Raw genomic sequence first — 144,179 nt, 5'->3', positions numbered from 1 at the left:
ACTAATCTGATAGCTTTCTTTGATAGGATAACGAGCCTTGTGGATAAGGGAGAAGCGGTGGATGTCATATACCTAGACTTTAGTAAGGCATTTGATACGGTCTCTCATGATATTCTTATTGATAAACTAGGCAAATATAACTTAGATAGGGCCACGATAAGGTGGGTGCATAATTGGGTGCATAATTGTTGTTAACGGTGCTAAATCCTGCTGGAAAGGGATAACAAGCGGAGTTCCGCAAGGGTCTGTTTTGGGACCTGTACTGTTCAATATCTTCATCAATGATGTAGATATTGGGATAGAGAGTACGCTTATTAAGTTTGCAGATGATACCAAACTGGGTGGGGTTGCAACTTCTTTGGAGGATAGGGACATAATTCAAAATGACCTTAGCAAGTTAGAGAAATGGTCAGAGGTAAACAGGATGAAGTTTAATAAAGAGAAATGCAAAGTGCTCCACTTAGGAAGGAACAATCAGTTCCATACATACAAGATGGGAAGCGACTGTCTAGGAAGGAGCATGGCAGAAAGGGATCTAGGGGTCATAGTGGACCACAAGTTGAATATGAGTCGACAGTGTGATGCTGCTGCAAAAAAAGCAAATATGATTCTAGGTTGTATCAACAGGTGTGTTGTAAGCAAAACTCATGAAGTCATTTTGCCGCTCTACTCTGCACTAGTTAGGCCTCAGCTGGAGTATTGTGTCCAGTTCTGGGCGCCACATTTCAAGAAAGATGTGGAGAAATTGGAAAAGGTACAGAGAAGAGCAACAAGAATGATTAAAGGTCTAGAGAACATGACCTATGAATCCAGGCTTCATGAACTGGGCTTGTTTAGTTTGGAAAAAAGAAGATTAAGGGGGGACATGATAGCGGTTTTCAAATATCTAAAAGGGTGTCACAAGGAGGAAGGAGAAAATTTGTTCCTCTTGGTTTCTGAGGACAGGACAAGGAGTAATGGGCTTAAAGTGCAGCAAGGGAGGTTTAGATTGGACATTAGGAAAAAATTCCTAACTGTCAGGGAGGTGGTGGAATCTCCCTCTCTGGAGATATTTAAGAAAAGGTTAGATAGACATCTGTCAGGGATGGTGTAGACAGAGCTTGGTCCTGCCTTGAGGGCGGGGGGCTGGACTCGATGACCTCTCGAGGTCCCTTCCAGTCCTATGATTCTATGATTCTATGATTCTTGGATCTGGACTTATTATATTCAGGTTATCTGAAGAAGTGGGTTTTGCCCATGAAAGCTCATGATACCGTCTACATGTTTTGTTCGTCTTTAAGGTGCTACTAGACTATTTGTTGTTTTTTAAGTTTTTCCTGTTACAGACTAACTCAGATACCCCTCTGAAGCTTTTGCCTTAACTGTGTTATTCCCAGCACAGACAAGCTCCCCAGACACTACTTGCTTTTTCTTCAGAGACTGATAACAGAGTTATTGTCAACAGTATAAGAACAGAGTTCTTTCTATGCAATCCATTTTATTCTTAAGATAAAAAGCATTACTGAAAAAAACATATTAAAACATTAGAATTACCTACACACATGCTGATAAGGCTTAGCATCTGAACCCTAACATGGAATGTGGCAGGAGCAGTCCTTCAAAACCCTACCCAGAGGGATTCCTTGTGGTTAAAGTTTATCACAGCTTCAGCACAACACGTGTCCAACCCTATGGAGCCTTCTCCCACCCTTCACTATGCATTGGGGCCCTGGGTGGACCAGGGCTCTTTGCTAGATCAGAACAAAAGCCCTGAGCCAATTTGAAATTAGGCTCCTCCGGGCTGGGGCAACTAGCTGCAAGCAGGAGGGAGCCTTGAAGCAGTACAGGAGTAGAGCCAAACAAAGCTGTTTGGGGAAGCACAGTGCTGAAATACGGATACATGGACTAGAAAAGATTGAGACCTACACTACATGCACACATGTATTCTATTCTAGTTAGTTAAAATGCCACCATTCTTTGCTGTAGTATCTGAATACTATCTAGAGTTAAATATAGTGAGTACCATCTCCACAAAGAGGAAAGACTGCATGTATGTGTGGAAGGCAAGGACAGGGTATAGGTTTTGGTGGGTTACTCTTACAAGTAAGGTTCCATCTATTAATAATAAAGGGCTAATAAATGATTAATAGATGCTTTTAAATGGTCAATCATTTATTAGATTGGTGAGTAAGTTGCTTATAACTATCTGCAACATCTCCTATTGATATGCTGAAAATTATAATCGTGTATTGAGCATTTATTAACTCTTTCTAAGACACAAATAGCATGTATTATAGAAAGTTATAAGCATGTCAGAAGATGTTATAGAATATTATAGTTGACCTATTAACCTAATAGTTTCGTTTATTAATTCTTTATAAACCCTTAATATAAAGGATGACAAGAATTTCTGAAGTGTTAGTAAGTACAGGTTGAACCTCCCAAATCTGAGACTCTCTGGTCAGGCAACATCCATGGTCTGGCAGAGCCAGGTAATAAGAGGGCCTGGCAATGGAGGCTTGGTGTGAGGCCTAAAGCCTGAACAAAAGTCAATGCTTTGCTAACATAAAGCAAAGCTAAGCTGTGAGTAAAAGGTAGTTCCTGCTCACAGAAACTTGGCAAGGGCTGGGCTGCTGCTATTACAGAAACACACATACCTAGGAGGTACTAGGCACAGGCCATGCACATAAACATTCCAGGAGGATGGTAACAGAACATCTCGCTGCAGAAACATCTCGGTACCAGTACACTTCCCATTGATAACAGGACATACAGACCAAAGTTCAGTACAGAGTTGGGATGACAGCATGATGGATAGTGATGTTTTGATTGAACCACCATAAACAAGGTAATGGGATGTATCTAGGTGTGTCAGGGGGTGTCAACCTAATACATTTAAGCGTGGCAGCTTGGTACGTAAGAAGTGATGTGTAAGTTATTTGTACATGTCTATAAAAGGACAGCACAAAGGGTACTACTCTCTGACCGACCTTTGGGGTTGGGTGCACTAGGTGCCTTAAATGGCAGGTGTTATTGCTAGACTTACAGAATGCACAGTGGCTTAACTCTGGCTAACCGCAGTTAATATCTGTTATTTGGTAATAGGCCTGCTATGTGTCGGTACATTGTGAACACAGGCCTAATGCACAGTGGTGTAGGATTGAGAATTTCTACTACCAACTGTTAGAGCATCGCATTTGACAATAAACCTGCTCCATTGATTTCAAACCTTGTCTGAATCTGTCATTTCTGGGGGCTCTCAGAGATCTCCTGTGTTGACCCAAGTGCACGGGGTCTAACACTCTAGATAAAGGGAGTACTGATATTGATGCACACAGCCAAAAGTTTATAATCACTGAGGGTATGTCTACACTACAAAGTTAGTTCGAACTAACGGACGTTAGTTCAAACTAACTTTCCTAGGCGCTACACTAGCGCTCCGTTAGTTCGAACTTAATTCGAACTAACGGAGCGCTTAGTTCGAACTAGGTAAACCTCATTTTACGAGGATTAAGCCTAGTTCGAACTAGCTAGTTCGAATTAAGGGCTGTGTAGACCCTTAATTCGAACTAATGGGAGGCTAAGGCTTCCCAGGTTTCCCTGGTGGCCACTCTGGCCAACACCAGGGAAACTCTATTGCCCCCCTCCCGGCCCCGGAGCCCTTAAAGGGCCATGGGCTGGCTACACAGTTTGTGCCAGTTGCAAGGCTGCAAGTACCCGTGCCAGCAGACCCTGCACCTGCCACAGGATGAGCCAGCCATCCGAGGGCTCCCAGCCCTCCACTGCTCCCCAGGACCAGCCTGGCGGCTCCCAGGAGCCTGCCAGGGGGCGCAAAAGACGGCCGCCCACCTGGTCAAGTGCGGAGATCGTGGACCTCATCGAGGTTTGGGGGGAAGCCTCCAATGTCCACGATCTCCGCACTAGCCACAGGAACACGGCCGTCTACGGCCGCATGGCTGCCAGCCTGGCCGCCAGGGGCCACCAGCGCAGCCGGGAGCAGGTCCGCTACAAAATTAAGGATTTGCGGCAGTCCTACTCCCGGGCCTGCCAGCCAGGGGCCGACCCGGAGGCCTGCCCCCACTTCCACGCCCTGGACCACCTCCTGGGGGCTCATGCCGTCCCTGCCCCCGGGACGTGATTGACCCCGGGGCAGAGGGACCACTCCTGGAGACGGAGGAGGAGGAAGAGGGCTCTGAGAGCCAGGAGCCTGCCGCCAGCCTGCCCAGGATCCGGGACCCCTGAGGCACATCACAGAGCCGCTCGCCTGTGTCGTCTGAGGCCGGGGAGGCGTCCACCTGTGAGTACCCTCATGTTCCCCTTATGTGTACGGGGGGCTGGGGCGAGAGGGAGCCCCGGGACCGTGCGCCTGGGCCTTGCCCACCAAGGAGCAGCAGCTGGGGATCCTGCAGGGGCCCTGGCCTTGCAGAGGGGAGCTGGGTTTCACACACCTGGGCCCCTGGGGAAATTGACCGCTGGTCTTGTTGCACCACAGCCGCAGCACCTGGGACTGCAGGGCACACCACCCTGCCTGCAGCAGCCGCCCGCGCCCGGGCAAGCAGGACAGCCAGGAACCAGGAGGAGTACCAGAGGTGGCACCTCCGGTTCCTGGATCAACAGCTCCGTCTCCAGGACCACTGGGTCCAGGAGGACCTGAGGCTGCGCCGGAGGAGTCTGGAGGCCCTGGAGGAGCAGGGCCGTGCCCTGCGAGGCCACCTCCAGAGCCTGCTCGACCGCTTCCCATTTCCTCCTCCTGCTGCTCCCGCTGCTCCCCCTGCTCCTCCTGCTCCCCCTCCTGCTCCCGCTCCTGCTTCCGCTCCTGCTTCCTCCACACCCCCTGTCCCTCCTGCCCCCCCCCCACAACCATTTTCCACCGACGCCCCCGGACCCGCAGTGTGGCGAGACGGGAGAGGCAGCCGGACTCCCACCCCTGAGCTTTCCTTTCCCTTCCTCCCTTCCCTCCCCTTCCAGCTCCCTCGTCCCAGGTTTCCCCCTCCCCTCTCCAACCCTCATTCCTCCCTTCCCGCACCCAGTTATGTTAAATAAACAGACGTTTTTGTTTCAAAAACAGGTGTCTTTATTTTACAGTAGATAGGGAGGGGAAAGGGGAAGGGGGGTAGGGTGGAAGAAGGCCCCAGTGGGGCATGCAGGGAGAGGTCAGTCCTCCTCCTCCTCCACCAGGAAGCTCTCCCACAGGGCTTCCCGGATCCGGACGGCCCCCCGCTGGGCTTCCCGGATGGCGGCGGTGCGGGGCTGACTGTAGTGTCCAGCCATGCAGTCAGCCTCAGCCATCCAGGCTGGCAGGAAAGCCTCCCCCTTTTGCTCACACAAATTGTGGAGCACACAACATGCCACCACCACGGGAGGGATGTTGTGCTCGGCCAGGTCCAGACGGGTGAGGAGGCATCGAAAGCGGGCTTTCAGTCGCCCGAAGGCCCCCTCCACCACGATGCGGGCCCTGGTCAGCCTGGCATTGAAGGCCTGGTGGGAGGGATTGAGGTGCCCCGTGTAGGGCTTCATCAGCCACGGCTGCAGTGGGTAGGCGTCATCCCCCACCAGGCACATGGGCATGTCCACGTCCCCGACCCTGATGTGGCGGTCGGAGAAGAAGGTCCCGGCCTGCAGCCGCTGGCACATGGAGGAGTTGCGGTACACCCGGGCGTCGTGTGCTTTGCCGGACCAGCCCACATTAATGTCCGTGAACTGGCCCCGGTGGTCACACACGGCCTGCAGGATCACGGAGAAGTACCCCTTTCTGTTGACGTACCGGGACTCCTGGTGTTCCGGGGCACGGATGGGGATGTGCGTCCCGTCGATGGCCCCCCCGCAGTTGGGGAAGTCGAGGGCGCCGAATCCCTGGATGACGGCGTCCGGGTCGGCGAAGCGGACCACCCTGCGGAGCAGCACCCGGTTGATGGCCTTGACCACCTGCGGAGAGAGACACAGCAAAGCGCCAATCAGTGGGGCGCCCGGGTGGCTGGGAGCGTGCGTGCCCTGGAAGCAACCCCCCTGGCAGCGTGTAGTATGGCCGGGACAGCCCGACCCCTCCGGTGTGGGGCGCTTTCGCCTCCTCCCGCCCCCCCTTTGTCCCTGGGGTGGCCCATCCCCTCCTCGCAGCCCCCCTCCCTCCCGGCTCGGTGGCCGACGAGCGCCATACCTGCATGAGCACCGCTCCGACGGTGGATTTCCCCACGCCGAACTGGTTCCCAATGGATCGGTATCTGTCCGGCGTGGAGAGCTTCCAGAGGGCGATGGCCACCCGCTTCTGGAGGGGGATGGCGGGCCTCATGCGAGTGTCCCTTCTGCGCAGGGGAGGGGTGAGCCACCCGCAGAGCTCCAGGAAGGTGTTCCTCCTCATCCTGAAGTTCTGGGTCCACTGTCGGTCCTCCCAGCGCTCCAGGACGATGCGGTCCCACCAGTCAGTGCTGGTGTCCAGACGCCAGACACAGCAGGGCACGCCGGTGCCGGGGCGCCGCCGCGGCTCCTCCACGGCCCCCAGGGCGGCCAGGCGGAGAGGCAGGGGGCTGACGTTCACCAGGTGGTGCCAGGCAGCCTCGAGCCATTGCTGGCAGACTTGCAGCAGCAAGTCCAGAACGTGCACCAGAAGGTGCAGGGCGAGCTGTGGCTCCATGTTGCCACCTGCGGCGGCCCCCCCGAAGGGAAGCACCGACACAGACGGGCACAGAGACCAACACTTTGCTGTCCCTCGGCGAGGTTGGCAAGCAAGCAGGAAAAGCTGAGAACCGGCTGTCCAGGGGGGTCCCTTTAAGCTCGAGCCTCAGATAGCCTCAGACAGCAGCCACACAAAGCAACTACTGACCTGATGCCCTGCCAGAACCGGTTTCAGCTGCCCTTAAATGCCCCCCTGCGTCCAATCAGTGTGGACGCGCTAGTTCGAATTAGCAAAATGCTAATTCGAACTAGTTTTTAGTTCTAGATGCGTTAGTTCGAATTAGCTTAGTTCGAATTAACTAATTCGAACTAAGTTAGTTCAAATTAGCGCTGTAGTGTAGACGTACCCTCATGGAGTAGAGGTCCTGTCAGGAGTGCACTGGAACAACCCCGAGAACCCTGACCAAATTACACTTAACACTGACAGTATGACACTGGCAGTACGAACCATAGATATTGCTGGACCAAACAGCCCCAGAGGCAGGAGCAAAACAGGGTCTGGGGAGCCCTCGTTGGTTGAGATGGCATCTGGGGAGCCCTCCCTGCCCTGGCTGGGGAACCCCCAGCATTAGTGGATCAAAGAGGCTAGGGAGCCCCATCCCCAGCTGGAGAACCCCTGGCATTTGTGGGGCAGGCAGTGGCTCAGAGCTCTTGCCCCAGCCAAGGAACCCTGAGCATTAGCTGGGCCAGCTGACTAGGGAGTCTTGGCCCCAGCAGGGAAATCCCCAGTTGCAGCGGGGCTGTCAGTGGCCAGGCAGCCCTGGCCAGGAACCTCCCAGTAGCAGCGGAGCTGGAGTGACCAGGCAGAGGTGGGTGGCTGGAATCCCCAGTGGCGGTGGGGTAGGGTAGCCAGGTAGCTGGAAACCCCAGTACAACAGGGCCAGCAATGGCCAGGTGGCCCAAGCTGGGAACCTGGGGAACACTCTGTGGCAGAGGGGCTGGCAGCATCCAAGGGTCCCACTGGGAATCCTGGGAGACTCTGGGGCAACAGGGTGGAGAGCCCATGCTGAAGCCCAGGAGTGATGCAGCCAGGTGGGAAGCACTGACCTTCCCTAGTCTGGCAAACTCCCTGGTTCAGGACAGCTCAGGTCTCGAGGGTGCCAGATCCCGGAGGTTCAATCCGTACACACTTAAATATATTTTCCATTACAGCAAGATTACATTAGCCAGTTTAAACTATAGCCAGTACATTCCAGTGATATATTTGTAATGGGATCCCTCAGGGGTGGCCTGTGAGCATAGGCAGACTCGACGGTCATCTGGGGTGCCCAAATGATGACGTCATGCCATTGACGGCCGTGCAGGCAGGGGCGCTGATTGCACATTCTGCCTGGGGCACCATCTGATGCAGCCAGCCTCAGATCGCTCCTCGGATCCCTTTCCCCAAACAAAAATGCATCCGGTCCCCGAGTTGCGAATGGTCAAGTTACAACCGTTCGCATTTACAACCAAAGCTCCCATGGAGCGGTCGTAACGGTGGTCCCCGAGTTACGAACGCAACCCGCGCTTACGAACAGCGCGGTCGCTATGTAACTCAGTGGGGTCCGAGTTACGAACAGATCAAGTTAAAGCCAAGTGTTTGGTCCGAAACTCGTTCGTAACTCTGGTAGAGGCTGTAGTCACAAATACTCCCATTCACTGAGACTAAATGTTTGTGGCCTTTCATGTTATATACAATTTAGTATGCTGCAAACCTAATGTAAGTGATTGTTATGGCTAATTTGTATTCACATTTAGCTTTTGTTAGATCTGTGGAAAATATTCCATTAAAATAGCATATAAATCAATGAAAAAATTGTCTAGAATGAGACTATTTATGCCAAGTTTCATTCTCAAATGAATAAAATACTGTTACATTAGAATCTTCAGTTAATTACATCATCAAATCACAGGGAAAATCAATTTTATCATTAAAACATTTACAACAATACTAGTGTTAGTGAGAACCATCAAAATATCCTTATGTTCTGAAGAAAGCATCCCAGTTCTTATATACAAACGTTTGCCAGATGGACTCAGCTTAGATGAGGCATGCTCTGTGCTTTGGCTGTTTACTTAAGCAGCAGCAGAGTTCTAAGAAATAGTTGCTATGCCAACCTGCCACAGCACTATATATACAGGCGTCTTTTCAGGGCTTTGTTACCTCTTTTTCAAAAGTTTAAATATCTTATTGCTATACCACTTGCATTAATGCAAAACCAGATAGCCTGTGGAGAGTTTTGCAGACCTACATATTTATTTCTTTTGAGGGGGGTGGGTAGATGCATATGAAATGACACACTGTGAGATTTCAAACAAGAAGCAGACTGGTCTTTTGACGTCACATTTCTACAATCACCAAACAGACTGTTCTGTTTGCAAGCCTCTAAAGATTTGGTGTTTAGATGATAAAGGGCAGTACTTTTTATAATCTATTATTAATTGTTATGTGTGTGTACTACTGCAGGAGTTCTCTGAAGAGAAAGTGCAGCATGTCTTGGAAGTGCAGTGATGAAGTGCTTTTTTTAACTTAATATTTACTAAACAACTGTTATTACTAACTGCAGCAGCCAGCCTTCTTTCTATAATATAGAAATACTGAAAACATACTCTGTTCTTTTACTAAGAAAGAAAGAAAGAAAGAAAGAAAGAAAGAAAGAAAGAAAGAAAGAAAGAAAGAAAGAAAGAAAGAAAGAAAGAAAGAAAGAAAGAAAGAAAGAAAGAAAGAAAGAAAGAAAGAAAGAAAGAAAGAAAGAAAGAAAGAAAGAAAGAAAGAAACTCTAATTACTTTTTTCTGTTCATGTTACCGTAATGGCTTTTGTTCAAATGCATCTGAATTTTCAGTCTGTTTATTTTATAATTATTGGATGACTGCATGCTGCATTGCCATTTCAATTAGATTTTGATGGCTGATAAACTATTGTTGACAGGGAGTGTGCAAATGAATGTAGGGAAACTAGATTAGTAATGTTTGTATTGTTACATTTAAATAAAATGAAATGTCCTGGCAGTGATGTGATCAAATCTGAACACTTGAAGGGAAAAATAAAAAATGAAAAAAGCAGCAAATGGGCAGAGGAGAAGGGTAATTATCTCCTTCAGACATGAGGTTTTCTTCAGAGAAGCTGTTTCCTGTGCAGTATCATTTTAATTCCTCAAGTGTGTAGCCACTTCTTCAAAAAGGTTATAAAACCTGAAAACAATCATATAATCTCAGTGTTGTGGTTCTGTGGTCATTCCTAGCTATCAGGCTCAGAGAGAGGGCACTCTGCCTCACTACATCAAATTAAGCAATAAATTAGCAGGCTCAGTCTCTGGTGCTCTGGTCAAGGCAAAGTCTATTGTGCAGTCTCTTGACTGAGCCAGACAGTGACCTACCCTCTATAGTTTTGGCCGTTGGGATAGGGCAGAGCAAGGAGCAGTCTTTTGCCTAGCATCCCTGCTAAGGCAAACAGTAAGCACACAAAGCACAAGCCTTTAGGCCTACGACGAGTAGTAAGCCATCTCCTTGAGACGAGAAGTGTGGGGGGAGGGGTTCCACCACTGGGTTAGTGGGGAGCATCCTGAAACATGCCAACTAGTGCCAGGTTCCTGTCTCAGAACTGCTGATGGGCAATTGTTTAAGGGCCTGGGGCTAAGGCAATCTTCTAGCCCACCTTTGCTCTGTACCACTCCCTGAAGCAGCCAGCACATTCCTGCAGCCCCAACTCAGTCCCATTGGCTGGGAATTGTGGCCAATAGGAACTGGGGAGAGGGGCAGAGCCCATAGGCAGTGGTGTGTGGAGACACCTTGACCCTGCAGGAGTTGCTGCTAGAAGTGTGTGCCAGTCATTTTTGGGGGCTGTTTGAGGTACATACGGACCCCCTGGTTCCCTCCCTTACCCCAGTCCTCTGGCCCAATCTAGAGTATGCACCCTGCACCCAAACTCTATTTCTAGACAGTGGCACTATTTCAGGATACCAGAAGTACTCCGAAATAGCTACTCCACATCTTTAAACGGGCCCATTATTTCAAAATAGATTTCAAAATAATGGGTGCGCTATTCCAGTGTCCCTGAAACCCTGGTACCACGAGAGTTAAGGGACATTTTGGAATAGTGCTTTGTTTCAAAATTTGGCAGTGTAGACAGTGCCAAATTTCGAAATAAGCTATTTCAGAATTAGATCCAAATAAGTTACACAATTTGCATAGCTCAAATTGTGTATCTTATTTCAACCTACAGGTGCACTGTAGATGCACTCAAACTGTGTTGCAAATCTTGACTCCTCACCCCCTCCTGCACCGAAACTCCCTCCCAGAGCCCACACTAGGCACTCCCTCTAATACCCAGCTCCCTCCCTGTCCCTGTACCTCATGTCCCCTCCCACATCCTAACGCCCTCTGAGCCTGCACTCTGCACCCTCTCCTGCAACCCAACCCCATGCCCCAAACTAGTAAAAATGAGTGAGGGTGTTGGAGAGTGAGAAATTCTGCCCTCCTCCCCTCAGTGGGAAGGCGGTGTGGAGAGAGTGGGAGCTGGGCCTCAGAGAAAAGGTCGGGCAGCAAATAGGGAAGGGTTCTTTGGGTTTACACAATTAAACAGGTGGCAACCATACAGGGTGGGCACGTTCAAGCCCTGGCCATGCCCAAAGAACATGCCCAGCAGTAGAGCTGGCAGCTCATTGGGTGCCAACCAGCACAGGCAAAGCACCTCCCAAATGTCAGGTGGACCACATCTGCATGGTTGCGGCTTATTCATGCATGGAGGCCTACTGACTCTTCTGCCTTAAGGCCCGGAATTGCTGTCAGTGGGCCCGCCCCAGTGTATTTTCAACTACATTCCATGGGTGCCTCTCCATAGTCTGTGGGTACTCAATCTCCTCTCTGGTCAGTCTTGCAACTCTTCCTCACTCTTGGTCTCCTCCTGAGGCAGTGTATTACATCGGTTGTAGTCTTGTACAGAGTCCTGTAATAGGTTAGTGGTGTCTGCCACCTTTGCTGGCTGAAACACAACTGAGCTCAAGGCCAATCTCTTACATTTTCATCTGCTTCTGGTGCAGGGGTGGGGCCAGCTTGATTCCACCCACCAAGGAGATTGTAATGATCTCTCTCTGTCAAGTTCGAAGGGAGGCCATTTTGCCTCACTACACTCTTCTAACAAGAGTTTTGCATGTAGACTGTTTGCTTAAATGTGAGAGAAATAGGAAGACAGGAAAGATCTAAATGCAGAGAAGGTGAGCTCAACCTATTAGAATTGATAGGACAAGGAAAGCAGTTATAAATCTAATGGTTAAGTCCAATGGGTTTAGACACTGTGCCAAACAGTTATTCTATTTGACATACTGTTTAGGTGAAGCTCTGACAGGCCTGTTGTCCATCTCAAAATCAAATGAATGACGTTTTTAATATACTTCCAAATGTCTAAAAAGAAGAAACATGAACTCTCAGCCAAAAAAGAAAACATGTTATATTCTTTGAGTTAAATACATAGAACGGAATTCCCAATTTCAGGGTTTGATTCTTTCAGTTGACTTCTCAGGGCACTGAATCAAGCCTTCATTGGGGAGATTTTCTTCTTCAAGAAGAACTGACCTGAGGCACTTTTTAATGCTCTAATTAATTTTAAAGGTTTTTTTTAAAACATACATCTATTAGTGAGGAAATAATAGATCCTGCTGCAGTTCTGAAGATCTGTACTTTGCTTAGAAATAGCTAGTTTTGGTCATATTTCTTTATATACCTGCATTCACTTCCCTCTTTTTACATGTATTGGTTTCTTTGCTCACAGAAAAGTATCTTGATTTGCTTACATTCTTAAGTACTTAAAAAAAAACATTGTTCTGCATCTTCTGTAATCACTTTCGCCTCTGTTCTTGAGGCTGGAATTGCACTTTGTAATTGATATTAAGTAAGGAGACACACAAAAATCTAACATTTTCTCAGTCTTAATTCAGTCTTTCTTTCCCCCATGCTCCAGAAGGGAAATAAATGATACTGGCCTTTTCCAGGTATGCTAGTACTTTTCCTAATAGATAGCTTACTAAGTTCAGCATCATCATAGTACCTTAGCTTTGGGTGAAGATACTGAGTGCAAAGTGTAGCAGCAATTGGGATGTCCTGCTTCACAGATATTCTACTGCCATGGAGCCAAGGCAGTAGTAGAATCCATGAAGCAACGAAGAGACACGGGATATCTGTGTGGATGGCCCTGACCACCAAAAGAGCCCTATAGTTTGTGTGCATCTTGAAGTATCTGAAGGTTTTAGGAAAGCCAAACAACTGGCCATGCAGGGGAATAGGACAACATCTATCTAAAAGGAACAACATAAAGGAAACTCCATGAAAAAGGTCTGGTTTCTCATGGAGTCCAATATTACTAAAATGTTTACTCTCATGTTTAAATTCTGTGATCAATTCACTGAAATCAGAGTCATATACTTGAAATTCATCCATATTAACTCACTTTAAAGTAGCATGTCAGGGATTTTTAAAGTGTAAACCTAATAGAAATAATTGATTTTTTTAAATATAAATTGTTAGTTTCCATCCAAGCATGGATTTGGATTTTTCCAATCATTTTATGAAAATAGGTAGTCCCCTTACTACAGTATCTTCAATCAAGTTGTCAAATCCAAGATAGCCAAAGCTGGCTTCCTATAGACAAAGCAAAATAAATCAATGATGGACCAGAATTACCAAAAGGGGTAAGGTTGAAATTTTTTGTTCTCCTTAAATTGAATATATATGTGGCTTTCCTAAATGATTTATGGTGGTGGAAATTCTGTTTTTTCTGCTCCTTACAAGAACAATCACATGAGGCTGAAATTGTTGGAGAGACTGAGCATAGGGAGAATCCATATCCTTTCTTCTATCAGACTCCGGTGTTCACTGATCTGTTGTCACATTGTTCTATTCATAACAAAAGTGTTGATCTCAAACCAGCTGTGTTATTTCTATTTTAGAGCTCAATCACCAAAGAGAGAAATACATGAGAGATTAATGAGATCTCTCCTTCTATGTTGCTCAATTTATCTTACATGTTCTATTTCTTGTGCTTTTCTTTCTAGACGTGCCTTATAGCTCTTTGTTTTCTCCATCATACCACTCAAATTTCTCGTTTTCTTTTTCAATATTCTCTCAGGAGCTTCTCAAAATTACTACATTATGGGTGAAAAAGTAATTATTAACTTCATATTTCGCAGTAGGCTCTAGAATTACCTATCTCACTGCACAGGGAAATGAAGAAAGAGGAAAAAAATTACCACTCATTTTCACAAAGGGAAATCTTACAACTGACTACTTCTTACTATGAACTCAGCTTGTTAGTTACTCATGAAAATATGGCATTGTATTAGCAATTCATCTCCACACTGAGGAGGTTTATACTGTGTGAGTAGGAAGAGGCTGACGTGTGCATGCACTACGGCACAAGAAAGCAAAGAAAGCACAGACACTTCCCAAGCAACTGTTATATTTACAATTTCAAGAAAAAAACTCTTTGAATGCTTCTTATTTTGGAATACTGCCATATCCACTTAGTTGACATATTCCTCAGTTGTAAATTGCATATGGAAAAATCCACTCTAATATTTTCATATTTAAAAAGAAAATCATGTTTTAAAGTGATGGATATTTCTGTTCTGATGCCATCCCAAATGAATGGATCTGAATAAATGAACAATCATTGATGATTAGGCATAAAATAGAGATGATCACCATTTGTGTACAATAATGATCCAGTGGCACTTCTGGCAACAGAAGGGGTCTTAAACATGTTGTACTGACCCCAAAAAAGTTAATTTCTGCAGGAGGTAGAACATCTGTTCAGGAGAGAGAGCTTTCAGGGAGAACAGTCCAAAGCTGTGGAACAAACTCTCTTAGGATCTAGGGGTATGTCTACACTACAAAGTTAATTCGAACTAACAGACGTTAGTTCGAATTAACTTTGATAGGTGCTACACTAGCGCTCCGCTAGTTTGAACTTAATATGAACTAGCGGAGCACTTAGTTCAAACTAGGTAAAACTCATTGTACGAGGACTAAGCCTAGTTCGAACTTACTAGTTTGAATTAAGGGGTGTGTAGCCCCTTAATTCAAACTAGTGGGAGGCTAGCCCTCCCCAGCTTTCCCTGGTGACCACTCTGGCCAACACCAGGAAAACTCTATTGCCCCCCTCCCAGCCCAGGACCCCTTAAAGGGGCACGGGCTGGCTATGATGCCCGTGCCATGTGCAAGCCTGCCAGCACCCAGCCAGCAGACCCTGCACCTGGCACGGCTCGAGCCAGCCACCCGATGGCCCCAGCCCTCCCCCTCTTCCCGGGACCAGGCTGGAGGCTCCCGGGAGCTTGCCCGGACCGCAAGAGGCGGGCACCCGCCTGGGCTAGTGCGGACATTGTGGACCTCGTCCATGATCTCCGCACAAGGCACAGGAAAGTGGCCGGCTTGGGCAGGAGAGCTGCCAGCCTAGCCACCCAGGAATAGGTGTGCAAGAGAATCAAGGGGGTCTACTGAGACCCCCGACCCTGAGCCCTGAGCTTACAATGGCCGTCCTGGGTCAGACCAAAGGTCCATCTAGCCCAGTAGCCTGTCTGCCGACAGTGGCCAACCCTAGGGACCCTGGAGGGGATGGACCGAAGACAGTGACCAAGCCATTTGTCTCGTGCCATCCCTCTCCAGCCTTCCACAAGCCTTGGGCAGGGACACCACTCCTACCCCTTGGCTAATACCACTCCATGGACCCAACCTCCATGACTTGATCTCACTTCCCTTTAAACTCTGTTCCAGTTCTAGCCTTCAGAGCCTCCTGCAGCAAGGAGTTCCACAGGTTGACTCTTTGCTTTGTGAAGAACAACTTTCTGTTACTAGTTTGAAGCCTGCTACCCATTCCTTTCCTTTGGTGTCGTCTAGTCCTTCTTTATGGGAACTAATGAAGAACTTTTATGTATGCACCGTCTCCACCCAACTCCTGCTTTTAGAGACCTCTATCCTGTCCCCCCTCCGTCTCCTCTTTTCTAAGCTGAAAAGTCCCAGTCTCTTTAGCCTCTCTTCATATGGGACCTGTTCCCAAACATTGAGCATTTTTGTTGCCCTCCCCTCTCCCATCCTCTCTCTTCCCCTCTCCCACCTCCTTTTCCCAGTCTCCCCCAGTTTTGTTCAATAAAGACAGATTCCATTTTGGAAGACACGTTATCTTTATTTTGTACATCAAGAAGAGGGACTAGGGAAGGGTAAGTGGAAGGAGGTGAGGGAGGAATGGGGTGCGCGCCCCCGATGGGGAGGACTGGGCTGGCTCTGCGGGCTTCTGGGGGTGGAAGCTCTCCTGCAGCCCCCCAATTGCCCCCTCTCCTCAGATGGCAGCCTGCGGCAAGTGCAGCCGGTCTGATGGCCGAGTGCTGTGATGTGCCCAGTGTGGGTACTCCGGGCACTCCAAGCCAGGACTGCTTTGCAAGCGGGGCACCCCTGAGAACTGTCTGTCCGGGGTGGGGGTCGGGATCCTTTAAGCACTACCCTCAGCTAGCCTGAGACAGCATCTCCATGCTCTAAGTCCTCCTCTGATGCCCTGCCAGCGCTGCTTCCGGCCATCCTTAACCCCGCTTCAGGGTCCATTTTATGTGGACGCGCTAGTTCGAATTAGCAAAACGCTAATTCGAACTAGTTTTTAGTTCTAGATGCGTTAGTTCGAATTAGCTTAGTTCGAATTAACTAAATTAGTTAACTAATTAACTAAGTTAGTTCGAATTAGTGCTGTACTGTAGACATACCCTCACAGAGGTATCTCCAGCAAGACGGTAAGCCTACCAGGCTATGTCTAGACTGCAGGCTTCTTTCGAAAGAGGCTTTTTCGAAAGCATCTTTCGAAAGAGCCTCTTTCGAAAGATCGCGTCTAGACTGCAGGCGGATCTTTCGAAAGAAAAATCCGCTTTTTCTAAAGAGAGCACCCAGCGAGTCTGGATGCTCTCTTTCGAAGACGGCCTCTTTACATTGAAGAACGCCTTCTTTCGAAAGAGGAACTTTCGAAAGAAGGCGTTCTTCCTCGTGAAACGAGGTTTACCGCCATCGAAAGAAAAGCCGCGTTCTTTCGAAATAATTTCGAAAGAATGCGGCTTGAGTCTGGACGCAGGGGAAGTTTTTTCGGGAAAAGGCTACTTTTCCCGAAAAAACCCCTGAGTCTGGACACGGCCTGGGAGGGTGAAAGCCTCATTGAAAGAGAACATCCAACTGGAGCAGAGGGCAATTGTCCCATAGTTGTTGCCCTCCTTCAAGAGGATTCTGTGATATCCTCTCACACTGAGGAGTCCTCTTTAGGGGTGGGAACACCAGTTATTAGGAAGAGACAGGTGTTAGTAATGGGAGATTCGATCATTAGAAACATAGACAGTTGCGTATGTGATGACTAGGAGAACCACATGGTGATTTGTCTGCCTGGTGCAAAGGTTGCAGCTCTCTTGAGGCATCTAGATAGACATATGTGTAGTACATGTTGGTACCACAGGGAAGGATAGGAGAGAGGTCCAGGTGGCCAAATTCAGGCTGGTAGGCAAGAGAAGAAATCCAGGACCTCAATGGTAGAGTTCTCTTAAGTGCTTCCGGTTCCATGCACAGGGCCAGATAGACAAGCAGAACAGCAGGGTCTCAATGTGATGGTATAGGAAAGAGGGGGTTCAATTTATTAGGAACTGAGGAAACTTTGGGAAAGGGGAAGCTTACACAGGAAGGATGGCTCTACCCAAACCAAAAGAGTGCCAGATTGCTGGCACTTAAAATTAAAAGGGTCGTAGAGCAGTTTTTAAATGAAGGACTGGAAGAAAGCTGACAGGTGCAGAGGAGCACTTGGATTGGGCAGAGACATCTCTTAGGGAAAGGTCTATAAATAGAGATAGTCCTAGTGAAGAGGATAGAAGATGATAAAATAAGGATAAAATTTGCTGAGAGCGTCAAATGACAAAGAGTCGCATTCAATCATACAATGTATTGCAGGCAGCCTTTTCCCGAAAGTAGCCTTTTCCCGAAAAAAACTTCCCCTGCATCCAGACTCAAGCCGCGTTCTTTCGAAATTATTTTGAAAGAACGCGGCTTTTCTTTCGATGGCGGTAAACCTTGTTTCACGAGGAAGAACGCCTTCTTTCGAAAGTTCCTCTTTCGAAGGAAGGCGTTCTTCAATGTAAAGAGGCCGTCTTCGAAAGAGAGCATCCAGACTCGCTGGGTGCTCTCTTTCGAAAAAGCGGATTTCTCTTTCGAAAGATCCGCCTGCAGTCTAGACGCGATCTTTCGAAAGAGGCTCTTTCGAAAGATGCCATTGAAAGAGCCTCTTTCGAAAGAAGCCTGCAGTCTAGACATAGCCCCAGAGGCTGGCTGGCTGACTGTTGATCGCACTGTTCTACTGTGTCCCAGGAAGTCTATGTATCTTTCTGCCTCCCTTAGCTCCTCCAGTTCAGCCATCCTGGTCTCCAGAGCCCATATGTAATCTCTGAAGGCTAGGAGCTTCTTGCACGGACATGCACACAACCACTTCCCCTATGGGCCACATAATCACTCACCGTTCATCTGAAAACTTACTGGCAAAACTCCCATTAACTGCTCCTGTTCGCTAGCTCCTCTGGAAGCATTTCAGAGAACGTTACCAGGACAGAAGGTCCTGTGTTTGCTGGATGAGGAAGAAGCCCTCCATCAGTTCAAGCTTTTCCTTTTATAGCCATACCTTTTCTTTGTCTCCTACTCTTTGAAAAAGTGCAACTGAACCAATATGTGCAAATGGAGCTTTTCTGGAGTTCTTTACAAACCTGGAGTAATCACCTCGTACTCTCAGTTCCTGAAGGTGCTGAGGTAACTGTCCCTCACTGAGTAAAAGACCAACATACATATACCTTTTAAAACAATGACTGAATTCAATGTAATACATTGAATACAATGATCCCCAAAATAATGCATGGTGTTGCGATAACTGTCACATAGGTGTGATAAATGTCAGTGATTTTACACGTATATACTGTTGAGTGGCTTTGGATATTTCTGGATGGTGCATGTTTCTGTAAATGAAAATCATCATCATTCAACCTGTCTTTAGGATGCATGAAAATAAAAAATATATTTGCAATATGTTTTTGCTAAAGATTTTTTTTAAGTTGAGTACATTGGAAAATATTAAATACGTATCACTCACAGTGAGAATCTGATCGTACATTTCATGCCACCATTGTCCACAGTACCTTAGCCATTTTTATAAGTTGCTGTTGGATTTCACTGGTATAAAAGTAAATGATACAATCTGTCAAACTCAGTCAAGATTGTTATCCCTAATTCTCTACTACAGACCTGGTCAAAGAGTTTGTGGGGGGCCCAAGGTGGCACACTGATAGCAGTACCCAACCAGGGCAATGAGCGAGCAGCTAGGCGCTGGTTAGCATGGGGCCCAATGCAATCACCTTGCTCACCTTGCCCTAAAGCTGGGTCTGCTCTACTGGATCCTGATCTCTATTAATTCTATTATCTTCGGTAAAGTTACTCTAGATTAACAGTGCAGTAATCACATAAGCTCAGCACCTGCCCTTCCTCTTTCCCATCCCCAATCTTTTATAAAGTTCTTCACTGGTGCTAGAGCAATTTTATTTCAGTGGGAAGCTACTCCTTACATTTGTCCTGAATCTGTGGATAAATAAAAGACTTCAATATCTATTGCTGTCCAACACAAATACTACAATTCACTTTTAAAGGCAAATGGGAAGCTGCTACTGATTTGCTCTAAAATACTTGCAGATGCTAATTTTTTTTTTTTTTTTTTTGAAAGCCCCATTCACTTCAACAGAAAAATGCTGTGATAGAGAAAAATGGTCAGGGCACCAGGAACAGTGGAAAGATGGAAACCTGTGGGTCAACTGTCCCTTTAGGTGAGGACAATATTTTTAAAGATGCCTCACACCTCTATTCTACAGCCAGCCCTGTCAGCACCAGAAAAACCTTGACCTCTTAGTGCATATTTCCTGCTTTCCAACAAAGAACTTGGCACGCTAGAAGCCTAAGAAGCCTTCGAATGTCAACACACAGACTTTTGGGAGTTGCTTCTTAGTGCTGATTAGGAGACAAGTGAAATGAAAATCCTTGTTTTATTACTGTGGTGTTTAAAAATATATATGAACCCAGGGGAGGAGTTTTCAGGTAAATATGCTTTTCTAGCTTTTGAGTGTGAAAACTAACAGCAGTGCCTTTTCTGCACATGATAATTGCTTACACGGAGTCAGATTCTATGAGGCCCTTGTGTGAGGCTGCAGAAGTAGGGGAAGGACATAAATAACCTGCAACCTACTTTGCACCATCTGGATGAATGCTGGGTAGAATGGTAATCCCTGTGCTTGGATGATTGCATAGTCTGTTCCCTTCCTCCTCCTATGGGAACAAAAGAATCCCAAAAGGAGGAAGAAGCTGGGGCAATGGATCTGAACCCTCTTGCACTGGTTATCAGAGCAAACCCAATCTGCAGGAGTGGAAAATATGCACACACAATGTACATGCTCAGAGAGCTCAATGAGGCATTTGGCTGAGTAGCTCCTAGGATTCTCCCAGGGGTAGCGTGGGCACTAGACAGACACTAAATGGTGCAGTATAGCTGAAAGTAAGTTAGGGGAGCACCAAACTGAAACAAAAGAGAAGTCAGAATAAATCAATGGGGAAATGGGAAGAAGAATATAATCTAATTCATTGATGCCTTAAAACAAGCAAATAAGTTTTTATCATGTCTCTGAAGTGTAATGCCTTTGGCATTGCATGATAATTAGCTCTAATTTACTACATTGTAAAAAAAATGGCTCAACTCACACATTTTGGCACATTTGAATGTTATCTGGTAATAGGCAGATGAAACAGAGGGACCCTGATTCTTCAAAGTCCTTCTTCTTCTAATTGAAAGAGTGAGTAACTGGGCTTCTGGTGGAAGCACACAATTTCAGTTAGGGTTGCCAGGTGTCCAGTATGGTACTAGACAGTCTGGTATTTGCGTGCACTGTCCGGTAAAAAAAATCAGAAAATACCAGACATGTGCAATGTCTGGTATTTTCTGATCTTTTCCGGCTGCGCACTGGTCAGAAGCCTGGTGTGGGCAGCGGGAGTGGCTGGGAGTCCCAGCTGGGAGGCAGGGCCGTGATTGCTGCTGGGAACCCTCAATCGGTTGAGTGTGAGGAGGAGGGGAAGCCTCCTCCTCGCTCGTGCGTTGCTGGGAGCCTGTGAGGGACAGGCAGCAAGTGCCCAGGTCAGTCCCACTCCTCGCCAGCCAATTTGCTCACCCTCCCCCTTCCTGGCCAGCCAGTTCTCACTCACTTCCCCTTCTGATCTTCCCCAGCCAGCCCCCCTGCACCCTCCTCCCCAGCTCTGCTTCCCACTAGCCCGTTCCTCTTCCTGATCTCCCTGGCCAGCGCCACCCCCCTCCCTCCTGGCCACCCTCGCGGCCCCCAATTCTCCCCAGCTGTGCTTCCCGCCCCCCCTTACTCATGGCCAGCCCCACCCCCTCCCAGCTGGTGTCCCTCCCCCCCCCGATATCCCGCGGCAAGCCCCGTTCCACCCGACTCCCCCCACCATGACCAGACCTGCTTCCCGTTGGCCCCCCCATCTCTCCCGGCCAGCCACGTTGCCCCCCCCCTTAGCTATTTCCAGGCCCCTCCCTTCCCGGCCAGCACCACTCCCTTCCTGGCCGCTCCCACCCTCCCCCCTCAATGAAGCGTGTCCGTTTTTTGGGTTTTTTTTTAATGACTACCTGGTTACCCCTAGCAATGATCCAGGTTCTTGGAGTCTTTTTTTTTTCTCAACAACTTTGGTCCCACGCCCCCCCCCCCTCCTTTTTTTTTTCCTTCGACCAAATTTTTTCCCGGTGTTTTGGTTTTTTTGGGGGATAGTGGGTGTTCGGTGTTTTTGTTTCAGCCATCTGGCAACCCTAATTTCAATATGCCAAAAATAAGAGCATACAAACAGAAGATGACCAGTAATCACAAGGCATTAAACTGTGCCATCCATTACACCCAATCAATTGAATGAGATATGATAATCTGGGGATCTCTGTACAACATAAGACTTCAAGACCAAAGTAGGCAAACAGTTCAATTAAATCAAAAATATGGTGGATGGGATTTTTTTAAAGCACTCAGTATTAGCCAACTCTTTTCCCTCTAAAGTAGCTGGAACTGCCATTGATTTCAATGAGAGTGGAATGAGGCCAATGCTGAACACTTTTGAAAATCCCTCAGTGATGGGATCCTGGGGGCATAATCTGGAAGTGGGGAATGGCTTTGCTCCCTAACCGCTCCAGCCTGGGTGGTCTCTCACAATGCTTTGCTTGTGACAAGCAGTATTTCCCTCCAAGTGGTATAATCGCTCAGTCAAAACCCATGCTGATAAATTGCATGTATATTCTCCAAGTCACTCATGAACCATGCAGAAGAAAATATCAGCAAATCCCTCCACCCCACTACCTTGTACCGCAGAAATATACTGTTTTGAACTATACAAGAACAATGCTCTTGAACAATGCAAGTTAACATAAGAACGTAAGAATGGGCATACTGGGTCATACCAAAGGTCCCTCTAGTTCAGTATCCAGTCTGCTGACAGTAGCCAATACTAGATGCCCTACAGGAAGAAAACAAAACAGGCAATCATCACATGATCCCTCTCGTGTCATTCATTTCCAGACAAGCAGAAGCTAGGAACACCATTCCTACCCATCCTGGCTAATAGCCATTTATGGACCTAACCTCCATGAATCTATCTAGCTCATTTTTGAATCCTGTTAAAGTCCTAGTCTTCACAATATCCTCTGGCAAGGAATTCCACAGGTTAACTGTGTGCTAAATGAAAAAAACCTTCCTTTTGTTTGTTTTAAACCTGCTGCCTATTAATTTCATTTGGTGACCTCTAGTTCTTATATTGTGGGAATAAGTAAATAAGTTTTCCTTATTCACTTTCTGCATACCAGTCATGATTTTTTAGACCTCTATCATATCCACCATTAGTCTCCTCTTCTCTATATCTACACTTGCACCCTCTTTTGAGAGAGGGATGAAAATGAAGACATTTGAAATTGCAAATGAAGATAGGATTTAAATATCCCAGATTTCATTTGCATATTCACATTATGGCGCTATTTCGAAATAACAGACACTGTTAAGACGCAGTTATTTTGAGAGAAAACTCTCCTCTCGAAATAACTGGTATTACTCATACAATGAGGTTTATTTAAATCCTGGCTTCATTTGCAATTTCGAATGTCTTCATTTGCATTCCTGTGTCAAAACAGGGTGCAACTGTAGACATACCCTAAATTGAAAAGTCCAAGTCTTTTTAATCTCTCTTCATCTGGGACCCATTCCAAGCCCCTCATCATTTTTGTTCCCCTTTTTTGAACCTTTTCCAATACCAATATAACTTTTTTGAGACGAGGTGATCACATCTGTACTCAGTATTCAAGATGTAGGCATACCATGGTTTTATATAGAGGCAATAAAATAATCTCTTATTCTCTATCCCTTTTTTAATGATGTCTAACATTCTGTTTGCTTTTTTGACTGCTGCTGAACACTGAGTGGATGTTTTCAGAGAACTATCTACAATGACTCCAAGATCTCTCTCTCTTGAGTAGTTGTAGCTAAATTAGTCCCCATCATATTGTATGTATAGTTGGGATTATATTTTCCAATGTGCTTTACTTTACATTTATCAACATTACATTTTATTTGCCATTTTGTTGCCCAATCACTTAGTTTGGTGAGATCTTTTTGAAGCTCTTCACAGTCTGCTTTGGTCTTAACTATCTTGAGCAATTTGGTATTATCTGCAAATTTTACCACCTGTTTACCGTTTTCTCTAGATCATTTATAAATAAGTTGAATAAGATTGGTTCCAGGACAGACCTTTGGGGGACCCCACTACTTACCTCTCTTCACTTGAAAAACTTACCATTTATTTCTACACTTTGTTTCCTGTTATCAATCCATGAAAGGACCTTCCCTCTTATCCCATGACAACTTCCTTTTCCCCAACAAATTAAGTTAATCTCTGTGTCTGACAATTTTATTATTTACGATAGTTTCAACTAATGTGCCCAGTACTAATGCTAGACTTGCCAGGATTACCTCTATATCCCACTGGTTAAGTTCATTAATTAGTTCGCTACTTTGACAAAAGTCAGTGGACATGCACCACTCTTTGGAATCTGACTAGATTCTCCAACCACTTTAAATAAACTCACTGGTTAAGATAAAACATTAAAATTATTAACTACATAAAGATAGATTTTAAGTGATTATAAATAGTAGGTATATAGGTCAAAGATTGGTTACCTAAGAAAATAAAAAATATTAAACCACACACATTAAATCCTAAATTTTCAGCCTAAACAAGTTTGGATCAAACAGCTTTTCTCACCCATCTAAGCATTGGAGGCAGATTGAAGATCTTAATACACAGGCTGAATTTTCTTCTCAGCCTGGGACCAATCTCCTCAGTTCAAAATTTTCGGTGTCTTAGCATTCTTGTTGCCTTCACAATAGTGGGGGAGAGGAGTAAGGTCGTCTCATAATGCCACTGTCACTTATTTTATACTCTCAATTCATGCACCAGGAAAGGTTCTGGTCCAGGAATGACCAGATGGGTCTTGCTGTGTCAGAGAGTTGAATAAGCCCATTGTGTGGTGCGTGTGCATCTGTCTCTCACAGAATTGTAAATCTCTTGTTTACAATTCCCCTGCTGGTCAAATAGCTCATGATGGTCGCATACTGCTCATTTGGATGTGAGTCAACCACATTTTTTGTCACTGGAAAATGAGTTGCAGGAATCTCCCAAACTCACAACATATTTCAATAATGATCACATAGCAAAATCTTAAAACTACATACAAAGAATATACATATTTTGACAGAACAATGAGTTTCTACGAATTATAGTAACCTTTCATATGGTATTTTATATGGCGTGCTTTGTAGGAAACATCAAAACCATATACAAATGATGACTATGGAGGTTATCAATGCTACTCTGTGGTACAGTACTCTATGGTAAATACTCTCCTAGTATGTGAAACTGTTGTTGAAAGAAGGCAAACTATCCAAAGAATGACATGAACAGAGCCTGTCTACACTAAATGAACTGTTGATTATATGAAAACATGTTTCCTGGTGAGGTCATGGGATTGCTCAAGCAATATATCAAAATGTTGCTAAGATGAAAAACATGTGCCTGTACACACTATTTGATCCTTGACTTGATTGGTTAGTTCTGATGGGACAAAGTTGATGCCCCTTTTGGACACTGCTTTTCTGAGAAGCAGTTTGCTTACACGTGATTACTATAATTACCATAAGCTGGTAACCAGGGATTTACCCTCAGACCCCTGAGTTTTCTTTTTCCTGACCCTGGAAGAGGTCATCTCTTTGCCTGATCTATTGATAACATGACTTTCTCTCAGTCTGCACTCTGAGCTGTGAACTGAGCCTGAACTTCCTTCTATTACCTCCTCTCTTATGTGCCAGTTGCATCCGTCAACTTATTTCTGTATCTTTTTGCTATCTTTTTGCCTTCTAATAATAAAAGTCATCTTAGGCAACCCCTCTGCTACAGGCCCAGCTCCTGCCCTGCCTCTGCTCCCGCAAACTCTGCCCCTGCTCAGCCCTCTTGCCCCCTCCCCCAAGTAGTGCAGCCCAGGGGATTATGGGGTGTAGTGTGGGGTAGCAGCAGGGGTAACCCCATGCTCACTGTGGCAGCTGGAGCCAGAGCAGGCTGGCAGCCTGCTCTGCACTACCCCGCTGGGCCTCTCTCCCAGCCTCCTGTGCCCCACTTCTCCATGGCGGCAAGAAGCCAGGGCACTCTACTTCTTGTTGCTACAGTGAAGCAGAATGCAACTGGCTAGGAAGGGACAGCAAGGAAGAGCAGAGCAGACTGCCTGTCACTTAGGATCCCACTGCTGCCATGAGTGGGGAGGGGGCATCCCCTGCTGCAGCCCTGCACCAGGCCCCCGCCATAATTCCCTGGGTCCCTCACATCCCTAAGACACTTGAGGTAGCCACCATGAGGCCCCCAAAGGCATGGAGTGCAGGACAGCCTCCCCAAATCATCATATGGATGGGATGGTTCTAAGCAATAGTGAACAGCTTAATCTACAATGAAAGCTTTGCCTACCCCATATTGTCAAGAAGAACATCAGAGCAATCTAGCCAAATGGTCTTCAAAGCCCAGATTGCAAATCTGTGATGGGGGTCCTACCAGGGGAGATGTGCTATGTGTAAACAAACAATCTGGTGGCCCGCTCTACACTTCTACAAGGCTCTCATGTAGCACACACAGAACCCTGATATTCCCATCTGTCCCAAGAAGCAACCCAAACAATGAGAAAAAAACTCACCAAGTAATACATTGTCTATTCTGTGTTCTCTAAAGAATATGCAATTGTGATTCAGGCTGCAAATAAGAAATCTCTAGCTCAATTTAGAGAAAATGTATTCTTTTCCTAAACTACTAAATGAGTATGGCACATATTGAGATTTTTTAGGAATTCATTTTTCAGCCCTTAGTCCCCTCTTGTGTATGCACCCTTATATGCACAGATACCTACCCGCATGTGAATTTTTACAGCCTCAGCTCTTCTATGGGGAATTGACAGAAGTTGTATGTGCAAACCCCATTTATCTAAACAGGTTTTGCAAGGGCTAGTTCTGAAACTGCTGATGTTAGAATTTATAAAGTGTATGAACAAATGGCGTTGGAGGAATGTGAGGGTGCAAAAGCAGAGTTCCCTCTGATTTCTCCTACACATGGAGAAATTAATTTTATCATGCGCACCAATATGGAGATGATATAATGATGCATATAACAAAAGTCGTGTGGCAGGCATGGGCCTGAGAGATTTGGAGTTTGGGAGGGGGCTCAGGGCTGGATCAGAGTGTAATGATGCTAGGGGGGAGTGAGAGCTCCGGCTAGAAGTATGGGTTCTGGGGAGGGGTCAGGGATGAGTAGTATAGGGTGCAGGCTGCATTGTGGAGAATGGCAGAGAGCTAGAACTCCCTCTAGCCCTCTCTGCCTGCAGGACTGGGGATGCAGGGATGGAGAGGCACATCATGGAAGGTCTGAGCCAGGGCTGGGTCGGCAGGTCTGGAGCAAGCAAGGCCTGCCTCTCTCTACCACAGCCAGTCCAGGGCTGAAGGAAAGTCATCTCTCCCAGCCAGGGGCAGCCCCAGACAGGCTGCAGCAGCTGGCGCCCCAGGCGGAACGTGCGATCAGCGCCCTGGCCTGCACGACCATCAATGGAGTGACGTCATCCTCGGGCGCCCCATTGAAGGCAGCGCCCTAGGCGATGGCCAAGTCGGCCTATAGTCATGGGCTGTCCCTGCTCCCAGCCGCATAGAGCAAACTTAGTTTAATGCAAAGTTGTGTGCACACAAGTTTGTACTAGGCTGAGACACTGCTCTAAACTATGCCTTTAATAGGTAACTGCTGAATTCATTTTTTATTCAACCTGGTAACCATGGCATCATTGTGTTTTTAAATATATCTCTAAAGTGAAAAATATCCTTACAAAATGAACTGACATCAAATTGGTTTTTGTTTGCTATGTTTGTCATAATGGCTCATCTCAGAACATATTTACAGGCTCCCAGTTCCTGTTTCTGAAATAAATCTCTCAAGTCATATTCTGTTTTTGCTGTCTTACCTAAGCTATTACAAAATCCAGAAACTTTCTCTTTCTCTCTGCCCCATCTCTCTCGCTCTCTCTCTCTCTCTAACAGTGTGTCTATAAATTTGCCAAAGAGCTCTTTCTCCTATTCTTAGGCTAGTTTATTACAGAGGTCTTCAAACGTTTTCTGATTTTTGGAGACTTAAGAGAAATACTGAATAGGAACTGAAATACATAATCAAGACAAATTTTCTCATTCTTTGTTTCTCTAAGAGACATGAAAAAGATTTTGATGAGGAAAAACCCCCCAGCTCTTCAGGGATGGCCTTTTCTATGTTAATCCACCCACGGGGCATTTTAATATGTAAAACACATTCTCTCACACACGATGATCTGATGAATTTAAATTCTTCATTTCTTAAAGTGCAATAAATAGCATTTTGCTGAGTATATTGATGCACTAGGCACTTTTGCTCATACATGAAATTTTAGTTGTGTCTAGCTACATAAGGTGGTAGTATTAATCAATCATTTGAGGGCTGGCAAATATAAATAGTAAGGAGCTCATTTCCATAGAAATGCACAGTTATCCCTGCTGATAGCCAAATATGTTCAGGGCCATTTTTATGTTGGCAAACAGGTATCCTTCAGCCTGCCCGAAGAAAATAATCTGCTTACCGAAATACATTTTTAGGTCTTTAATATGGAAAGTCTTCAAAGGTTTCTTTGGTACCTAACAAAATACAAATGAAGTCAGACAAAGCAATATGGTCAGGAAATTAATAAGCACCAAAGCTGTGACAGAAACAACAAACTCCCTTCTTCACGCACAAGCTCACCCACATCCCACCTCCAATCATAAATAAATGTAAACAGCAAAAAACTAAAGAAGAAATAAAAATAATGTTAAGTGGAAAGATGCTGCAAGATACATTTTGTCAAATGGACAACATTGTACAGCTCTCAGTCCTTGACCTGTCCCCCATCATTTGCAGATTATATGTCAGATTTCTGGTATAAAACTAAGGGCATGTCTACACTACCACCCTAGGCTAGGCACGGACTAGGTACTTCAGACTAGGCTTCCTAGGCTTTAGACTAGGCACGGAGTCCGCACTAGTGGACATTTAAAAATGGCGGCGCCCAGCTTTATGCAAATGAAGCCCGGGAAATTCAAATCCCGGGCTTCATTTGCAACTCCGGATGCCTACATTACCACCCTAGTTTGAACTAGGGTGGTAGTGTAGACATACCCTAAGAGATGCATGCACCCAATGGGTGAATGAAATACTGTGCTTTTGAAAATGTGATCATGTGTTATTGGAAAGGGCAGCAGACCCAACCCAGCCAGTTTCGGCTGAAATGAAGGGACAGAAGCTAAGAAAGAGACCCTTAGATTGAATGACCTTATATTGTTTAAGGCTTCAAATACTGAAAAAGAAAAGAAAAAAAATCCCACCAGACTCCGGTCATAGCATGGGATTTATTTTAAAATATATCAAGCACATTTAAAGATCCTGAATAAAGGTCTCTCCTTTGTACTGTAACCACCCCTTTCATACACCACAATTGACCTACAAAAGATCCTTTAAACAGCTTTAAAAGCCATAACACTTTTTCTGTTTTCATTCCAGACTCATGGAGTTTGCCCTATAAATTGATGAAATGATAACATGCCACTAGCTCTTCTATCTCCCACTCTTCTTTTTTAGACCTAGGTGCACTAGCACTTCTGCAAAAAGAATTAACTTGTGCATAGATGCTTTTGCAGATGGGTTTAAAGATATATATGATGGCTTTATCTAAAATAGGTCTTTGCATCCAATTAACAAAGTAGGACAATAATGTTCTCAGGAATTTAAAGAAAAGCTGAATTTTCATTATTAAATATGCTAATAAGTGAGAAGGGAAATAGGGGTCTTTCCTATTACCAAACAATGGAATCCTTAAGCAATTGAAGAAAAACATATGATTATTAAACTTTGAATTACTACTTAGCTTGCAAGTTCTGTGGACCAGGGACCATATTTATATTAAGTGTTTGAATAATGCCTAGCACAATAGTACACTGATTCCAAATTGGCAACCCTAGGTACCACAATACAAATTGTAAACACTAATTAAATTAATGAATCACATTACCAATTAGAGCATAAGAATGGTCATACTGACTCAAAACAATGGTCCACCTAGGTCAATATCTTGTCATTCCAGTGCCAGATGCTTCAGAGGGGATGAACAGAACTATGCAAGTGATCCATACCCATCATTCAATCACAGTTTCCAGCAGTTAGACATCCAGCGCACGGAGTTGTGTCCCTGACTATCTTGTCTAATAGCCATTGATGATCCGTGAACTTATTTAATTATTTTTTAAACACAATTATATTTATGGCCTTCACAACATCCCCTAGTAACAAGTTCCACCGGTATATTGCACGTTATCTGAAGAAATACTTCCTTATGTTTATTTTAAATGTGATGCCTATTAATTTCATTGGGTGACCACCAGTTCCTATGTTATATCAAATACAGTAAAAGTGGCGAGGAGTCCTGTGGCACCTTATAGACTAACTGAAGTGTAGGAGCATAAGCTTTCGTGGGCAAAGACCCACTTCGTCAGATGCATGTAGTGGAAATTTCCAGAGGCAGGTATAAATATGCAGGCCAGGATCCGGCTGGAGATGAAGAGGTGGATCCAATCAAGGAGGATGAGGCCCACTTCTAGCAGCTGATCTAGAGGTGTGAATTCCAAGAGAAGAGAAGCTGCTTTTGTAGTTAGCAAGCCATTCACAGTCTTTGTTTAATCCAGAGTTGATTGTGTCAAACTTGAAGATGAACTGTAGCTCAGCAGTTTCTCTTTGAAGTCTGGTCCTGAAGTTTTTTTGCTGCAGGATGGCTACCTTTAGATCTGCAATTGTGTGTCCAGGGAGATTGAAGTGTTCCCCTACAGGTTTTTGTATGTTACCATTCCTAATATCTGATTTGTGTCCATTGATTCTTTTACGCTGAACTACAGTTCATATTTATATCTGCCTCTGGAAATTTCCACTACATGCATCTGACGAAATGGGTCTTTGCCCACGAAAGCTTATGCTCCAACACTTCAGTTAGTCTATAAGGTGCCACAGGACTCCTCGCCGCTTTTGCTGATAATTTTTGTATCCCTTCTCTGCATTGTTGCCAGTTCTAATATTTCTGTTTTAGATAGGGTGACCAGAACTGTATTGCAGTAGTCAAGGCGGGGCACACAATGGAGCTGCATTCTGGCTTTATGATATTTTCTGCCTCATTCTCTAACCCTTTCCTAATGGTTCCTAACATAGTTAGCATTTTTTGCAAATGCCACTAAGTTTACAGAGAACTTTCCAAAATGATTCCAAGATCTCTTTTTTTAGTAGTAACAGCTAATTTAGTATAATTGGTATGTATAATTGGTATTGTGTATATTATTTTGCATTCCTCAACATTGAATTTCATCTGCCATTTTATTTCGGAATAAAATTTTTCAGTTTTCTGAGATCGTTTCCTAAACTCTTCGCATTCAGCTTTGACTTAACTATTGTAAGTAATTCTGTATTTTCAGCGAACTTTGTTACCTCACTGTTTTTCCTTTTTCTAGATCATTTATTAATATTTTGAACATCCCCAGTGCTAATACAGATCCCTAGGTGACCACATAGTTTACCTCTCTCTACTATGAAAACTAACCATGTATTCCAATCATTTGTTTCCTATCTTTTAACCAGTTATTGATCCATGAGAGAACTTTTCCTCTTACCCCATGACTGTACACTTTGCATGAGAGCCTTTGTCAAAGACTTTCTGAAACTCTGACTACATTATATCCATTGAATCACCCTTGAACACATTTGTTGAACATATTAGTCTGATCTTGGTAAAACAAAAAGAAGCAGTCATGTAGCACTTTAAAGACTAACAAGATAGTTTATTAGGTAATGAGCTTTCGTGGGGCAGACCCACTTCTTCTGACATTATCAAACAATTCTAATAGATTTAGTGAGGTCTGGTGTCTCTTTACAAATATTTTGTTTGTTCTTTCCCAACATACTGTGTTTATATATGAAAATTCTGTCCTTTAATATGGTTTACCAAATTTCCTGGTACTTCAGATAAGTTTAATGATTTATAATTACCAGTATAGTTGCTGGAGCCTTTTTTCAATATCAGGGTTTCATTAGCTGTCCATCATTCATTTATTACTAAGACTGATTTGAGTGATAGGTTACATACCACTATTAATAGTTCTGCAACTTCATATCTGAGTTCCTTCAGAACTCTTGGGTGAATACCATCTGGTCCTGATGACTTATTACTGTTTAATTTATCAATTTTTTCCAAAACCACTTCTATTGACACCTAAATCTGGGCCATTTTCTTAGTTTTGTCAGCTAAAAAAAATGGCACAATTGCGAAGAATCTCCCTCACATGCTCTGTGGTGAAGACTAATGCAAAGAATTCATTTCACTATTCCACAAAAGCCTAGTTTTGCTTGAGTGCTTCTTTAGCACCCCAGTTATCCAGTGGCCCTACTGATAGCTAGGCAGGCTTCCTGCTTTTGATGTTCTTTTTTAAAAAATGCTGGATCTTTTTGTGTCTTTTGTAAATTGCTCTTCAAATTCTTTTTGGCCTGTGTAATTCTACTTTTGCACTACACTTGCCAGAGTTTATGATCCTTTTTATTTTTGTCATTAGTATTCAACTTCCAAATTTTAAAGGGTGTCTTTTTGTCTCTAACCACCTCTTTTATTCTGTTGTCTAGCTTTGGCAACTTTTTTTTTTTTGGTCCTGTCACTGTTTGTATTTTAACATGGTACCTTGAATAATGCTAGTATAATAATAAGAGTGTATTTCTAAATAATTTTCTAATTTTTAGTCATCTGTGAACTTCAAAAACACTGGAAATTCTTTTGCCAGGGCATTCCAATCTTCTCTCCTCCACAGACCTGCCCTGCTGTATTGCTAGGAAAAGAAAGAAGGAAGCAAACTAGCTGTCTTCCCTTTTCTGAGCAATAGCTATATTATCCCCTTAGATGATCACCCAGCAACAGGACTTCTTTAAAGAAAGCTACCCAGTTAACCTGTCCCCTAGAATTCTTCACTTCCCATCACTTCCAAGGCACTCTGCAGTTTGGCGGGAGACTCAGTAATCTTGTGGAGAAATGAAGGTTTAATCTGGTATATTACACCTCTCCCCATAACCAGAATGACATTTACATCAACTATCATAACCATTAAAAAAAAAGAAGCTAACTTTCTCCAAAGACAGGCTCCCATAACCAAGTGAAGGGTAATAGTCAAATTCCTCATATAAATTCATTAGGGATCACAACCTGCTGGTCATGCTCATGAGCTGCACTAATATTTCAGAGATAGACACCACTTCAAAACCCTAAAATAGACAGAAATTTGTATCCGCATCCACATCTGTATCGACAAAAATAAACCACAGATATCCGCATTCACACCTGCAGACACGGATACCCATGGACATTATCAGATATCTACAGGGTTCTTGATACTTATAGAATCATTGAATACTAGAACTGGAAGAGACCTCGAGCGATCAAGTCCAGTCCCCTGTGCTCATGGCAGGACCAAGCATCATCTAGACCATCCCGGATAGATGTCTATCCAATCTGCTCTTAAATATCTCCAGAGATGGAGATTCCACAACCTCCCTAGGTTATTTCAGTGTTTAACCACCCTGACTATTAGGAAGGTTTTCCTAATGTCCAACCTAAACCTCTCTCGCTGCAGTTTAAGCTCATTGCTTTTTGTCCTATCCTCAGAGACCAAGGAGAACAATTTTTCCTCCCTCCTCCTTGTGACACCCTTTTAGATACCTGAAAACTGCTATCATGTCCCCTCTCAGTCTTCTCCTTTCCAAACTAAACAAGCCCAGTTCTTTCAGTCTTCCCTCATAGGTCATGTTTTCTAGCCTTTTAATCATTTTTGTTGCTATTCTCTGGACCTTCTCCAATTTTTCCACACCTTTCTTGAAATGTGGGGCCCAGAACTGGACACAATAGTTGAACTGAGGCCTAATCAGTCCAGAGTAGAGCGGAAGAATGACTTCTCATGTCTTGCTCACAACATTCCAGTTAATCCATGTTTGCTTTTTTTGCAACAGTGTCACATTGTTGATTCATATTTAGCTTGTTGTAAACTATGACCCCTAGATACCTTTCTGCAGTACTCCTTCCTAGACAATCACTTCCTATTCTATATGTGTGAAACTGATAGTTCCTACCTAAGTGGAGTACTTTACATTTGCCCTTATTACACTTCATCCTATTTACTTCAAACCATTTCTCTAGTTTGTTCAGATCATTTAGAATTATGACCCTATCATCCAAAGCACTTGCAAACCCTCGCAGCTTGTTATCATCTGCAAACTTAATAAATGTATTCTATATGCCATCATCTAAATCATTAATGAAGATATTGAACAGAACTGGTCCCAAAACAGAGCCCTGCTAAACTCTACTTCTTATGCCCTTCCAGCATGATTATGAACTGTTAATAACTACTCTCTGAGAATGGTTATCCAGACAGTTATGCACCCAGCTTATTGTAGCCCCATCTGGGTTGTATTTCCCTAGTTTATTGATAAGAAGGTCATGTGGGACCAAGTATCAAATGCTTTACTAAAGTTTACATATATCACGTCCACAGCTTCTCCTTTATCCACAAGGCTTGTCATCCTATCAAAGAAAGCTATCAGTAGATTGGTTTGACATGATTTGTTCTTTACAAATCCATGCTGTCTGTCACCTTATTATCTTCCAGTTGTTTGCAGATGAATTCCTTAATTACTTGCTCCATTATTTTCCCTGGCACAGAAGTTAAACTTACTGGTCTGTAGTTTCCTGGGTTGTTCTTACTTCCCTTTTTATAGATGGGCACCGCATTTGCCCTTTTCCAGTCTTCTGGAATCTCTCCCTATTTCCATGACTTTTCAAAGGTGGTAGCTAAAGGCTCAGATACCTCCTCTACCCACTTCTTGAGTATTCTAGAATGTATTTCATCAGGCCCTGGTGACTTGAAAATGTCTAACTTTTCTAAGTAATATCCGTATGCACATCCATATCCACAAAAATTAGCAGCGAATATCTACATTCACATCCGCAGATGTGGGTACCGTGGATATATCACACATTTGGGAATTACAATTTCATCATGTACAATGGGACATAAAATATGATAAAACTATTGTGCCTTTGCATTTTAAGTACTAAGAGCAAAAGGAGTCCTTTAAGAACAATTAGCTGCCTTCACTCTATCCGTATTATTAGGATTCAGCTGTACTATGTCTTTACCACTTGATCACAGAACTGATTTAACAACACCCCATCTTGAATCTTTCCAGGCAGAGATGATGGAGCTTTATGAAAATTGAGGGGACAAGACTCTACCCCATCCATAGCCCTGCCCCTTTCACCTGAAGCTCTTCCCCTGGCTAAGTTGGAAACCAGAGCAGGCTGGGAGCTGTGAATCCTCCATGTTACCCACCAGCTCTGTGATTCTTCGGGAACCAGAACATGGCTACAAAACTCATTAATACAATAACAATAGGATAGATGGGATTATATGGAGACTGGATGCCTTTTCATTGTCAAGGGCTCTCTCATAATGTTGCTTGGTCCAAAGTCCCGACTGAGTACTGGCGTTCCAGGACTGAAGGGTCAGGTGTTCAGACATGAATCTCACCTGCGTGAGTGGGAGGCATGATCCATTCAGCCAGGTCTGGGAGGATCTTTCCACCTGGGAAGTCGATTGCCACCATCCCGAAGGGTTAACTGACAGCATACTTGGAATCAGGAGCACCCACCGCATCAACTGCATGCTGGAGGGCTAGTCTCATTTACGCAAGTGTGCCTGAGGAAAACATTGCAAAGTGACATCGTTAGCAGGGAGGACCCACCACGTAGCCCCGGAGCCCTGGGCGATGGTTTCTGCAGCCACCATAGAAGCGGAGTCTCCCGGGCAGGGTAGTATCCAAACCCTCTGCCCAACCTCCTCCACACCCTTAGGTGTACTTTCAGCAGGAGGCGGGGTTCTAGGACCACCCTCACCCTTAATAGTGAGGGGTACTGCCTGCTATTAAGCGAGAGTTCAGATTACTACAGGCTTGCCCCAACACTGGCTCCCACGAATTTGCCAATTACTCTGAGCCTAGTGCCATGACCAAACTGCTAGGCCATTGGCCACTGCCCAGGAATCTGTGTAAAGGAGGCATGTTTTGACCCCCAGCTCTATTGCCTGCTTGCATGCCTGGTGTATAGCCACTAATTCTACTAGCTGGCTGGACCCTTCTGTGCCTTCTTTAATCATCTGTATGTTCCAGGTCTGCTGTAGGGCAGCAGCTCGCCATTTCCGGGCACCCCCTCATATCGGGCAGACCCGTCAATGAAGCAGGTAAACTGTTTCTGCTCAATTGTCAGAGCACTGTAAGGAGAGCCCCACACTGCTATTTGTTGCAGCGGAGGAGGCTGCTGTGGGCTGGGCCGTTCACTCTTATCTCCCTCTGGAAGCTGTGCTATTAACTCATGCAAGTGGGAAACCCCTGTGGGTCCAGGCTTAGCTCTCTCCTGGATGTACCACCTCCACTTTAACAGAGTGCTGGCCATAGCTCGACCTGACCGGGGAGCAGCTGTATTTCGCACCCAGCTCATGATAGGGGGTTCGGGGTGCAGCAACACCTGCCGATCCTGAGTGTCATGCTCAGTATCTAATAATGCCAGATAGCAAGTCAGCACCTGCTTCTCAAAGGAAGCGTAACTAGCACTAGCCCCTTTCAAAGTCTTGCTCCAGAATCCTAAAGGGACCCGACGCCCTTGCTGCATTTGCCACAGGCTCCAGGAAGCTTGGTTTCCCTGGGCGGAGACTTGCAATTCTATAGGACCCAGTTCCCATGGCCCCAAGGCGAGGGCAGTTGCTACTTCTGCCTTTGCTTGTTGAAAAGCTTCCTCCTGTTCATTCTCCCATGTAAAGGTAACCTTTTTCCTGCTGACCTGGTACAAGGGTCTTAGAATGGCCTGCAGGTGGGGGATAAAGCCCCTCCAATAACCCAGTAAACCAGTAAAGCGCTGCGTTTCCTCTTCTGAAGAAGGCCAAGCTGCACTTAAAATCTTAATCTTTGCAACTTCTGGCATGACATGCTGCTTTCCTGCCCATACTATGCCCAGGAATTTGACATTCTCACTGGGGCCTTGAATCTTATATCTGTTAACCGCCCACCCACGTTCCTTAAGGTGGTTCAGGATAGCGTCCAAAGCTACTGCTATCTCCTCTTTGGAGTCTTCCTGGATCAACACATCATCAATATACTGCAGGCAGTGGATACCGGAAGGCAGAGAGGGATGGATTTGATCTAAGTCTCGGGCAATCAACCCATGGCACAGAGTGGGGGAGTGCAGATACCCCTGTGGCAGCCGGGTGAACATATACTGCCAGCCATCCCAGGTAAAAGCGAACTGATCTTGTGACTCAGGAGCTAAGGGGATAGAAAAGAAAGCATTTGCAAGATTTATCACTGCTTTCCAACTTCCCCCAAACTGGGCAGCTTGTTCCAATAGAGTGACTATGTCCGGTACAGCGTCCGTGAGCGTGGGTGCTACTAGGTTCAGGTTCCGGTAATCAATAGTCATATGCCAGCTGCCATCTGTTTTCTTAACAGGCCAAATAGGACTATTGACAGGTGACACTGCAGGGCGGATTACACCCGCTTGTTCCCGATCCTTAATGGTGGCGGTAATTGCTGCTGTTCCCCCTGGGATACGGTATTGCTTGGCATGCACTGGGCGAGGGGGTGGAGGTACAACCACCAGTTCCCACTTAGCATTTCTCATGGTCAGTGCCCGGACATGAAATGAAAAGTGTCTGCCTATCAGGGAGAGTTGCAAGCCCTTTAACACATTCATGCCCAGAATGTATTCACCTCCGGTGTTTGCAATTACAACAGGACGGGGGGGGGGGGGGGGCGGGGGGGAGAGATCTCCAATTTCCAATCTTAGGGTAGTTTTAACTGCAGGAAGGTCAGGGCCTCCCAAACCTTGGATTACAATGGGCTGTCCCCTCCGTGGGTTAGGGGTCACTTCTGCCCCAGTGTCCACTAGAGCAGTTACTCTGTGTGGGGTCTGTCCTGCACAATAAATGGTCAGGGGAACAACATATTTCTACCGCCTTTGCTTCAAATTATCTTTATGAGAGTCCCCCAAATCACCTTCCTTCTCCTGGAACTTCAGTGGACATAGGATCATTGGCAAAACTCCTCTATCTCATTTTTCAGACAGCTCCATCTTCTCAGCTCCATCTACTCGTGGAGGTGTACCGGTAGTTCGGAATAGGAATCCTAGTCCGAACTACCTAGTTCGAGCCCTGTGTAGCTGCGCTACACAGGGTTCGAACAAGCGGGGATTTAAAAATGGCGGCTCCCCGCTTATGCAAATGAAGCCCGGGAAATTCAAATCCCGGGCTTCATTTGCAAGTGCGGTATGCATACATTACCCTCCTAGTTCGAACTAGGAGGGTAGTGTAGACATACCCTGGGAGACAAAGAACCACACAAGCCCTCTGCCACCCAACACCTCCTAGCTTCTGGAGTCCTCAGTTCCCCAGCATCATTTACCCACCAGGAAGCCTTAATATTCACCTGTTCCCTCAGCCCCAGAAGCAGTCACTTAGCTGCCTTCCCCCACTTCCCACTGAGACTCTCCCTCACAGTTACAACCCCAGATAGCCTTGAGCAAACAGCCAGCAGCTGCCAAGTTTTTATGCAGTTTCATATCCTACTCCTTCACTTCTCAAGGCAGAGCATGTTGACTATAGGCCTAAATTACCTTATATTTAGATCTAAACTTATTAACTACTTTGCCTAAAATATCACAAGTGGAGCAGCACAAAATCTGGTAACATCAGCCTTATTTCCTCACTACAGATCTTGCCTGGATACCAACCACTCTGCTTCACTTTGGTACATTTGCTATTAAGGAAGTTTCTGAGCCTTCTCCACTTTTTCTTCCACCTCCTGCAGATAATCATGCTATGAGAAAAAAGATCTGCCCCTTAATGAATATACTCTCTCCAGTTAGACCTCATCTACTGGTCATAACTGCAAGTTTTGCCATAATAAATAGGGGTAGTGTGAAAGAATACATCAAAATAAATGTTTCTTTTCTATATGAACAGATTAAGTCCTCTTGTCAAGTGTTGTGCAAAATTGTGTTATTGCATAGCTGCTTTAAAATATGTTTTAGAGTTGTTTGATTTTCATGTTTAATGAAAGGTCATTAGGGTGAATGAAAGACATGATCTGACCATTTTAACTGGGGCTTTATAAAACGGCTGCTCAAAAGAAGGATTTCATTATGAGTCACTTCATGACTTTTCTGCAAAATCACTTGGCCCCATTTTATTCCCAGAGAATTAGAAGAGAACTGAAAGTTTACTGTAGTTTTCGTATACATTTTTCATTATATTTTTCAGCACATAAGAGGAAATTCCTACTTTTTAATATATATTACTAAGGCTGATTTGGACTTAGCTTTACCTGTTCTTGCTCTCCTTCTAAGTCAAATGTACTAGACAGGACACTGAGATTGTCAGAAATTGGTATATATTTTTCATTTTTCTGGCCTGCCAAGCATGTCAGGTCAGATTCTTTTTAGCTCCCAAATTGTTTTCTGATCTTCTATAATAGCATTGCATCGCATTTTGTCTGAGAAAAGGGAGACTTTAGAAAGGTCATCTGATAGGCCTTGACAGGCACATTTTTAATGGGAAATCTCCCAACTTGTCTGAGTTCTGGAGGCACTTATCCTTTGACCTTATGCTGAAAAACACACCTAAGTACCTATATCGCTATAATGGTTACCATTGTTGTGATATGCTTACATACCCTATTCCTTAAAGCCGACAAAAAGTGAGCAGATTTTTTAAATCTTTTAAATCTATCTGGTATTATTTTTCACATACCAATAAGTCTACTTTTTTCTATAACATAAATAGATTCTGTACATAGGTACAATAATTAAAGCGGAGGGAAAATGCATGTACAAGCCTTACTTGTTAAAGAGCATGTATGCAAACCTTAATCACAATGGTGGCCATTGATATGAGTATAACATCACACTATTAATATGAGTGAGTGACCTCTGATATAAATAAGGGTCTGCAGCTGAGCCAATAACGAGTAAATGAAAGGCCATGTGATTAGAGGCTAAGCCAGGTTAGAAAATTTCCATTCTTCTTACCTTGGAGGATAGGTTGTGGCTCCAGGTTGCAGCTCCATAGTTACGGTGAGCTAAGTTTTTCATTTAAAGCAAGTACTGATTTTCTTTTATGTATAAAGAGTTCAGCACATCCTCCCCAAAATCATTTCACTTTCTGTCTGAATGAATCTATCTAGAACCCACACTTGATTAGGTATCTGGGGCATTTTTCTGACAATAATGACCTCTGAGACTTTATTATTTTTTGAAAATCAGTACAACATTTGCTCTGTTTTAAACCTTTTGTATTTCCTCAGATCGCCTTGAATTTTCAAAAACATTTACCCATCATTTAAGTTAGCTGATTCATTAAATATTCTCAGAGGTGTGTGTTATTTGGCATTGGTATGATCAAATTTCATAAGTATTTATTTGGCTATTTTTCTTTTGTTTAACTTGTCCAACTCTGTTTAAATGGCTCTTTTAGTAGACATCATACTTTCACTTGGCTAAATAGTTCTTTTCTTACTTGTCTTTTTTTTCTTAAATGTGAAATGTTTTGGATCTATTTGAAAATGCTGTATTCTGTAACCTTTTCCAATAGGAGATAGCATTCGGTCAGTAATCAAAGAACAATGGCATATCCTCAGCAGAGATCCTAGGCCCCAGGATGTTTCATTTGTCTACATTTTATACACAAATGAGGCAAACAAAATCAATTGTTTTGGTTCATATGTATTATAATATAGCTAGTCAAATGCTTCCTTAGATTTGGCATAGCACCACTATTGGGTACTTCAAGCACAGGAGATGTGCCCAGTGCAATAATATATGTTAAATAAGTACTATTCATTACCTCCCAACAGACAAGGAATTTAAAATCCATCAATTCATCACATGTGAGGCAGATTATATGATTTACATGTTAAAGTGCCCCAGTGGAGTAATTTGCATAGGAGAGACTACTGGGACACCAAAACAAAGGATTAGTGAGCATGACAAGAGTGCTATTAGCATAGAGAATGCAGAGCCTCCTGCAGCCCACCCTTTCAAACCCTTTAAATAGATTCATCAGTCATGAATACATGGGTCTTGATGGGTTTCCCAGACTCACAAGGGACTGAGCAGAAAGACTTCAACTTAAGAACCAGAAGACAGTATGACTCTCTAAGGAGATAAACAAGGGGTGGGCCAATAGACATTATTTAGGTGTTGTAGTTAGAGACAGGAATGAACAGTCAGATCTCCCTGGCTCTAGCCTCAGCTCTATCACTCACTGTGTAATGACATTAGAAATATCATGTAACCTCTCTGTTCCATATGAAAACAAATATACAGGTTGAAGCTCTGAAATCCGGCACCCTCTGGGCCAGATATAGCTGGACCAGAAAGCTTGACTTGGAGCAGAGGCTAGTCAAGGTCAGGATTGAAGTCCTGGCCGGCAGCAGCAGATCTGGCCACCAGGAGCACAGCCTGGCCGCATGGTGGGGGGCATGGCCCTGGCTGGTACTGGTGGCAGTAGGGCTGGTGCAGCATGGAGCATAGCCCCAGCCAGGGCCGGAAGCAGATCCCAGTGGCTGGAGCTGGTGCCTTGGAGCAAGGCTGATGGCCGAGAGGGGAGCATTGATGTCCCCTGGATCAGCCAACTCCCTGAATTGGGACTGCTCAGGTCCTGAGGGTGCTGGACCAGGGAGGTTCAACCTATAATAATATTGACTAACTTCATCAGGGTGTATGTAGTCTTCATTAATGTTTGTACAGGGCACTAAAGTCCTTAGATGAAAGCACCAACTATATTTCTTTAAAATTGTTGAGCTCTATGACAAACTTTTCAGCTATTTGCAAGAATCTCTGGGTGAAATCTATGGCTGGACATCAGTCTTGATGCTTTTTCATTTAAAATGTATAATTCTATACATGAAAATTACAGTATTATAAATACAGTATTTTTCCATGAGTCCCCAGTTTTAAAATTCATGTCTTGTAATCTCTTATTCTGTACTGTCTCTTTCTTCTTTAACTGATTTAGTTATTAGGTACTTTTACTATGTCCCTTTACTCTATGGCAATTTACAAATGAGATATTCAACTAAAATATGCTTACTATGTGTTCTGCAGAGGGACTACAATACCCAATGTAATGGTTGTACATTCTTTAATATACTTCTTTCTTGTACTGTTCATTCCACAACTCCCACATGCAAATGTATTCTGTTTATTTTTATTTGGAACTGACGAAACATCTGGCCTGAAAACACTTTCTGTCAGGTATTTCAAGTGTTTCAATTTTGAAATTATTTTCAAGGCCTCAGTGGAATGAGGAACACTTTTGTGCAGTAGAAAAATCAACTTCACAAATAAGGTAAATGAAATCTAAACCAGCTAACCAAGCCTTTTATCCTAATAGATTTTTTCCCCCTGCCTCATAAAGCCTTACCAGGCATTGTGGTGAGTGTTGGAGATATGCTACAGCAATACTAGTGATTTCAGTGTCTTCTTCCTATAGATGTATTCCTTTTTCCTTTGACTGCTCTTAAGATCTTAGCATTATGGCACTTACTACAGCTATGAAATACCTTGTTCTCTCAAATGTATTATCCACTGATATAAAGACTTAGCACAGGCATAGCTTTATGAATGAGTGGTTCTACTGAAGTCAAGTTTTTTTTCAGAATCAGATATGTATTATTTCTGAAATTATACAGGTATATATATAAATATATATTCAGGTATACATATAAATTTAAGATGCAAAAATAGAATAAAACTCAACTGACTCTTGTTTTCTAGTGAGCAACACGTGTAGTATATTTGAATGGCGTCTTTTGATCTTTTAAGATGGCATTATCAAATTGGTTATCACGATGGAGGAAAAAGCTACTATTTATTGAGCTAACCTAATTGAATTTAATTGGTTAGCAAAATACTTTTTAATTTAAAACAATATAAACCTTTTCTTTATTGCTTTCCCTGCATTGTGAACACAAGTTAATTGAGAACATGTTTCTAGTAAGAGGGCATAGTCACATTTATAGAGGAAACACAATGAAAATTTAATCTGTATCTGAGATACTTTGACCTTTCAGACTTGCACAGTATTTATTATTTTATGTTGAGAAACTCTCCACATTCATCTGTTTCACTTTAAATATTTACACAGTGAAATATTTACACTGTGACTTTCATGGGTCCATATTCAGGTGTATTATTCGTGCACTATTTGTGCAGGTGGCATTCTTTGCCCATCTTCTCACCTTTTTCAAGGTGTTGTCTCCTCCCACAATTAAAAAGTAAAGGCTTTTCCCTTTTACTATTATTTATTAATAATATATTGTAAATTATATTTAATAATTATTCTTAATAATTATTCTATTTTGGTATGACAAATATTTACTGTATAATTATCTCTTTTTAATATCTTATTATCCCATCCTTCCACTTTTCATAATACTCCCTCACTTCCCTCTTTCTCCAGAAATTATAAGTCTTCTGAACTCATTTATACTTTATATTTTATAATCTTTGTTTCAGTTGCCTTTCCTGTTCATTTATTCAATACCTACTAAGTATTTCCAAGTACATTCTTTGGAAGTACATTATATGACATAGTAGTAATTCTGTCTCAGTTCCCCATTCACTGTTTGGTTATTGTTGTTATGGACCCTAATTTTTAACCACTTGTTAGTATAAAAATGTTTCTCTGTATTGTGAATCTCTCACTCACAACTGCCTTTCCTTCTCATAATTAACCCCCCCCCCCCCCCGAATAAGATCACTCCAAAGTCTCTCCTTTTCCACTGTGAAAAAACTTAGTTCCCTTAATCTACTAGATTTTGTTTCAAAGCCCATTGAAGTCAGTGGGCTTCTTACTACTGTTTTCAATGGTTCTGGTAAAAAAGAAACATTCTTCAGATCTCGTTGCTCACCAATGAATGCATTCTTTTCAAGGCAATGAAATCTTGCCTGTAGTACAGTAACTTAACATGTCAGGTGGGGGTGATATCTTTCTTATACAATGAAAAAACAAAGTTATCTAAGGGTACGTCTACATTAGCCCCCTAGATCAATCTAGGGAGGCTAATGAGGGTGACCAGAATTGCAAATCAAGCCCTCATTGCAGAAGGAATACCACCTAATTCGATTTAGGGCTTTAAATTGGAAGCCCGTTTCACTGCCACGTGTAGACGCAGGCAGTTATTTTGGGTTAGTCAATTTCTAAAATGGTGACCGGCCAGGAACATGCAAATCAAGCCCGGGATATTTAAATCCCAGGCTTGATTTGCAATTCTGGTTGCCCTCATTAGCCTCCCTAGATTGATCTAGGGGGCTAGTGTAGACATACCCTAAGATTTTAACTTCATTTGCTCCCTCTTATTGGATGTTCTCTTAGACACCCTTTAACTCGGCAGCTGATCAAGCCCAAAATGCATGGGGGGGAAAGCTTTCCCATCAGTTGATCTTTGAGATTCTTGTTTCCCTTTCTTTTCATTTGTGGAACCTCCCAGCTTCTAAGATTTGAATAACCCATTTTAGACAGAATAAATATCTATAGACATTTTGCTATGGTTCTGTCTGTGCTAAGAGTGGCTGATTGTGACTGATAGATTTTTCTGCTGGCCTCAGATAGTAGAGCTGATCTTATAGCCCCAAGACATAGCATTAACCTAGGAAACAGAAGATTTGGCTTTATTTCTATCAGTAAGCTTTCCCTTGCAATAATATTTCATTATTTCTTCATTACATTATACAATAAATGATTAGAGATCTACAGCCTTCAACGGGCACATATGTATGACCAAATTAGGGATGTGAATGAGTAATCAACTAGTCACTTCCCCTCCCCTTTGCTGCCTCTATCAGAAAGAGGCAGCAAGGGGACATGGGGGAAGAGGAGAGGGTACTTCAAAACAGCAGTGCTGTGTGAAGCCCAGGACTAGATCCTGGGCTCCACACAGAGCTGCTGCTTTGAAACACCTTGTGCAGCTGGGGGACAGGCTGCACGCACTGTTTCAAAGCAGCAGCAACACATGGATCCCAAAGTCTGCTGCTTTGAATGCTGCATGCAGCCCAGGGCAAGCTGAGTTCCCAGCTGGCCCCAGGCTGCACATGGCTTTTCAAAGCAGCAGCGTCGTATGGAGCCCGGGGTCAGCTGGGGACTCCTCCACTGATCCTGGGCGCCACATGGTGCTGCCATTTTGAAATGCTGTAGGAAGCCCAACACTGGGCTCCTTGTGGCATTTCAAAATGGCAGCACTGCATGGATCCCAGGGTCAGATGAGGACTCAGAGTCCCCAGCTGACCCTGGGCTCCATGTAGCACTGCCGCTTTGAAACACTGCAGGGAACACAGGGCCAGCGGGGGACTGCTTGAGCCCTTGCTAGCCCCGTGCTTTCCCCAGTGCTTTCACCTATGATGTGTACAAGCAACAGCCCAGGGGCTGTTGCTACACTTCAAAGGTGGAGGTGCCCATATTGACTAATCAGTCAATGCAAATTGCATTGACTATTCAATTAGCCAATTAATCTAAATTTAACATCTCTAGACCAAATATGTTTTCTCTGACATTTAGCATGGTACTTCTTTTCACAGACTTTCCTGTGAAAGCTCTAGCTCAAAAGAGGAGAATTAAAATAATGTAGGATTTGAATACTAGCACTTCAGCTTGTGACATCTCTAAAAAACTTCCTACCTGCTTCTGCTTCTCCTACAGGAGAAAGGACAAACAGTTTCCTGCACTCTGGTCTGGATTGGATTCACAAATGCCAGCAGCAGCTAATTATTTCGATCAAAGGTGAAAATGAAGGAACCTTCTTTAGCTGATAGCTATTCTTTTTGTTTCTTTATGGACTAATCACATCATAAATGGTTTGTTTTTACTTGCTAATGAGTGTGAATAAGGCAACACCTTGTCCTTACACATCAAGTGTCAGATTTTGCCCTGTTGCTTTGCAGGTACATAAAAATGGATAAAGATACAAGATACTCAGAAAAGGGGAGGAAGGGGGCAATGTCATGGTTTCATAGCCCAGGCATTATGCAGCATAGCTTGCCAGGCCTGAAGGGGCTCAGTATGTTTCACCCCGTAAAAGGTGTCCTGCTACACATATACCTGTACTTACCTGCACATCAAAGCCTTAAGAGAGTATGATATGCTTTTATTATGATTTTTCCCTCTGTTTTGCTAAGAACATGTCTCCATGGGGACAGCCAGGAAAGTGAAGATTAATTAATTAAAGGTATAAAGTCAATATCCATAAATTAAAGGATAATAAGGTGACCATATTTTGTAATCCAAATCCTAGGACACACAGAGATGGGAGCACAGCAAAATAGCCAAAACTGAAAATGTAAGTTTCAGGGTATAGCAAGGCCAACTTTTTTTAGCAGTTTATGTTTTAACAGTTGCACATAAACAGTAGAAATTCAAAATAAATATGCACATAATCACCATGGATGTGACATTACACTAAAGAAGTTCAGTAAAAATGCGATGGTTGTAATTCAGAGAAAAGTTGACAACTCTGAAAAATGTGTTATTGGGCTTTTCCAATTCACTGTCACTTTAGGATTCAATAAGCAATAGAAATGCAGTGGGGCATAGCAAGAGCTGAAATACATAGGAAGAGTTACTTTATTTACATGATCTCACCAATATCCACTCTACCCTATAAATTTTATCTGATTTTAGCTAAGTCTCACTAAATGCACAAATGTCATGTCTCCCTATCCCTATGGTATTAGCTACGCTTCTAGAAAAAAAGCTCTCATGCTTAATTTTAAAAAACAAATTTTGCAAGTCACACACACACACAAATAAATAAAAATAAAGGCGATGGGCTAGACTTTCAAGGTATTCAATACCCACCAGGACTGACTGAGAATAACACTGTTTGGAAAATTCACTCAGGGCACGTCTACACAATGAGATGAGGTCAAATCTAATATGGTCAATTTCTTACAACCTGATTTTGCAAAGTCAAAGGTCCATGTCACCACTGCGGGGAAGAACTGAACATAGTCCAAAGTAGCATGTCCTCATTGGAGAGCCTACCATCAGCTCAGAGAGCGGTGCACCATGGGTAGCTTTGTATTCTAGACTATGCTCCTGTTGGCCATTATGACCAAAGCTCTACAGTGGGTGGTTGTGCACTCATGTCATTAGTGTCCCATAATGCAGTAATTACTCCGTCCCCCCTTGGGTGAGATCAATGGGAAGCAGTGTGCTCATACCTTTTTGGGGTCTGGTTGCCCACACAGACACCGTAGCATTTCAAGCATGGAGTCCAGTTTGCAGCAAACCTCTGTGATACTGATGGTGCAGTACTTGGAGAGTGCATGCATGTCACTCCTCCAGGAAAAGGATGAGGATGAATTTCATGGAGTCGCTGCTCATGCAAGCCCTGGTGCTGATTCTAGCACAGCCACCAGTCAATCCTGTGGACACAGTGCAACATCTGTTTTGGTGTCATGAGACAAGCTCAGACTGGTGGGACTTCACTGTGATACAGACATGCGTTAGCAGTGACTACGAAACTTCCAAATGCGCAAAGACACATTTTTGGAACTTTGCAAACAGCTTGCTACTGCACTAAGGTACCAAAATAAGGAAATGAGACCAGCTATGGAGAAGCACATGGAAATAGCCCTCTAGAAACTTGCATTGCCAGAAAGCTAACATTCTGTAGGGATTCAGTTGGGAGTGGGGAAATCTACAGTGGGGACTGTTGTCATACAAGTAGCCAAGGTGATCAATAACAGTCTGCTATGGAAGGCTGTGACTCTGGGAAACATGGATATCATAGTGGATGGCTTTGCCACAATAGAGTTCCCTAACTTCAGTGGAGGCATAGATGGAACACACACATCTCTATCTTTGCTCCCAGCCACCTTGCCATGGAGTATAGTACACAATCACAAGAGGCACTTCTCCATGGTGCTGAAGGCACTGGTGGACACCAACATCAACCTGAAGTGGTCAGAAAAGGTGCTTAATGCACGCATCTTTAGGAACTCCTGCCTCTTACAAAAGATGCAGAGTGGCACTTTTTTTCCCCAGAGAGAAAAATCAGAACCAGAGAGGTAGAAATGCCCATTGTGATCATTGGCGACCAAGCTTACCCTATGCTCCCATGGCTCATGAAGCCATACACAGGCAGCCTGGACCCCAGCAAGAAGGAGTTCAACAAAAGGCTGAGCAAATGCAGAATGGTGGTTGAATGTGCTTTTGGGCATTTAAAGGGTAGGCTTAGGAGTCTCCTGAATCAGTTGGACCTCAATGCACACAACATTCCCTTTGTAGTGGCAGCCTATTGTGTGCTCCATAATCTGTGAGAGAGCAAGGGGGAAACTTATCTGGCAGGGTGGGGTGCTGAGACAGAGTGCCTAGCCAGAAAGTTTGAGCAGTCAGACACCAGCACCATAGGGAAGAGGCAGTTTAAATCAGAGAGGCCTTGAAGAACAGTTTTATGAATGGCCAGTTTTGAGACTCTTCCACGTTGCTCTCAACAAGTTGCCACTGCATTTCTTGTGTTTACCTTTAATCCCTCACTTCACCCCAGCATTTCAAGCAATAGAGAGACCACTGTTCAAAGAACATGAGTTTTTATTAGGGGAAAACAGCAGGGAAATTAACAAAGTGAGAACACGAAGGAGGGAAGGGGCTCAGGAATGTCCGTAGGACTGCCTTTTGTCTCCTGAGGTCTTGGAGGGTACAACTGCTCTTGAGTCCCCCCCCCCCTTCATGTCCTGGGGCCCCAGCTTCCCCTAGTAACCTTGGGAGTGGAAGCAATGGGGAAGGAGGGACTGGGGAGAAGGGACTTGGGTTGACATCAGGACAGATGGGATTCTGGGAGGAGGCCACCTCCAAACATGAAGCCAGGCACTCCTTCATAGTAGTTAGGAAGGAAAGCATCATTTTCTGCTGTCTTGCCTGCTGCTCCCTGATAGCTCTTGTCTTCTGGAATTCAGCTATGTGGTCCAGACACTCTGTCCACATCTCCAGCATGAAGGGGTTCATGCAGTTCAGGGAGCATATGGACATGTCCTCCTTTGTCCATTTTCACCTGCGGATCTTAGCCAGGAGGGAAGATGTTGTAAGAGGGGGAGTACACTGTAGGCTGGCTGCTGTTCCAGCTGCAATGAAAAGTTACAAAGGCAACATTTCAGGAGATACACTGCATTAAGCCCTACCCTAATCTGTTAGCCTACACTAAAGGTCTCTGTAAAGACAAATGAGATGTGTTCCGTGCAAGGCCAAATTTTGCTTTAAAGTGGGCACTTTACAGCAGGCACCCAGACATCTCAGGGGAGCATCGGAACACATGCAGCTCAGAGGCAGGCAGGCATGGTAAGGAGCCAATCAGGGCAGGAGTCTGCAGGTGGGAGAAGAGGGACAGAAGAGGGGGTTTCCCTCTGTGTCCAACACATGACAAATCTGGCACATGCTGCTTCCCGGAATATTGCTACTTTTCTTGCCAGAGCAGAAGCCTGCAGGTGAAAAGGGGGAATGGGGCACAGTGGTTTCCCACTGTGTCCAGCACATACTGGGTCCAGCAAATGTGGCTTCCCAGGGACACTTCTTCTTTTCCAGCATGCAGGGGAAATGGGAGGGGGGGATGTGTGTCCAGCACATGTGGCTTCCCAGGAACAGTGCTACCAGTTTCTCCTCCCTGCTCCTTCCTCCAGGTTGCCATGTGAGAGATCAGTCTTCTCCGAATAACCAAACAAAATGGTTGCAATATTAAATCTAACTTAAATCTGATTACAAAAGTTAGAGCTAGCAAACCATAATTGATCACATAAGGCAGGGTCAGGAGGCTATACCGAGAGAGAAAGAGCTCACCACTCCATGAAGTTTGCATTAATTGGGGTCCCCAAGTGGTGATGGTAGATGCAAGGAGGAGGCAGCTTATTGGAAATAGGCAGAGCACATCCTTCAGCATGACCAGTTAGTAGAAAATGAAGTCCCAATGGAACTGATACAAAACGTAGATCCAGGCATCAGAACACTTTACTTGAGTGTGAGTAGGGTTTTTGTAGGGAAACAATAAGACTGTGTCTACACTGTACCCCTTTTTCAGAAAAGGGATGCAGATTAGACACTTTGGAATAGGCAAATCTGCGGGGGATTAACATGGCTGCCGCTTTTTTCCGGCTTGGGGATAAGCCGGAGAAAAGCGCCAGTCTAGACGTGATTCTCCTGAAAATAAACCCTTTTCCGGAGGATCTTTTATTTCTACTTGCCTATTCCAAAGTGTCTAATCTGCATCCCTTTTCCGGAAGGGATGCCAGTGTAGACACAGCCTAATGGTTCAAGGGAGACAATAGATTTGTTTATGAGGAAATGGATGGTTCAAGAGAGTATACAAAAGTTGTTCTGTTTAAACTTGACAATGGGAACTGAGCATTCCTGGCTATGAATGTTATTTCTTTGAGGAAGCTCTTAATGCAATTTGGCAGTTTCTGTATTTTTTATACTAATCGAGCACTTATTTCTAAAATTGGTCTGATAATTACTAATCGGGGTATGTACAGATGTGGGTTCATTAGCATCTGGAGCAGAGATTTCCCATCAGGCAATGCTTTCCTGCTTTCTGTGTCTCACAGTTCAGTGCAGTTCTTCCCTTAGAAATGCTGTTCTCCATTCTGTATGCTAATGGAGATGTCTTTCTGTCCCATCTTTGATGTAAATGAGGCTAAGGGACTTTCCAGAGGGGTTTAGATGCATCTTCTGCTGCCTTTTCATTGCTTTTTGTAAGTCTTCCTTCTTATGTGCTTCAGTTCAAACACATGCTGGTGGGGGAGGGAGGTCTTTCATGAGTCAGACCGGCTGGATACTATGCCCTGGTTCCCCAATAGATCAGAGCTAGTATGTAATACATGTTAGCTAAGCCAGCCATACAAAGGCTACCTATGGAGTTGCGGAATCCCTGTCACTGGAGGTTTTAAAGAATGGGTTAGACAAACACCTGTCAGAGATGGTCTAGATTTACTTAATCCTGCCTCAGAATGGGATAATCAACTAGATGATGTCTTGATGTACCTTACGATCCATGAGAGTCTGTGATTCTGTTAATTAAGGGTCAGTTAAATGGTCAAAGGCTTGTTGCTGCTGCAACTACTATTTATACATTAATCACAAAATTGGCTCTCCAGCCCCCACTCTTTATCTCAAGCATTACCCCCATTATAATTAACAGAAACTTCATGATACCCATCATGTAGTGTCTCTTCATTTAGATTCTGGTGTTTCTATGTACTTCTATGTATAATCCTAACATGGTGCTAAAGAGTTGCATGTGAGATTATACTTTTCCCTTTAGAAGTGAAGTCATTTATTCTTCAAGACTCTCACAGCAAAGGAAAGGCAGTAAAATCAATAATAAAAATGGAAATCTTTCTGAAGCAAAGCTGTAAAAATATCCATTAGTTCTTTTAGTGTACAAAACAAAAATCAGCATCAGCAGGGAGCTGTCCAGCAAAAGAACATCTGAAGAGGAATATGGTATCACTACAGACTGCCAATCTACATAAACCAGGGTGAGTTGCATAGTTATGCAAGGAGGCCACATAGCCATTTTTGCTAGACATTTTCTCTTCTTTTGATTTATTTTAGAAACAACATTCTCATCAGCATATATTAATGAAAAATGTATACATCTCCACTTCTGCATTCAGGTTTTGGTTTTTATATTCTAATTCTGCTAGGATGTTCACAGAACAGTGAGGGTATGTCTACAGTACCCCGCTAGTTCGAAATAGCGGGGTAATGTAGGCATACTGCACTTGCAAATGAAGCCCGGGATTTGAATTTCCCGGGCTTCATTTGCATAAGCGGGGAGCCGCCATTTTTAAAACCCCGCTGGTTCGAACCCCGTGCAGCGTGGCTACACGGGGCTCGAACTAGGTAGTTTGGACTAGGCTTCCTAGAGGTGTACCGGTAGTTCTGAATAGGAAGCCTAGTCCGAACTACCTAGTTCGAGCCCCGTGTAGCCGCGCTGCACGGGGTTCGAACCAGCGGGGTTTTAAAAATGGCGGCTCCCCGCTTATGCAAATGAAGCCCGGGAAATTCAAATCCTGGGCTTCATTTGCAAGTGCGGTATGCCTACATTACCCTCCTAGTTCGAACTAGGAGGGTAGTGTAGACATACCCTAACCTTTTTGGAGGGAGGTGGAGCAGCATGAAAAGGAGAAATTCTTCCATCTAAATTAATTAATACAATACAAAATGGTCCCTTTTGTATAGTGGGACAGATTAAGAGATCACTCTTCTTCACCCTTTTTACTTTCTTTGGCAAACTTCGGTTATATGGGGAACATTATGGAAGTATGCATGAAAATGGGGAAATATTCAAAAAAATGTCCCTTAAAGATACAAACACAACACAATTATATGCTCCAAGCACAGCTCCCTTGAGTGCTCAACTAGGAATTTAGTTTGTTTCCCTCTTAATAGATCCTTCTGGGTACTTCATGACCAGTTATTTTTTTTATCTCAAGTGTCTGATCCTGAGACATAAATTAATTTTAGATGCATATTTTATTCTTTGTGGATGCTAAGGCAATATTCACTGTTTGTTTTGGTTGCCATGGAGATAATTGACTTCCTGCAGTGGTAGAAGCCTTGTTTGGGGTAGTAAAAGGGGTTTGGGTCCAGGGATTTTTTAACTCTCAAGAAGTGAGAAAAGTCTTTCCATCAACAAAACGTTTATAAATGAGTGTCCGTCATAATTTGAGTCACTCTCTTGTGAATGTTTTGTTTGTTTATCCTCTGCTTCTCTCTTGTAGCTTAACTCTCCTTAATACTGACTCAAATCACAGCCAAGGGCATATAGTTCATTTATTATGGTATTGCACATTGGTCAGACACAAGCTCCCTACTGAATACTATGTGATAGAACAGTATAAGAAACAAAGATAATAAAACAGTTGTTTTTAAAAGCATTATCCTTCTGGAAGCATCGCTTAGACCTCATCAAAAAGAGATAGGAGGTTCAAATAAACAATCTTGCAGTCAGCCTCTCAGTAACCAACTAGGGTCCCCAAAAGTGCACTTCTTAACTTTAGCCTGATTATAGTGCATGGTACCTCCTCTCCCATGTAACTAATGTGAGCTAGAGCCATTCACATCTGCACTCTACTAAATTCACAGCCTGCCATTTCTAGCAACCCAAAGGTGGTGAGGGGGAGAGAGAAAGGAGTAAGAAAGAGATAGGTTGCTTTCTCCTTCAATAGCTAGCAGAACTGTCAGTCACAAAAGGGATACAATGCACACTGTGAACAGGTGTAGGTGTGGATCCGCTCCCTTCATACCTTGAAACTCCATAGAGAACTGCAAGTCTCTGAGGAACAATGTCTCTTTAATCCTTCCACTAGAATGGTACCGCAATGCACTTTCTCCAGTGCAGGGCTGCATCAGAAGATTCAATAAAGCCTCCAGGCAGAAATTCCATTGACAATCAGAGTTTTTAAAAGGATTTGATCTGTTTTCAAATTAATAGTTGTTAAAAGAGTATAAACACAAGAGGAATTATAAAATAAAATCTACATTAATCACATGCTTAGCTCCCTACCCTCTTTCCTGTGTGTTTTGCCCTTTAAAACAGACCCATTACGGTTAACAAAAACATCATGCTATCCATTGCGTGTTGTCTTTCTGGGCAGGTTATGGCAGTTCACTATAGTTAGATGTAAAATCCCAAAATGGCACTGGGGAATTACATGCAAGATTATATTTTGGCCTAAAGAAATGGTATCATTTGTTCTTTAAGCCTCTCACAGCAAAGAAAAAAACATTAAAATCAATAATAAAAATGGAAATCTTTAAGAGCAAGTAATACTGAAGCAAAACTCTGAAAAATCAACCTTAGTTCTTCTAAGTGTACAACACAAAATCAATTTGCAATGACCCTGAGAGTCAGCCATTCTTGCCCCTGTGACAGCAGAAGAAAAAAGGGAGAGAAACGAATTAAAGTACTACATAAAAGTCTTTTTGCTTTCCAACATCTTTAGAGTGCTTTTGAGCGAGGAGAGCATTTAAAGCAAGCTTTTGAATTGTTATCAATATATTCTTCCAACATTTTTTAGTGACTGCCTTTAAGTTTAGCCTTCTGGTATATCTGTCACTTCTCTCTTGCATAATGATTGTGCTTCAGATAGATAATGGTACTCAGATTACTACCTATGCAGTTAGCTGTTTTCCTGCCTCCTGTTTGCATCCTCCCCATCTTTTTCTTATGTATTTATTATAATCCCTTTTTCTACATATATCAAAATGTTGATCTGAATATTTTATGCCAAACCAGCAAACTGCACCTTATAAGCAACCAAAAAGGCAATTCAAGCTGCAGCAACCCTAAGAAGGATTACTTTATAGAAGATATTTCAGCGTTTTCTGGACAAGTATTGTGTGCAGCTAGAATTGCCATTAATCCTTTTCCCTAAATTAAATTAACTAAGACGTCTGGTTTTCTGTGATGAGTTGTAAAATTGCATAAATATGGAACTTCCAATACTGTCTTTTCTAGAAAACAGACTACAACAGATAAACATGGAGGAGATGCAAAGAAATGACAGAAACATTTAATTTTTGTTTCAATAATAAAAGAAAAATGTATTCTTTAGCAACAGTACAAACATACTTACAATAAATGGTTTTTCATGCATTATACTGCCTACCTCCTTCCCTTTTCTCCCCTATTTGTACTGCATTTTGAAATACTGAATATAAAATCCTATTTTCATATTATAAGGTCAAGTTACATCAAGGTCTTTGCAGTAAAAAAAAAAAGGATCTTTAGCATCTTACTAGAATGTTAATATATTGAAAACCTCTGAGACCTAATATTGTGATCTTTCATGATGATTTACTGTAGATAAAAGTGATGTGCAGCTCCAGTAGCTCTTTAATACATAGGATTTTACTAAGTAGCACAAAGATTTTCAAGCTAAAGTAACTATATGAAAAGATTCAATCTAATGTCACTGAGTTTGGGGACCTGTGTTTTAAAAATCTAAAATGCACACAGTGCTTAAATATAATATCAGCTCTTCCTGACACAGATATGGTAAGTCTGAACTTTCTGCATCTTAATATGGTTCAAGGCTGCAATACAAATGTTATGGTTGCAAATAAGGTACTCAATAAAAAATTACTAAACCCATTTCTCTCTGGCTATCTTTCCAATCCTTCCCACTTTGTAGTTATTCATCTTCTGCTCCATATTGTCAACAAACTGCAAACAGAATTCCAATAATATGGGACTCCCATATTTTTGACCAGAAAAATATGTGCATAATGTCTGCAGTGGGAAATGAAATTCTCTTTCCAACAACATAAAGTTTAAATCTGGCAAGAGACTAAACTAGCATCAGCAGATGTTTGAGATCCTGAATTCCACCTGTTGAGGGTTAATAAGTACAGGTGATAAATACTTACAAAAGCAACAAACAAGCTGCAATAGAAAACTGAACATTTCTACTTGTTTTGCAGTATTTCCAAACAGTGAAAGATTATGCAGGAATGCTTCCTTCAGAAGTCAGATATTTAAAAATGCTGCCTATAGTGCTCTGAGGCAAATCCCTGAATAGTCTTCTTCTAAATGATGATGAATTTTAAGAAATTCATGTATTAGATTCTATAAATAAAAAGAGAGGATTATTTTAGGAGCAGTAGATACTCATCTAAGCACCAGTCTTCAAAATGCGTATACATGAAAGCAACTTTACACATATGAATGCATATAAGCATTCACAGGTTTGGGAATTTAAGACCCATTCCAGCTCCTATTGCAGGGGTAGGCAGCTGGTTGCTCCAGAGCTACAGGAGTCTCTTCAGAATTTAATCTGAGGGTAAGTCTAGACTACAGGGTTTTGTCGACAGAAGTTTTGTCGACAGATACACTACATTCAGTTCTGTCGACAAAGCAAGCTGCTTTGACAACATAACAGTGTGGACGCAAAGGACAGTTTAGATGCAATAATGCCTTCTGTCGACAGAACTCTGTTGACAAAAGGCATTATTCTTTGTAAAATTAGGTTTACCAGCGTCGACAAAACTGCTGAGTTCTGTCGACATTCTGTCGACAGAACTCAGCGGTAGTGTAGACGCAGGTTTAGTTTTGTTGACAAAAGCCCACTTTTGTCGACAAAACCGTGTAGTCTAGACACACCCTGAATCTCCTTTAATCTTTGCACAAGCACACAGGGTATGTCTAGACTACATGCCTCTGTCACCAGAGGCATGTAAATTAGACATACCAACATAGACAATGAAGTGGGGATTTAAATATCCCCTGCTTCATTAGAATAAAAATGGCCATCGCATTGTGCCGGCTCAGCTGTTTGTTGGCAGGAACCAGCAGTCAAGATGGGGATTGGTCTGCAAGGAAAGCTTTTGCCGACCGATACTGTAAACCTCGTTGCATGAGGCATAAGGGATCAGTTGGCAAAGGCTTCCCTTGTTGACCAATCCCCGTCTTGACTGCTAGTTCATGCCAACAAACAGCTGAGCTGGCACAACACGGTGGCCATTTTTATTCTAATGAAGCAGGGGATATTTAAATCCCTGCTTCATTGACTCTGTCAGTATGTCTAATTTACATGTCTCTGGTGACAGATGCATGTAGTCTAGACATACCCACAGTTATTAGTTTCCTTAGCCATTATGATATACCACACCTGAGACATTAAACAACTGCTCACAGCAATTTAATCCATTTGGATTCAGAAATGCAAGTATAAACAGTGTTTGTGATGCTGTTTTAAGATTTTATCAACATTTTTCTTATCCTGTCTAACAATGGAAGGCAAAGGCAAATGGAAAAGAAAATACACAAATGAGAATTGAGGCTTCCAACAGGAGTGGGAGAATAAGTACTTTTTGTTGAATATAAGGGTAAGGCCACAGTATTTTTTTTTGTATCTCTCAGTTCAAATCTTAAAACTTGAAGCATTATTTTGCTTTGAGTCATGCACACATGGATCAAGATCCCCAAAAGGTTCTGAACGCCGCACTTTAAAACTGAATACTTAAAAAAAAAAAAAAACAAATGGATGTAGAAGCCCAGTTCTTTCTTCACCAGACTTGCCAACCAACTGCAGACTGTAAAATTAGCCTCCTTTTATGTGGTCTGGCACATAGGCTGTGCGAAAAAGCCCTAATCTGAAGGCAAGTTTATAAAATCGCTGAAGTGATTTCAATCCTTTCACCAGAGAATGAGACTCTACAGGAGAAAATTTCAGGACTGCAACTTTCATGCCACACAATGGAACACAGAATCTCCTGTGACAACAAATCATAACTGCACTTGCAACTTCAGCAGTATAAGTATTTGAGCAGCGCTGTGGATGAGTTGTATGATGGAGAGGATAAACCTCAATTATCACTATTTGTTTGCACTGTGTTATAAGTGAAGAACTCCTTCTATGATGTCACTAAAGGTCAGAGCTTATGAACATGATCTAAAAGAGGCACTGATGTTGGTGGTTGCTCGCAACAGATAGGGCTTCATACATGTAGGGATCTGCGAATGAAGTAGCAGGGCTTTGTAAGTCTGATGAGCAACTGATATCTTAAAAAAATCTCAAATTTCATCACATCATGAAACCTGTCTTACACACTGAGTGCATTTGAGCAAATGAAATTCTCAAACATAGACAAATCTGTCGATTTGCTATTTTATTGAGCAGTTCGATGGCTCTTGAGAGGTAATGTTATTTTCTGTTTTTGACCGCCTAGAACCAGTAATCATGGGAGAAGTACAGAATACACCCAAGCTTACCGATTGTGAAAGGGAAGATTCCTAGTTTTGGTAGATCTTGCCAATATTCTGGTGCATGTGGAAAAACTAAACGTGGACTTATAAGGAAAATTCCAGGTGCTCTCTCATCTAATGCAAATCATATTTGCATTCAAAAAACTGCAGTTTGTCTCCCTCAAGATAAATGCTTGAGGGAGGGCTGACACACATTTTCCCTCAAGGTCACAACATCAAGCCAGATCAAAAGGAGATTCAACAGAACCTTTAAAATGGAGTACAGTTAGATATGTGAGCATGATTGAAGATCTGAAGGATAGTTTTGAGGAAAGATTCCAAGATTTGAATCAGAAGAGACCTCAAAACAGATTTTTTATTCATCCTTTAAGTGCTGAAGCCAATTGTCTGAAGTCCCCTTTAGTCACTGATGAAACATATATAAAACATACATTATCGTGATACATAATGGTTATTTGTGTGCGTATACAGAGAGAGAGACAGACACAGAGAGAGACAATAATTACATATTACTGTAGGTCTTTGTCAATGTAGATTGGTAAATTCTGGCTCTCTTTCAGGCTCAGGTTGGCCACCCCAGTCCTATTGGAACCAATGAAATCTTTCATTGGCTTCCATGGGTGTTGACGCTCTTGGGGTACGTCTACACTACAGCGCTAGTTCGAACTAACTTAGTTCGAATTAGTTAATTCGAACTAAGCTAGTTCGAACTAGCGCATCTAGAACTAAAAACTAGTTCGAACTAGCGTTTTGCTAGTTCGAACTAGCGCGTCCACACTGATTGGACGCAGGGGGGCATTTAAGGGCAGCTGAAACCGGTTCTGGCAGGGCATCAGGTCAGCAGTTGCTTTGTGTGGCTGCTGTCTGAGGCTATCTGAGGCTCGTGCTTAAAGGGACCCCCCCTGGACAGCCGGTTCTCAGCTTTTCCTGCTTGCTTGCCAACCTCGCCGAGGGACAGCAAAGCGTCGGTCTCTGTGCCCGTCTGTGTCGGTGCTTCCCTTCGGGGGGGCCGCCGCAGGTGGCAACATGGAGCCACGGCTCGCCCTGCACCTTCTGGTGCACGTTCTGGACTTGCTGCTGCAAGCCTGCCAGCAATGGCTCGAGGCTGCCTGGCACCACCTGGGGAACGTCAGCCCCCTGCCTCTCCGCCTGGCCGCCCTGGGGGCCGTGGAGGAGCCGCGGCAGCGCCCCGGCACCGGCGTGCCCCGCCGCATCTGGCGTCTGGACACCAGCAGCGACTGGTGGGACCGCATCGTCCTGGAGCACTGGGACGACCGACAGTGGACCCAGAACTTTAGGATGAGGAGGGACACCTTCCTGGAGCTCTGCGAGTGGCTCGCCCCTGCCCTGCAAAGAAGGGACACTCGCATGAGGCCCGCCATCCCCCTCCAGAAGCGGGTGGCCATCGCCCTCTGGAAGCTCTCCACGCCGGACAGCTACCGATCCGTCGGGAACCAGTTCGGCGTGGGGAGATCCACTGTCGGAGCAGTGCTCATGCAGGTACGGCGCTCGTCGGCCACCGAGCCGGGGGGGAGGGGGGCTGCGAGGAGGGGATGGGCCGCCCCAGGGACAAAGGGGGGGGCGGGAGGAGGCGAAGGCGCCCCGCACCGGAGGGGTCGGGCTGTCCCGGCCGTACTACACGCCGCCAGGGGGGTTGCTTCCGGGAGTGGGGCGCGGGGCACTGCCAGGGCACGCACGCTCCCAGCCACCCGGGCGCCCCACTGATTGACGCTTTGCTGTGTCTCTCTCCGCAGGTGGTCAAGGCCATCAACCGGGTGCTGCTCCGCAGGGTGGTCCGCCTCGCCAACCCGGATGCCGTCATCCGGGGATTCGGCGCCCTCGGCTTCCCCAACTGCGGGGGGGCCATCGACGGGACGCACATCCCCATCCGTGCCCCGGAACACCAGGCGTCCCGGTACGTGAACCGCAAGGGGTACTTCTCCGTCATCCTGCAGGCCGTATGTGACCACCGGGGACAGTTGACGGACATAAATGTGGGCTGGTCCGGCAAAGCACACGACGCCCGGGTGTACCGGAACTCCTCCGTGTGCCAGCGGCTGCAGGACGGGACCTTCTTCCCCGACCGCCACATCAGGGTCGGGGACGTGGACATGCCCGTCTGCCTGGTGGGGGATGCCGCCTACCCACTGCAGCCGTGGCTCATGAAGCCCTACACGGGGCACCTCAATCCCTCCCGCCAGGCCTTCAATAACAGGCTGAGCAGGGCCCGCATCGTGGTGGAGGGGGCCTTCGGGCGACTGAAAGCCCGCTTTCGATGCCTCCTCACCCGTCTGGACCTGGCCGAGCACAACATCCCTCCCGTGGTGGCGGCATGTTGTGTGCTCCACAATTTGTGTGAGCGGAAGGGGGAGGCTTTCTTGCCAGCCTGGATGGCTGAGGCTGACCGCATGGCTGGACACTACGGTCAGCCCCGCACCGCCGCCGTCCGGGAAGCCCAGCGGGGGGCCATCCGGATCCGGGAAGCCCTGCGGGAGAGCTTCCAGGTGGAGGAGGAGGAGGACTGACCTCTCCCTGCATGCCCCACCGGGGCCTTCTTCCACCCTACCCCCCCCTTCCCCTTTCCCCTCCCTACCTACTGTCAAATAAAGACACCTGTTTTTCCAACAAAAACGTCTGTTTATTTCACAGAACTGGGGTGGGGGAGGGAGGAATGAAGGTGGGAGAAGGGAGGGGGAAACCTGGGACGAGGGAGCTGGAAGGGGAGGGGAGGGAAGGGAGGAAGGGAAAGGAAAGCTCAGGGGTGGGAGTCTGGGTGCCTCTCCCGTCTCGCCACACTGCGGGTCCGGGGGCGTCGGTGGGGAATGGTTGTGGAGGGGGGGGCAGAGAGGACAGGGGGTGTGGAGGAAGCAGGAGCGGAAGCAGGAGGAGCAGGAGGAGCAGGGGGAGCAAGAGGGGGAGCAAGAGGGGGAGCAGGGGGAGCAAGAGGGGGAGCAAGAGGGGGAGCAGGGGGAGCAAGAGGGGGAGCAAGAGGGGGAGCAGGGGGAGCAAGAGGGGGAGCAAGAGGGGGAGCAGGGGGAGGAGGAAATGGGAAGCGGTCTAGCAGGCTCTGGAGGTGGCCTCGCAGGGCACGGCCCTGCTCCTCCAGGGCCTCCAGACTCCTCTGGCGCAGCCTGAGGTCCTCCTGGACCCAGTGGTCCTGGAGACGGAGCTGTCGGTCCAGGAACCGGAGATGCCGCCTCTGGTAGTCCTCCTGGTTCCTGGCTGTCCTGCTTGCCCGGGCGCGGGCGGCTGCTGCAGGCGGTGTGGTGCGCCCTGCAGGCCCCGGTGCTGCAGCTGTGGTGCAAGAAGACCAGCGGTCAATTACCCCAGGGGCCCAGGTGTGTGAAACCCAGCTCCCCTCTGCAAGGCCAGGGCCCCTGCAGGATCCCCAGCTGCTGCTCCGTGGTGGGCAAGGCCCAGGCGCACGGTCCCGGGGCTCCCTCTCGCCCCAGCCCCCCGTACACATAAGGGGAACACGAGGGTACTCACAGGTGGACGCCTCCCCGGCCTCTGATGATGCAGGCGAGCGGCTCTGTGGGGTGCCTCGGGGGTCCCGGGTCCTGGGAAGGCTGGCGGCAGGCTCCTGGCTCTCAGAGCCCTCTTCCTCCTCCTCGGTGTCCAGGAGCGGTCCCTCTGCCCCGGGGTCAATCACGTCCCGGGGGGCAGGGACGGCATGAGGCCCCAGGATGCGGTCCAGGGCATGGAAGTGGGGGCAGGCCTCCGGGTCAGCCCCTGGCAGGCAGGCCCGGGAGTAGGACTGCCGCAAGTCTTTAATCTTGCAGCGCACCTGCTCCCGGCTGCGCTGGTGGCCCCTGGCGGCCAGGCTGGCAGCCATGCGTCCATAGACGGCCGCGTTCCGGTGGCTAGTGCGGAGATCGTGGACATTTGAGGCTTCCCCCCAAACCTCGATGAGGTCCACGATCTCCGCACTTGACCAGGCGGGCGCCCGCCTTTTGCGCCCCCGGGCAGGCTCCCGGGAGCCGCCAGGCTGGTCGTGGGGAGCAGTGGAGGGCTGGGAGCCCTCGGATGGCTGGCTCATAGTGTGGCAGGTGCAGGCTGTGCAGGCACGGGTGCTTGCAGCCTTGCAACTGGCACAAAGTGAGTAGCCAGCCCGTGGCCCTTTAAGGGCTCCGGGGCCGGGAGGGGGGCAATAGAGTTTCCCTGGTGTTGGCCAGAGTGGCCACCAGGGAAACCTGGGAAGCCTTAGCCTCCCACTAGTTCGAACTAAAGGGCTACACAGCCCTTAGTTCGAACTAGCTAGTTCGAACTAGGCGTTAGTCCTCGTGAAATGAGGTTTACCTAGTTCGAACTAAGCGCTCCGTTAGTTCGAATTAAGTTCGAACTAACGGAGCGCTAGTGTAGCGCATAGGAAAGTTAGTTCGAACTAACGTCCGTTAGTTCGAACTAACTTTCTAGTGTAGACATACCCTTGTTCTGTCTCACAAGTTGCTTCTACCTTTGCCTAGTTCGATCTACTTCTCCTCAGAGACAAAGTTAAGAATCAACATGGGGGAATAGAATTTGAGTATTCAGTTATATGCCTGGGTTTTTCTAATGCAATTCTGATGCCTGATTTTAAACAATTTTTAAGTAGCCTCCTAATATACATTTTCACATGCATAATATACAAATTATGTTTCCTTGGCTTCCCACCATTGCCACCAATATCATGAACACGGGGCCCAGCATGGCTAATGTTTAGTCCTGCATCACTGACAGGCATATCTTGTGACCAATCCAGGCTACAAATGGGAGCTCTATACCATTGGGAAGGGAACCAGCTTGTAATAATGGAGGGTCAGGAGACATCAGCCCATAAAACCATGGCATTATTATGTATGGAAAAGCTATTTGCAAAAGGTAATTTTAAAGGTTTCTAAAATGTATTAGCTATTACGTTTCTCTCCCTCTGAATCCTATAATGCTGGACTCAAAGTAAAGGGATATAAAAAATAGTAAAAATATAAAATGTTCTACAATATTTCTAAAAAAAATTCTGTCAAATATACAGCATGAACAAAATATATGAGAGTGGCATAAAGGATTTAGTGGTAGTGGTATGCATCACATTTGCCATCATAAATGTTGCAGAAACCCAAATTCAAGCCAATAAAAGCTGGAAACTATATAATCATGAAGCAAATTTCTGGGCCAGCTGCTCTGCTGATAAAAATAGGTACAGTTCCCCTGAAGTCAATGGAGTTACAATTCATATCAGTGGAGGATCTGATTCTATCTCTATAAATTATATTTTTTAAAACTGTTAAAAGAACATTCATATGTTGCAAAGTCAAATCGCCCAAAAGTTAGCATATTCCAGAATTAAGGATGCTTGAGAAATCTTAATTCATCCTGCAGGATCCCATATTATTTTTTCCACAGGCTCTTCTCTGTGTCAGTGTATAGACTGAACTGCTCTCAAAAGGGTTGATCCCCAGTGTTCATAGCAGTCAATAGAATGATTCCCCTTGTCTTTAAGGACTCTGGATAGCTAAATGGATAGCTATTCAGCATTTCTTTGTATCCTAAATATTGAATGTGTGGACATAGCTGTTATCTACTACAAACCATTGTCATCAACATCTTGGGCTTTCTCATAATGTGCAATAAATCTGAAGAAATTTAGCTTCACAACACAGCCTGGGGTACAATGCATAGCAGAGGCACAGAGAGCTAGATTCACGGAGGATACTTAGAAGTTGCAAAAGTGAACTTGCCGGTGCCCTGCTGTCCAATGGAGTTCATCACCCCGACTATGGTGACCAGGCTCCCCATGCGTCATATGAAGCAAATCAGGCATCTCAGATATGGATCTCTAGGAGCCAGCAAATTGAGAAGAGAGCCATCCAAACCCACTTAAGTAAGGACCAAGCTTCTTTCTTCACCCAGGCCAAGCTCTCAGTGAAGTCAGTAGGCGCTCATCCAAGGAATGTGGCCTTGAACAACCCTCCAGCAAGCAGCAGTAGGAGAGAAGGAACAGACATGGAATACGTAGAGATGGAAGGGGATTATCTGCTGGCCTTCTTCAATATCCCCTTGTTAGCAGCATCTCTTCTCCATAGCTCTTTAAAACATTTGGTCCATAAAGGTCATTCATCCTGCAAACAATTTAGAGCTAATGTACTCTCTCTACAGCTCAAGCTGTTCATAAGATTAAAGCTTCTACACAGAACATCTGTATATTTTACAGCAGACCTATTTGTTCCTGACAAAAATAAATCATAAGGAAGAGAATCTTTCAAAAGAACACGATTAAATCACTGTATATGCATTATTTTATATTCAGTTTTGACAAAATGTTAGCTATCTATGATGATATAATATTAAGAATTATGCTTATGTCGTAATTTCCTCATTTCTAAAGTAAGGAAAATGATATTGATTTACTTCACAGGAGCATTGTGAAGACTCACTAGTTAATATTTGTGCAAAGTATAATTTATTGGAGGAGCCCTGAGTGTTACCCCAAAAACTGAGTTTTAGAACACTATTATAATAACTTACCTTTTGTCCCGTCAGTCTGTTCTTTCCAAAGTAAAAGTTCCTGCAGTTGTTAAGGAATCACTAAATTACACTCATATACTCTTCTAATAAAATAAATTGGTGCAGAAAGTATTCCTTGCAAAAACAAAATAACTTTTTATTAAAAATAACTAATAATCCCTACTATAATATAATCTAAAAATCCTAAAAAAAGGCACAAAACCCCTGAGAGGCAAAAATCCCTTCTTGGAAATTAAAGAGCTCTTAAACTACAAGAGCATATAATTCAAATGATACTAAGCAAAGTAATTTGTTGCAAGTGGCCAGTTTTCAACCAACTGATGACAGTAGATCTTAAATTATACTTTAAGTTTTAAATAAATAAAATGCAACTGAAATAGACACACATTTCACATGCTTCTAAGCACCTCATGCTCCTTGCAAAATGGAGGCAGGGTGGGAGGAGACTTCATGCGCTCCCCCCCCCCCGATCCCCAAGCCAATCAGGGTTTGGGGGCGGGGAGAGCACATGAAGTCTCCTCCTACCCTGCAAGGGGCTCAGCACTTAAAGTCAATTGCCAGCTGCTGCTCTGCTGGTAGTTGACTCTAAGTGCTGCGCTTGCTTGCAGGGCAGGGGCAGGGGCAGGGAGTGAGAGACTGCATGTGCTCCCCCTCCTCAGAACCTGATTGACCTGGAGGTAACAGGGGAGAGCACGTGAAGTCTCCTTCCACTGCCAGGGGCACGGGTGCCTAGAGGGGAGCAAAGACCCTGGGCACTCACCAACCCTCAGACCAATCTGCGTCTGTGGTTGGGGAAGCATGGAAGTGTCCTGGCCCCATCCCTTCTGCCTGAGGCCCCGCCGGGGCCACTTAAAAAATTTCTAACGTGTCCTCCAGTCAAAAATGATTGCCCACCTCTGAGTTAGAGGCTTAACTGCCTGAACTCTCTATCACTCTTTGCTGCACACGTTCAATAGCTGCCAGTTTTGCACATGTTCACTGTGCAACAGTGAGTCACACCCACTCAGCTCTTTGCCCCGGCACGTTTTTTTCCTTTTTAAAAAAGAAATCCTAAGTGCTTACTAAGCATGCTCAGGCTCTGCATCATCGTCCTCAGAGTGGAGTGGTTTTTACTTAACCAGAATGGAGATCAGAAATACAAAGTAGACACCTGAGAAGTTGTTCTAATAATGTGATGGGTATATTTCCTTCTTCAAGTCAAGTTATGAGGACTTAATTGAGAGAGCTCAGGCTTCATATGGGGGGGAGGGTAACATGGTTAAGTGTGACAGCAAATTTAGACAGAAGGGCTGTGTCTACACTGCAGGGGTTTTTTAAAAAAAAGTAGCCTTTTTTTGAAAAAACGGCTCCTGCATCTAGACTACAGCTGCGTTCTTTCGAAATTAAATCAAAAGAACACGGCTTTTCTTTCGACGGCAGTACTCCTCATTTCATGAGGAATAACGCCTTTTTTCGAAAGTGCTCTTTTGAAAAAAGGCGCTATGTAATGCAAACTGCTTTTTCGAAAGAGAGCATCCAGATTGCCTAGGGGCTGTCTTTCGAAAAAGCAGCTTGCTTTTTCGAAAGCACTGATTGTAGTCTAGATGCTCTTTTTCTAAAGAAACTTTTTCGAAAGTATCTTTCGAAAAAGCCTCTTTCGAAAGAGGCTTGCAGTCTAGACGTAGCCAAGGTGCCAGAGAAACCTGATTACCTTGGAGTAACACAGATCAGGAACTGTGGCTGGAGATATGACCCTATCTGGCTGACATTCACAGGTACTGAGGGTGTGTCTATACAGCATCCTTCTGTCGGAATAAGCTACAAAAATTGAGTAGCTTATTCTGAGTCTAATCGAAAAAGCTTATTTTGAAATTTGGCACTATTCTGACAAATACCTTAACCCTCGTGGAACAAGGGTTACAGGGACACCAGTATAGCACTGTATTTCGGGAAATAGCAGGAACTTTTAAAGACATGGTATTGCTACTTCAGGATACTTCCCGAAAGAACGACGCAGTCTAGACATACCCTGAGTTGCCAGTGCCAAAACCACCTTTTCAAAATACAGATATAAAAGCCAATGTGTAGTTTGTAGTAATGGTCTGAAATGTTTTTGTACCCAAGGCAGGTAGAAAACTGCAGCAGGATGTTAGTACAGTACTTTTGTTACGGGGGTTAAGGGCAATTCCGACAGGCATAGGGCTAAGGGGCTCTGCAATGTGACTCTGGGGTACAGTTAGTATTCCAGTTGCTTCTAGTGAATTCCAGGGACTTTAACCTGCTTAGGTTTCAATTGGAAGGCCAGCAGTATTTGAATAAAGCCATTCCCATGGGGAGTCATGTATAACTTTTCAACCACTCAGCTCCATCACAGAGCAGGCAATTAGTGCAGTGCACTAATCTTAATGACTTGTTGTTTGTAAGACCGTCTAGGTAAAGGCCATGGTGAGTACATGCTTCAGGTGTTTCAGAACTTATCCAAGCACCTCAAGATCCTCTTTGCCACGTTAAAAACAGAAGGTCCTACTCAAAGTTTAATGTACCTGGGTTTCAAATAGGACATAGCTCAGGGTGTTTCTAAATTACCTACAGCAAAGTTGGAATCAGTCAGGTCATTGATATGAGCTCTCAAAAGGGAAAAAAACAACTTTAAGGAAACGTAAGTGATCATGACTCATGCAGCACCTAAACTTTGGGAGCTCAGCAGTGACTCTTGGTCAAGCATTCCATGCATCAGCCTTCTCTGAAGCACAAAAATCCTACCACTTTGTCAGAATGACAAGGGGAATGAAAGAAGACTTGGAAATGTGGGGATGATTCCTGGAAGAGCATTATGAGGTTTCAACTTGTAGTTGCATGCTTTCAGATGCTACAAAACAGGCAATAAATAATAAGCATTTATCCGATTCTATTTCTTTAAGGTTAGCTTTTGTGGAGACTGTGATTTATCATTTTCCACTTTACTCTGTTTAGTGGTGCTTCTAAGCATGTTTATACTGAGATCTCTGCAGGGTGAAGTCCCACCCTCCCTCTACCAAGGGAAGACGCTTTAAATGTGAAAGTACTTCAGTTTTCAGATACTAAATTCCCTTCTCTAGTGATACTTCTTTAACTTTCTGCCTTCATCTTCTCCTTTTCTTGGTTCTGTTGTTGTACCCTGATCAGTGTTCCCTAGAGGCTGCCTGGCAGCACAGCTTCATAGGTGATTAATCAGCCCCACCCAGTCAGAAGCTCAGGGCTCAATGCATGGAGCTGATTGACTGGGCGAGGCTGATTAATCACCTGTGAAGCCATGCGGCCAGGTCATTTAGAGAGAACACTGACCCTATTTTTAGGAAAAATAAATCATTTTAATTGTTTTGATTGTGGCTTTGCACAGCTCATCCACAACTGCTTTTGACCTCATTCCAAGAGATTCTGAGTACCTGCAATTTGAGTTACATTTAACAAGAGATAGCAGTGCTCAGCACCACTTGAATTGTGACCCAGGGCTTTCAAAATATAGCTGAAGAGAAAACATGGTGGACTACTTGGTCCAGTATCATAGACTCATCGATTTTTAAGTCAGAAGGGACCATCATGATCACTCTAAATTCTGCCTACGTCACTGAAGTCCACAAGCCATGATTTAAAAGCTTCACATGACAGAGAATCCAACATTTACAGTAGTTTAAACTGGCAAGTGACCCATGCACTATACTGCAGAGGAAGGTAGTCCCACTTTGCTTGTCATGAAAACAAATGTTGCTCCCAATCTGTTTAAAAACTCCTTTGCCTTTTTAGTGTTTCTGAACAGAGAACTGATGAAAATCAAGTAGGAAGAAAAGCTGAGTTTTGGATGATTGCTATCAAGCCTGCTCTCCTCATTTAGATCTTTCCTCCAGGGCTGGCTCCTACAGGTAGTTCTTTATTTCTTTTTTTAGCTCAGTGTCAGCAGCTGAAAGTTAAATGGGAGTGAACCCAGATCAATAACTGTCATTCAAAATCTACTGCACCAGAACTGCTGCCATCTATACAAGTAATCCCTTTTAAGTTAATTTTTCTTCTGGCTTTATCTGTAATGAAAGTCATTTTGGGTTGTCTGGTACTGCTCTACCTAAATGTTGAAAAATCATTAGTCAGGCTTTCAAAAATCATGGGTTCCTTTCATGTGTCTTCTTCGTTTCTGAGTCATTATGGCACTCTCAGTTTGAGGTTTTCAGGTTTTTCTCCACATCTGAGGCATAAAGCCTGAGAAAAAGCAAGCAAGCAAGCAAGCAAGCTCAGATTCTCAGCTCCAGGATCTGGGCCTTTAAACAAAACAACCATGAAAATTGGCAACACTGAATGTCTATCTCTAATACTAGTATGTCATCTGTAAACAGACGCATAGAAGCTCTAGGGTTAGATAACAAAAGGAACATGCTTTTCAATCATTCAGTTTGCTAGTATCTTTTCTCAGCTGTGGTTAGCACTTGAGACCTAACCCAAATTGTCTTTCCTGTAAGGGTTATAACTATAGACAGTGGGTCCTGGAGAGTCTCCAGGAATGCTAGGGAAGCAAGATGGCAGGAGGCCGGGGAAGTGAATGGGTTTTTGAATTGGAAGCAGTGATCTTCTTGTTCCTCGCACACTGCCTTCCACATCCTAATGAGTTAACCAACCAACCAACCAATGGAAGTGCTAGTTGTTCTTATCAGCTCTTGTAACTGTCTACTCACAGTCCCTCTCTCTTTTTCTTTCCCCCTCCTTTTTTTGTCTTTTTTTCTTCTTCCTCCCCTCCTCCCCCTTCCTGTATTTAATCTTGGATATGGACTTCTAATACTCCAGTCATCTGAAGAAGTGGGTTGCACCCATGAAAGTTCATGATACCATCTACGTCTACATCTACACTACAGGCTTCTTGTGCAAGAAGCTTTCTTCGGACAAGATCTTCTGAAAAAACTTCTTGCGCAAGAGAGCATCCACACAACAAAAGTCCATCGAAAAAGCAATGCACTGTTTCAAAAGATAGGGTCCAGACTGCCTGCGCACTGTCTCGCATGTAAGCAGTGATTGTTAGGGACAGAATAGCCACCAGGGCACCTGTGCTTTCTCCTCTTCCCTCTTCTTCTGAAAAAACTCCCTCTTCCCCAGCCACACATGCCTTTTTGTGAAAGACCTCTTTCATAAAAAGGCTTCTTCCTCGTAGAATGAGGATTACCAGTTGCACAAAAAGCCCTCTGTTCTTTCAATTTCCTGTCGAAAGAATGCACTTGCAGTATGAACGTAGCTTACATTTTGTCGGAAAAACGGCTGTTTTTCTGACAAAACGCTGTAGTCTAGACATACTCTACATGTTTTGTTAGTCTTTAAGGTGCTACTAGTCTATTTGTTGTTTTTTTAAGTTCTTCTCGTTCCTGTTATTGTGTGACCAGAGAGTGAGCCTGGGAGACATAAATTAAGCCAGGAAACCAGGCATTGAGAATCCAGCAATATCCATGCCTAAGGAAGGACTAAATCTTGGAATTACAGGTATGTAAGTAAAACATGGAATGTCTAATCAGATGCAATCAGGTCGTTTTCTTTATTTTGAGATTTGTTGGCCATATCTCTGCTGAACACATATAATTACCCCTTTTACATTGTAACTTTCCAAACTGAATCCCAGGGAAGCAATTCTCAGAGTTTTGATGCTTTTTTTCCCAGTCGCTCAGTAACACCTAGCAACCAATGTTTCACCCAGGGTGTTTCCTTGTTTGGTTGTTGTTAATAAAAATTACCTTTTTAAGACTATGATCTGATTCCTGTTCCCTAGAAGGCAAGAGGTTCTGTGTGGATGTGCCTAAGACTGTAAGCCATACTACAAGGAGAAATTACAGATTTTCAAACTCTCTTTAGAGAGAGGGTTAAAGAGCTTGAAAGACCTTCCCAAAGGAAGGAATTCCCAAATGCCCTACCTTGGTTTCTCAGAGGTTTTTGCATTTGGGTGGTGACAGCATTACCAGTCCAAGGCCAGGGAATCAGTAACTTTACAGAGTTTTAACACAAGCCTTTAGTGGCAAAGTATTTTTAAAGTCTCTTGCCTTCTGCACTCAGAGGGTATGTCTAGACTACATGCCTCTGCCGACAGAGGCATGTAAAATAGGCTACCTGACATAGTCAATGAAGTGGGGATTTAAATATCCCTGGCTTCGTTAAAATAAAAATGACCACCATGCTGTGCCGGCTCAGCTGATCATCAGCACAGTACGCGAGTCAAGACACGGATCGGTCGACAAGGAAAGCCTTTGTCGACCGCTCCTGTAAACCTCATTTCACAAGGCATAAGGGAGCGGTCAACAAAGGCTTCTCCTGTTGACCAATCCGCGTCTTGACTCGCGTGCTGTGCCGACGATCAGCTGAGCCGGCACAGCGCAGCGGCCATTTTTATTTTAATGAAACTGTCGAATTAAGCAGCATTTTAGCAAAAACAGAAGTACAGAGTGAACCTCCCAAATCTGGGACTCTATAGTCCGGCAACATTCATGATGTTGCTGGACCAAAGAGCCCTGGAGGCAGGAGCAGCACAGGGTAGGGAAGCCCTCCCCGCCTTGGCCAGGAACTCCCAGCATTAGGGGAGCAAGGTGACTGGGGAGCCGGTTGGGGAACTCCTGGCATTAATGGGGCAGGCAGTGACTGGAATCTCCCGCTCTGGTCAAGGAACCCCCAGCGTCAGCTGGGCCACTTGACCAAGCAGTCCCGGCCCAGCTAGAGAATCCTTGGCTGCAGCTGGAATGCCAGTGGCTAGGTGGCCCTGGCCAGGAGCCCCAAGAATCCCCCAGTGGAAGCAGGCTCATGGTGACTGAGCAGCCTCTACCGGGGAACCCACTGGCCGAAATGGGGCTGGCATAGGCGTGCGGCTGGAATCCCCATCGTCAGTGGGACGGTCCTAGCAGGGGGGCAGGATGGCTGGGCAGCCCCAGCTGGGGAACCCCGGGGAACACCCCGTGACAGTGGGGCTGACAAGCGGTCCCCACCAGGAACCCCAGGAGACCCTGGGGCAGCAGGGTGGGGAGCCGGTGCTGGAGCCTGGGAAAGGGGCAGGCAGTAAGGGAGCAAACTCCCAGACCAGAGAGGTCCAACCTGTACTTATGATCTAATGTTTCATCTACCAGTGATGTGTTTTCCAAATTTGGACCAATAAAAAGTCATCTATACATTTTTGTTTTATCCTCAATATGTTTGATTTTGTAATACAAAGAAATTAAATTGAAAATATGTCATGTTATTTTGTAGGTTCATTTGTTTCTATTTTTAAGAACTTTGGAAGACTTCAGATTTTTTTGGGAATGTTCTTTCCCCTTTACCAAATCCATATATGATCTTCTCTCCTCTCCTGTCATTCTCTGTTTGACAGCATTTCTTTAGGTCACCCAGAGACAATTCCAGCTGAGATTGGTATCCAAATCTAATTCACATCATTCTTTATAGTTCAACTGTAACATTTTCTAAAAAGATGACCTTGAAGCCTGTTGACCTACAAAACAGTGTTCAGCAAAACTGTCCCAGATCCTTTCCTTTAGTTTTTACTGTCTGACTCTTTGGAACAGATAATTACACAAAGTATGGATAAATGAGGAGTTTTCATTAGCATACTGCAGTCTGTGTAAATTATACATGGACGTTTACCATTTTCGATGACCGGATCCTCACTCTTGGGTAATTTAAATTCTTTCCTATAGCAATAATTTTGATTTTATACAGAATGTGTAAATCTGGGGTAACCCTTTCCATCTCAAACATATACTGCATACAAGCCATTGAATATCCTGCAGTTTCATGAATTTCTTTAACAGAATAATCTGAAAAGACCACTCGAGCCATTAATTATAATTACATTTAATTTTTATTAAAAATCATAAATATCCCGAGGTATGGTTCTCACTATAGCTTGAAGACATATGAATTCAGGGCAGTGTAAAATGCCAACATCAAAACAATGAGTTACAAAAAAAATCAAATTCAGCTATTTTATTTTACATATAAAATAACGGAAGGATTCAGGAGTCTGTAAAGGTATTAATTATTTTAAATTAAGGAAGTAGTTTATAACAGAGATTCTCAACCTTTGCCTTTCTGGGGCTCTCCAACATACTATTAAAAACTCCATAGTCTACACCTGTTCTACTACATATAAAAGCTAGGGCCAGTGTTAAGGGGTGGCAAGCAAGGCAATTGCTTGGGGCCCCATGCTATGGGGAGTTTTATAAAGCTAAATTACTCAGGATTCCATGTCAGTCCCATGTGGCAGAACTTTGGATTTCTGCCCTAGGTCCCAGCAAATCTAATGCTGGCCCATGTTGGGAGAGCCCTTGAACATTTGCTCACAGCCTCACAGGGAGGCCTGGATCACATGTTGAGAACCTCTGGCTTACAAGATAGTTTATAAATTAATTAAAAGCCTTTCACTGAATAATAGATGGGATAGGTAGAAGAGCTGCAAAGTGTTATTGACTCATTCAGCAATAGTGTTTTCGTCAGTTTCACGTAAGTTTATTTCGGGAGCAGGTGGTACTTGTACTTGGTTCTTCAGCATTCAATTAATATACTAAAAGTCAGATGATCACCCTGTGTCTGCAATGTGATTTGCTAGCTTGCCAAAGTGCTCTTTTGCAAATTCAGTGGGGCTCTCCATGGACAAATAAGGAGAATCCTATTTTGGGTTGCTGTAATATAAATAATGTGCTAAGTCCTGAAGAACAGGATTAGTAAAAACAAGGAGAACTTCGCCAAGAATCTTCCTATCTAGCAATAGAGAGCAGCGCCTTCCATGAAAATAGAATCTTATATCAAATTGGGGGTGAATTCTTTGAGGTGAGTTCCAGCTGAATTGTTTGAAAGCTGTGATAAGGATTAGGGAAATGATTCACACACTAGTGGAAATGTTCTGTACTGAAATACGGCAACAGCTTCATGATAAATGTTCATTCTGATATTTTGCCATACCACTGGGAGTTCTATGGATGGATGGATATAGGGTAGGATATTAGGGTCTTAGATTCTGTGTGTGAAGCTGAGGAGAAAATTGTGCCTTTTTTAAAATGCTAGCACCAATTATTTGTCTTTTAAGGCTCTTCATAAAATAATTCCTCATATTTACTGATAGGGTCAGCAGCCCGGCTGGGGGCAACACAGCATGAGTTGGCATAGGGCTGGCTGAAGTCCTGCAGCAGTCCCTGGGAATTTGGGGATGTGATCTTCTGAAGCGCGGGGACAGAGACAGATTCCCGCAGCAATCCTAGGGCCAGAGCCCCACAGCAACCCCCACAGCTGGAGCCCCGTAATAGGAGCCACAGCCTCTGTTGCCCAGGGAGCCAGCAGTAGGGAGGCAGGCAGGGTGCCTGCTGAGGCAGCCTGCCAGCAGCAGGCGATGGGCTTGGAAGCCGGAGGCAGGAGACCTCCCCTGGTCTGGCAAATTCTCTTGTTTGGGACCAGTCAGGTCTTGACAACACCAGATTAGGGAGGTCCAAGCTGAACTTGAAAAATGAGTTTAAGATTATGAGCTATATTACAAGCTTGTAGAAATACCCGGTGTCTCCCCGGGAAAATATAGTAAAAGGTGTGATGAATGAACTACGTCAATGACATTAACATAGCATATTGTATTGGAAATATTTTTCTCCGATATATTAGTTTAAGAAATTAACATAGCTAGTGATGTGCTTACAAAACAACAAATCCCATAGGGTCTCTTTTCTCAATCCCCACAAATCAGGAAGGCCCATCTTCCCTTAAAGACTCTTGTCTACAGCCTCCTTGCCAGAAGCCCTGAGAAATGGAGGGATGTCTCCTGGGCTCTGCAGCAGCAGCAAATCACTGCTCCCCAAGTAGCCACTCCCCGAGTGACTTCAGTGCACACTCCATGGGACAACCTGAATGGACTTCCTAGCAGCAGCTGGACCAGTTGCATTGATCAGACAAAGCAAAAGACCTTCAGACTAGGTGCAATGAGTGATATCTAGATGATCAATTAATATTTAGATGATCTAGATGATCTAGATGATCAATTAATCTAGATGATCAATATCTAGATGATCAATTAATTGGGACCCGTACTGTTCAATATCTTCATCAATGATGTAGATATTGGGATAGAGAGTACGCTTATTAAGTTTGCAGATGATACCAAACTGGGTGGGGTTGCAACTTCTTTGGAGGATAGGGACATAATTCAAAATGACCTTAGCAAGTTAGAGAAATGGTCAGAGGTAAACAGGATGAGGTTTAATAAGGAGAAATGCAAAGTGCTCCACTTAGGAAGGAACAATCAGTTCCATACATACAAGATGGGAAGCGACTGTCTAGGAAGGAGCATGGCGGAAAGGGATCTAGGGGTCATAGTGGACCACAAGTTGAATATGAGCCAACAGTGTGATGCTGTTGCAAAAAAAGCAAATATGATTCTAGGTTGTATCAACAGGTGTGTTGTAAGCAAAACTCGTGAAGTCATTCTGCCGCTCTACTCTGCACTAGTTAGGCCTCAGCTGGAGTACTGTGTCCAGTTCTGGGCGCCACATTTCAAGAAAGATGTGGAGAAATTGGAAAGGGTACAGAGAAGAGCGACAAGAATGATTAAAGGTTTAGAGAACATGACCTATGAAGCCAGGCTTCATGAACTGGGCTTGTTTAGTTTGGAAAAAAGAAGATTAAGGGGGGACATGATAGCGGTTTTCAAATATCTAAAAGGGTGTCACAAGGAGGAAGGAGAAAATTTGTTCCTCTTGGTTTCTGAGGACAGGACAAGGAGTAATGGGCTTAAAGTGCAGCAGGGGAGGTTTAGATTGGACATTAGGAAAAAATTCCTAACTGTCAGGGTGGTCAAATATTGGAATAAATTGCCAAGGGAGGTGGTGGAATCTCCCTCTCTGGAGATATTTAAGAACAGGTTAGATAGACATCTGTCAGGGATGGTGTAGACGGAGCTTGATCCTGCCTTGAGGGCGGGGGGCTGGACTCGATGACCTCTCGAGGTCCCTTCCAGTCCTATTATTCTATGATTCTATGATCAGAACATGCAGCACCTGAACGTACCTGTTCTAATGAGAATAGGCTGTTCTCAATGTACCGTGTCCTCCTCAGGCTCCACGGTGCTCAAAACCTTGTCCTCCTACCCACCTCCTCATTGTACTGTGAGCTGAATCCTGCAAAGTGCATAATGGCCATGGCACTTGCTGATAACGCACACAGCCCTGCCAGGAGACCGCACGCAGCCCAAAGGAGGGCGAGTGGTGGGATGGCTCATTTGGGTGTGGGGGGAGGGAAGCAACTTTAATTTCCCGAAGGGGTTCAGTCGGAGCCCGGCTGCATGAAGATGTTGAGAGGCTGTGATAGCTGGAGGCTTCTCCCAGCCACAATTAGCAAGGCTGGTCCCCAGCCAGCATCAGCCATATTTGGGTCTGTCCTGGAGACCTGCTGGTGCCCTAGTCTAGGGGAGGTTGCTGATTCTCTGCCCCACTGCAGCCTCTCCCCCATGGGCTTTTCCGTGATGGTGCTGCAGTTGCCCACATACTTTATCCTCTGGGATCTCGTAGTTGCAGTTTATGTGACACGCTTAACGGAAGAGTCCAGTAAATGCTTATGATTAGGTGCTACTAAAAGCTAATTATCAGTGGGCCCAATTGGGGTTCTGGGGGAACTGATTTTGAGATATAATCAATCCAATTATTGAAGTTAGGAAATTAGTAGTACAGGCAGTCCCCGACTTACGCAGATCCGACTTATGTCGGATCCGCACTTACAAACGGGGCTTTTCTCGCCTCAGAGCTCGCGGGCGGCGGGACCGCCCAGAGCACAGTGGTCCCGCCACCGCATCCTCCGGGGCAAGAAAAGCTGCTCTGGGTCTCCCTGGTGTTCTGGGGGGGACTCCCCAGCATAGCAGGGAGACCCGAGCAAAGCCGCACAGGCGACAGGAGACAGGAGGAAAGGAGCAAAGGAGCAAAGCCGCACGGGCAGCGGGGTCCCGCCACCTGTGCGGCTTTGCTCGGGTCTCCCTGCTGTGCTGTGGGGGACTGCCCCCCAGCACAACAGGGAGAGAGGAGCAAAGCCGCAGAGGCGGGGAACCCCGCCGCCTCTGCGGCTTTGCTCGGGTCTCCCTGCTGTGCTGGGGGGACTCCCCCAGCACAGCAGGGAGACAGGAGCAAAGCCGCAGAGGCGGCAGGACCTCTGCGCCTCCACGGCTTTGCTCGGGTCTCCCAGCTGCGCAGCTAGTGCGCCCCCCCCAGCAGACCAGGCTTTTATTGCGGGACGTCTGGGGTAGAGCAGCTGGGGTGCTGCTGGGTTGGTCCTGCGGGGACCTACCTGGCAGCACCCCAGCTGTTCTGTCCAAGGAGTCCAGATTCAGCCGCTGTTGAAACTGATCAGCGGCTGATTCCAGGAAGCTGGGTGCAGAGCAACTCTGCCTAGGGCTTCCTGTAGTCAGCCGCTGATCAGTTTCAGCAGCGGCTGAATCTGGAGCCAGTTCCGACTTACATACAAATTCAACTTAAGAACAAACCTATAGTCCCTATCTTGTACGTAACCCGGGGACTGCCTGTATCTGTGCAAAATTTGGTGTTTCTAGCTCTCACTGTTTTGGAGATCTTTCGGAACAAACAAACAAACAAACTTTCAGAAATATTTATAAGATAAGCACTGGCATCATTTTCCTCAATTCTGCTGCCTCTTACAACTACATCAAGCTCTTGCCAATACTCTGCAATACACCAAAATTAGTTCACATCTTTCCTTACTTTCTTCATCTTCCTTATAGGGATGCAGAAGTGGAAATGACTTCTGTGGCTAAGCTTATATATGTAGATATATGGGTGTAGTGTTATGAGCCTGTAATCCTAGCTACTTGGGCTTAGGTAACCTGTCTAACTCCCTGGTTTCTGTCTGTCTATTTGTCTCATGCTGCAGGTGGTGAGGGCCATCAATGCAGAGCTGCTGAAGAGGCTCGTCCGTCTCAGTGTTACCTGGATAACATCATTGCCAGGTTTGCCACCCTCAGCTTCCCGAACTGTGGAGGAGCCCTCAATGGGACACACATCGCAATCCGCGCACCACCCCATCGAGCAGCCCAGTTTATAAACAGGAAGGGCTACTTTTCCATGCGGCCATGGTGATGCAGGCCCTCGTCCATGGTGCTGCAGGCCCTCGTTGACCACCGGGGACACTTTATGGACATATGTGTCGGGTGGTTGGGGTGGGCACACAATGTCCACATATTCAGGAACTCCTACCTGTACCGCAGGTTGCAGGTAGGAACATTTTTCCCCCAGCAGCACCTTGCGCTCTGGGACATGCAGATGCCGGTGTGCATAGTGGCCGACGTGGCCTACCTCCTGATGCTGTGGCTCATGAAGCCCTACACCGGCCACCTTGATGCAAGCAAGGAGCTTTTCAACATGCATCTTAGCTAGGCTTGCATCCAGGTGGAATGCACCTTTGGTCAGCTGAAAGGGAGGTTCCGTTGCCTCCTCACATGCCTGGAGATGGGAGAACGCAACATCCTGAAAGTGGTAGCCACACGTTGCGCCCTCCATAACCTGGTGGAGAGGCCTTCTTGTCGGGGTGGGGGACAGGTCCTGATGGTGAGGAGAGGCAATTTCAGCAGTCCAAATCCAAGAGGCCCTGAGGGAAAGATTCTCAGAAGGAGCCCATTGACTCTCCTCAGGGCCTCCCCCATGGGGGTTTGGCCTGGCCCATCCCTACCTTTCCCTCCACAACCCTCACTCTCTCCCCTTGATGAAGACATATAAGAGCTGGTTTCCTTTCTAAGCAGAAATTTGTTTTATTAGAAACACTAGCAGCAAAGAAAATGTGTGAACTGTGTAACAAAACTTTCTCTTTTTACTGTTCAACTGTTTATAAACAAAGTAAATCTGTCAGTCAAAAATAAAGATTTTGTAACATCACTGAAATGACCTTTAACTGGGATGGTAGGGGGACTGAAATCCTGGAGGGGGGGGCTGAAAACCTGGAGTGGGGAGGGAGCTCAAGTAGGCTGCTGCTTCCCTGATCGCAGGGTCCTGCCACCTTTCTGTAGCCTGGCATTACCACAGCCTTGGGATCGGGGGGAGCAAGAGCCAGTCCTGGCCTGGGCAGGGGGGGGGGGGCAGCTGTTGGGACTGTGAGGGCTCGGGAGCAGGAGGGGCTGGGGGGGGAAGAGGAGGCTGGAGGAGCAGGGGCCTGGCGTGCTGGAGGAGCAGTGCCCGTGAGAGGGGCAGGCAAGGAGAAGACCTCCCGCATTGTGGAACAGCTGGTAGTTTGCTTCAGGATCAGCTCGTCCAGCAGCCTGGTGCGCCACTCGGCCTCTGCCTCCATCCTCTGCTGGAGGGTCCTGTTCAGGTCCTGTAGGGCCACTATGTGCTCCCTCAGCAGGTCCATGTAGACTCGCCAGTGCCTGTGGGTGCCACGGGCCCGGGATAGTGGTGGGGCGGGTGTGGTGCTCCCCTGTTGGGTAGAGGGTCCGGCTGTGGAGGAAAACAGGAGGAGACAATCAATGTCTGTGTGCACCCTGCTGCCCCCGAGGGCAGGCCGTGGCTGTCAGGGGCTCTATTTTGGACAGGAGACTCAGGGGTGTGACATGTGATATCACATGTGAGTTGGGCAGTGGCCTGAAAGCCTCACAGGGCTCCCCAGTGGCAATGGGACTAGATGGCCCCTCAGGCTGCCAACCCGCCCATATATGGTGACATCTCAAAGCACTCACCTGATGTTCCCTCCCCACTGTCCATGGACGCCTGGGAGGCCTCTGGGGTCTGGAGGACCAGCTCCTAGGAGAGTATCCCTGCTGCCTTCTCTTCCTGAAGGGTTTCTTCCTGGAGGCCTTTTTTGTCAACAGAACTGGCTCCCTGCGTCCACACACATCCTTTTGTTGACAGAACTCTGTCGACAAAGGCATTCATCCTCGTAAAACGAGGTTTACCGCTGTTGACAAAACTGCCCCATTCTGTCAACTTACTGTCGAAAGAATAGTGTAGTGTAGATGCAGGTATAGTTTTTTTGACAAAAGGCTACTTTTGTCGAAAAAACCCTGTAGTCTAGACACACCCTTAGTGAGAAGACTGCACTAGTCTCTTCACCTTTGTCTTTAATAATAGCTTAAGCAGTGCTAAAGACATTTATACTTCAAATATTTCAAATCTTCAGGTTTATTGCTATTAGTAGACTTAATTGGTCTTTGAAGACTTAGCTGTGAATTTTTATTCCACTAACAAATCAGCCTTCATCAATCACTATTTCTGTGGTGTTTGTGGTCGAGGCCAATAATCTATTTTGTTCAATAATGAGAACTTACACTAAGTGAACTTTGAAGAATGTCCTGGGTTCTATAAAGCTGCAATTTTTTACCAAAATATGCTTTGGGGGTTTTTTTTTTGTGAAACTCCTCAACTGAAAAAATCTGAAATAGGCATTTTTGAAACAATATCATTTTATAACTACAAAATTTTTCAATTCAAAGTACCTTGGAAAATAAAAACGTGCTGACACCTAAAATTTCGAGTAGTTTATAAAAAATATTGATGACACAACAGATTTGAAGATGGCAAAAATTCCATTAAAAGGAAAATCCTGATACAACTTGAATTTACAATCTCAACTCTATTTTAGCCAAGCATTTTGTTTAGGAATACTTTATACAATTCCTTTCCTGTAAGCTAATTTCAGTTTCAGCTTCATGAACATGCTAGTAGAATGATACATATTTCACCAATGCATAAGAAAACTGGATGAATCTCTGATGAATACATTTAATATTTTATGGGCACCACTTTTCATCTACCAGTATGGGGTGTATCTGATGTGATGATGTGAGATCAGCTTGTGGAGAAACCAGCCATCTCATACAGAGGTGAGTGGTTATTATTTGAATTAGAGCTAACTTTATAGAAAGCTGTACTTATTGCTATCCAAATTGAGTCGGCTGTGGCAGGGACTGAATTAATTGCTCAGAAAACTGCATAGCGTGTTAATTCATTGTGTGCAATTTCCAGGATATCATAGAAGTAGAAGAAAATGGTGGTAAACGGCATATAGGTCAGTGTACAATACATGAATACTTTTCAGCAGCCTTCATGATACTAAATAAAGTCATTTCTGTATGTTGCGTGTAATAAGCTACCTTGGATTCCTTGCAAAAGATTCCCAGTGTCCCTATCATGGAAAGAGATGATATTTTGCTAATAGATGTTTGCATTTCCAGAATCAAGCACATAGAGGCACTGTCCCTGATGTTATTCTGTGTAGATAATTGCAGTTCACCAGACCTTGTTCATAAATGGTTATGTTTGCCAACCTTCTGGATTGACATTTGCACCTCTACAGTCTGCTGAACTGGTGGTGCTACTTACTAGTTCAGATGTATCAGTTTTTGCCCAGCCTACTCACTTGCAATGTTTTCTTAGTATCCAGGATACACTTTGGGGAGTGCTTGGTTAATTTCAATTCACTGGTGGTATTGCAAGCCATACTGATATCATTTTGTTGTGAACACTGCCACCTACATGGTTGGCACAAACTGGCAGCTTACTGGGTGAAAACTGCAGGTTATTAATTGATGGCTTCTTTCACACCTGCTTAGATTTAAACTGCTTCATTTTTTTTTCATTGTGTCGGACACCACTGAGTTTGACACATGGGGCCTTGCAACTTTAATTGTGCATGAAGGAAAACTCGGAAGGAAGTGTTATTTATTATTTATGTAGCATGCCTTGTGTTCATGGTATTTTACAAAAAAGTAAGGAGGCAAGGTTCTGCCCTGATGACCTTACAATCTAAATAAACTCACAAATTAAATAACAAGGCCTATACATCCAATACAAGAGAAAGGCAGACATTTCCCTTGGTTAACAAGGGAAAATGTGTTGCATTTGCTCCAAAAAGTTAGACATATAAATAAAGATTTTTGTAAATATAACTGTTTTTAAAAAAAAATAAAACAGCAATCTGAATTTAATGATCAGGTACAAGCAAAATGCAGCTAAAGGGTTGAAACTGGCTCACCAAATCACCAGATCTGGCCTACCACCACTAGACTGTGGCCCAGTGGAAGCCTTGGAGATGCTCCCTTGGTGGGAGGGAGGGGGTGTTGCAAGCTGCCTTCACAGGCTGCCACTAACATCAGGTAAAAAACAAGCACCAGACTAGTTTGATCTCTGGGATTCTGTCATGACATTAACCAAATTTAACTGAGTTACAGCATTTGTGAAGACACAAATTTAGGACCATTCCTTTTCTGGCCTTCAGTTGTATCCAGAATGAGGTTTACAGGATCTTTCAAAAAAGGCTTTTCTTTTTGAAAGGACCACGTGTAGACCGCGGTTTCACCTTCTAAATAGCGTTTTCCAAAAAAACACCATGATGCGATTATGCAAATGAAGCACGGGAAATTCAATATGTCTAATTTACATCCCTCTTTCGAAAGAGGGATGTAGGCTAGACATAGCCTATGGGACAAGCATACTATCCTCAAGCATCAAAGGCTGAGACAAAGCAGACAAAGAACTGGAAAGGGGCTCTTCCTTCACAGACCTGCTGTTGTTGTTCAGCAAATAATTGGAAACCTTCTCTTCTTTGTCCCAGCATCCATGGCTGATTTCAGACACAGATTTGGAAATTGAAACAGCTTCCTTTGCAAACAAATGGGATTTCCACTGCCAGCAGGTAAACTGCTATTCTCCACCAACTGTGGCTGAGCACACTGAGCTACCATATACAAATCAATTTCATCTTGTCCAGGTTCACTTTCACAAGCTAACCAACAAGTATCACCATTACAAACTTTACCCTTTTCCCCAGCTGGGCTTCAACTTGACCATCAACTTCAATCTGCTCCAAAGAAACTTTTTCCTGGTCACTGAGTTTTCCCTGTGCTTGATCTAATTCCAGATTCACGTCTGACACATTAGACAGACACTCAGAAACCTTACTCATAGATACACTGCTTATTTGCACAGACAAACTGCTGTCTTCCTTAGGCAAACATTGAGGCTATGTCTACAACTACAGAGTTTTTCCGGGATACCTCTGCCATGTCCAGGGAACATGTCTGCTCTTCCGAATTTTTTTGCAGAAGAGCAGACACGCTTTTTTGGCATCCCTGTAAACGTCATGTTATGAGGAAGAAGGAATTTTCTGAAAAGGTTTTTTTTTCCCAACATTTGGCCCAGTTTAGATGGGCCAAATGTCGGAAAAGCCTCTTCCAAAAAAAGAAGTGGAAAAAGCTACGCAAATTGCGCTTCACAATTTGCGTAGCTTTTTCCAGAAGAACCCTGTAGTATAGACATAGCCTGAGAGAAACTTTCCCCTTGATCATAGCAAAACTGCTTAGATTGATATTCTCCCCCCCTTCAATTCTGTATAGCACACAGACAACTGCTCAAAGTCTTACATTCCCCCCTCCCTTTCCAAATCTCCCTGTTAATTACAGATATTACAGAAGTGTTACATTCATACACGTTTGGGGGCTAGATTATAACATTACCCTGTGTGATAGATGGTAAGGATGCTGCCCTTTTCTAAACATCCCATCGTTCAGTAACAAAAGGATTAAACCCAGGGTAGCCAAGAAGTGTTGGCAGGGAGCCAGGAAAACCAATGGGAAGAAAGTGTTGAGGTTCATGATAAAAGAGCTTAGGATACTCCTCTAGAGAAAGTTCCCAAGTAAATTTCCCTGGGTTTGAAAAGGGATTTTTTTTCAGTTGGGTGGTGGCAGCATACCACCAAGATCAGGGAATCTGTAACCTTGGTGAGTTTTAAGCAGAAGTCTATAGAGGCGTGCTCTCACCTTCTGCGCTCGAAGTGCCAGTGTAGGAAAGAGCCTTGACACCCTGATTAAATACATCTGTCATGTCATAATCAAACCACATGCCAACATAGCTGTAAATTGAACTTCCTAGAAGATTCAGTCTCTGTTGTTCTTTCCTCTTTTTCTTGCTCTGGAGTTTGTCTGGCAAGCGTCTCCTTAGTAGCCAGTCACTCTTTTCACCTTGCCTGGCTTCTCTCTCCAATTTAGCATTCTTTGCTTTTCCTTGAAACAAATGTCTGCAAGTTTTTGTTCATATTCACGTTGAAATTTACTCGCTGCCTGCTACTCTCTGTCCAGTAGCAAGGAGCTCATTTCTTGATTTATGGCTTTCTTTTAAAAGGTGATTCCTTTTTCTGAGCACAAATCTTCCAGGCGTTGTTGTTAGTTTCAGTAAAAAAAAAAAAAAAAAAAAAAAAAAAAAAAACACCCTATCATATTGCTGCTCACTCTTTGCAACTACTCTTTAACCAACAAAATTCTCAATCACAAAATTGAAATTTTGAATACCAGGAGGTTCTGATCCAAAACTTAATTAACCTCGTTTTATGGATCCATGCACAACTACACCACTGTAACGTAGTGGATTTCTTGGGGAAATACTGAGAGTCAAATCAGGGCAAATTACTTAAAAACAGGGCTGTTTACAGCCCAAGACGGGGGGCGTCCTCCAGTATAATGCACACCAAACCAGTCACAAAGAGCACTTCTGTTTGCGACACTAGCCATCAAGAAGTTACACCAACAGCTTCCTTAGATACTCCAGCTTCTCCTGTGCACAACCACTGCCTTCCTTATATAGGTGAGAAGTTATTAAAACCAATCTCACCAAATCAGAACAGGTTCTTTTGATCCCAAAGGACCAGCCACATTCCCAGGTCAATTTATACCTCAGATCTTACCCAAAAGAGCATGCTATGCAAATCAGTTAGAATCTATCATCTAAAGTTTTATAAAAAGAAAAAAAAGTAAAGGTTGAGAGTAAAATCGTTAAAAGGAAACAAATTACATACCAATTACAAAATTCTTGGTGGAGGCTTGTAGCAAGTATGGAATACACTGTTCTGAAATACATCCTTTGCTATGATGGGTTCAGTTTATAAAAGAGGCTCCTGAACTGATGAGCTAGAAAGAAGACTAGAATGAAGACATGACTGGCAATCAGACTTAGGACAAAGATGGAGGAACGCCCATTGCCCTCTTTATATCCTTGCCCATGTAGAGGGAATTCCATTGTTCTCCTTGTGTGAAAGGAAGCCCCAGATGGAGTTTGTCACACGAGCAAGTCACCTGTCCATGTATGACTCACTCCTTGTCTGGCAAGCAGCAAAGTTCCTCAATTGTGGATTGATATCATTTAGGTTCCATTGTCAGTCAAGTACTCCAGTTCACTTGACTTGCAGCCCTTTTGCAATAGGTGGGTGAAGCCTTTTAATAATCTCCCAGAAGCAAACTTTTGAAATACAACTACAGAGCCAATTCTCGTAACGTCAAATACAAAAATAATACACGCATACAAATAGCATAAATGGAGTCAGCTTGTCCCACTTTTTACAAGATTTGGTACAAACATGTAACAGTGTTTGCAACATTTAGCATGTTCGTATCAAAATCCAATAATGTCCCCCACCCCATGCTTGAGGGTCCATGGTGCTCAGATTTCACATGATCCCTGAAGCTGGCCACTTTGAGCAGTGTGCAGGAGCATGGAAAGCAGGGTGCTTTCCTGAGGGTCCCACTGGGCTGCTGACCAGGAGCATCTATGCAAACACCTCCCAGCCAGAGTCTACACCTGGCACCCCAGCGTCTCCCTCCCGCAGCTCTCTGTTCCCCCTTCTGCATCCTTGCCCCAGGTCATAACCCAAACCCTCTGCACCCCCAGGACTCTGCACCTCAATTCCCTGACCCAGGTCATGCCCCAAATCCCTGCACCTTCCCTTGCACCCTAGGTTATAGCCCCTTCCCAGATACTTACACCTCTCCTCCAGGTTAGACTCCAATCCTGCACCCATACACATATCCCCTACTGGACCCTGCAACCTAGCCTGCACCCCAGTCCTCTACCTCAGATCACACACCCTTTTCTTCACCCAAACACTCTCCCAGAACCCTCACCTTCTCCTTCACTTCAGTCTCCTACCCCGAGCACTCTTCTGCACCCCATCCCAAACCCCGTACCTACATTAATATATAATTGAAGAGTGTGGCCCTTAACCACTTACCAAATCTTGGAGTGCCCCACCTTACACATATTTTCCCACCTCTGCTATATTATAAATGGTCCTACCCCCCATTAATTATCAGGTGTGAAATTATGGAGTGCTACACTTGCCCTCCTACATTAGGAACACAAGTTTTGAGCCACTGATTCTCTCATAGCTGCCCCCCAAAAAATGAATTTGGGAAAATGTCCATTGTGGTTGAAGAATAGCACTTGAATAAACCTAAGATTACCATTAAAGAAAAAATCCTATGGAATTAAACAGAAAATAATTGCCTTTCTGTAGAAACTGAGAGCCATGCTCCAGCAACCATAAAATTCAGTTTTAAATTCTATAGAGTGGCTCAAAACTTGTATAGAAATGATTTAATTCCCCATTAAATTCTATTAAATGTGTAGAGCAATTTCTATATAACTGAATTTAATTGCATGCCCTATAAGGATGAAATTTCCAGTCTGCAAAGGCCGCTGCACACTTGACAAGCGTAGGCAGCACAAAGTGTATTTAAAACGTATGGTGACGGCCATTAGAGAACACTGCTTACATAAAAAGACTCTGTGCTTTCTTCTATATTAGCCACCCTTTACTGCATTGGTTAAGGAATAGAGGGGATATGGGAACTTAATTGTGAGTAGCCATGGTGAAGACAAAGTCTGCTGCCATAGGTCCTGGCTGTTCTAATGCTGATTGGGCCAGGGAGTCACACTTTGATGCCCGCGGCTGCCACTCTCCTGTATATCTGAGATATGGTTGCATCAGTGAAGAATCAATGGTTCCCCGGGCTCAAAATCAATGTAAGACCTTTCCTGAAAAACAGCAGTGCACCCTTTCCCATACTCTGTCACTTTCCTACCATCTCAAAATACCTGTTGCATTCCATATTATCCCATCCTTAACCTCTACCTCTCATTCCTCCTTGATGGTTCTGCTCCTGTCATGTGTCTCAAATCCATCCCTCTCTCCTGCAGTCTCTTCCCATTTAATAGATCCAATAGAAATTAACCAAATAGGTTCTTGCCACCATCTGCTACTCCCCACTTCTGCTGCTCTGATAACTAACGGCTGCTGCTTCAGAGAATGTTCTGTACGGTGCTATTGGAGGTTACATATAAGAGATATAGTTTGAATAGATGTTAGTATAAGTATACAGTTAATGTGAGTAAAAACTCCTGGCACACAATAATGTGAATTATTAATGAATAGGACCAACAAAGTTATTGTTATTGTACAAATGGCTTCTGGATTATACAGCTTCCAGAGGGTGACAGAAAGCAAGTACAGATGCGTGGGTGACTAATCCTGTACCCCCATCCTATGCTTCTGCAGGACCCTCATGATACCCAGCCCACCAAGAACTGTGGAGGCTACAGAGAAAAGGTTTATACTCATGTTAGAGACCTGTAATCAATTTCAGAGTTCTTACAGAGTGCTGTTGTATCTGCTGGGAGATGTAAATATATGATGGTGTGATTTACTCTGCAGTTCACCATGCGATACTAAAGCATGTTTATGTGTTACTGTCTAACATGACTGTTTGGAATACAATGATGCTGGTTTGAGCTTCCTAGAATAAGGTACATTCTTTAACTGCTTGTGCTCTGTTTTAAATACCAATTGTGACTGGATGGTAGCCTTCTGTGGAAATGAGTCCTATTAGGGATGTCATATGAAATTCATTGTTTTATGTGTCTTCCTCTGTGCCAATCAGCAGAGGATATGTATGTGATATCGGTCAGGTTAAAGAGCTTTGACTCAAGGTATAATAACTTATGCTTTTAGATCTTGTTAATCCCCAGTGTGTTGGCCAAGACGTTGCCTTCCCCACATGCAGAGGTTTCTTTTTCATTGTTATTTTTAAACTGTACTTTGGAATATTTCCATCTCTGTTGAAAACTTGCTGAGGGTAGGAGGTGTCCTCTACCTTGCTTCATTAACAAAAAAAAATCATCCTTCTTGAAAAACTATTTCTTCTCCAAGACCCCAAAATGCTTTGTGTGTTTTCATGTTTTTCTAGTAGTTGGTCTACACAGCCATTCCATTATTTCAAAATAAATTCAAAATATTCCAAAATCTGTAAACCTCATTCTATGAGGAATAACACATATTCCGAATAGCTATTTCGAAATAAGGCATGTGTAAATGCTCCACCTCTGTTATTTCAAAATAGCCCCTCTCTGGGGCCGTTCTAAGTTATTCCTCCCCAGTGCCTCCTGGGGCTCTAAACTGAGATAGCGGCGAGGAGTCCTGTGGCACCTTATAGACTAACTGAAGTGTAGGAGCATCCTCCTACACTTCAGTTAGTCTATAAGGTGCCACAGGACTCCTCGCCGCTTTTGCAGATTCAGACTAACACGGCTACCCCTCTGATACTAAACTAAGATAGCTCTTCTACCTGCCTCAGACTAATTTTGAGGCTTCCCCACAGTGCAGACGTGCTATTTCTGGAATAGTTTATTTCAAAATAAGTGTGCAGTGTAGCCCTACCCTAAGGGACCAAGTAGCCTGCCATTATCTTACAACTTGTTTATTGTTCAAGTGCTGAGGGTTTGCACTTTTGGGTTGAAGGTCTAAAGTTAATCCCTACTATTAACAATGGAATCTTTAAGTGAATGTGCCTAAGCAATGTTACAGTGACCTTATTATACCACCCAAGAAACAGTGCTTAATCTGATATGAACAGGGTCCCAGTGCTCACACATTAGGTGCCAGGGCTCAAGCAATTTTTGTACTTTCATAACTGGTGTAGCAAGTCCACAAGTGTGGCAGCTATAAACTGCCAAGTCCAGAGGTGCTGGAGCTCAGCACAGGCAAGCCCTGGCACAAATAAAACATTGCAAAACAGTCCTGTTTAACTGTTTTTCAGAGGGTTTTTGTCTGATCATTGACAGTCTTTTAGGCTACATCTACCCCACAACAGAAAGTCAATTTAAGTTACACAACTCCAGCTACATGAATAACTGTACAACGATGTATTAGGCAGTTGTCCAGGCAGAAACCCTTGCCTAAGCCCCAGCACAATCCTCGAAGTAGAGGAAGAAAGATATTCAGCCACCTATCTTACCTGGATGGCCCAACTTGAGCATGCCTATCAGATTCAAAATCTAGGCACAGGAGTGCCCACATCACTTTTAACCTAGTGATTCATGCGTCACCTGGTTTGTGAAAGCTATAGGTTCAATTTTCCCTTTTACGTGGAGGGAGAAAGGATTTGAATAGGGGTCTTTCAATTCTTTGAGGAGAAAACTTTATCCACTGAATTATTGGAAACGTTGTGAGTGGGTTCCCTCAAACTCTTCTCCTTTCTGGCTGTTGTTGTAATGCCCATGTCTTTGTGTAGCCAAGTCCTAGGCTACGTCTACACTGGGGCGTTCTCATGCAAAAACTCTTTTGTGGAAGAGTTCTTCTGCAAAAACTTTTCCAGAAGAGCGCGTCTACACTGGCATGTGCTTTTGCACAAGAGATGTGCTTTTGAGCACGAACATCCATGCCAGTGTAGACGCTCTCTTGTGCAAGAAAGCTCTGATGGCCATTTTAACCATAGGGCTTTCCTGAGAAAGAAATTCATGTTGCCTGTCTATACTGGCCTCTTGCGCAAGAACAGTTGCACAAAAGGGCTTATCATAGAATCATAGAACCATAGAGCTGGAAGAGACCTCAGAAGGTCATCTAGTCAAGCCCCCTGCTCTAGGCAGGACCAATCCCAACTAAATCAACCCGGCCAGGGCTTTGTCAAGCCGAGACTTAAACACTTCTAGGGATGGAGACTCCACTACTTCCCTAGGTAACCCATTCCAGTGCTTCACTACTCTCCTAGTGAAATAGTTTTTCCTAATATCCAACCTGGACCTCTCCCACCACAACTTGAGACCATTACTCCTTTTCTGCCATCTGTCACTACTGAGAACAGCCTCTCTCCATCCTCTTTGGAACCTCCCTTCAGAAAGTTGAAGGCTGCTATCAAATCCCCCCTCACTCTTCGCTTCTGCAGACTAAATAGACCAACTCCCTCAGCCTCTCCTCATAAGTCATATGCTCCAGCCCCCTAATCATTTTGGTTGCCCTCCGCTGGACCCTCTCCAATGTGTCCACATCCTTTTTGTAGTGGGGGGCCCAGAACTGGACAAAACACTCCAGATGTGGCCTCACCAAAGGGGAATAATGACATCTCTGTATCTGCTAGCAATGCTCCTCTTAATGCAACCTAATATGCCATTAGCCATCTTGGCTACAAGGGCACAATGTTGACTTATATCCAGCTTCTCATCCACTGTAACCCCAAGGTCCTTTTCTGCAGAACTACTACTTAACTGGTTGGTCCCCAGCTTGTAACAATGCTTGGGATTCTTCTGTCCCAAGTGCAGGACTCTGCACTTCTCCTTGTTGAACCTCATCAGATTTCTTGTGGCCGAATCCTCCAATTTGTCTAAGTCATTCTGGACCCTATCTCTGCCCTCAAGCGTATCTTATTCCTCAGCGGGAGCATCAGAGTTCTGGTGCAAGAAGCCCTGATTTCATACATTAGAACGTCAATTTACTCGCGCAAGAACACGCGGCCAGTGTAGACAGGGAGCAAGTTTTTGCACAAGAGCAACAACTTTTGCGCGAGAGCGCGCCAGTGTAGACACAGCCCTAGTGTTAGCTTGCATCCAAGTTTATCAATCCAGATTGCTTAGTGATTTTTCCTCATTATTATTTACCATCTGTCCTTAAGAAATAGAAAGTCAGAAAACAATTACAATTGTGAAACTTCTAATAATGTTTCCTGGATAGCTTAAAACACTGCAGTAAGAAAGACACTTTTTAGTATATCTTTGGGGAGGAAGGAGGAAGAGAGGATAATAGGAATAGTCTTCACATGGACATTTAAAGTTAGAAAAATCTCATTTAAAAAGAGGCTTTAAAAGTCTTAAATATGCCAGCCTTTTCTGGTCAATTAAATAATAATCTTGGGGAGAGGAGGAAAGGAAGTGGCAGGCAGAAATAATCAGCCTTTCACTGGCAACATGCCCCTGAAAAGGGGGCAATAAAGCTCACATTTTGCAGGCTTATGTGATCAGACAAGGGAAAAATCTATTTTAGTAATTAGGGACTATATTGGAGCCATAAAATATAAAACTAAAGAAATTTGTGAAGTCTTTGAAGAAGTCTATTAGCACCTTTATAAGAACAAGAATCAGGTCTCTGGAGATAAAAGGTCATATTCTGAAGGCTAATATGTCTGGTTACTCAGCAGAATAAAAGGCCAGGTTGGACTATCCTTTTGAACCTGAGGAGATTCAAAAAGTGATTTAAAAACATGCTAGCAAGAAAGGCCACAGGGTGCAACTGATTCTTTTGTGAATTTTCTTTCTAAGTTTTCTTATTGCTTATATGCTGGCTAGTCGAGGTAGCTTTTAGAATATTAAAATCAGATCTTACCTCTCTATTGTGAAGGAAGCAAATTTCATTTATTCTGAACTTTATAAATACAATGTAGACTATGCCTGTTATAGACCCATTGCATTGTTTTGTTTGCCCACCAAAGTAAAAACCACCTTTTTCTGAGGGTCTCCCCAACATGTTATACAAATTCAAGAGCCCACCTATGCCACAACAGCTGTTTTTTCATCATATAAAAACCAGGACCAGTATTAAGGGGTGGCCGATAAGGTAATTGCCTTTGGCCTCAGGTGACCCTGTAAACATAATTACTTAGGCTTTGGTCCCAGGTGGAGAGCCTTGTGGCCGTGGGCTTCAGCTGCATGTAATGGGACTTTGGGTTTCCAGTCTGGGTCCCAGCAAGTCTAATGCTTGTCCTACTTGGTGGATCTCCTGAAACCTGCTTGCAGCTTCCCAGCAGGCCTTGGACCCTTGGCTCAGAACCACTGCACTAGGGAATAGAAACTAGGCTTATTCATAGATGACAGCTAACATATAGTAAAAGAATTTTGGACATGATCCATTGAGTTCATTAAATGTTTGGATTGGTTGATTTTGGTCATGCTATTCTGTTTGGTATCTCTGGACAATGGAAGGTCTTTGGGTTGAATTTGAAAAGTATCTTAGGTCTCACCTCATGAGTGTGCTCTATTTGTGGAGCCATCAATGCAGAGAACTAGATACAAGCAGCAGTCCTTATAATATCAACAGTGGATTATAATCAGAAACTAGGATTACATGTGAATGATGACTGAGCCTGCAGTCTGTAAGATTCAAATTATCAAGCAACTAGAGAATGTGGGAAAACTTTGTGGCTTACAGTAAAGTGATCGACTTCTGAGGCAAGGAATCTGAGGTATGACCATGATAAATTCAGATTACCAGGTCTAAAGCGTTGCTGAGCATAATGGCATGCAGCTCCCTCTACATGTGTTGTAGAAAAATCTGCACACCACAGGCTTGGAAGAAGTACTATAAGTGTTCCGAGCATCACTCTCTACAGCAAGAAGGGAGAACCTCCAGTACATCGGCCACATATGGTTCATCAGGGTTAGCCACTGGTGGGCCACCAGATGGTTTGTTTACCTGAGCATTCAGAGGGCTCTAGCCCTGCAGCTCCCAATGGCCAGGAACAGCGAATGATGGCTACTGGGAGCTGCTGGGCTCGTTTACCTGAGTGTTCACAGGAATTAAATTGTCTGGTCACCTGCCAGCAGCTAATCCTGATGAACCTCATGTGGCAGATGTGCTAGAGGTTCCCCACCTCTGTCTTACAAGTATGTCATAAAATTGTTGCTGCCCCTTCCTAGTAAACAGTTTAAGAACTCAAGTACCACTACACACAAAGTATTCAGAGACTGACATCAAGAACAAAACATTCAGCTAGTGAGGAACTATCTGTAAAGGCAAGAGGAAATGAGATATTATTGCAGCTCTTTTCCAAATTAAAAACACCTACCTATGATACATGTTTAACCTAGGCTCTAGGACTGTTCTGAGATGCTATGAAGAAGAGCAGGGGTGAGGAAACCTTTTCTGAGTCGTGAATCACTGGCCCACATTAAAGTCAGGCATACAGGGAGTCGCAGGGACTGGAGTGCCAATGCGGGATCCTCAATGCTGGGGAGGAGCTCTGAGCACCAAGGCCGGATCCAGGCAAGCCGGGGTCCACATCCAGCTCCTGGGCCTTAGGTTCCCCACCCCTGAAGTAGAGAATGACACTAGTTAGGTGGGAGAATGTTCATTTGCAAAACACTCAGGGTATGTCTACACTACAAAGTTAATTCGAACTAATAGACGTTAGTTCGAATTAACTTTGATAAGCGCTACACTAGCGCTCCGCTAGTTCGAACTTAATTTGAACTAGCAGAGCGCTTAATTCGAACTAGGTAAACCTCATTCCACGAGGACTCATGCCTAGTTCGAATTAAGTAGTTTGAACTAAGGGCTGTGTAGTCACTTAATTCGAACTAGTGGGAGGCTAGCCCTCCCCAGGTTTCCCTGGTGGCCACTCTGGGCACCACCAGGGAAACTCTTCTGCCCCCCTCCCAGCCCTGGAGCCCTTAAAGGCTACAGTGCCCGTGCCAGGTGCAAGCCTGCCAGCACCCAGCCAGCAGACCCTGCACCTGGCACGGCTTGAGCCAGCCACCCGCTGCCACCCAGCCCTCCGCTTCTTCCCAGGACCAGGCTGGCGGCTCCTGGTAGCCTGCCCTGGTCCACAAGAGGCAGTTGCCCGCCTGGTCTAGTGCAGACATCGTGGACCTCATCCACGACCTCCGCACTAGGCACAGGAAAGTGGCCGTCTAGGGCAGGAGAGCTGCCAGCCTGGCCACCCAGGAGCAGGTGTGCATGAAAATCAAGGTGGTCCACTGAGACCCCTGACCCTGACCCCTGAGCTTAGAATGGCCGTACTGGGTCAGACCAAAGGTCCATCTAGCCCAGTAGCCTGTTTGCCGACAGCGGCCAACACTAGGTACCCTGGAGGGGATGGACTGAAAACAATGACCAAGCCATTTGTCTTGTGCCATCCATCTCCAGCATTCCACAAACAGAGGCCAGGGACACTATTTCTACCCTCTGGCTAATACCACTCCATGGACCCAACCTCCATGACTTTATCTCACTTCTCTTTAAACTCTGTTATAGTTCTAGCCTTCACAGCCTCCTGCAGCAAGGAGTTCCACAGGTTGACTATTAGCTTTGTGAAGAACTTTCTGTTGTTAGTTTGAAGCCTGCTACCCATTCATTTCATTTAGGGTGTGTCTAGACTACGTAGTTTTGTCGACAAACTCTGCATAACTCTGTCGACAGAAGGTGTTATTGCCTGTAACATTGCGTCCAGACTACTCAATGCGTCTGGACGCTCTTTGTCGACAAAACTTCCGTCGACAAAACGCGGTAGTCTAGACGTACCCTTAGTGACCTCTAGTCCTTCTATTATGGGAACTAATGAAGAACTTTTCTTGATGCACCCTCTCCACCCCACTCATGCATTTATAGACCTCTATCATATCCCCCCTCAGTCTCCTCTTTTCTAAGCTGAAAAGTCCCAGTCTCTTTAGCCTCTCTTCATATGGGACCTGTTCCAAACCCCTGATCATTTTAGTTGCCCTCCCCTCTCCCACCCTCTCTCTTCCCCTCTCCCACCTCCTTTTTTCCAGTCTCCCTGAGTTTTGTTCAATAAAGAGAGTTTCTATTTTTGAACACACGTTTCCTTTATTTTGTAACATCAGGAAGGGGGGCTAGGGAGAGGTAAGTGGAAGGAGGTGAGGGAAGAATGGGGTGCGAACCCCCGATGGGGAGGACTGGGCTGGCTCTGCGGGCTCCTCGGGGTGGAAGCTCTCCTGAAGCCCCTCGATTGACCCCCCCCTCCAGATGGCAGCCTGTGGCAAGTGTAGCCATGCTGATGGCCGAGTGCTGTGATGTGCCGAGTGTGGGCATTCAGGACACTCCAAGCCAGGACTGCTTTGCTGTCCCTCATCAAGTTAGACAAGCAAGCGGGGAACCTCTGAGAACTGTCTGTCCGGGGTGGCAGTCGGGTCCCTTTAAGCACAGCACTCGGCTAGCCTGAGGCAGCAGCTCCACGCTCTAAGTCCTGATCTGATGCCCTGCTGGCACTGCTTCCGGCCATCCTTAACCCCGGTTCAGGGTCCACTCAATGTGGACATGCTAGTTCGAATTAGCAAAATGCTAATTCGAACTAGTTTTTAGGTCTAGATGCACTAGTTCAAATTAGCTTAGTTCGAATTAACTAATTCAAACTAAGTTAGTTCGAATTAGCGCCGTAGTGTAGACATACCCCCATATACTATTGTGATTAATGCCATTTAAAAAAAGTTAAGGGTATGTCTACACAGCAAAGTTATTTTGAAATAACTTTACCACCATCTACACTGCCAAACCGCTATTTTGAAATTAAATCGAAATAAAGAGCGCCTATTTTTAAATTGGTAAATTTCATTCCATGAGGAATACTGCCAATTTCAAAATTGCTATTTTTTAAATAAGCGCTGTGTAGACGGTTATTTCAAAATAGGGGGCCTCCAGCCCTTCCCAGGGTGCCCTGAGGGCCACTCTGGGCCAAAGCAGGAAAACTCTTCTGCTCCCACCCAGCCCCGGAGCCCTTAAAGGAGTAGAGTCTGTTTGGCCACAGGGCCTGTGCCAGCTCCAAGCTTGCCAACCCAGAGCCAGCAGTTGCTACACTTGACCCAGTGGCCCCAGCATGAGCCAGGCAGCCAGTGACAGCCAGCTCTCCACCACTCCCCAGCACCAGTCTTTCAGCTCCGAGGAGCCTGCCAGGGGCCAGAAAAGGAGACCAAATTCACATTTCGGGGAATGCTTCCAGCATCCTTGATCTCCACACTCAATGGAGAAATGCAACGGTCTACAGGCAGATGGCTGCCAGCCTGGCCACAAAAGGCCACATGTGAACCACAGGAGCAGGTTTGCATGAAAATAAAGGAGCTGCAGCAGACGTATGCCAGGGCCACAGGGGGCAGCTCCCAACCAGGGGCAGACTCAGACCCCTATTTTGATGCCGTGAACCACATCCTGGGTGGCAGGATGGTCTGTGCCCCCCAGGTGGTCATTGACCCTAGGGCAGAGCTTTGCTGTCCCTCAGCGAGGTAGGCAAGCAATCAGGGAATCCGTGGAACCAGCTGTCTGGGAAGAAGAGGGCCCCTTTAAGCACAGGTCTCAGATAGCCTCAGGTAGCAGCCACACAAGCAGCAGCCACACAAGGTAATTCCTGACCTGATGCCCTGCCAGAACCAGTTCTGGACGGACTTAAATGTGATTCAGCATCCTATCAGTGTGAATGCACTATTTCAAAATAGCAAAATGCTATTTTGAAATGCATTTTGTGTCTAGACACGTTATTTCAAAATAACTATTTCAAAATAAGATATTTCGAAATAACATTGTAGTGTAGACATATCCAAAGAAATTAATAATTCAATCATCACAGCAGGGTTTGGATAATGTGCAATAAATAAGGCCTAGCGTCACACATTGAACGATGAGGACAAAAAATATGGAATGGCTGCTCATTCACTGAGCACTGTTTATTCTACGTACTGAATGAGACATAGGTTCTATGGAAAAATACAATGTGATCATATAATTAAAGACTCTATTAGAATGCAGATGTACAAAGAGGCTGAGTGAAGATTGCACAGATAACCGTAATTCTGGGAATTCCCTAATGTTTGTGTACCTGAAAACAACCTTTTAACACAGTTGTTATATTGAATAGTATGACTGAGAAGATGGAGTTTTGTGGGAGCTTATAGGTGGGACTCAAGAGGAAGAACAAGTACCCAAAATATCTCATCGGACTGAATCAATGGAGAAATGTTTGGTCATAGAGCAAGATTTGTTAAATTAGAGGAAGCAGAAAACTATGAGGGGAAAATGATAAACTCAAAGTATAATTTCCATAATTTAGAAAAAAAATTAAAGATCCTAAGGATTTAGCAATAATTTATCTCTTTGCAGCTACAAGGGTGTCCATTTGTTTGTGTTTGTTTGTTCTGTTTCTGCTAGCATATGCAAGTATCTTTTTCTCTTAAATTAACTTCCCAAGCATATGAAATAACTTCAAATGCATCCATCTTTAGCCAATAAGTACAAAGCCCTATTGAAGCCTATGCAGAACTGGAAGTCAGACAAACCATAATCAACTTTCCTTTGTTATCTCATTTTCTTTCTCTTCCCTCAACCACTGCATTTTTTCAGGGGCATATTCTCCAAGTTCATATTGTACACTTTGTTATTCAAATAAAGTACATCTCAATGCATCTTATTTATCAACTATACAGTATTAGAAACATAGCTCAAGGGAATATTGGTCAAAACAACAAAAATTGCATAATTGTAAATTTCAGACCTTTAATGATATCATAGTTCTGACATATCGAGTATATCACATTTTTTCTTCTAATTGGCCAATATTTAATTCATATAAAAAGTTATATTTGTTGAATGGCCACTCAGAAGATTGTAATGTTGTAAAAGACATAGTTGAGCTGAGAGGAGTAGAAGTATCATTTCTGAAACCTATTTTCTCTTCATACAATGAAAAGCAACTATCTATCATGAAAAATAAGGACCTGACTAGGAAGGTCACAGTAAAGAATTTCAAAAAATGTTGCTCAAATTATAAAGATTTCAGTAATACAATATGAAAGGTGCTGAAACAATTCATTGGACTGTCACTAATATAATGATGCTATTGTATATTAGCAAGCATTAGTTTTGCTAATGAGCTGTGAAATGCTTATATTTACAACTATAATACTAAGGGTGGGATTTTACTTCAAAACTTTGACCCTATCCATGTGTCTTATCAAAGACTGTCAAAACTCATTAGCAAATGTAATTTTCACCTGATCGGTAGAAAAAGTGTTATGTTAATGGTAGCTTTCTTAATAAACTCTAAGAAGAATCATGTTATCACATCTAATGCTGTACTGTTTTTTAGCTGTTCAATGCCCCATTCAGAGGGATTTAATTTTGTTCTCCCTTATCTAAGGAGAAGTGCATCCTCTTTCATATCCTATACAGCTGTCATCTATACCTGTTGCTCCATGAAAATGTCAAACAGAGATATTTTTCCAACTACTTTTTTTTAAAATATTGCACTACGGTTTTAGTTTTGAATAAAGCATTTCATACAAGTAGAGGCCACAAGCTCTAAGGCTATGTCTACACTGTCATGATTTTCCGAAAATGCTTTTAACGGAAAAGTTTTCCTTTAAAAGCATTTTCGGAAAAGCACGTCTAGACTGGCAGGATGCTTTTCCGCAAAAGCACTTTTTGCGGAAAAGCGTCCGTGGCCAATCTAGACGCGATTTTCCACAAAAAGCCCCGATCTCCATTTTCGCAATCGGGGCTTTTTTGCGGAAAACAGTACTGTGCTGTTTACACTGGCCCTCTTGCGCAAATGATTTGCACAAGAGGCTTTTGCCAGAACGGGAGCAGCACAGTATTTCCGCAAGAACACTGACAATCTTACACGAGCTCGTCAGTGTTCTTGCGGAAATTCAAACGGCCAGTGTAGACAGCTGGCAAGTTTTTCCGCAAAAGCAGATGATGTTGTGGAAAAACTTGCCAGTCTAGACACAGCCTAATAATATGCTTTTTGGTCAGTTCCTTCCTAAGACAAATTTTTCTCTGATGTCCATACACGGAACCAAAAGATGAGAGTGGGTAAATGCTGGCAAAGAGGGAGCTGGAGCAATGCCATCTGAAAATGTTAGGTTTGGATTGTAAATGCTGAATTAATGGAAGACATTCTTTGTAAATCAAGCACCTGTCATCATTTTTCCCCCACTGGCATCCCATCCACTGTAGTATGTCACAAAGCAGTTTTCGCACTCTTTTGGGCGCAGTACAACATGCTGCTGCTGTGTTCTAGATGCAGTAGTGTACTAATTCCTGACTGACGTTCTTAACTGTGTCATACAAACCCAAATAGCCCAAAGGAGGCCCTCTGAAAGGGGCAGCGAGTGATTTTGAAGTTTTCATCGTACAGCTGAGTTCCAAAGGATTCTAAATAAAGAGTCTCAGAAGGTTTTGGTTTTTTTTAAATCCCTGTTAAACTGCCCTGGAGTGCTAACATAAGGAAGGGGAAAGGCAGTGGCACTCTGCTGGCAAGCTACAGAATCTGTTTCAAGCTTCTTTAATTCAAATGTTCCACAATGCCAAGTTCAACCAAGGTTAAGACAAAAAGATTCTAATCTGATGAATCATTAGTCCCTACCCAGAGTAAAATTTACCTCCATTGTATACTATGTTAATACATCTGCATCCAAAATTCACACAGAAGAAGCATGCAATTTATATTTTCTTTTTAATTTTTACCCTCATCGAAACATGCTATTTACTATGCAAATTAATTGTTGCAAATCAGGTAGGCAAAGGGATTACGTGAGAGCAAGTGATTAAACACAGCAGTGTTAAATCTTGTAGTTGCCTCATGTTTGTCTCAGGAGCTGTCACTATAACTGGTACTAGCTATTCATTTTTGTTAAAACCCATTAAAAACAATCTGTTCCTTGCAACTGGGGCATTGAAGAAGGGATAAGGGATCTAATAAGGACTCTAAAAAGCATCAGGGCAAGAGAAAAAACCCTAAGGCATAATACTGGATGTCTTATGGAAGTGGATTGTTACTATGGAAGGTGACCCAGCATCCCATCAGCAGTCAAGACTTGCCATTAAAGGGCAGAGAGGGGCCCATTGGTCATCTACTGAAGATCATGAAAAAAAGGAGAAGAGATTGTTGAAGTGAAGTGGAATGCAGACAAGAAGGAAAGTCTGTTTTTGTGCTGGAAGCTGGAAATTAGAAACATATTTTTAGTTCAGACTGTATTGTCCACTAATCTTCCATACAGTAGATGAACCTCAGAATATAAACCTTACTAGAAGGGTCTATGTTTAAGTGCCCTGGCAGTCTTGACCACTGCCACCTCAGTCTGGTGAGGGTATAAAAGAAACCTACAAAGATAAAAGTAGAAGCTGACTGTATCGGAGAAACATAGAGCATGACTGTCCCCAAAAAGTGTGACTGTCCCCATATAGATAAAAGAAAAGAAAAAAACAGATCTTTTCCCTCTTATCTTTCAGTTATATTAACGTCATTTTTAGCTCATAACAACAGGAAACAATTCAGACAAGTATGATTTTTAAATTTAGAGTCTGTGTTTTCATTCACAGATAGAATAATTTGGATTACGAGCTACGCCAGTAGAAGCAGGAATGCATTTGGGAGCCATGAGCAAAATTTGGGGAGTCATAGTCTTGATTTCACTATTAGCAGATCGGTCTCATGTATTAACTAACCAAGTTATACCACTTCCTTTCAGAGAACTATTCTGGAACTTACTATTAGAATCACAAAGGAGGAGGCTTATTGTCTACAACATTTATCTATTTGAATTACAAAGCATATGGTAGACCATGAAAAATAGAAAACGTATTTTAAAATTCTGACTACAAAGACTAACAATTAATTGGGGACCAGACATTGTATTTGAACTAGAACAATGCCTTTGTTTACACATAATGTTTGCTTGATGATTAATATATAAAAGCGTTTCACTGTTCAATAAACAATAATATATCTTGCTTTTAATATTTTTTACTATCTTTTAAAAACCTAGTTTCAGAACTGTGATAGCTTTTTGACACTTACTCTCTGTATTTCTGCATACATTCAGAAATTATGGAAACAAGAACTGAGGAGCAAGGTTTAGACATATTTTTATATCCGTGCACCATTTTGTGTGTACCACTGTTGTTCTGAAGTCAGCACCACAATCCTGCAATGTCTACACCACAATCAGAGGTGTGACTACCACATGTAGACATAGCTGGGCTGGCTTCAGGCTAGGTAGTTTGAATAACAATAGCCATGAAACCACAGCAGCATTGGCTGATTCATGGGCTGTACAAGCCTGCCTCAGACCCTGGGGATACATTCCCCAAGTAGTCTGTGTTGCCATGGCATCAGTTCTCGTCATGGGAGATAGCTAGATGAAAATTAGCTTGGGTATGTCTATCTGTGCTGTGAGCGCACCTTTGACTGCAGTGTAGATGTACCCTTGGTTACAGTCTGAACCCTAATTCATTTCATTTTATTGCTAATGCGCATTTTGTTTAAGCAATAAAGGACCTTGTGCTGTGAGGTGCTGAGAACTTTCTGTAAATTGCTGAAAAGTCTGAATTCTCATGGGGTGAAATCCTAGCCCCACTGAAGTCCATGTCAAAATTGCTATTGACTTCAGTAGGGTTGGGATTTTACAATGGATTTCAAACATCTTAAGCTCATATGACTACCAAAAATGGTCACAAATTAAATTAATCCCATTAATTACTCCCAAAATATTGACAGTTCACAAAAAGAAAAAAGACCATTCTGAATGAAAGCCACCATTTACACACAAGAGAAAGTGCCCTGGGGAAGAATGTTACCCTTTTCATAAATGACAAGGGGGTTATACTCAGCGAGTAGAATCTCATTTACTCATTATTTTTCCACTTACAGTGGTTAGGAGAGCTCTCTGATTCCCACACCATAGTTCTGTTAGATCAGTGCTTTCTGAAGACACTAGACATAGACTTTCTACATTCTGCTGGTGTTCTAGTCAAGTGCATGGATCCCACAAGAAATGTATGAGCGGGTACATCTACGCTGCAACACTGTTTCGAAATAACTTAGTCTGCGTCTACACAGCAGGCAATTATTTCAAAATAGTGTCAAAATACTGTCAAGTTGGAGGACTTCTTACTCCGACTCCTGTAACCCTCATTGTATGAGGAATAAGGGCAGTCAGAAGATGAGTCCTCTATTTCGAAATTAGTGCTGTGTAGATGCTCTTTTTTTCAAAATAAGTTATTTCGAAACAAGATACACAATTGATGTAGCTCAATTTGCTTACCTTATTTTGAGTTAAGCCCTCCAGTGTAGACCCACTCTAAGACCATGAAAATCTGCACATGTCTTTAGCCATGGATGAAGTATTTCTGGCTTGGGTGCTGACATCCAGTTTGAATCACGGGTGAGTTCTCATTTGCTGCTTAGAAATGCCCAATTTCATTCTTGCCTCCACTTTGGTATTTTAAGGCTCTTTATTGACAGTCTCTGGCTACAGTACTAGTAAATAATGGTTTAACAGATCCTCCAATGTAGCAGTGCCCTCTTTCTTATTTTCATTACCACCAGGGCTTCTAGCATGAGTAACAAGGAATAGTCCTGACATTAAGAGAATAGAGACTCCAGAATCTGATAACAAATTAGCATTATATGCTGATGACATCCTGTAATGTGTCTCTTCTCCTGTAACCTCAATATCAAATTTAATTACATAGATTCCGCTTTTTAGTCATGTCTCAGGATATAAAATTAATTTCCATAACTCTCATGCTCTCCTCATTCTGCTATGTGCAGAGGTTAGCAAACAACCATCCTTCCTTGCCATTCAAGTGGGCATTCAGAAAACTCAGATTAGGTCATAAATATTATCCTAAGACTGACAGACTTCCACAAAACTAATTTTTCTGTCGTCTTATCAGCGGTCTGTAGACAAGCAAGCTCATGGAAACTACTATTTATAAGCTGGATTGAGCAAAGTAATGCTACTAAATGGAATTGGCTGCCTTAGGTATATTTAATTGTTTTTCTGCCCATTCCAATCCAAATACATTCTCCTCATCCCCACCCCTTTTAATGAATTATTAGTAGTTTTCAGTTGTTTGGAAAAGTAGCCAAGGGAGCAGAGAAAAGTTTCTACCAGAGAGCAACAAACATTAGCAGGAACTGTGTAATGGGTAACAGGTCCAATATAATAATATGTAATTATTTCAATCTACACTTCAGATGAAACATAGGCCAGTAGTCGGACCTTTCAGAACAAAGATTTAACATTATTCAAAGTTACTCTTGGGAGAGAAAGGAGCAAACAATGTAGTTAAAAATATCATTTGATAAGGTTAAATAGTTTATAGGGAATGTGTGAATTGGTTGTGAATATTTCTCATAAGCTACTATCATGTGATAGCCCTTTAATGTTTCTCTTCCTAACTTCCACACTGCCTGCCATGGGTAGATATAATAGGCCAGGGAAGGTTATGCTTTCCACCCCCAGATAGACACAGCCAAATACTAGGGCCGTTGTGGCCCTGACACTTCTCTTCCTTGTGTTCCACTAGATATTTTTTTACTTAGATAGCTCCATGCACACTAGGGGGAAACTGAGGAGGCTGGATTTGCTATTCAACTTTGTGGACTCCCCGTACAGATTACTAATGAACCCAGGATGCTGAGTAGTTGATACCTACTACTCAGCCACCCCAGAACCTGAATGGAGCATATAAAAACTAAATTTCAGCATTCTTCCCTGCTGCTGCTCCAGTCTCCAGCACTACAACCGATTGACTAGAGATCCCTGCTGCTGCTATTTGCTTTTGCCTCTCCTAGCTTGGCTCCCTCTCTGCTCAGCCCCCCCTGCTCACTTCATGTGTTTCCTCTTCTCCTGCCTGCTCATCCTCCTCACCACTCCTTTACCCTCTCCCTGCTAACATTCAGCCTCCCCTGCACTCACTGCAGTCCCCTTCCCACTGATCAGCCTCCCTGCTGTTCACAGAAGGGGTTTTCTCCTCACCCTTGCTGTCTACACACATCGTCCCATAACAGCCACAACGGGGGAGGCAGGGTGTGATTGGGGCTTCAACCAGTGGGGGATGCCCCAGCTGGAAGGGATGAGGCCAGAGTGAGCTAGCCTCCCCAAAGGGGGTGCTCCACCAACTGCTCATATTTCTTGCTGTGTGGAAATGTACACACACACACACACACATAAACAAACTCCTCTTCAAACTTTCTCATGGGTTACGCCTCTTTGCAATATGTGCACTTTGAAATAGATATGTCCCTCAGGTTTTTAGTTGGGTAGCAGTTCTACAGATGTCTCTCAAATCCTCTGTCTTTCTTCAGCAACAGCTATAGACTCTCACAACCAGCAGTAACTTCCGGGCTATGCTTAACACTGGCAGCTTCTTGCGCAAGAACTCTTTTGCGGAAGTGTTCTTGTGCAAAAACTCTTCCAGAAGAGAGCGTCTACACTGGCAAGGATGCTTTTGCGCAAGAGCATCCTTGGCAGTGTAGATGCTCTCTTGCGCAAGAAAGCTCTGATGGCCATTTTAGCCATAGGGTTTCTTGCGCAAGAAATTCATGTTGCCTGTCTACACTGGCCTCTTGCACAAGAACAGTTGCGCAAAAGAGCTTATTCCTGAGCGGGAGCATCAGAGTTCTGGTGCAAGAAGCCCTGATTTCATACATTAGAATGTCAGTTTACTTGCGCAAGAACACACGGCCAGTGTAGACAGGCAGCAAGTTTTTGCACAAGAGTAGCCGCTTTTGTGCAAGATCATGCCGCTTTTGTGCAAAAGAGTAGCCGCTTTTGTGCAAGATCATGTACACACAGCCCCAGTGTCCCTCTCTTTTTCTCACCATAGGACAGAGAATACCCCATCTGGACCCAAATGGATTGGCACAGTCTATGAGAAAAGACCACATAAAAGGTAATTAAGAACACGTTCTTCAAATATATTAGAAGCAAGAGGAAGACCAACAGCAGGGTAGGCCCATTGCTTGGTGAAAAGGGAGAAATAATAACAGGAGACCTGGAAATGGCAGAGGTGCTTAATGACTTATTTCAGTTTTCTCCAAGAAGTTTGATGATGATGGGATGCTTAACATAGTGGATGCTAGTGGAAATAGGGTAGGTTTAGAAGTTAAAATAAAAAAAACAGGTTAAAAATTACTTAGAAAAGTTAGATATCTTCAAGTCACCAGGGCCTGATGAAATGCATTCTAAAATACTCAATGGAGGGGAGGTATCTGAGCCTTTAGCAATCATCTTTGAAAAGTCATGGAAGGCGGAAGAGATTCCAGAAGACTGGAAAAGGGCAAATATAGTGCCCATCTATAAAAAAGGGAAATAAGAACAACCCAGGAAACTACAGACCAGTCAGTTTAACTTCTATGCCAGGGAAGATAATGGAGCAAGTAATGAAGGAATCCATCTGCAAACATCTGGAAGATAATAAGGTGACAGATAATAGCCAGCATGGATTTGTATAGAAGAAATCATGTCAAACCAATCTGATAGCTTTTTTAAAAAAGATATCAAGTCTTGTGGATAAGGGAGAAGCTGTGGACAGCCCGTGGTAGGTAAAGAACAGGTTAGGAAGTATTTAGAAAAGCTAAACGTACATAAATCCATGGGTCCGGACTTAGTGCATCCGAGGGTACTGAGGGAGTTGGCAAATGTCATTGAGAAGCCTTTGGCTATTATCTTTGAAAAGTCGTGGAGATCAGGAGAAATCCCGGATGACTGGAAAAAGGCAAATGTAGTGCCCATCTTCAAAAAAGGGAAGAAGGATGATCCAGGGAACTATAGGCCGGTCAGTCTTACCTCGGTTCCTGGAAAAATCATGGAAGGGATCCTTAAGCAATCCATATTGAGGCACTTGGATGAGAGGAAAGTGATTAGGAATAGTCAGCATAGATTCACAAAGAGCAAGTCATGCCTGACCAATCTGATTAGCTACGAGGAGTCCTGTGGCACCTTATAGACTAACTGAAGTGTAGGAGCATAAGCTTTCGTGGGCAAAGACCCACTTCGTCAGATGCATGACGAAGCATGCATCTGACGAAGTGGGTCTTTGCCCACGAAAGCTTATGCTCCTACACTTCAGTTAGTCTATAAGGTGCCACAGGACTCCTCGTCACTTTTGCAGACTCAGACTAACACGGCTACCCCTCTGATACTGATTAGCTAGGTTACCTAGGGAAGTAGTGGAGTCTCCATCCCTAGAGGTGTTTAAGTCTCAGCTTGACAAAGCCCTGGCCAGGTTGATTTAGTTGGAATTGGTCCTGCCTAGAGCAGGGGGCTGGACTTCATGACCTTCTAAGGTCTCTTCCAGTTCTATGATTCTATGGTATATTTAGACTTTAGTAAGGCATTTGACACTGTCTCACATGACCTTCTTATCATTAAACTAGGGAAATCTGACCTAGATGGGGCTACAATGAGTTGGGTGCATAACTGTCTGGATAACCATTCTCAGAGAGTAGTTATTAATGGTTCATAATCACGCTGGAAGGGCATAAGAAGTGGGGTTCAGCAGGGGTCTGTTTTGGGACCAGTTCTGTTCAATATCTTCACCAATGATTTAGATGATGGCACACAGAGTGTGCTTAGTAAGTTTGTAGATAACACCAAGCTGGGAGGGGTGGCAAGTGCTATGGGGGATAGGGTCAAAATTCTAAATGATCTGGACAAACTAGAGAAATGGTCTGAAGTAAATAGGATGACGTTTATAAGGACAAATGCAAAGTACTCCACTTAGGAAGGAACAATCAGTTTCATACATACAGAATGGGAAGTGATTGTCAGGACAGATTACTGCTGAAAGTGATCTAGGGGTTATAGTGAACAACAAGCTAAATATGAGTCAACAGTGTGACACTGTTGGGAAAAAAAGCAAACATGATTCTGGGATATATTGTAAGCAAGACACGAGAAGTCATTCTTCCTCTCTACTCTGTACAGATTAAGCCTCAGTTGGAGTATTGTGTCCATTTCTAGGCACCACATTTCAAGGAAAATGTAGACAAACTGGAGAAGGTCCAGAGAAGAGCAACATAAAAAACATGACCTAGGAGGGAAGACTAAAGGAATTGTACTTGTTTACTTTAGAAAAGAGAAGACTGAGAAGAGACATGCTAGCAGTTTTCATGTATCTAAAGAATGTTATAAGGAGGAGGGAGAAAAAATGTTCTCCTTGGCCACTGATGGTAGCACAAGAAAGAATGAGGTTTAATAACAGCAAGAGCGGTTTAGGTTGGACATTAGAAAAAACTTCCTAATAGTCAGGGTGGTTAAACACTGGAATAATTTGCCTATGGAGGTTCTGGAATCTCTATCACTGGAGATATTTATGAGCAGGTTGATTAGACATCTATCAGAGATGATCTAGATGGTGCTTGGTCCTGCCATGAGGGAAGGGGACTGGACTCAATGACCTCTCGAGGTTCTTTCCAGTTCTAGTATTCTATGATTCTATGCAGAATTTGGGAATAATTTTTGAAGGGAGGCCACTTCATGAACATCAGAAGTGGTCACAGGCTGCCCTGGAATGGGTCGGGTCTCAGACGGAAGGGGCAGGGCAAGGAGACTTTGGCTACGTCTATACATATTGTGGAAAAGCATATGTAAATGAAGTGTGGTGTGGAATCTTGCCACGCTGCATTTGCATAAGTAATGAGCAGCCATTTTTGCACAAGAGGCTTTTGCACAAAAATGAGCAGTGTAGGTGGCTCCTTTTTGAGCAAAAAAACCCTCTTGCCCAAGAGCCGTTCTTCCTCAAAAAATGAGGAACATCTGAACAGCTGGTGATTCCCTCTGATGCTGTGCACCCCTACCAAGTGGGAGGAGACTTTGTATTCTCTCCCATCCCCAAGTCTTGATTAGCTTGTGGGAGGAAGAGTGACTGAATGGCCACAGGCCGGATCAAAGAGCTTGGCAGGCCAGATCCAGCCCACAGAGTCTCTCTTGCCCACCCCGACATAATGGATACCTCGTATCCCTGCATGATTTAGCTCTTAAATTCCCCATGTAGCTCCAATTTCCTCTGTTTATAGCATACGTCTCAAAGTGCTCCAACTGACTTACCCATAGTCCCTGTGTGAAGGCTATGTCCCGCTGAGCCCTTTGCCCACAAGGAAAGTTTCCTATATTAGCTTCAAATCAGCTATTTAGTATCTTTGGTGACAGTCACACCCCATTTTCTGAATATTCTGGATCCCCCAGCATAGCCTCCTGTCAGACACTGGCAAGTCTATAGGCACAGAGACCTTATAAGAACATAAGAATGGCCATACTATGTCAGACCAAAGGTCTATCTACCCCAGTATCCTGTCTGCCGACAGTGGCCAATACCAGATGCCACAGAGGGAGGGATCATAACAGGTAATCCTCACGTGATTCCTCCCCAGTCACCCACTTCCAGAGAAACAGAGGCTAGGGATACCATTCCTACCCATCCTGGCTAATAGCCATTGATGGATCTAACCTCCATGAATCTATCTAACTCTTTTTTGAACCCTTTTAAAGTTCTAGCCTTCACTACATCCTCTGGCAAGGAGTTCCACAGGTTGACTATACACTAAGTGAAGAAAAACTTCCTTTTGTTTGTTTTAAACCTGCTGCCTATTAATTTCATTTGGTGACCCCTAGTTCTTATATTGTGGGAATAAGTAAATAACTTTTCCCTATTCACTTTTTCTACACCTGTCATAATTTTATGGTCCTCTATCATATCCCCCCACCCCTTAGTCTCCTCTTTTCTAAGCTGAAAAGTCCAATTTTTTTTAATCTTTCTTCATATGCAACCTGTTCCAAACCCCCAATCATTTTTGTTGCCCTTTTCTGAAACTTTTCCAATGTCAATATGTCTTTTTTGAGATGAAGCGACCACATCTGTACACACTGTATTCGAGGTTTGATATAGAGGCAATAAGATATTTTCTGTTTCATTCTCTATCCCTTTTTTAATGACTCCTAACATTCTATTTCCTTTTTTCACTGCTGCTGCATGCTGAGTGGATGTTTTCAGAGGACTATCCACAGTAACTCCAAGATCTCTCTCTTGAGTAGTTGTAGCCAAATTTGTCCCCATCATATTGTGTATATATATTTGGAATTATGTTTTCCAATGTGCATTACTTTACATTTATCAACATTAAATTTAATTTCCCATTTTGTTGCCCAATCACTTAATTTGGTGAGAACTTTTTGAAGCTCTTCACAGTCTGCTTTGGTTTTAACTATCTTGAGCAGTTTGGTATCATCTGCAAAATTTTCCACCTCAAAACAAAAAAGAAGAAATTGTGTATCCTTTGCATTGTTTCTTCCCTTATTTATGCCATTAAATGCTGTGATTCATGCATATAGGTTACGATTGCTTTACCCTACCTTTCTTGTACATTATCAAGCTTCCTGTTTACTATGTTGGAGACGTATCTCTCCAAAGCATGTCAGGAGATAAAGGAGTTTTGCGAATGCACTCCAGTCCTGGCCTGTAAGTCAATCATCTCAAATGCAGATACTCTTGACAGACCGGGAATGGGATCCCAAGAGGGCTGCTGTCAAGATTATTTCTCCTCTTAAGTAGTATCTAGTGCTCTGATGCCCCTATTTTTTTTTTAAATAGTTAAAGCAACAGTGCCTTATTCTAGAAGTGTACTCTCTTCATCACAGTTTTGGGGACAATTGATATGAACATAAAATAACATAGATACCATTTCTGAAATAATATGAGGACAGGATGCCTAGTCCCAGTAGCTTGAACAGTTCATCTTAATGGCATCTTGTAAATTGTGGACTGTGTACTTATATGCAGTATAGCTATCTCTCAACACAGTCTACTCCAATCAAAAAGACAGTATTGAAACTATAAGGGTCACAAACTGCTCATATTACAGAATACACAATTTAGGGATGTTTTGCACAACTAGTACTAACATTCCATAACCATCTTTTGCCCATGTTTTGTAAATTCTACACAAGGACTTGAGCCCGTGCTGATTGTCAATAGCAGTGCAGAGGTGATATCTCTGAGAAAAAAGGTTCGTAGAACTCAAGTTATCAAACCCTGGGTTTGTTCACACAGGGCTTGAGCATTTACACTTGCTTGTAACCTCAGTTTAGGAATTCTTGAACTTTGAGGCTCCGTTTTCTACGTCATATTGTGTGGCCCCAAGTGCAGTTACTCAGACCCCAAGCTTCTTGTGCCCTCCCAAAATGGGGTGGAGAAACTTGAATAGCTACCTAGACTGTCCAGAGGGCAAGGAAAGTTGGTCTGTGGCATTGTGGGATACTTGTAGCATATGAGTCCAGTGGGGCTGGGTCTATAGTGCAAAGCAAAGGGTTTGAACCACAGGTCTGACCTTCACTCAGACACGAACCCTGCACTTCCATGGGTCCTGGGAATCCTGGTCCAAGCCCTGGGTTAGCATGATCTGTGAGTAGATGGAATGGGAGTTGTAGCTTGAACCTGAGTTTGAATCCTGGGCTTATATTGCAATTTAGACATACCCTCTGATGTACCATAATTTGTAATATCAAATGATATTAAAGCAGCTGCTTGATTCTGATGGTGCACCAGGTGGAAGTTGAAGTTACCAAGGTATATTTTGTTAAAATGAGAAGAGAAGATAATCTCAGCTTCCTGGCTGACCATCATGTTCTAATACTCTCTCACAACGTCATCTATACACTGCCTGGTAGCCAAAGACTGTGTAGTATTGTTGATTAAACAATGGATGCTCTGTCTGCCTACACTATGTGTTACAGTACTGCTAGTGTATAACTTTGACAACATATTCTGTATACGCTGGGATTGAAAGATACTACATAAAACCAATTTTCATTCTATTCCTTGTTGACACCACTAGCAACAAGAAAAACAAAGCTTGAACAGTTAAAATTTCCAAAGACTGCATCATTTTTATTTTTTCTAATAAAAATTTCAAGCTGTTATAGATTTCTCCTTTCAGAAGACAGAAAAAGTTTAGGTAAACCTGAAGCCATTTAGTCTGAATCATCTCTATTTTCTCTCTCTTTTTTGCTTCCATCCTGCTATATTTTGTTGTTGTTTTTCTTGTCAGGGAATAGACACAAATGCAGTTGAAGGAACAATAGGAAAACAGAAACATATATTTATGTTAACTTGTATTGATTCAACTAAGGGAAAAAACTAAAGCTTTCAAGGTCTGAGTCACACACCATTATGAAGAGAAATGTTGATGTGCAAAGAATACATGAATGCACTGCTTATTAGCATTATTATTATGGGGCTACACACAGAGTTAAAAATTAAATAAGCTAAATATAGTTGAAAACCTTTGTGCAATACCCTTCATCAGTTCTGGGTGATGGCATTTTTTCCTGTGTCTACAACAATAACAGCTGTGTGATTTGTTTATGCAGCTCCATGCTCTTTGGTTGACAGATCTACATTTGGGAAAATCAAAGGAAGGGGTCATGTGACCTTTCCAAACACGAGAAAACTTGGTTTTTCTCAAGATGACCTGAAATGTTCTAATTATTGGTTATTCCCTCTAGTCGGAGATGCAGCCAACAAACACGTAAAGTTCAGTGAACCCACAAGTGTACAGCTGTTATCTTTGACTTGTGGCCAAAATAAAAATTGGAACAGGATTTACACAGGCAAGTATAAAGTCTTCTGCTTAAAGCAGTTGTTTTCTAAGCCAGATAAACAGCTTTGAAACTAAGAAGGAATGAAACCCTTTTCTAAAATGTTTGAGTAGAACTAGGGTCAGTGTCCCATAGATGAGATGTTAACATGGATTACCTACTTAGCTGCACAAGCTTTCCAAAGAATGACAAAGTCTCCAATCTATTGAGATGTGTGCAGTTTTGCCTTTTAATCCAATTATTCCAATTTCATGTTTTAACACAATTTTGTTTCGTGTCTTAACTTTTCACACATGAAAGGCAGTTGATTTTCTTTGGCCGCTGTACAATCAAAAAGCAGAGGTTGAAAGGAGCTGGTGAAAAATATACCCTTGAAGGTTTTACCATATTCCAATGTTGTGCCCGTATACGGCAGTAGACAAGGGAAAGGAATTGTCTTTTATACAAACACAGTTGCCTGTGTTGATCTTGAGATAATTTATTTTATTACCCAACTCTACAAGGCAGAGAAACAGTACACTCTGGAAGGGTGTGTCTAGACTACAGGGTTTTTTTTTTTTTCTTCAAAAAAAGTAGCCCTTTTCTAAAAATCTTCACCTGCATCTAGATTGCAGCTGCATTCTTTCGAAAGTAAATCGAAAGAACACGGCAGTTTTTTCGATCACAGTAAACCTCATTTTATGAGGAATAACGCCTTTTTTTTAAAGTACTCTTTCGAAAAAAGGCGCTATTGAATGCAAACTGTGCTTTTTTGAAAGAGAGTGTCTAGACTCTCTTTCAAAAAAGTGGCTCGCTTTTTCAAAAAATCTGCTTGTAATCTAGATGCTCTCTTTCAAAAGAGGCTTGTAGTCTAGATGTAGCCTTGAAGATCTCCACAGTGCCATTCATATATAGCTTGATGTCGATTGCAACTGCTTATATTGTTCTTGCAGGTGTGTATAAAAAACTGATTCTCAACTCAACATAAGAAATATCCCACAGTAAGTAGGAGAGAGAGCTTTTTTCCAATATGGTGACTATGCATATCAAAGCACCAGAATGTATATCTGGTTCCTGTTGAACTGTATCATGAGTTGCAAATCAGCTTGTACCCTTCCATCTAAAGTAGCTGGTTCCACTGATAACAAGGTATATGTAACATGCATTTGAAAAGCTTTCTCCTCTTGGTTTATTTTATATGGAGCACATTTGTACAGAGAACAGCACAGGCCTTGCTATCAGGTGTAATCCTATCCAAATTCTCCTTGCCCTATCTGTCTGCAACAATGACAGAAACACAGCAGTTCATTGAGATAAGGCTTTCCTGGATTAGCAAGCGCTATGTTCCACTGGATGGCATGAACAATTTTAACTACAACTTGTTACACTAAATGCTAAAATAGCCCACAGTTTAGGCAGCCAGCTGCATCATCTGTACTGACTTCCTACTAAATGGTGAGAGAGAGTTTTTAGAAGTTCATTGAACAAATGAATGGGATGTTTCAAACCTCTGAGTCTCAGATACCTCAAAAATAACTGTAACTGACAGTTGAAGTCATAGTTAATGGGATGGGTTTAAATGTGAACTGGTTTTTAAAACAGCTGTTTTTTGTATTGGTGTGAATGGGATTTGCAACAAATACTATAAAAGAGGAATCCCTGACCAAAGAAAGATTTCTATTTTTGCTTTATAACTATCAGAATATTTACAGATACTACTTTACAGGACCAAGAAATATGTGGCAACAAATGGGTGGCTAGCCAAAGCTGTTTATAAAAGCAATGTTCCAGTTAAAGTTCCTACCAACATCACAGACCACAACATTTTATTATAATAGCTGTGGACAAGGGACTCCTCCCATGTTTTATCTATCTAACTAGAGATAAAGAAAGGTGTTAGTTTATAGGGGATGCTTTTTGCTATCTGTTCCTTTTTTCAAAATGTCTAATAATTTCTCAGACAGGCAATGCATTTTCCTGTCTCAGTTTTTTCCATAGTTTTAATTCTCATTTGTGTAAATGTATCATTTGTTTAAACATTCTCTTTACTTTAGTTGGTAGCACAAGACCTTCCTGAGAATGCTCCCCGAACTACTGCCCAGGAGTTTCACAAATGAACTACTGGAGTTCTATGAGTCCATCAGATTTGAAGTTGTGGTTAGACTGACTGATAAATAATACCGCCATTCTATAGGCAAGGCTTCGTTCTATGTGAAGTAGTACATGCTTGTTTCTGATTAACTCTATATCAAGCACTCTTTGAGTATGTTTAGACTACATGGGTCCATCGACGGAGCCATGTAGATGAGTTTACTAGACATAGGAAAATGAAGCAGCGATTTAAATAATCGCCGCTTCATTTACGTCAAAATGGCCGCCGCGCTGTGCCGATCAGCTCTTTGGCGGCACAGTGGGGCAGTCTAGACACGCCACGGTCAACAAGGGAAGCCTTTGTCAACCGCTCCGGTAAACCTCATTCCACGAGGCATAACCGAGCGGTTGACAAAGGCTTCCGTTGTCAACCACGGAGCGTCCAGACTGCCCCGATGTGCCACCAAACAGCTGATCGGCACAGCGTGGTGGCCATTTTGATGTAAATTAAGCAGCGATTATTTAAATCGCTGCTTCATTTTCCTATGTCTAGTAAACTCATCCACATGGCTCCGTCGACGGAGCCATGTAGTCTAGACATACCCTTATTTTGAAATCAGAGTGTCCACAACATAATGTTAATCAGGAACAATGTGTTTCTTTTTCAATGTGCTAGGGAAGGTGGGAAGAGAGCTCCTCTTATCTGACTGCCTGTCTTTGTTTTAGTTCTACAATGGCCTTATAGGTGTTGTCTTTAGTCTTATCTTTCTTACACTTGAAAGTATATTTCTCTTAGAAGAGGAGAATGGGAACTACAAGAGACAAACGCAAGATGGATTAATCTGTATGTGATAAAGTAATCAGACTGAAAGATAAAAACTAGTAAAATTGCCATGGAATAACATGAGACACATACTATGAGAATAAAGAATATCACTGCAAATGAAGAATTCTAAATAAAATTTGGCATACACACAAGTTAGCCTTATTAACGCATATGTTGTACTTGAATTTAATACCAATTCATTCTTAAGAATATGTTTTAGGATTGATAAAAATGTAATGTTACACAAATGTCCTGGTTGCTTTGCCATAACGATCCACTAACTTCTTCCCCTAAGTCCTTTCCCTAAATTTCTTTGTAATCTATCTGGTCCTGTTTCCTTCACCATAGCCTCTTCCACTAGAGCTAGGTCTACACTATTACCTACTTGGTGCTTACAAGCCACGCACAGTATCTCTTGTTTGGGCGGTAAGAAGCCATCCCCAGTAATGTCATAATTTACACCAACCCAAGCACTGATGAGGTCAGTGCTATGCAACAGGCAAGTTGGGGAATAAACAGGAAGAATTGAGAATCTTAGCATACAAGCTAAGTGCACACCTAGTTGGCATCACAGTTGACTTGGTGGGATAAATCTCATAACTGGAATATTGGCATAGAGGGGTGCAGCTTGTTCAGGAATAACAGAAAGAGGAAAAATGAGGTGTTGCATTGTACATCAAGGATGTGTACACTTGTTCAGAGGTCCAGAAAGAAGTGAGAGGCAGAGCAGTTGAAAGTCTCTAGTCTAGCTGAAGATGTAAGGGAAATAAAACAGAGGTGATGTTGTTATAGGAGTCTACTACAGACCACCTACTCTCGAGAAAGAGGTGGACAAGGCATTTCTTAGAAAAAATAACAGAAATATCAAAGCACAAAACCTGGTAGTAAATGGGTAATGGTAACTAGTCAGACATCTGTTGGAAAAGCAACACAGCAAACACAAAATCTTCAACGAGTTCTTAGAGCTGTTCTGAGAACAGCTTCTTGTATCAGAAGGTGGCGGAAGAAACAAGAAGCGCAGCCATTTTAGACTTCATTCTGACTAAAAGAAAGAAATTGATTGTGACTTTGGAGATGGATGGCAATTTAGTGTGAAAATGATCATGAAATTACCGGCTTCATGATTCTAAGGCAAGAAAGGATTGAGAGTAGCATACTAAGGACAGTGGATTTCAAAAAAAATCAGGCTTTAACAGAGTCAAAGAACTGATAGGTGGGTTTCCATTTTTCTGAAGGAAAAAGGAAATTTAGGAGAGCTAGATGTTTCTCAGAGATGATATTTAAGGCACATCAGAAAACAACCTTGTGATGCAGAGGAAATATAGGGAAGAAGAGTAAGAGGCCAATATGGCTTTATTGAGATCTCTTTAATGACCTGAAAAAATCAAAAAGGAATCCTACAAAAAGTGGAAATGTAGATACTGCTAAGGACAAGTACAAAATAGAACAAACACATAAAGACAAAATCAGAAAGGCTAAGGGTATGTGTGGTGAATAGGGGAGTAGCACCATTTTCTGGACATTCTAGCCATTCAGTTATCTAAACATTTTTCTTAGCACCTAACCCTAATTGCCTTGCCTATAAGGGTTAACACCATAGATAGTGGATCCTAGAGAGTACCCAGGAATCCTAGGGAAGCTGGAAGTGAGTTGGCAAAAGGCCAGTAAAGCCAATGGAGACAGAGCTTAGGCTATTGGAAAAAGTGGTTTCTGTTTCTGTTGTGCAGCCAGAGCAGAGCCTAGGAGGACATGAAATAAGCCGTGGAGTCATGCATGGAGAGTCCAGTGATATCTGTGCTTAGGGAAGGATAGTGAGGTAATATAAGGTTATTTCCTTTATTTTTGAGCTCATTGAACTTCTTTGTGCTTACACTCTAACTCTTCAGACTGAATCCCAGGGAAGCAATTCTCTGTGGTTTTTCATCCTTTATTTTAATTGCTCTGTAACACCTGGCACCCAAGTAATGCTTCACCAAATGTGTTCTCTTCTGTTGTTAATAAAATCAGACCACGATCTGATTCCCTAGAAGGCAGGAGATTCTGTATGCACGTGCCTAAGACTGCACGGCCAAACTACTAAGGAATTAAAGTTTCCTTTTTAGCTGATTGCAACAGCTAAGTTTTCATGCTCTCCCCAGAGGGAGCATTAAAAGGACTTGCAGATCCCTGGTAGGAAGGAACTCCCAAAGTGCGCCTTCCTGGGTTCTAAAAGGGATTTTGGGTGGTGACAGCGATACCAATCCAAGGCCAGGGAATCTGTGACCTTCTGGAGTTATAACACAAACCTTTAGTGACAAGGTATTTTTAAAGGCCCTTGTGAACCGACACCTTGGGGTGCCAGAGTGGGGAACAGCCTTGACAGCATGTTTGTATACAAACTGCTACTGCTGCACCAGTGTAACACTTACATGACTTGACTACCTATACTAATGAGAAGGCTTCTTCTGTCAGTGTAAGTACTCTTCCTCCCCAAGAAACAGTAGCTAGGTCAATGGGAGAAGTCTCCCATCTACTTACAGGTGTCTACAATGAGGATTCATCTGAGGTGCCTAATGACTCTCTTGCTTCTGTGTTAACTAAACAGATAAATTGTGATCAATGGCTTCACAGAATTAATTTTAACAATGAAGGAAAAAGAACATAAGTCAGAATAGGGCAAAACAGGCTGAAGACTATTTAGATGTTAGATAGATTTATCTGGGGAGAAATTCGTGCTTCATTCTTCATGCAGATGACTTTGTTGGGGCATGTGGGAGGAAATCTATGTAAATCCCCAGGGAGGTGAGTCAACTGCCATTTCCTTACTGGGGAAACTGATGCACAGCTGAATATTGCTGTGGTTATGACCCCCGCCAAAAGTGTGGAAACAGACGCTTGGAGTGTTCCTGAAGCTAAGATCTTCAGTCACAATTGGAGAAATGGAAGTAGATCTCATTGTTGGCAAAAGGGAAATCTGAGACAGAGCTTAGTGTTACTATAGCCAGATTCCTAGAAACAAGTGGGGAAACTAAGGCATGGCTCCATGTTGCTGTGGTTCCAATCCCAATGGCAAATAGGAAATCTAAGACTGGTAAAGTTTATTGCACAAGATGTGATTCCAATGCAGTTTCCCATCCCTAGTGATGCTCTTAGTATAGGTATTTTGTACTCGGTAGCCAACTATTTCCTCATTCCTGGCCAAACTCAGTTTCTTATTAAGTGTAAATCAAGAAATGGAAGATTTACTGAATGTTGTACAATCCCTGAATTGAAGGGTTTCCTGGAAGTCAAGTCAACTGCTGTCTCTTGATTTAAATGCATGGGCAGGTATCATATCTGGCACACACACAAAAAGAAAAATTCCCCCCTAAAAAGCAGCAGCTATCAGTTCCACTTATTAAAAAAGTCGACTACATATCTTTATCACGTAACAGAAAGGGTGAGACCTTCTAGGAAGTGAATTTTGCAGATCTAGAGACCATTTCTTCCCACACTCCTTAGAAAGGGCAGATTTGTTGTCCCACCACACTGTGGCAATGTGAGCATAGAGTGCCACAGCGAGTTGTAGTACTGAATCTTAACCCACATTAATTGCTTAGCTTGCAAGGAAGACTTGTGGGACAAACTCATCCGTACAGTGGCCTGGCCTCATTACAGTCAGTGATCCTATTCCAGGGATGACTTTGGCACTGGACTCATAAAATGTACAACAGCCACAAACCTGGTGTGAGACTCTATCTTGCCTTTTTGCATGTCTATAAGAACTAGGGGACTGTGCCCCCTGCTCGCTACACTCGCAAACCCCCCTCTTGGCCGGGGAAGGCTCGGGGCCAAGGCCACCCAGCCCCAGCTCTTCCCCATCCCCCACCACCAGGGAGGGTCCAAGGCCGCCCTAGACCCGGTTCCCTGCCCTCAGCTGCTCCAGCCCCAAGGCCGTACTGGCTGGCCCTGGCTCTTGTGACCCCACTCAGCCCCAGCTCTTTGCCCCCACAGCTGCAAGATGGGGCCAAGCCAAGGCCATGCCGGGTCCAGTTTTCCCTCTGGCTGCTAGGAGGAGCAAGGCCCAAGGTGCACTGGACTTGGATCTCCCTCCCAGATGCTGGGAAAGGGAGGGGAGAGGAGGGCCAGGCCATAGGCAGCCGCAGCCCTCCCTGTGGGCCCTGGGAAGAAGGTGGAGAAGGCTGGGAGAAGGTGGAGCTTATTCCTGTGAATGCAGAGTGATGTGCTGACATCATTCTGTCATCTCATAGAAAAAAATGGTTCTAGAGAGAGAGATGAAATGTTATTGCACTAGAAGTACATGCATTATGTTTCAAGCCTCACTTAATTGATAAATATTTTAATTAAGGGGAAAAGAAAATGTGTAGGTGATGTAGACAGATTTAAGTATTTTGTGAATGGTTAAAATAATTTCCTAGATAGGTATTTTTGGATGTATTATGCTGTTCCAGTTCTCTCTGTAGCGGAAAATATACACCCTGCCTACCATTGGGCCTCTAACTCTGGCATTGCCTTTGGCAACAGTAAAATATTTCTCCATGTGCCTCCAGGAGAGACGAATGGAGGATTTTTTGACACACTTGTTTCTTCATCTTGTCCTTGCTGCTCCACTCAATATGTCACTGACAGAAAAGTGTCAGGCATGCAGTGGTCTGCCATGTGCCGTTCATGGTGTGCCCGGAGTTTGGGAGGCATGTGACATATGTTCAATTGAACTGTTAACTGATTTCCATAACTTGGCTTCAACGTCATTAGCCCTGTAGCTCATCATGTTTAATTCATGCTTCAGATGCATTTGAATCAACCAGCTTAGCTTTGCTTTATATTAGCCAAGTTTTGTCCACTGTTAGTTAGGCCTTGGGCCTCAAATCAGGCCTGTGCTATATAGACTTTTGTTTTGGGACCTCATCTTATTACGCTCTGCTTTGCAGTCATGAATTGGCAGGTCCATTCCTGACCCACCATATAATCATCCATCTCCCCTATTCTGTCTCTCTTCATCTTGTTAGTTTAATGTGTTTTCTTATATATATATATATAAGGGTCACCACTTCCTCTCTTTTGTTGATGTAATTATTATTTCTTTATATTCCATTTGCTTCATTTCCATCTCTCTCTCTTCCTTCCCATGATTCCTACTCCTTAATGGTTCACCCTACAGAAGTCCAGAAGGCCCAGACTTGAGCTTGTAGCTCTGTCCATTTGAGCTAACTTTTGATCTATCTATAAGACAGTCAGTCACCACCACCTTACTCACAAGCACACATATGGTTGTAGGATAAGGGAAGCTCCAGGACTTTACAGCATTTCTCTCACATTGCTCCAGGCCCTCCTGAACCAGTCCTGTGCTCTGTCAGGAGTTCCTAAATCATAGTAACAATGTCCTCCACCATTATAAATGGACAGAGCTCCAATAACTTGAAATCGAGCTATATCCATTTGTATATAACCTGGTTATGGCCCTAGGATATAAAAATCTACTTAAAGGGATACCTTAATTCTATCTGCTGTGCTTTTCATCCTGCACAGAAAAATAAGGAATCAAAATAATTTGACAATAATTGCACTAGACTAGAGTAAAAGTAAGATTTTGCAAATACTCTGCATATGAATTTAGTACTAAGCATATTCTTAAGCAAGTCTCAATAGCGTCATGAAACTCCTAGCTAGCATGAACATAGTTGAACACAGAGTTATTCAACTTAAATTTTAAGTGCTAGGACTGGGCTTTTGTACTTTATGAAATACAGGTTCAGTATACATGAGAGGTTCAGCAGTAAGGACATGCCTGCTGTCTGATGTCTTTTCACCGAGGAGCATCAAAAATGCCTGGTTTACCTGGGCATCCAACAAAGGTACTCAGATCATTTCACCCCTATTGAATGCCCTTTTTGTAATCTATCACTGGAGTTAGCTGTTTGTCCTAACTAGAGATGTTAAGGTTAAAAAAATCCCTACACTCTGTTGCCTTTTTAAATGCTGTACCTTTTGGTTTATTTTGTTGATATATCGTATCTGCGTGTATCAGTGGAAGAGGGAGTAATTAAAGTGTTTTTATTTAAGTCATAATTTTTTAAATAATTTATAAAAAATCTAAGTCAGATTTTTTTTACTTGTGTGTTATTTCCTTACTTTTCCTACTGCATAGACTTAAATTGGTAAAGTGGATGTCATATATGTCTTTCTTTAGCTACCTAATTTGTTAGTAGAATTTCAGACTTTCACATAGCATTTTTTTCCCATTAAGAAGTTTCATACTTAAAATGCACATCTCTGCTGAAAAGGTCAAGCCCTGGGTCTCATTAACATTCTTACTGTAAGAACAATATAAACTCAAACACACCACTGAAAAGCAAATAGCTTTTACTAGATTTTCAGCTGGCACTATCTTCCAACATATCAAACTTCCACAACTCAAGAAGAAGTGCATCTACTTGTCCGTACTCTTCCATCAGAGCTTCCAGTTTCAAATCAGTGGCACTTGTAGGCCTGTCAGTTAGTTTCTGCTGAAAATCTCATCCTCAGGTGGGAAACTATCTTGTCTGGAGGTCCTTAAATCCTCCTGGAGAAAATCAATAATATTTCTAGTTGTTGCAAGAACAACTGTTTACAAATCTGAGTGTCGCTGAGAACTTTGCATCAGGGAGAATGGTTGTTACCGGAAAGCCCACACGATAAGGAGACAATAAAAATTTAGCATAGAACAACGTGTAGTTGATTAATATTGTTATTAGAAACAGTTCATGAAATGTGTGAATGGTGGGAGGATCAAAGAGTGGGAGGAAGGAAAATTATCACCAACTGTGGTGCTAGGGAGTGGTATTTATGTTTCTAATTTCAGCCTTTGTGCTAATTTTCTACAGATATTTATTGGGTTAGTTTCTGTAACGTCAAGTGATAGTGAAACATTAATAGTTACACGTTTGTTACCATGAAATTTCAGCTTAATAAAATCACCTGTCAGCAGCAGGTTGAACCCTCAAGCATGACTGCTTGTGTGTGCACACACCTATGTGGAGGAACAAATAACACCTGTAGTACTGAAGACTCTTTCAGCTGGAACAGAGCTGGCAGGGCATGCGAGTTAATTCTGCCAGCTTTGTGAGTGACATATCATCCATTTATTTTGCCAGGATAAAAGAGACTCCTTTGTAGCATTCAACTCAAGCTTAATGAAATAATTATTAATTGTGGTCTCAGCGAGTTTAGCTTTCAACTGGGAAGAAAACATTCTGATCCTGATTCTGTGTGGTCCAAAAATAACGCACAGTGCCCTGATCTGTTACCACTAATCAGTTCCGTGACTGAATCATTCAATGAAACCTCCTTGTACTCCTGGCCCAGGGCCCATGTGTGACTCGAGCACTTTCCCGATCTGTCCTGCAAAATATTTTGAAGTCCAAGGGTTGGGAGGGGCACAGGCAGGTACTCAGACTCACCACCTGATCTGATGCACTTCTGTAGCCAGTGGAAGAAGTCCAGTGGGTTTCACTTTCAGTTACTCAGGGTGGCAGCAGGGAACCCAGCACATGGACACAGATATTAGTGGGGGGCAGGTGGGATCCCAGCACAAGGACACAGATGTTAGCAAGGGGGCATCCCAGTATGAGGACATGGGGTTGTCAGAGTGAGGACTCAGTTTTATCTTTTGTAGGATGTTGGTGTCTGTCTGGCTTCAGGCATAGACACTATCAAGTTTCATGGACTGTATTGCTAACTCCAAGGCTACGTCTACACTGGCCCCAAATTCCGGAAAAGGCATGTAAAGCAGGTAAGTCAGAATAGGGAAATCCGCGGGGGATTTAAATATCCCCTGCGGATTTCAATAAACATGTCCGCCGCTTTTTTTCCGGCTTGGGGAAAGCCGGAAAAAAGCATCTAGACTGGCACGATCCTCCGGAATAAAGCCCTTTTCCGGAGGATCTCTTAGGTAGGAATAAGAGGTAGGAATAAGAGATCCTCCGGAAAAGGGCTTTATTCTGGAGGATCGTGCCAGTCTAGACGCTTTTTTCCGGCTTTCCCCAAGCCGGAAAAAAAGCGGCGGACATGTTTATTTAAATCCGCGGGGGATATTTAAATCCCCTGCGGATTTCCCTATTCTGACTTACCTGCTTTGCATGCCTTTTCCGGAATTTGGGGCCAGTGTAGACGTAGCCCAAGGGTTCAAAACCCCTTCCACCCATCAAAAAGGGAATGGCTTGAAATCACAGATAAAAATACACTTGGGGTTCTCTTTTTATCTGGTGTTTGGCTGAACTTGGGGCACATCTTCTAGCTTTTCTCCACAAACCATGAGCTCTAAAGTCTTCCTTTAAAAATAAAGGAAAAGAAGGCTGGGATTCTCTTCTAATACCGTTCACCACCAAACAAGCATAATCTACTAACTCAGAGCAATCACAGTTGATAGTGGCACACGAGGCATCAGGTAGTGAAGTTCCCAGATCTAGCTTAAGTCTAATAGTGTGGCTATGGCTTTCCAGGGGGAAAACAGCCGCAATTATCAGGAGGCTTGTGATCACATCAGGACAGTTGGCATCACTGATATTTAGTCAGTTTCACAAAATGAGTTCATGGTTTTACAGCTTACATGCATGGACTGGGTGGCTCTGCACCCACCTAGCCTGGGCCACAGGGACTCTAGCCCCACTGCACTGGTGGTGGTGGCAGCAGCGTGGAGCCCCAGCCGGTTTAAATAACCTGGAAGTGGCAGGGGCCTCGGATCTTGTAGGGGGGTAGCACGTGGGCCAGAAGCACATGGAACCCTGCCAGAGGAGGGTGCATGCTGGCCTGCTAGGAGGATTTGTAGACTGGAACTGGCCCTAAGGTAAACTGAGTTTCAGACTCCTGTATTCAGTGGCAATATGTGGCATCCCATTGCTCTGCCCCCACCTCACCCTTGTTCCATCCCTCCCCACCTGACTCTTCTCAGCACTGCCCAGAGAGGCATGGCTGGGGAGCAGTGCAGTGTGGGCTGGAGCTGCCTATCCTGCACCTTCCCTGCCAGCTGCTGCCACTGCCAGTGAATGGGGAAGGGGCTGTGCTGTGACATGGATTCCTGCCACTGCTACTGACTCTCCTGCAGGCTACTAGCCAGCCTCTCCTTCCTATGGGGGGTGAGGAATGCATGGGGTGCACACGTACCCGCTTGTACCTCCCCCAACAGCTCTACCTGTATTGTACTTCCCATTGTCTAATTATCCTAAAACCACTCACCTATTTTTCTTTTTCTTTCTCTGCCAGCAGTTTTTGTGCTTGACTTGACTCTTACCCTTTATTTTCCTTGTACCGCATACCCACTTAGTTGCCTTGGTACTATTTTCTTTTCTATTTTCTCTCTGCCATTGTGTCATTTTCTGCATCTACTGTTCTCCATCCCACCCATCTTATTTTTCTGCCTGTACTCTGTCTTGCTTCTGAGAGGCTACAGAGATGAATGGAAGTGTCCCCGGTCCTTCCCTTCAAACAGCATTCAGATGGTGATTGTTACTCCTCTCCAAACTCCAAAACACTGTAGCCCCAGGATGCTTTCTTCTATCATATTTAATATCTACATGAAGTCATTATGGGTACATCCACACAGCAACATTATTTTTAAATTACTAGTGTTATTTTGAAATAACTTAGTCTGTGTCTACAGCAGGCAGTATAATGTCAAAATACTGTCAAGCTGGAGGACTTCTTACTCCGACTCCTGTAACCTTCAGGCTGTGTCTACACTGGCAAGATTTTGCGCAAAAGCAGTTGCTTTTGCGCAAAATCTTGCCGCTTGTCTACACTGGCCGCTAGTATTTGCGCAAGAACACTGACTTTGTAATGTACAAAATCAGTGGTTCTTGCGCAAATACTCTGACGGTCCCACTCAGGGATAAGCCCTCTTGCTCAAGTATTCTTGCGCAAGAGGGCCAGTGTAGACAGGCAACGTTAATTTCTTGTGCAAGAAAGCCCGATGGCTAAAATGGCCATCGGAGCTTTCTTGCGCAAGAGAGTATCTACACTGGCACGGATGCTTTTGCACAAAAGCAAATCTTTTGCGCAAAGTCACATGCCAGTATAGACGCTCTCTTGTGCAAATACTTTTAACGAAAAAACTTTTCCATTAAAAGTATTTGCGCAAAATCATGCCAGTGTAGACACAGCTTCATTGTATGAGAAATAAGGTAAGTTGTGCTGTGTAGATGCTCCTAATTTCAAAATAAGCTACACAATTGATGTAGCTCAGTTTGCCTAGCTTATTTCAAGTTAAGCCCTGCTGTGTAGATATACCCTTCGAGAGCTAGTGTTACAATCTTGACTGAGGGTGATAGTGACATATAGATTACACCTAATTCTACATCTCCTTTACATTGGGCTTATATCAGCATGATCTCCCAGTGCCCAACTGCATCTGGATGAAGACGTGGCTCACACTGAACCTAGGTAAGACAGACATGATGTTGGAAGGAAGAAGGAAGAACTGAATTTAGAAGAATTTCTCTCCTCTTTTATTGAGAAAACACAGCCACAAATTAAATTGAGTTCCCTGTGGAGTTCTTTTCAAGCCCTTATTGCTGTAAGATGTGTAAAAAGGTGCAAAAATGTTCTCTTCTGATGACTGAACAAAAGACTGGGATCTTCCTATGAGATTTAGACATGTACAAAGTGAATCATGTAGTCACGATGACCAGGCTTGATACTTGCCACTCATTGCATTGAGGAATAAAATCCAATTGTCCTGTGAGAATGCCACAGACCATTCTGTTTAGCAACACAATTTGCTCTATCACCTGCTGCTCCCGTTTCTCCCTCCCCCCTCTTTGAAGAGAGTATCCTGTTAAATTTCTCTATCATGGCATTTAGAACCTTCTGTGATCTTTTATGACAGCTTCGTTTTATGGGAATTGAGTAACTGCTGACCAGTGGGGGATGCTTATGGCAATGGGACTTTGGAGAGAAAAGTCTTTCACAAGAACTGGTCCTTGATCACAGAATTCACATCAAGATAAGATGATAAGAATGACCACTAACATTCAAAACTAAATGCAAAACTCCGCTGCTGAATATAACTTTTCCATAGTAAGTTCTGCAAATACACAAAGACACTATTCTCTGTTTAAGTTTTCTCATACAGGTGTCAAAGGAAGTCAGCTTATATTGCTACTTCTATTGTGACACTTGGGAGGCACTCAAATATTATACTGTTGAGGGTCATATAAGTACTTAGATGAGTAGGTTACAGAGATTATGTCACTGAACAAGATTAAGGAACCACAGTGAAATAACGTAGCTACAAATAAAAATGGGTGAAGATTCTTCATGAAGATTTCTTAATGATTTTTCAACATGTAAATTTACTGCATTGTCCTTTGTACCCAAGAGATAACTCATGAAGTGGACACTACACATTAGATTCCTCTCTGGAAACTGGAGGTTAGTCAAACATTTCAACCCCAGTTCTATTGGTTGTACACCTGACCAGACATAACCACAGTTAATCCTTTGATGTTTGTGCGTGTGTGTGTGAGAGAGTGAGTGGGGGGAGGTTTGGTCTCCACCATGGTGGTTCCATTTACTTGTCTTATTTTTCTCTTTTCTCAAAGACTTCTTTGTCATAGGGCCTTTTTCCCCTTTAATAAAGATAACTAAATGAGGCCTAATCCAGACCAAGAGCAGGATTGGAAATCAGAGAAATGGTAGGGTGTTATATACCATTTGATTTCTATGATGCAGTTTGTGATTCCTTTGGAGGGGTGATTGACCCAATTTGTGCTTAAAAGGGACCAAAATCAAGTGATTACTGTAAGAATCTGCCTTGACAGACAAGTGGCAGTGCAAAGTGCAATCTTTCATCACTACATCATACCCATTATTTGCTGCTAGTTCTCGTCAGAGAACAAAAGGGCATTTTTGATCTGTGAATTTTTGAAGCAGAGAGCATCAAATATACAAAAATCTACCTACCCAAGAACACAGACCTTCACCTCATACAGAATACACCGGGAATCTCCTAACTACACATATGAGTTAAGTGATATAAGCCACATCTGGGCTGTTGATATATATCACCATACTTTCTCCTTTTGGAGTTCTTTACAACGGCTTTATTGTTTGGTTGCAATTAACAATTTTAATAGTGTGTTTTTTCTTCTTTTATTGTCACATATTTTCCTTTAAAACTTTATGATGGCATCATATGGATCCCTTTCTGGTACTGTCACTATTTATAAGAATGATGTTCATGCTTCCTTTCAGTAACATGAAAGAAAAAGTGACTGATAAAGATATTTAACACAGAAAAAAAGTTACTTACCTTTCATAACTGTTGTTCTTTGAGATGTGTTGCTCATGTCCATTCTGAGTAGATGTGGGCACACTGCATGTGCCAACTTCAGAAGGTTTTCCCCCTTAGCAGTATCCATAGGTCGGCAGTGGACACCCCTGGAGTGGCACCAATAGGGTGCTGTATTTAGTCCACTGCAGACCTTGCCCCCACTCAATTCCTTCTTGATGAATACACTGACAGAGTGGAGGCAAGAGGGTCTTGGAATGAAACTAAGCAACACAAGTCAAAGAACAACAGTTATGAAAGGTAACTGTTTTTTCTTCTTTGATTGCTCATGTCAGTTTGAAGTAGGGGACTCGCAAACAGTTATCTGGTGGAGGGGTCAAAGATCACCGATTTGCAGACTGGAGTACTGCTTTTCCAAAGGCAGCATAATCTCTTGCGAGTTGATGGATGGTGTAGTAAGCTGTAAATGTATGGACTGAGAAACAAGTTGATGCCCTGCAAATGTCTTTGAAAAGCCATGGAAGAGGCTTGTGCTTGGGTAGAGTAAGCAGACAGCAGAAGGGCCAGAACTTTCACAAGGTCACAAATTGAAGAGGGTCTAGAGTCGTGATGTAAGTGAATAGTCGACTAACCATTGTCAACTAGCCACATGTCAGGCTCTCCTGGATTTGCAAGGACACTATGCCTGACTCCGATGGACACTCACAATGCTTCCGTTACTTAGGGGACCAACATGGGACCTAAATCTGGCTCTCAAAGGCCTCATTGGAGCCTTCTGACATTCTACTCTAAGCCACATGTCTCTATACAAGAATCTATCCTTTGTGCTCCTGATGTTAGAAGAGTAATAGCAATAGAACAAAACCTTTCTAATAATAGTTAGGATTTGGCCTTATGGTATTAGTCTCAACTGTGCAGACAACTCCAAAGTCCAGCCTTCCAAAATGGGGTACTTCCAAAATGGGCTCTACAGTCACCTGAAATGGAGCACCTACAGGGACAGCAGTCAAAGAAGAAGAAAAGGTCACTTACCTTATTCAGTAACTGACATTCTTTGAGATCTGTTACCTTATGGGTGTTACACTACCCATCCTCCTCTTCTTTCCTTCTGAGTTTTCAGTAAAGACTCTACATAGAAAAGGTATTGGATGGGGGTCAGCCCATGCAAGCACTAGATGAAGCATCAACGGCACTGCAAGACAGCTACTACGCATGCACATCCTGACCAGGCACTGCTACCAAAAATCTTTGATCGGCTTCTCTGGGACACACTGATACCTGTAGTGGAGCACCTACAGGAAAACACATCTAGAAGAACCTCAGTTATTGCACAAGGTAAAAAACCTTCTCTTTTTGATCCTTGTCTCTACTTACACAATCGTTTCCTTAAAAGAATGTTCTATATAGTACACTGTTTCAGTTATATCATAAGCTCTTCAAACCAGGGACTCCTTTATGATTCTGTATTGTGTCTAGCACAACAGGCTCTTGAGTCTGACTGGGGTCTTGGTGCTACCACCATACAAATCCTAACTATTATTGTGAAGGACCAGATTTGCGTTTTAAATATATAGTAAGTTTGCACATTTCTATTCTTCAGATTTCTCTAATTCTGCATTGTATTTCTGATACTGTTCCCTGATAACAAGACAATGAGACATAAATTGGAGGCCTACATGAAAAGGAAAACCTTGCGCATGACAGCCCTGCTAATAAAAACAAAATAAATACTCAGCAGCCTGAAAATATTAAAGCATCATTTTTATGATGCATTCATATTGCTATCCTCCCACAAGAAGTTTCACCAGTGTAAATTCAGAATAAACCCACTGGAGTTAGCCTCGATTTACATGACTATAAGCTTTCAGTCCAGTAAATCAGCTAAATTAGTTTATACACATACACACCCAGTGAGATATCTTTTCCACAGCAATTATAACTATATATATATATAACTCTATAATTATATAACTCTCTATACTCAATATATAACTCTCTCTCTCTCTCCCCCCATATATATTTTCCAGCAGTGAAAAAATGAGAAAATATTGTTTCTCCTTCAACTGCTTTTTCTGGAGAAAGAGCAAAAAATACTCTGGTACATAAACAACACGAGAGGGTCACAGTCTCTCTTATTCACAGTTACTTGTAGTTGAACAGACCTAGGAAAGCTCTCTCGCACAGACATTCACACTCTTAAATCATCTCATTAGCTTAATAAGGACAGAGACAGCCAAAGAGTTAACATGGCTAATTTGATCAGCAGGCACTGCAGTTGCTTCTGCTTAGAGAGCCTGAGAGTGGCAGATGTATACAGAATCTATCGAGGCAGGAAGGATGCTGTAACGGGATGGCAGCGGGCCAGTGTCCTCCCACTTTTTGAAAGTGAATAGGCCTGGCGCATCCACTTTTCACCCAGAGGCTCAATATGGGCAAGAATCTAATGTTGTCCGAAGTAGCGTGTCTGCATTCACGGAGCCCACTGGCGACTCAGAAGGTAAGGACCTGGGTAGCTTGGCAGTCTGGGCTATGCTTCCAGTGTCCACTGGGTCCAAAACTTGGCAGCAGGTGGTTACAGGGACTCATGTCAGCTGCATCTCATAAGGCACTCCCCTACTTCCTCCCACATCGTGTGACATGAAGGGGACATAGTGTGCTCGCGCCTTTTGGTGCCCTGGCTGCCCACGTGGATGCCAGAGCACAGTGAGCATGGAGCCCGGAATACGGGAAAGCATTGCCATGCTCATGGTGCTGCACTTCGAGAGTGCCCACATGTTGTTCCACCTGGAAGAGGAGGACGAACCTCAGTATGACACCGAGGCCCTGCTCAGGCAATCCCTGGCTCTTGTGCTATCACAGCCAGCAGTCAAACCCCTGGAGACAGTGCAATGCCGGCTCTGGCATCAGGGAACGAGCTCAGACTGATGAGACCATATTGTCATGATGGGGTGATCAGCTGTGGCTGCAGAACTTCCACATGTGCAAGGCCACATTCCTGGAACTCTGCAAATGGCTTGTCCCTGACCTGAGGCGAAGGATACCCACACGAGACCTGTTCTAACTCTGCAGAAGCACATCACCATTGCCCTATGGAAGCTTGCCACACCTTGTGATAGGACTGCCTGAGCTCTGATTTTTCACCCTGCACTGCTGGACAGCCCTGGAATATCCTTTCACCCTGAGGCAGCTTGCAGTCCTGACATAGAGCTTGGCATCCCTTTTTCTGGTTCTGAGCTCACTGAAAATGGCTTCAACCCCCCACACCTCAATGAGGTCAAAGATCTCCTGGCCATCCAGGCTGGTGCTCTTCTGTTCTTTTGCACCCCTAGGAAGGGGAGGCTGTGAGAGCGGAAGCACTCGCCATTGCTGTGGTGTCAGATGGATTGTCGAAGAACTCATGTGACCTGTGGCGTGCTGCTCACTCGCAATGGGCTCAAAACGCTGGCCATATGGGACGGACCATTCTACAGTTCCCAGGCCTTTTTTAACTCAATGGGGGTATGTGTACACTACCACCCTAGTTCGAACTAGGGTGGTTAATGTAGGCAACCGGAGTTGCAAATGAAGCCCGGGATTTGAATTTCCCGGGCTTCATTTGCATCTCGCCGGGCACCACCATTTTTAAATGTCCACTAGTGCGGACTCCGTGCCTTGCGGCTACACGCGGCACGAACTAGGTAGTTCGGACTAGGCTTCCTATTCCGAACTACCATTACTCCTCGTTTCACCCTGTATGGCTAGGGATAACTTTAGTCCTGGAGAAAAGCAGGAGTACAGAAATTGATATCAGTGGCCCCTAAGGGCAACATGACAGGCTTGATAGTGTGGACACATCACTTAGAAATTCGACCATAGGCAGCTAAATTTGTTGTGAAATCCTAGTGTAGACCAAGCCTGAAAGAGTCCATCCAAGAATAGGTCACTTTTATATAAGCCTGACAGCCAAAATTGCCTGCCTCAACAACATACACATGCTCAGCAACACACAGGCTAGCTATCTCTTGTTATATATAAGCATCATGCTAATGTGCCAGCAGTTACACCTACAGTAGGATAGCATTTACACACACATACATAAATTACAGATCTTCACATTTGTCAGCAGTCCCATTTTGACCAGACCCACCTGGAGTTTTGCAATTCTGACCAAGGCTAGTTAGTGCCTCTGTGGAGAGGGTCTGGGAGAGTCTTCTGACTGCCTCAGGCTCCCCTCTCTGCAGTAGTGTTGGAGTCAGAGTTCAGAACAGAGGTAGCAATGGGAGAAGTGTTTGCTAATCTCCCAACCGCCTACTAATCTGCTTAGTCTCTTTAATGCATGAGTGAGAATGGCGTATATAAGAGATATCTGTAGCCTAACTTGTGTACAACACAGCCATAGAATTTTATCCTTTGCCACTATGCAGACCCACCTCCTCACTTTTCTGAATTATTATGACCATCGGAATTGCTGCTCTTTGTCAGCTCGGTTAGAAAGATGACCAGACGTAATCATAAAGAGGTTAAAGTATAGAACTGGGAGTCAGACAACCTGGGTTCTACTTCCAGATCCTCTAAGCATTTGCTGTGTTGAGCCAGTGATGTTGGAACAATTTGTATAGTGCCGGTGCTGAGATCCATTGAACCAAACTATAAACCCTGTGTATGATGGAAACTACTTCAAGCCAGAGAGTGCAGCAGCATCCCTCATTCTAGCATCTATGCTGTAGGCAGTGGGCAAGTCAGTTAACTGTCCTTTGCCTCAATTTCCCTGTCATTAGAAAAGGTATAAGACTTCAGAGGGCTTCTGAGGTTTAATAGTATTAATGCTTGTAAAGTGCTTTGAGGTTCCTTGATGAAAGCTCCTATTGAAGTGCAAAGTATTAAATATGGAAGTAAACATCTGCGAGGTGGAAGTGCCTGAGTCCAGTTTCAGTGTTGTCAGCTGCAGGAGGGCAGTTTAACTGGCTTTTAGAAATGCCTGCCTGAAATGTGCTATTTTCAACTTCAACAGTTTCATTTCATTAATTGAGAGAATTGTGTTTTGATAGGAAACTATTGATTTGTTTCCTCTTTCCCTTAGGAAACCTTATTTAATTTTGTAAAGAGTTTAAAGAGATCACACATATGTACTGTATATTAATAGACTGGGCATGATAATCATTTTTACTGAGCTGACTTTGCCCACACGCTAAGTTTTAGTTGATTATCTCTAACTAAATGGAATTTGATAGAGGATAAAAGTTTAATGATACTAGATCTTTAAGTTCTTAGTTACTGCTGTGTCTAGATATTTTATGCATTCGGTGACCCATCTAAAGTTCCAATTTGCAAAGTGGGCTCTGTAACTTCTATTTAATATTGACAATGTTTCTGCTGCTATCCCAGATGATTTTATAATTAGAGGTTATAGGCCAAGATGAAAAAAAAAATAGAAGCTTAATAAATGTAAATTTAGGAACCTAAGTAAGTGGCCTGGTTTTCAAATGTTCTGCACCTGCAACCTTCCATTACTTAGCACTTTTGAAAATCATGCCACTAACCCTGCTAGGTGCCTATCTTTAATTTTAACTTTAGGCTTTTATAATGAAAATCAACCAGTGTGTACAGTTAGGTTTCCAAATCTAGATTTAGGTGCTTAAATAAAAGTAGCCTGAATTTTAGATAACAGAGCACTCATGAATCTTATGAAAGCCAAAGAGGCTAGAAGTGCTCAGCACCTTTGAAAATCAGGCCATTTTTATTTAGGTACCTAAATAGTCAGACAGTGGGAACCCAGATGTGAAAATGTTGGTTCTTACATGAGGAAAATGTCTGGCAATTTCCCAGCCTAATTACTGGTATTATCCTAAGCCACAAGGCGACACTGTGCCAAGGAAGAAAGTGTCAGTGAACGGTGGAAGGCAGGCCTGGATGAGATGGGTCTGAACCAGCCCTGTCTCCCTCTGCCAGGAACAGCCACCTGTCAATCAGCTAGAAAATTAGGCAGCTCACTTCAGCAGGTAGGACTGGGAGCAAGAGACTGCCATGAAGCCCAGAGCAGCTTAGGCAGACATCCAGCTAACAGACAGCAAGGAACATGAAGCATGCTGCCTTCACGGGAGCATGCATAAATCACTTCAGAGGGTGTTGGGATTGATTAGGAGAAGGCTAGGGGAGTGGGCAAAGTGTCACTGTAGAAAGGATAGAGAGGGCTCTAGATCAGACTGAAGGGTGAATCATAGGTTTGAGGGGCTGTGAGGCCCCAAGTTACTGAAGAGGATCAGTCTCAATCTAACCATCAAAAGAAGGAGGATAAATATAATGCCTTTAGCATCCTTTCAGGCTGAGGGTAACTCAGTGGTTGAGTATTGGCCTGATAAACCCAGGGTTGTGAGTTCAGTCCTTAAGGAGGCCATTTAGGAATCTGGGGCAAAATCTGTCAGGGATGGTACTTGGTCCTACTGTGAAGGCAGGGGATTGAACTCAATGACCTTTCAAGGTTCCTTCCAGCTCTAGGAAATAGAACCTGTTTATAATGTTATAAATGAATGGAGATGCCTATCATTCTGAAACAGGTGTCTGATGGTTTGTTGTTTCTTTACATTTGCCTTTCTCTTCCTTTCAGAAACTGACGGTTTAATTTTGCCTGATAGTTATGGCTAAAGCAGGGGCGCAGCCACAGGTGGGCATGAGTGAGCTGTGTCCCACCCCTTATCACCCTGCCCCAGCGCTTGCCTTGCTCAGCCTGTCTGGCACCCTTGCCAGGAAACAGGACTGGAGCACAAGGGCTTTCCCTGCTCCAAATATCCAGCGCTTCTGCCACGGTCTGGGGTCAGGGTACACAATTCTGCCTGTCCAGTGCTTCAGCCGGGAAGCTGGGTCAGAGACTTGGCCTGCTCCACCTGGTACTCTTTCTGGGGAGTGGGACAGGGACATGGGGCCTTGCAAGCTCCCAACCTCCGCTCCCCAGCTGGAGCACTAGAACGGGACAAGCCCCTCTGCCCTGACCCCACTCCCCAGCAGCAGTGCTGGGAGGGCGGGGTAGGGCAAGTCCCCACAGCCCAACCTCCACTCTCCAGTTGGAGGGCTGTAGCTGGCAAGCCCCAGCACCCTGATCTCACTCCCTGGCAGGAGCGCTGGGCAGGGGGCAGTGCAGGTGGCGGTGCACTTTCCTTTAGTCCGCCCCATTTTTCCAGGGCCCCTGGCCAGAGCATCTATTGCCCCCCAGGGGCTAGAGGGAGGAGCAGTGGCCCTGATTTCTCATGCCCCACCCTCCTGCCATTGCCCACCCAACCTAAACTAGGATCCACCTTAGTGTCCCAGTCTGCCTACACCACTGGGCTGAAGCCTGTAGCTTAAATTTGCTCGCAGAGAATGGAGCAAGTTGGAAATGGCCTACTCTGCTTCCATTGATTTGTAGCTATACCATGACATAAGGGGAAAGACTGTAAGACGATGTTGTTAGTGATGTCACAAACTTCTATATTTAAACATAGCAGGCTTGTTTTTTCCCATCCGTGAAACCCAATCTGCAGGCCACTGGTCGAAAATCAATCCAGAAACTGAAAGTTCTAACTGAAGAGAAGGCAAGGCCAAGAAATGCTGGTAATGGGTTAATTTGCCTCATCCCCTTCCCCTTTGAGAGTTTCTGTTGAGTGGGTCCTTTTGGAGGTCCCCAGAAATAAAGTGAAGCTGTTCCAGTTTAACCCACAGGAAAGAAAGAGGTGCCGATACTTCCAACAATCCTCCCTGAGGAAGCATCTTTGCTTAACACCAGAGCCATGCAGTTTGCACATATTATGGGGCTGTATAAAGCCCAAAATGTCTCTCTAAAAAGGAATGTCCAAATCAGTGCAGTGTGCACAGACTAATCCTGGCCTATTCTGTTAAATGCGTTTTTCCCCCTCCAACTGGTGGATAGCCATTTTTTTATTCCCTTTCTGGCATGTTTTGAGACTTATTAATCTTGCATTGCTATTACAATGCAATGTCTGTTTTGATGTATGACTCTTGAGTCATATGTATTGTTCCAAGAAAAATATCTCTAGTCTCTTTACTAAGCATTTTTTGCTCACAGCTTACAGCCCATGTGATGAGCAAGGAGATAGACTTACAGATTTTTCTGCAGTGGGGGCTCGATACTGAGAAATGCAGAATGCCCCTTGCAATGTGCTCAGCTACCTGGATTCCAAATAACTTCAAAGGGAATTGATGTTGGACAGCTCAGCACCTTGTACGAAATGGCCATCAGTTTCTTCCCTTTTTCCTCCTCCCCCAAATCTATGTATTATAGTTCAAATTATAAATTGCACTTAAAAATATTCATTGAATATCAGCCTATAGAATAATTGCCCTTTGCAGAGATGTCTCATGGAATCCAGCTGAATATCCATCCAATCCAGGTGTTTCCCCCTTGCTTTGCGAAGATAATGCCTCAAGCATTTTTTGTCTAACTTTCAATCATTTTCTAACTAAGTTCATGTGAAAACTGCATTTTCTTCCCACATCCTGCTACTCTGAGGGATCCAGTGGGCCCTTTTGGACTGTGCTTCCTTCCAGTCCGACTCTGTTTGGCTCCAGAACGTTTCCAAGAGTTGTGGTTTTAGAACACTGAAGGAGCAGTGTTTAAAAAAATTGCAACTGAACACTTTTGGTAATAACTATCTTGTTAATTCTCTGTGGGGCTCCTTCCTACAATAAGCTCCACGACCACCTAGAAGAGTTGCTACAAGATTGGAGGCAAGGTGGGAAGCACTTGACAGAACCTCTGTAAGCCACCCACACATGCAAATGTGGGGCTGGTTTCAGCCCTAACTCAGGTAAAAGTAATAGGGTGCATCTAGACTGGCAAGATTTTGCACAAAAGCGGTTGCTTTTGTGCAAAAACTTGCCGCCTGTCTACACTGGCCGCGAGAATTTGCGCAAGAGCACTGATGTTCTAATGTCCGAAATCAGCGCTTCTTGTGCAAATACCCTGGCGCTCCCGCTCAGGAATAAGCCCTCTTGAGCAAATGTTTTTGCACAAAAGGGCCAGTGTAGATAGGCAGCTAAGACATTTTGCGCAAAAGCAGGCTAAACGGAAAAAAGCCCTAGTGACCGTTTGGAGGCTCTGTAGCTACAGGCAGCTCCCGGACTTCCTGGTAACCCGAGACCCCTTAAAGGCAGACGCAGCCTGCAGAGGCCACGAGGCAGAAGCAGCTTTGCCACGCTCTGCAGAGAGCTGTGCCACGTGGCCCCTGCTGTCCCCAACGCCACCCGGAGCACGATGGCAGCTCCAGGGGGGGGATCAACCACCCGGACCCCCAGCACAGGAGGCCCCAAAGGGCAGAAAGAGAAGTGCCCCGTCCTGGTCCCTAGGGGAGCTGGAGGCCCTCCTGGACCTCTGGCAAGAGGAGGCGGCCCTCCACGACACCCACTCCCAACGCCGCAACACCGACATTTTTCATCGCATGGCCCAGGCGCTCGCCCAGCAAGTACATCCAGCTCAGACCCTGAAGCAAGTCCGGGCTAAAGTAAAAGAACTGCACATGGGCTATGTCCGGAGCAGGAGCCGACACCTGCCCCCACTACCAATGGCTCCACCACATCCTGGGCCACCCAGCTCCGCAGGAACCGGCCGTCCCTGTGGACACAGCGTGCACCCCTCCCCCCCCCCCATCACCAGGACCAGCGAGAGAGGTGGGAGAAGGAGACACCACCAGTGGGTTGGAGGACGAGGCCAGCACCGTCACCCTGCAGGCCCCCTCTGGCAGCCCCGACGTCTCCTGTGCATCCTCGGAGGCCAGGTAAGGATCCACCGGTGAGTGTTGCACTTTGCACTCACAAGGGCGGAGGGGAGCCAGGTGCCCGGAGGGGGGAGAGGAAGAGCACGTCACTCGGGCCACATGAGCTGCACACTGTGTAGCATTAGGCAGGAAGCAGCATGTGAAACCACGTGCAGCCTGGTGACCAGCGGCATGTGGGCACAGCAGGCAGCTCCAGGGCATGCCTGGGACCATGCTGCTCACACACATCCGGCAGGACCAGGGGGAAGGGTGGATGTCGGCTGGAACCAGCCAGGGCCCCAGGGGTTCAGGCCAGAGCCCGCACCTCCGCAAGGGTGCAGACGCAGAACAGCACACTGTCCCCTGCCTGGCGGTGAGGCACAGCCAGCTGCTCATGGGAAAACCGCAGCGTCACAGCCCTGTGAAAGTGGCTCCCACTGAGCCTCTCGCCTGCTCCCGGTGCCTTGACTGGCCCCCCCGAGGGAAGTCCCCACTGTGGCCACACATGTCCCTGGGCTACTGTGTGTGAGGGCTAGCAGGAGGGGGAGGGGAGAAGCGCTTGGGCCGGCCATAGGTTTTGCTGCAAGGATGGTACACTCCCCAGTCACTCTCCTGGTTCTGTCCAGGAGACATCCCACATGATGGGAATCTGAGAGCCCAGACCACGTCTGCCATATGTGCTCCCAGGCACTGTAGGGATTGATCTCGCTCCCTGTCAAACACCAGTGATTAGCCCAAAGCCTCACAGCCTCCACCGGCAGGGAGTTCCACAGGTTAATACAATATACGCACCCTCCCACCCTCCAAGGGGCCAGGACACAGACCGGTGGTTACAATACATGGAGGAAGACCCTACTCCGGTGGTGGTCCTCCTTGCAAACATACAACACGAGGGGCAGGGGGGTAACCGAGTGGGCCCAAGCCACACTACTGTAGTGTCACCTGGGCTCAGGGGTGGAGGGCATGGGGTGTAGGGACAGTGGCCGGGCTGACTGACTGACCCATCCTTTTTTCTGTTCCCTGAAGCGGAACCAAGCACAAGCCAGAGACCTTCCAGCCGTGCAGCAGCAGCAGCAGCAGCAGCAGCACCCCCAGCTATCCAACCATCAAGGTGGCGGGTCCGGCACCGGGACCACCTGCTTCAGTGGCATGTTGAGGCCGTCGAAAGAATCGAGGCATCCATCGCCCAGCATGTGGAGGTGGACCTGGAGTGGCGCCAGCAGACCTGGCATCACTTCCTGGCCCACTGTGATAGGGTGTGCGAGGCTATTACTGCCCTCGCAGCACACATAGGCCATGTTGTACACTATGGCATGGCCGGGCCCCATCCACCCACAATCCCTTCCCTAGTACTGCCCCTGCCCCCTCCTGCAATGGCCCCTCCTGCCCACCTCCCCGTGCTGCCTGCCCCAGTGCGGCCTGACCCCCATGTGCAGGTCTGCCCCCGCAGCAGCAGTCGCAGGGGCCACCCCTTCCAGCAGTAGCTCCTCCTCTCCCAGTTCAAAGTCTCCTCTCTCTCCCAGTTCAGAGCCCCCTCCCCCATGTAAATAATAAGTTGACTTTTGTTTTCCAAAAAAACTGTGTTGATTGTTTATTGGGAGGTACGGGGAAGAGAGGAGGGAAGGGTTGGGGATGGGAGGGAGATGTCGAGGGAGACTGAGGTGACCCTACTCTGGGGCCTGGGAGAACAGCTCCGTGAGGGACTCCCAGATGCATACCCCATCGTGGTGCACCTGGGGGATGGCAGCTGTGTGGGGCTGCTCGAAGGCCTGGCCCTTGCCTGCCATCCATGCTGGGAGGAAGGCCTCCCCCTTTCGCTCCACGAGATTATGGAGCACGCAGCCACTACCTCCGGGACATTCCGCTCACCCGTCTCCAGACGGGTGAGCAAACAACAGAACTGGGCTTTCAACTGCCCGAAGGCGCACTCAACTTGGTTGCAGGCCCAGTTGAGGCGGTCATTGAACCGGGCCCAGTTGTGGTCCAGCCGCCCCGTGTAGGGCCGCATTAGCCAGGGCAGCAGGGGGTAGGCCGCATCCCCCACAACACAGATGGGCATGGGCACATCCCCGACAGTAAATTCCCGCCGGGGGAAGTAAGTGCCCGCCTCCAACCTGAAAAACAGGTCGGAGTTGTGGAGGATGTGGGAGTCGTGTGCCCTGCCGGACCAGCCCGCATAAACGTCCAGGAAGTGGCCACAGTGGTCCACGAGGGCCTGGAGTACGACAGAGAAGTAATCCTTTCTGTTCGTAAAATGGGCCACTTGATGCTCTGGGGCATGGACAGTGATGTGAGTTGCATCCAGGGTTCCCCCACAGTTGGGGAACCCGAGGGCAGCGAAGTCGACCACCATAGCGTCCACAGCTCGCAGGCAGATGACTCTCAGGAGCAGAACGTCGTTGATGGCGTGGACGACCTGCAGAAGGGTGCAGAGAAACACAGGGGAACACATCACATAAGGCAGGGTTAGTGTGTGCTCCCTTGGGGGCCCCCCCGTGATGCCCTCTGTCCACACACACACACACACACACACACACACACACACACACACACCAGGGCCCCCTCACCAGCAGGCCTGTGCAAGGGCAGGATGGGCCAAACCCCTGGGTGACCCAGCCTGGAGTCTTGGCTTCCCCCGCCATGAAGTGCAGCACCTTCCTCCCACCCCACTCCCCATTCCCCCTGGGACTTACCTCCATCACGATGGCACCGACGGTCGATCTGCCCACCGGGGTGGCCAGCTTCCATAGCACGATGGCGACCCTCTTGTCGACGGGGATGGGTGCCCGCAGCCGGGTGGTGGTTCTCTGGAGCGCAGGGGCGAGCCAGGCATATAGCTCCAGGAATGTCTGCTTTCGCATGCGAAAGTTCTGGAGCCATTGCTGGTTGTCCCATTGCCCCAGGACCAGCCGGTCCCACCAGTCCGTACTGGTGTCCAGTCTCCACAGTGGCCTCTCCACGGTGGGGTGGGGATGCCATGGCCTCCCTGTTGAGGGCGTCCAGAGCAATCTGTGCCTCCAGGTCCTGGAGGAGGAATCCAGCAGCCTGGAGCACCAGCTGCAGGCACTCCAAAATGGCCGGAATGGGCCAGAGCAGGCACATGGCCACCCCTGGCTCCATGGCACAAAAAACTAAGTAGATTAAAAAAAACAGGCAAAGGCACTAAAAGGCACAAGGCAGTGGTGTCCAAAAAGGCAGAGGGCAACCACAAAAACTACTACGGCTGTCAGTTCCTGAAAGAGGTCTCCACGCAGCAGGAGACAAACTGCTGTCCAGGGAGATCCCTTTAAGCACGTGTCTCAAAGGAGCTCCAGCCTCCGCCCCCAGAAAGGGCTGGTGCCCTTTTGCCCTCTTCAAAATGGTTCCAGGCTTCTGCTTTTGCGCAAAAGCGTCCCACCAATATAGACGCGCTTTTGCACAAAAGCGCGTCATTATAACGATAACTCCGGGACCAATCTAGACGCTCTTTTGTGCAAATACTTTTAACGGAAAAACTTTTCTGTTATAAGTATTTGCGCGAAATCATGCCAGTCTAGACGTAGCCATAGAGTTCCTAAATGCAATTTTTCCTAGATATCTCTCCTGCAAAATCTTCAAGAAGATGTCTAAGCACATATAGAGTTAAGTTTAATCAAAAGCATCACTATATCTGGAATAACAGTGGGAAGTGTTGAGTCCTATAGGTAGTGTTTATTTCAGTTGTTGCACTTGTTCTAGTTATGCAGGTTTTATCCCTTGTTTGGATTTCTTTATTAATTAGTGGCACCTTCACAACAAGTACGTATCTCGAGATCCTAACAGTTGATATCACTTTTGCGTATAATGGGAAAAACATATTCATTTTCTCACACACATATTACACAAATTAAATTATTACATAGTCTCCTGGACTTGTTTAGTTTTTAACTATACATAAATACAATGTAAATAAAAAATTGAAAGCTCTTTGGGGCAGACATCTTGTCTTCTTGTATTTGTCAGCATAATACCCAGCACTCCTAAAATATTAAACAAACAACACTAAGATAGCTTGAAAAAAAGAAAGTCACTACATTGGAAAGTGAATGAGAAAAAAATTCTTTGAGCATGTATGATCATTTGTCTTTCTTAACATGCTTTAGTTGTCTCCAGATAATTAAAATCTTTCTTCTTTTCAAGGCACTGGAATGAATTTTTACTTATTTATTTAAATATTATCTTTTGTTTTCACACATGTTACTTGGTTTTAACCTTAGAGCTCCTCTACTTCTATGATTCTGCTGGATAGGTGAGGTTTTTTTGTTTTGTTTTGTTTTTTACTGACATACTTATTTCAGAAGTGTATTCTGAAATCCTTAATGAACTGCTAGGTTTTTATGTTTAATCATTTGCACCTCTGAGGGCTTTCCTTGAATTTCATGAGGAGTTCCATCTTCAGGCAGTAAACAAAGTCCTTCAGTGTTTCCTTAACAGCACTTAAGTGTGGTGGGGGTAGAGAACACTTTTTAGCAGATTTAAAAAACATTATAGAAAAAAATCGCCTTTACTATGGCAGTGCAACCCCAGAGACAACAATGGGTTTACACTGCTGCACCTAAGAAGATAATTTGGCTTTGCACATGGAAAGCTTGATTCTGCTTTTATTTACAGCAGTGTAAATCCAAAGAAGTCAATGATGCATGTACTATTGAAAACTGTATCATTAAATTGTTTAGTTTCCTAGACTGGAAGTCAGAGGGAGGGGTGCTGAAGAATCCCATGTTCTTTGAGCAGAGGCAGTTAGAACTGCATCAACGACTAAAGAGATCTCTTTCAAGTACCTTAGTCCCAAAGGGTATGTCTACACTATCCCCCTAGTTCGAACTAGAGGGGGTAATGTAGTCATACGGAGTTGCAAATGAAGCCCGGGATCTGAATTTCCCGGGCTTCATTTGCATAAAGCCGGTCGGCGCCATTTTTAAATGCCGGCTAGTTCGGCCCCCGTGCCACGCGGCACGGACTAGCTAGTTCGGATTAGGCTTCCTAATCCAAACTAGCTGTACACCTCGTGGAACGTGGTCTGTGCTGCGTGTAGCTGCGCGGCACGGGGTCCGAACTAGCCGGCATTTAAAAATGGCCCCGGCCGGCTTTATGCAAATGAAGCCCGGGAAATTCAAATCCCGGGCTTCATTTGCAACTCCGTATGACTACATTACCCCCCCCTAGTTCGAACTAGGGGGGTAGTGTAGACATACTCAAAGCGATTACCGAACACCACATGGTACCAGGTGTAAATAGAATTAAAGAAAGTTACCCGAGTGGAAGAATGGAGCAGGTAAAAGTGAGAGCAAGGGGAAGACTTTCCTTCCAGGGTGGGAGCAGAGGCTGAGTGTCTGGCCAGGGCATATGTGCAGGCGAACACCAGTGCCATCAGGAGAGCACATCAGGTGCCTGTGCTCATCCAGGAGGCCTTGAGGGAGAGTTTCAACCAAGGACACCTGTGAGACTCTCTCCCAGGCCTCTCCACAAGGGGTCACTGCATTGCCTCTGTGTGCCTTTGCTCCCACATCCTTCCTGCCTTTTTCCCTATCTCCAGAGCAAATAAAAAAGTATTTTTGTTTGAGCAAAGAACTCTGATGTTTTATGTGGGGGGATGTACAACAGGGGAGGGACTGGGGGGAAAGAACCTGGAATGGGGGAAGGGAGAGGACGTGGAAAGAGGGCTCAGGGATGGGTCTGGGAGTGGCACCTGCCTCTGGTACCTTGTGAGGCTTCGGCTGCCCAGAAGGTCCCACTGGCGTGTTCAAAGGCCCTGGCAGCCCCTAGTGTGAGGAGGAGAAGCCAGGGCGTGGGGGGGGGGGGACAAGCAGGGGCAGGTAGCTAGCTGGTGGCCCACACCATATACACAGTCATGCATTCCATGACAGACATTATGGAAGAGCACATGGCCTCCTGCTGGTGTAACAGCTGCTCCCAAATGGTCTTCCACTGCTCCCAATCAGCTCGGCACTACTTGCAGTCAGTGACCCACTCCCGGTGCTTCTCATCAAACTCTGCTCCTCCTTCTCCTGCTTGTTCTCCACAAGCCTGAACTCGTGGCGTCTGATGCCAGGTGTGTCCTGGCCTTATTCAACAATGAGGGGGGAGGTGACGGGCCTTCCAGGAAGGCATCCAGCTGCTCATAGAAGTGACAGGAGTGTGGTGCTGCCCCAGAGCAAGAACTTTGCTCCCTGGCCTTTGTGTAGGACTGCCACAGTTCTTCTATCTTCATGCAGACCTGGTCCAGGGTCCTAGTGTGCCCTTTGTCCTCCTGGCTGGCAGCCATCCGGCCATACACATCGGCATTCCTCCCTCTGGTGCAGAGAGCCTGGGTGTTGATCTTCTCCCCTCAGACTCCAATGAAATCCATCATCTCCACACCATTCCAGGCTGGTGCCCTCTTGCATCCCTGGCCAGGGGCATCAGAGTACTGGCAGCCGTGTGAGAGTGCCGGCAGCCGTGGGGGACACAGGAGTGCTGAGGTCCGCCCTGGCTCCCACAAAGTGCATTGTGTGGCATGGGGCTATCAGGGCTGGCCTGGTGCCATAAGTTCTTTGCTTTCTGCCTGCAGCTTTAAACTCTGCAGGAGAAGGGGAGCAGTGGAGTTGTCAGGTGTCTGGCCAGAGCGGCTACAAGTGCAGCTGTGAGAAGCCTCTGGAGGTCAGTTATTTTGCAATAGCAGCAACTGAGCATCCACACTAATGCTATTTATTTCAAAATAAACATTATTCCTCGTGACAAGTAGGAGTTATTATTTTGAAATAACCATCCTGTTATTTCAAAATAACGGGCTTGATAATGTGGATGTTCCACTTGTTATTTCGAAATAACTCCCTAGCGTAGACCAGGGCGAAGGTTCTACAGGACCATTGTTTTTTTAAGTTTTAATAGAGGGATTTGGAGCTGATGTAAGGATGAAGAAACAACCTTGCAGTTTTGGTTGCTGAGTCCTTGATAAGAGACCAGATTGTGACAAGAATCTAAAAGGGGGGGAAAAAAACCCTCATACCAAGACTACTGAGAGAATCTTTGACAAGTCAGTTAGAATTTGTCAAGTAGTGGGAGTAAACTACTCCAGAATGCATGGGCAACCAGTCACGAACCTATGGGGAGATTAGCCCTCGGCCTCTCCCCTTGTGCTCAAGGTTCCTCTCCTCCCTTCCCTCCTCCCAGTTGTCCCTTCTCCTCCACAGGAGCACAGAACATTGCCACTGCATCACCCCCGGCCCTGGTGTGCTGAATGGCCCAGCTGTTGCACCTCCAGTCCTTGTGTGCTGGGCAGCTCGACAGTATGGCTGCAGCACACCGAGGCCTGCAGTGCCAGGTGGGAAGAGTGACCTCCCAAGAGCAACCGCCCTGAGTCTCTGCAGTAGGCTGATTTTGACACTGAAGATGGCACAGAGAATCTAAAATTCTACTAGAAAAGAGACCTGAGACAAAAAGGTTCTCAGAGCTCAAACTCAGTCAAACAAGAAGCTGCACACACTGTGAAAACCAACACACGCCAGGACAGCGCCAGATCTATGGGAAAAGATGTGAGAGGTAATGGATTACAGCAGTTTGTAAGCATCACGGACGTGTAAGAGGAGAATGATGTCAGCATAATTGGCTCAGATGCATTTGTCACAGGCGCTGTGGACGCCATTGCAGCGGAAGATGAATGGACTGTCCAACTGAAAGGAAATGTGTTGCCAAAAACCAGACTGTGAAGGAGGAGTGGGGACCTTGCCGCAGTCTCCATCTCAGGCATGGGATCAGAACCATCCTTAGCGGGCTCAGGGCCCAGGTCAGGCTGCCCTATGCCAGGTGCTGGGCCCAGGATAACCCCCTGCTCTGCTCCTTCCACCTCCATTGCACCCCTTCCCCCAAGCCTCCACTCCTGAGCAACAGGACCTGGGAGACAAGTGGTGGGAAGGAGGGCTGGCATGGGGAGTAGCAGGGGTCGCTGTCCCCAGGAAGCAGAGCGACCCAGCCCTCACCTGCTCTGCTCTGCTGCCATCTCCTAGTCAGATCACTCCATTTCACCACAGTGGTGGGAAGGAGAGCACCCCCCACCCCCACCCCAGCCTGCTCTCAGGGGGAGCAATGCGGAGTGGGCTGGGGCGGGGGTGCTCCATTTCCCATCACCACGGTGAGACAGCAGGGGTCAAAATCATCTTAATACATCTCAGAGAATGGACAACACTAATTATCACACACACGGAAGGGGGGGGGGAGGAGGGCAAAAAATCAAAAGCCAGAAAGTATTTTTTTTGCTTCCGCCATGACTGGCGCCTCAGCCAGACCTTCTGATGCTGCATTTTTCATCCAATCTTTATTATGGTATTTTAGAACAAGAGTTGGATGTAGCAGTTTCTGTCTAATTCCCAGCCATGTCCCAGGGTTGCATTGCAATGTAGGGAGATTTTTCCCTCAGCTCCAGTTCTCCTTCTGAAGCATTTGTTGCAGCTGGTGCCCCCCCAGGCATTAAGGAGTAAGCTGGACTGACCAAAGCCAGAGGCCAAAAAAAAGGGGGCCTTTATTATGTGTCTCACTGGGGAACTAGGCCAACTCCAAACTTTCCCTCACAGCCCAGGCTGGGTGGGGGCATGAGGAAGAAAAGGAGACAGCAGGACTGGAAGAGAAATGAAGCAAGTAGCCCCATCCGCAGTTTACTTGAGGGGAGTGAAACAGGACAGCAGACCACCTAGATCCCACTAGCTCACAGTCTCAGCCACATCTCTGGCTGCAGACCTCACCCACCTCACCTCAGCTTCTCTGTGGGTCACAGATGGAGGGCACGGCTGCAATCTGGATGCTGCCTTTGCTGGAGAGTGTAGTAAGGAGCCTTCAGGCCAAGTTGTCTCTTCTTGTTGCCACTTGTATTACCTTCCTGAGAGACCTAAAAGGGGCTTGTAAGGAGGAAGGCTGAAAAATAAGTCTAACCTCTTTGAGGACAAGGAGATCATGAGCCAGTTTAAATATTTTCAGAAAAAGTTTGAGCCCAATTTTGCTTCCTCCTCTTGTGCATGGAAAAACGCCTTTGAGGATGCTTTTGATATGTGCCATGCATATTCCGGGGAAGCTAAGGAGAGGGTATTTGCTACTCAACTTCCTGGGGTCATCAGTAATCTGTCTGGAGTCCTGTCTTCTCCTGGGGGTATGGCGGCTGTGGCAGCGCCAGGGGAGTCAGAGCTTCCGCTGGACTGTTATACCCACCTCCCGTGTGCACCATGATGGATAATCCTCAACAGTTGTGTCTCTTTCCACCTTGTGTAGTGCAGTAACTTCAAAAACCCTCCCTTACCCCAAGTGCAGCATTGCACTTTAGTGCACAAAGGCCACGCCATAGACACGCTGATTCTACCTGTGGGTATGTCGTGTA

At 44.5% G+C, this 144,179-nt stretch overlaps 1 protein-coding gene across 1 annotated transcript; it reads right to left on the bottom strand.

Moving 5' to 3' along the window:
- Positions 1–54,640: 54,640 nt before the first annotated feature.
- LOC142826530 (uncharacterized) lies at positions 54,641–137,517 on the bottom strand. Its single transcript, XM_075919253.1, has 7 exons — positions 137,512–137,517; positions 137,043–137,234; positions 63,767–63,806; positions 62,831–62,902; positions 60,752–60,845; positions 58,741–60,556; positions 54,641–54,721 (listed from the first exon to the last, which is right to left on the bottom strand). The coding sequence occupies exons 1-7, from the start codon at positions 137,515–137,517 to the stop codon at positions 54,641–54,643; spliced, it is 2,301 nt and encodes a 766-aa protein (XP_075775368.1).
- Positions 137,518–144,179: the final 6,662 nt, after the last annotated feature.

This window comes from Pelodiscus sinensis, chromosome 1 (genome assembly GCF_049634645.1).
Source record: "Pelodiscus sinensis isolate JC-2024 chromosome 1, ASM4963464v1, whole genome shotgun sequence".
Lineage (NCBI taxonomy): Eukaryota > Metazoa > Chordata > Testudines > Trionychidae > Pelodiscus > Pelodiscus sinensis.
The sequence above is the reverse complement of the archived record's forward strand: the minus strand, read 5'-3'. Positions and strand labels throughout refer to the sequence as shown.

What these genes read in the sequence shown, in the direction of transcription:
- LOC142826530 (XM_075919253.1), bottom strand. An exon ending in ACAGACTGACGGGACAAAAG is followed by an intron (nt 62,903 to 63,766) that starts GTAAGTTATTAT and finishes ATTGTACCCCAG; the next exon opens with GCTGTGTTGTGAAGCTAAAT. An exon ending in GCATGAGCACTGCTCCGACA is followed by an intron (nt 54,722 to 58,740) that starts GTGGATCTCCCC and finishes TTCTGTTTGCAG; the next exon opens with TTTGTTGACAATATGGAGCA.